General features: G+C 44.5%; 1 protein-coding gene across 3 annotated transcripts; it reads right to left on the minus strand.

The window, feature by feature from the left end:
• Window positions 1-5,132: 5,132 nt before the first annotated feature.
• LOC120933120 (chromaffin granule amine transporter-like) lies at window positions 5,133-79,041 on the minus strand. 3 transcript variants are annotated; one of them, XM_040346126.1, is made up of 16 exons: window positions 78,752-79,041; window positions 77,005-77,133; window positions 64,513-64,645; window positions 64,006-64,342; window positions 63,847-63,905; window positions 57,879-57,962; window positions 48,855-48,947; window positions 48,666-48,755; window positions 34,186-34,229; window positions 34,049-34,109; window positions 31,454-31,549; window positions 13,897-13,975; window positions 13,761-13,812; window positions 12,308-12,491; window positions 5,789-5,922; window positions 5,133-5,712 (listed from the first exon to the last, which is right to left on the minus strand). In XM_040346126.1, exons 2-16 carry the CDS (start codon window positions 77,080-77,082, stop codon window positions 5,572-5,574), a joined length of 1,665 nt encoding a protein of 554 aa, XP_040202060.1. In that variant the 5' UTR covers window positions 77,083-77,133; window positions 78,752-79,041; the 3' UTR covers window positions 5,133-5,571. The 3 variants fall into 3 exon arrangements, with proteins under 3 accessions (XP_040202060.1, XP_040202061.1, XP_040202062.1); XM_040346127.1 differs by lacking the exon at window positions 78,752-79,041 and having other exon boundaries at window positions 77,005-77,263; XM_040346128.1 differs by lacking the exons at window positions 77,005-77,133; window positions 78,752-79,041 and adding an exon at window positions 65,821-65,860.
• Between the last annotated feature and the right edge of the window lie 42,607 nt (window positions 79,042-121,648).

Consider the following 121,648-nt stretch of genomic DNA (forward strand, 5'->3'; position numbering starts at 1 on the left):
GTGGCAGAGAGCACTGGGGGGTGGCAGAGAGCATGGGGAGGTTGAGTGCACTGGGGGGTGGCGGAGAGCACTGGGGAAGGTGGAGATCACTGGGGGAGTGGCAGAGAGCATTGGGGGAGGTGTAGATCACTGGGGGATGGCAGAGATCACTGGGGGGTGGCAGAGAGCACTGGGGGGTGGCAGAGAGCACTGGGGGGAGATCACTGGGGGGTGGCGGAGAGCACTGGGGGGTGGCGGAGAGCACTGGGGGGTGGCAGAGAGCACTGGGGGGAGAGCACTGGGGGGTGGCGGAGAGCACTGGGGGGTGGCAGAGAGCACTGGGGGGAGGTGGAGATCACTGGAGGGTAGCAGTGCCCCCACTGCTCCTCCTATTCAGGTTACAGGAGGGGGGGCTGCATTCACGTTTTCTGCTATCCGGGCAGCTTCAAGTTGTCAGCAGCAGGTGTCTGCTCTGGCTTCTCCCCCTCGCAGTCACACCCCCGGCCGTGGAGTAGCCAAAGGCTTCTCTTGTAGCTCAACCCCCCTCTGTGTTTATGTTCCCCCGGGCAGCCACGGAGAGGCTAGATGAGCGGCGCGGGCTTAAACAGCCTTGTGCCCCACTACTAAGACTTGCAGCCTTTGCCCGATGGCCAGTCCGGACCTGGCCCTTACTAAAAATAGAATCTGAAATAACAGTTGTCTTCACAACAATTAACAGTGATCTGAATCCTGAAAGTGTGTTACTGTCACCTGTTGGCTGAGTAGAGGCAGGTTTAGCAGCACAGAGACATGAGAACATGACTCAGTTTTGCTGTGCAGGTAGAGAGGAGGAGGGGGTCCGAGAGAAGGGCACAGGAGAGGAGGGGGGTTACTGTACAGAGCAGGAATAGGCTCTGAGATGGTCTAGAGCAGGGAGAGATAATTGGAGGCTGGGGGGGCGGAGGTGGTGATCTCCCACAGAGCACAGACATGGGACAGCATTATAAGAGATAAAGCAAGACAGAGAGATAGAAATGACTGGAGAGGGGGGAGAGAAGCCGATGTCTATGAAAGGGAAAGTTTTACATGTAGACTGAATCAGGATTATCAGCAGAGCGCTGATACCTTCCCAACCTCACGTGCCCTGCCTGCTCTACTTTACTGTTGCTGAAGGACTAGTACAGTGCAGGCAGGGGGGACGGTGCAGTGCTACGTTCTACATGCAGGGACAAAGCCGCTCTCTGCCTGTCTTACATTCTGCAGAAGTGTTGTACTCAGCAAACTGCGCCCTCTTCTCACACTAAATTATCCCGCCCAGGGCAGATGCCCCTCCCGCCCACCCCTAGTACCGGCTCTGATGAAAGGTAAGTGTAATGCATTAAATGCACCTACACTATATTGTCAAAAGTATTGGGAGGCCTGTCTTTACACAAACTTTAATGGCATCCCAGTCTTAGTCCGTAGCTTCAACTCTTCTGGGAATCACAAATCCTCCCAAAGGTGTTCTATCGGGTTGAGGTTGTTTGGGGTGGAGGAACTTGATTGGCCTGCACAGAGTCCTGACCTCATCACCTTTGGGATGATTTGTGACAGCTTTTTTTTACATAACGTTTTTACATATATGAATAAAAGCTGGTCCAGTGTAAGCACCCCTATCAGTGTTAAATGGTTTGTCACAACCCTCTAACTGGCTCTTTCGCTGGACAGCTTAGTCTGTTAAAAAATAACAAAGTTACTGGCAGATCAAACGGTGAACATTGATGAAAAAGCCCCCCCCCCCCCCCCCAAAAAAAGGCAGCCATCACATCGAAGAATTGCTAAGCTGCAATTTGTTTTTGAGCTTAAAGTAGAGCTATGGGCAAAAATTTTTGGGGCAGATTCACAGAGCAAGTACGCCGTACTTTCAAATTACCCGCATCGTATCTTTAGTTTGAATCCTCAAACCAAGATACGACGACATCTGGGTTCGATCCGACAGGCGTACGGCTTTGTACACCTTCGGATCGCAGATGCAATACTTCGGCGTCCGCTGGGTGGAGTTTGCGTAGTTTTCCGCGTCGGGTATGCAAATGAGCTTTTTCCGACAATCCACGAACGTACGCGCGGCTTTTTCCGGCGTATAGTTAAAGCTGCTATTTTATGGCGTATAGATAGACTTGCCATGTTAAAGTATGGCCGTCGTTCCCGCGTCAAAATTAGATTTTTTTTTTTTTGCGTAAGTCGTCCTTGAATAGGGATGGACGTAAGTCACGTCTAAGTTAACGGAAACGGAGCATGCGCAGTTAATTCGGCGCGGGGACGCGCTTCATTTAAATGAAACCCGCCCCCTACCCGCCGATTTGCATTCCGCCGCCAGAAATACACTACACCGCCGTAACTTACGGCACTAAATCTTTGTGGATTTGAAAGTACGCCAGGTAAGGTACGGCGGCGTAGCGTAGCTCTGATACGCGCCGCAAGTGCGCCTCAAGTGTAATTGTATGTGAATCTGCCCCTTTATTTTTATTTTAGATTAAAAAAAAAAAATTCTCGCCATCTATGTCCCGTTGTGGAGATTTCCCTTCACTTCCTCTCCTGTCATAGCCAAACAGGACGTGAGAGAAAATCTCTGCAAATTAAGGGAATTCCTTGGGGACCCCTAGGTCACCAGAACTAGTATCCCCATTGGAACATTTACCCTCTATAACTCTTCTGGGGTCAACCCAAAATGTGTGATTTTCTTTTACTTTCACTTTAAATGATTATGGTACACAGGGGAAATAGAGAGGGTGAATCTTCTTAACATGGGCACGGCATGTTCTAATCCCTCTCCACTAGGGATGAGCTGAACACCCCCCCTCCGTTCGCACCAGAACCTACAAACAGACCAAAAATTTGTGTGAACTTTAAAACCCCATTAAAGTGGGACTCGAACGTTTCAAATCGAAAGTGCTAATTTTAAAGGCTAATATGCAAGTTATTGTCCTAAAAAGTATTTAGGGACCCGGGTCCTGCCCCAGGGGACATGTATCAATGCAAAAAAAAGTTTTAAAAATGGCAGTTTTTTCGGGGAGCAGCGATTTTAAATGACTTTTTATCCTTCAGAAATGACACTTTGTGCAGGGACATTTCTGAGCACGGGAAACGAGCGCTGCTTTACAGGCATACTTTACACACCCCCTAGGTATGAAATTTAAAGGAATATTTCACTTTTATTGTTTCACTTAAAGCATTATTAAAATCACTGCTCCTGAAAAAACAGCATTTTTTTTTTTACTTTTTGTTGCATTGATACATGTTCCCTGGGCAGGACCCAGGTCCCCAAACACTTTTTATGACAATAACTTGCATATAAGCCTTTAAAATTAGCACTTTAGATTTCTCCCATAGACTTTTCCAGGGTGTTCTGCGGCTTTTCGAACTAGAAGCTCATCCCTACTCTCCACTTTATCCAAAACTGAAAAAAATAAGTTTTGCCTTTCAGTTATACTTTAATACCACTTTAAAGAGGAAGTAAACCCTGATGGGTTTTACTTCCTCTGTTTCCCCCTGCAAAGTAAAAGCATAATGGGTTAGTATGCATCGTATACTAGCCCATTGTGTGCCATTTACCTGCAAATGAAGCCTGCAATGTTCCCGAGGTACCTGCTGGTTGCCACATCCATCTTCATCCATCTTCACCCCTCTTCCTTTAGGGGCCCTGGACTCCGGCTCTGTGACTGGCTAGAGTCGTGTGACGTCACTCCTGTGCATGAGCACAGGAGCCGACGGTCACGGCACGGGGCCTTCAGAAATGGTACGATAGTGCTCTTTCTTCAGTGTGCACGCACCGATGACGTCGGCACAAGCGTATATGGTAAATATCTCCTAAACCGTACAAATTTGAAGGACTACAAGTCTTAGCATGAACTCCTGATATCTAAGGATGTGACTCCCCCAAAAGCGATGGACTATAAGTACCAGCATGAACCACTGAGATCTAAGGATGTGACTCCCCCCCAAAATTGAAGGACCCCATAGATTTCATGGGTTAATGCTGGGAACTGTAGTTCTTCACTAGTTGGGGGGGCAGAGGGTGTCACATCTTCAGCTCTGAGGGGTTCATGCTGAGAACTGTAGTCCTTCACTTTTGGGGGGACTAACATGAACCCCTGAGATCTATGGATGTGTCCTCCTTCCATCCCTCTGAGGGTGTCTTCTGTCCTCTACTGCCAGCTCATCAGCTGTCCTCTCTGCAGTCAGTGCCTCATGACACACATGGTGTTCCATCCATCCCCAGCACCAGACCTTACCTCTGAGTATTAGGAGTCGCTCTCAAATCCTGGCAGTTTCCTTCCCTCTGAGCAGGCCACCGGAGAAGATTGAGGAGGAGGTAGGTGGAGCTAAAGCACTAGGCGCAGAGGAGGAGGAAGTTAATTCCTCCTCCGCTCTGAATGCTGGGGCCTCAGCCTCTCTCTGCGGTGATATGACGTCACTGGTTGCTAGACACCAGGTGACAGGCGGTCCTAACAACCAGTTCGAGCAGTGTAGAGCCAGCGGTGGAACAAGGTAAAATGGGTCTTGGCCGGCCAGGACAAGTACTGTTCGTGTCCGGCGATGAGGTGCCACTCCGGGCCCAGTCCACCCCCCCATGGCTGTGTCAGTTTCATTCTGGGACACTGTATTGTCCCAAAATAAAGGTGCCTGGGACCCGGGACAGACCTGCAAAATGCAGGACTGTCCCGGGCAATCCAGGACATGTGGTCACTCTATGCGCAAGCCCTGTAAATGGATCAGAAGGTTGCTAGGGGATCTGAGTGGAAGTGGGAGCAGGTACTTACCAAAACTAGTTACCCACTCCCCCCCAACAAAAAAAAAAATCCAAATATTGCAGAGGAGGGAGGAGGAAGGAGGAGGTAGAAGAGCAGGACTTCCCCTTACTGTGAAGTTCCACTTTAATTGAACTTAGAAGTGCAATCTGATGTAACATGAATCTGTAGACATCAGATGTGACTGAACTAATGATTCCCATGTGAAAGTAACCTTAGGGAGCATGAATATTATTTCCCAAATCAACAGCTCATACATGATGAAGCAGAACTGGGGAAGCAGAACTGGTAGAGTGGGATTTACATGGGCAATGGACAGTTCATCTCTCTTCCTTCTGGTTGTCAATTGATGGACCATATATAGTCCATGTAGCATGAAGACTTCCATAACATACTGTATACTGCTTTAATTTTTGTGATTATTATTGTTGCTGCTATTACCTTTTATATAGTGCCATAATCTTTTATAGCACTTCACAACATGGTAATAATCACATAACATGAGTGAGGAGAAAAGGCGGAGAGTGTGCAGGAAATGGTGCCATCATTAACAAATGTCTGCGATAGCACTAGTTGGTGTGGCCTGGTGGTACTGGCTGTAATCAAGGCAGGAGTGGATGGAGAACCATAGAGGACTTCTGTCCGGGTGGTGCCAGGGAGGAAAGGATCTCTGTGATGGTTGCAATTATATTCTTCAGGACATGACATAATCTTCTAATATCCAATTTGTTTTTCCACAGTGCTGGCCAATGAGGATTGCTGTTGGAAAAGTAACAGTCCGCAGGTTTCTATATGCACTCCATTACCACTCTTGTTGTAAAACTGGTCAATGGGGTATCTTTCCGGTTCTGTTGTGAATAACACTGTCTTCCTCGTCACCGCTGTGGTCAGAAAGTGGCAGATCTGGAGTATTACTCTGAGTCATGTAAGTCCTTGTCTGCATGGAGCATTCCTGGTTTATAATAGCCTACAGATTTGAGACAATTCATTAGAAGCAGTTTTGTAACAGACAATGTAAAACTAAAAATTGCGACTCTTCTTACCAGTTTCTCTTCTCTAGCTGGTGGATTGCGCAGAAAGAAACATAGAGGTGCATAGATGATATTTAAAATTCCAATGATGACCATTAACCAGGTAAATCCTATGGTCTTTGCAATGGCTCCTCCAACCGAAGGTCCTAAAATTGCAATCGTCTAAAGGTTATGGAAGCCTATTTAACGTTTGTATGAATTTCTAATCTTACATATATCAGTGCATGAGTTTATTCAATAAAATATAACACCTGCAGACAATGCATCAAGGTACATTTACATAAACAAGGTACTAATTTCTCATTGGCTATTTTTTTTAAACTATTTTTTTAAACAAATTTTGTTTTGCAGCTAGCCCCAATTACAGCTTTGAGATACATGGAGGCCATATTATACTCCATTACGACAAATAGGTGTTCATTAAATTACAAGAAAAGCTTAACTCTGGCCATAGATGGTTGCAGGCAGGGGCAGCCCATCCATTTAGGGTGCATAGGCGCCGCCTCTCCCTATTCATGCATCTGACCCCTTTCAGGACACTGGGCGCATGAATTACAGTGGTGGGGTGTTTTTTTGAAGCACCAATTAGAGCCAAAGGCTCTAATAGGTTTCAAAATAGGGTGGGCTCCGGACGCAGCACTGCTCTTGGAGCCCACCCAAGTGTGTTAGAATAGCGAATGAATATTCACTATTCTCACACTGAATCGCCTCTCCGCCAATCATGAAGCGCGGCTCTGAGACACGTTTCCCGATTGGCAGAAAGGAGAAGCGTTCTGATTGGCCATCTTCACAGCATTAACCACTTGACCTCTGGAAGATTTACCCCCTATATGACCAGGCAATTTTTTGCAATACGGCACTGCTTACTTTAACCACTTGGTAACCGCCCTATAGCCGAAATACGGCTACAAGGCGGTTCCCTAACTCTAGGAGGGCGTCAATATACGTCCTCCCAGAGAGTCAGAATTGCGCGCACACGCGATCACCGGCGCTCGCTGGGTCCACGGGACCCGCAGCAACACGGATCGCGGTAAGGAGCCAATGGAAGCGGCTCCTTACCACGTGATCGCGCCGTCCAATGACGGCGCGATCACTTGGTAAACAAACCGGCGTCATGTAATGACGCCGGTTCCTCCCTCTCCTCTCTGTACCGTTCGGTACAGTGTGAGAGGAGAGGGAGGGGGGGGGGGGATCGGGCGGCAGCAGCAGCCGCCGCACTGTGGGCTGGATCTGTGACAATTGCAGTCACAGATCCAGCCATCCCTGCGCAATACTCTGCAATATAAAAATAATGATAAGCGCTAAAGTAAAGTAAAGTGCAATACTCTGCAATACCCCCCATACTCTGCAATACCCCCCCATACTCTGCAATACCCCCCCCATACTCTGCAATACCCCCCCCCCATACTCTGCAATACCCCCCCATACTCTGCAATACCACCCCATACTCTGCAATACCCCCCCCATACTCTGCAATACCCCCCCCCCCCATACTCTGCAATACCCCCCCATACTCTGCAATACCCCCCCATACTCTGCAATACCCCCCCCTACTCTGCAATACCCCCCCATACTCTGCAATACCCCCCCATACTCTGCAATACCACCCCCCCATACTCTGCAATACCACCCCATACTCTGCAATACCACCCCATACTCTGCAATACCCCCCCATACTCTGCAATACCCCCCCATACTCTGCAATACCCCCCCATACTCTGCAATACCCCCCAATACTCCGCAATACCCTCAATACTCCAATACCTTGCAATACGTCGCCTATGGGGATTTTTAAGTAGCAACGTTTGGCGCAATTTCACGAGCGTGTGCAATTTTGAAGGGTGACATGTTGGGTATCTATTTACTCGGCGTAACTTCATCTTTCATATTATGCAAAAACATTGGGCTAACTTTACTGTTTTTTTTTTTTAAGCACAAAACAGTTTTTTTTTTAAAAACACGCGTTCAAAAAATTGCTGCGAAAATACCGTGCAAGATAAAAAGTTGCAACAACCGCCATTGTATTCTCTAGGGTATTTGAAAAAAAAACATATATAATGTTTTGGGGTTCTATGTAATTTTTTAGCAAATAAATGATGATTTTTACATGTAGGAGAGAAATGTCAAAATTGGCCTGGGTGCTCCAGAACGCCTGATGGTGCTCCCTGCACGTTGGGCCTCTGTATGTGGCCACGCTGTGTAAAAGTCTCACACATGTGGTATCGCCATACTCGGGAGGAATAGCAGAATGTGTTTTGGGGTGTAATTTGTAGTATGCATATGATGTGTGTGAGAAATAACCTGCTAATATGACAGAAACTAGAATTTTTTTTTTATTTTTACAGAATTTTCAGTCTTTTTTCTTTTATAGCGCAAAAAATAAAAACCGCAGAGGTGATCAAATACCACCAAAAGAAAGCTCTATTTGTGTGAAAAAAAGGACAAAAATTTCAGATGGGTACAATGTTGTATGACTGAGTAATTGTCATTCAAATTGTGAGAGCACCGAAAGCTGAAAATTGGTCTGGTGATTAAGGGGGTTTTCGTGCCCAGTGGTCAAGTGGTTAACTGACAATTGTGCGGCCGTGCAACGCTGTACCCAAATAAAATTAATGTCCTTTTTTCCCACAAATAGTATTTTATTTTGGTTGCATTTGATTACCTCTGCTATGGTAATTTTTTTGCGCTATAAACAGAAAAAAAAAAAGCCAATTTTGAAAAAAAAAATAACAAGATTTTTTACTTTCTGCTAAAACACATATTCAATAAAAAAATTGAAGAAAAAAAATTGTATTTCTTCACCAATTTAGGCAAGTATGTATTCTGCTACAAATTTTTGTTAAAAAAATCTCAATAAGCATATATTGATTGGTTTGTGCAAAAATTCTTTTTTTTATTTTATTTTTTTATTTTTACTAGTAATAGCAGGCAATCAGTGACTTATAGTGGGGCTGCGATATTGCAGTGGACAGTCGGAACACTGACACTTTTTGGGAACCAGTGACACTAATACAGTGATCACTGCTAAAAAATATGCACTGTCACTTTACTAATGACACTGGCTGGAAAGGGGTTAACGTTAAGGGCGATCAAAAGGTTAAATGTGTACTTGACATGTGCTTTACTACTGTGGGGGAGGTGCTGGTACTAGGAGAAGTCATGGTCCCCTGCTTAGCAGAGACACAGGATCCATGTCTAGTGACAGAACAGCAATCTGCCTTCTTTACATAAGCAGACTGCCATTCTGCCTGTGTACCTAAGCATCAGTGGGTGCTGGCGGACATTGAGCCTGTCGTACCCGCCAATCAGCTTCCTCTGTGTTAAATAACAGCGGGCCTGCCGGTGGCGCGTTCCCCCCCAGACCCAGAAGTGCAAGTTCACATACTAGGTACATGATCCTGCCAAGGAGAGCCACCGTATATACACAGCATACGGTCGGAAAGTGGTTAAAGTGGATGTAAACCCTCACATATACCCATTGAAGTGAACAGCCTCAGATGGTACATAGAGATGAAACACATTTTCCTACATAAGTTTAACCTACCCGCTAGTTAAAAACCACTGAAAAGCGGGACTTTAACACTGGAGACACAGCAGCTGCTGTTTAGGGTTGGTTAGCAGGCGCTATTTTTAGCGCAATAGCGCCTGCAAAACGACCCAGTGTGAAAGGGGTCCGATTTCAGCCCAAATTTGGGGCTGAATTCGGACCTGAAACAGACCAAAAAAGGCACACTTTCTCTTCCGCTCATGGATGGACACAGCCTTAATCTTGACATAGTGGGATTAATCCATCTTTAGGAGTGACTAGGCAGAAGTGTTAACTTCAAAGCAGATCCGCCCCGCCCAGGGTGCGGTCCCACTGACTATATCCCCTCAGCCTGCACTAGGCAATTCATTTTTTTCTGCCTAGTCTAAGGAGATGACATGGCTCTTTTCAAGCCCATGGCTTGGAGGCTTTTAGTTTGGATACATTTTTTGGATTTTTTATTCATTTATTTTTTTCCTGCGATCTTCAATCAACTGCCGACTGGGCGACAGGCTGGATCCCAGATCCTTGTATTCTTCCTAGTTTCGGCCATCGAGCGTGTGCTGACCATAGCTGCGCGCTGGGTCGTCCACGACATACCCGTCGCTCTACGGGTGGCCGGGGAGCTATACGCTCCAGGGCTTGCATCGGACCGATCTACAGGGCCAAGTCGCAGTAGCCTGGCCAACAGCCACCTCCGTTACCATGCGGTAGATGTGCTTCGATCAACTGCCGACTGGGCGACAGGCTGGATCCCAGATCCTTGTATCCTTCTCAGTTTTGGCCATCGAGCACGTGCCGACCATAGCCATAACCTCTAGGTGCCTCAGAACCAATGTTTGAGAACATTAGGGAAGTTCCCTTGTTGACACTTTCTCAGAAAGTGGTCCATTTGGTGGCTGTTATGTCAGTTAAGACGGGTTCTGAGCTGGCAGCCTTGTCATGAAAGGCTCCCTATTGATCTTCCACAAGGATAAGGTGGTGCTGCATCCACAGTCTTTTTTCTTCCTAAGGTCATTTTGACCCTCCATCTCAAGGAAGACATTGAATGAATGAATAAATGACTTTTATAGCGCAACGCATGCGAACTGAATCGCCTCTGGGCGCTTTTTCCAGCCAGTATCTGCTTGGCTGCCATACTTGTGTCCTCATCCGTCGAATCCTAAGGAGACGATGTGGCATCCCTTGGACGCTGTCCGAGCTCCGAGAAGATACTTGTCTGTTACGAATACAAGAAAGATAGTTACCGCTCTAGGTGAGTCTACTATATGGTCACACGTTTAAAACAGGATTCCAAGGGTGCTTGGAACAGCCGACGTTTCGCACAAGATTAGTGCTTATTCATGGCTGAGTGAATAAGCACTAATCTTGTGCGAAACGTCGGCTGTTCCTGTTTTATGATTCGGTGATGTATTTGCTGTTTTTTTGAATAAAAGACAACCTGCAGTTTTTTTTTGGAGTGCGGCTATCCATCTTTCATCTACTTTTCAAGATACTTGTCTGTTACTGCTCCGTTCCGGAGTTCAGACTCACTGTTTGTTTCGGTGGCTGGTCCCAAGAAGGGCCCAGCGGTCTCATCGGCCACCATTTCGAGGTGGACATGACAGATCCTGATCAGGCTTACGCCATAAAGGGTCGGGCGCCTCCCTATCACGAAGCATTCGACTAGGGCAATGGTGCCTCTTGGGGTTTCTGACATCAAGTGTCTGTTTCCCAGGTGTGTAAGGCGGCGACCTGGTCGCCCGGTCACACTTTCACTAAACTTTACAAGTTGATGTGAGTGCAATCTTCGGATGCTTCCTTCGGCCGCAAAGTTTTGCAGGTGGCTGTTTAGAGTCACAACTCCTCAGTTGAGGAGCTCTGTTTTGGGGTGAAGTTTATTTTTATGCTGTTCTTACCCCTCATTTTGACACTGCTTTGGGACGTCCCACTATGTCAAGATTAAGGCTGTGTCCATCTATGAACGAAAGAGAAAATAGGATTTTATGCTCATCGTAAAATCTCTTTCTCTGAGTTCATGGATAGACACAGCACCCACCCCTCTTTGTCTGTACTGCTTGCTACAAACTGAATTGCCTAGTGCAGGCTGAGGGGATATAGTCAGTGGGACCGCACCCTGGGCAGGGCGGTTCTGCTTTGAAGTTAACACTTCTGCCTAGTCACTTCTAAAGATAGATAGTGGGATTAACCTATGTCAAGATTAAGGTTGTGTCCATCCATGAACTCAGAGAAAGAGATTTTACGGTGAACATAAAATCCTATTTTTTTTCAATAAATCGCACTGGACCTGCTGCGGAGATATGTGAACCGGCTCCATAGAGAGCCAGTCACATTCTCCTGCTATGCAAATTGGATGCAGGGAAACCACATCCACATAGGCAGAGGAACAAAGGAACATGCAGAGCTGTATTCTGAATAGACAAGCTCCATGCTTATCTCCCTCTAAGCTCCCTCCCAACACAATATTTTAGCTCATGTTATCTCATGTTCGAAGAACTTGTCAGAAGTTATTAGTCCCCGTCTTCCTCGCTGGCAGCGAGCGTCCATTCTTCACCCCTCTTCCTTCCGGGCCGCAAACTTTGGCTTTGTGACTGGCCGGAGTCGCGTGACGTCACTCCATGACCGCAGTTTGAAATGGCACAGTGTGCCCTTTCAAGATGGCGAATGCGCAGTAGAAGGCATTGTTTGGGGACATTGCAAATATCTCCTAAACCGTGGAGGCTTAGGAGATATTTCAAGCACCTACAGGTAAGCCTTAATCTAGGCTTACCTGTAGGTTAAAGTAGTTGTAAAGCGTTTATAACTACTTTAAGAAGGGGTTGCACATGCAGGGGTTTCTTCCAAAAAAGTGGTGTTCTTTAAATAAGTAGCACTTCTGCTCTTGCACTTCAGCGATTTGCACAAAGTCGATTGTGACATTTTTCATGATGGCAGACCTGTATGTGTCAACAGCAGACACTTTTATATAATATCAGGAGTTTTATATGGATTAAAAATTTTCTTACCCACTGCAAAGCCCAGGCACAGGGCAATATCGGAGATGGCATATATCCCACCATAAACGGAGGTGTGACGCAGATCAACTAAGTTTCCCATGATGGGCATAACAGATGCGTCCACCATTCCAAGGGCAACGCCAATTCCAGCATTGGGACCAATGAGGCCATAAATATTGACAGCGAGTGGAACCTGAAACATGGAAGAGCATCAGGATATTAAGGTCTGGTACATAAAAGGATAAAGTTGAAAATCTTTCATGGCCTTTTAGTTTGCTAGATGTTGAAGTATTTGAGAATTATGTCTTATGGTAAAATGTAAAAAGTTAGACAATTGGTTAAATTAAATTGTGGGATGTCTTTATACAGTATATGGGTACAACCTACATGTTTGCTAAAACAGCCTACCCAAGCTAATCTAGAACCCCTACCTTAGTGCATAATTACAGTAAAGACCCTGATTTTTTTATGTCATGGAAAAAAATGCATTTTTTCTCGACGTGATTCCTCTCAAGCCTGCCTTGCATACACACGATCGTGATAAAAAATGCTCGAGCAAAGCGCGGTGACATACAACACGTACAACGGCACTATAAAGGGGAAGTTCTATTCGAATGGCGCCACCCTTTGGGCTGATTATGCAATTTCCCTTCTCAGAACTTGCTTCTGAGCATCCCCATCGTTAAAGCCTACACACGACCGTTTTTCACAACGACGTGAAAAACAACGAGAAAAAATAGAGCAGGTTCTAAATTTTTAATGGCCATTTGTCTCATTGAGAAAAATGCTCTGGAGCCTACACACGATCGTTTTTAACGACCAATTTTAAAAATGCCATTTTTCTCGTCATGAAAAACGGTCGTGTGTACGCGGCAACCAATCAAGCCCATGGGGAGTTACTGTGCAGAAATGTATGACTTCTTAGGAGATTTCTGCATCCAGGCTGTAAACACAGGAGGCTGTTGCTGCCTTGAAGAGTTGACTATGCACCCAGTTGGGAAGGTTTTTTTTTTCGTTTTTCTTTTTTATTTGCATTTTGGTGTTGTTGATCTTCTCCATCCTCTTTCAGCTACTTCTTATCTGCATGAACTTACTCTAGTGTCTACTTCAAAGTAGTTCATGCACTACTTTTCTCCAACTTTCATGCAACTCGAGGGCCATAGACTTCAATGTTAACCCTCAGAAGTTGCATGAAAGTCATATCTAAATGTTATACGATGCAACAGTTTTCCATTATCACTGGTCAAAGCCAAAGTCGTATCCATGTTGCACACGTCCATAGTTTCACTCCAAAGTTGGTGCAACTTTGGAGTTTTACAAGTGTGAATGGAGCCTTAGTGGTTTATAAGGGCAAAATAGCTTTGCAAGGTCAAAGGCAATATAGTATTGGTGCAGCATTTCAATAATATATATGTTTTAAGTTCACCATCATTATTGTGCAAAATTACCAAATAGTACTCACACAAAGAAGGCTAACTCCAACCACAAGCATACCAACAAGTGTACACAGCCACCTAAAAAAAAAAAAAAAGAAAAAGATTGTCACCTTATTCAGTCAAATAATAAGCTGGAGTTTCAGTAGAGTATGTTTGTCTCACCTTCCCATCTTATGAGACAGCCTCCCAAACAGGTTAGTACATAGCAGGTATGAAATGCTGGCAGGCAAGAAAGCCAGTCCTAGAAAATTATAAATCTTTAGTTAAACATTATTTGATGTCTAGATTGGCAAAGCAATAGCAAGCTGCAATAACTTAAATACAACTTTAGATGTGGACAAGCAAAGCTAAAATAGAAAAGATTTGTTATAATATACAGTGGGGATATTCTGACTCCGATTGTTGTGATAGCGATATATCCCTTGCTGAGACCTCTATGCCTGGCCTGTATAAGCAGATATACTCACTGCGGACAATCCTTGTCAGACAGCTGAACTCGTCAATACCGATTCATTCAAAAGAGGTGTTTATTCTTTAAACTTCAGGGGTTACAGCAGATAACAGGAACAGCAGATGAATGGTGATAGTATTGTGCGGTCAAAAGATGATGCCTTTCCTACCTACTGAGCAGAGTACATGAGTGTCCTTCTACATGTGGCTTGCTGGCTGAAGAGATGACACAGGAAGTACTCCACACAGGAAGCAGGGAGGGGCATACATACAGTGAAAATATGTGGTAACTCAAAGAATCACATAAACATGTGCATTGCAACAAAGGCCACTAGATGGCAGCATAGGATAACACATAGATTTAGCTATGAGAAAATAGTAGGCAAACCACACTATATAAACTCTAATCTATATAACAATGCTAATATTAACTGAGGCTATGCATCTCATATTCTATGCCCCTATTGGGGGCAGCACACTCCCCGTCTGGCATGATAATGCCACTATTTACATAATACAACGGTAGTTATGCAAATAAACAACAGCGCAATTTGCTTGATGTCATGAAAACCTGAAAGACATAATGGAGAACATGCATATAATGCAACAACTATAATATAAGGCTTCAAGTTGTGACAACTAAAGTTCCAGATACTTCCTTCTCGAAGTTGCAGGTAGAATCCAACAGCATACCCAAGTAAGTTCAGCCTCCAAACGGCAAGAGCAAAATGAGTTCCGTGATAGGTCTGATGAAAGTCTTTACAGTCCCTATAATCCAAAGGCCTGCGACTCTTATGGCTCCCTCTGTGAAGTGTCTACCTTGGTGTTTCACCCTTTCATGGTAATGCCGTATGAGCAAAGTGGTGATGTGATGGCGAGCAGGTATAATGAGAGGATTCTGTTCTTGCTCACTGAACTTAGCCTTGTTTAGGCGTCCACCAACCCTTAACGTGCCATCATTGTCAATGAATGGGTTCAGGTTAGCAATTGAACTGTTTTTTGGAATGTCCCCCTTGTCACGGATACGTCTGATTTCTGAGCCAAAGACATCCTGTTGTACACTGCATATTACGATCAGTTCAGCTTCAGCAATGTCTTTTGCAGAAAGAAGCTTTTGGCACATGTGCCAACCTTGACAGTGAGCATCTGTGAGCTTCGTGTGAAAGCAGTGTGCAATATGAACTAACCTTGCGGTGGTGCGTACCAGCCTTGTCCACTTGGAGAAACGTTCAAAGCGTTGACAGCCCAAGGCACGTCTTTGTTCAGTTCTGGTGACAAGGGTTTTAACTTCAGGACGAACCTCTGGATCCTTGTCGGGTTCTAGAAGACTGAAGACGTCAGCCGTGGTTTCTTCTGGATCAGTCAGCAAGAATTCAGGACCTGTTAACCAAGAAGAATTTACAAAGGCACTCGCAGACACTGGCCTGGTGCCATGATCTGCAGGATTAATTTCAGATGGAACATAATGCCATTGTTCAGGTTTAGATGATTTTCTTATTCTTTCTACACGGATGCTGACATAGACATAGAAACGTTTAGTCTGGTTGTATATGTAGCCCAGAACAACCTTGCTGTCTGTGTAGAATTTGATGTCATCTATCTGAATGTCTAGCTCACGCAGTATGAAATCTGCAATCTCTACAGCTAGCACAGTCCCACAAAGTTCAAGCCTAGGAATTGTGTGTTCAGGCTTGGGCGCTAACTTAGCTTTCCCAAACAGAAACCCTACATGGGTCAGATTAGCTGAATCCCTTACCTTGAGGTAGGCAACAGCTGCTATGGCCTCAGTAGATGCATCTGAGAAGATGTGCAGCTCTTTCCTCCGACTGGTAGCAAGGGAAGTCGGAGTGTAGCAGCGTGGTATATGGATTCCATCTAAGGCATGTAACGACTGTTTCCAGGACTCCCACCTTGAAAGTTTGTCTATTGGTAGTGGGGCATCCCAATCTTTGGTAGTCTCTGAGAGCTGTCTAAGTATGGATTTACCTTGTATGGTGATGGGAGCCACAAATCCCATTGGATCGTATAGGCTGTTCACCACTGACAGAACTCCACGCCTGGTAAATGGCTTGTCTGCAGAGCTGACTTGAAAGCCGAAGCTGTCCTTTAATAAGTCCCACCGTAGGCCCAGACTTCTCTGCACAGGTGGCATGTCCATCCCCAGATTTAAGTCTTTAAACCCTGTGGCATGATCGCCAGGTTGAAAGGCTTTCATAACAGCAACACTGTTTGAGGCAATCTTGTGTAGTCTGAGGTTAGCCTCAGAAAGCATAACTTGTGTCCTTTGGAGCAGGTCTATGGCTTCTTCCGATGTAGGTAAAGATTTAAGTCCATCGTCCACATAGAAATCTCTCTCGACGAAATGTCGAGCATCTGCACCATACTCCTGTTCTCCGTCAAGAGCAGTCCTTCGTAAACCGTATGTTGCGACGGCAGGTGAGGGGCTATTTCCGAAAACATGAACCTTCATGCGGTATTCAATCATCTCATTATTCATGTTGTTGTCACGGTGCCACAGAAACCTTAGGAAGTTCCTATGGTCTTCTCGTACAATAAAGCAATGAAACATTTGTTCAATGTCCGCAGTTATGGCAACTGGCTCTCTTCTGAACCTCATGAGTACACCTACAAGGTTGTTGGTAAGGTTAGGACCAGTGAGAAGAATATCGTTCAGGGATACGCCCTGATGCTTGGCACTGGAGTCGAACACTACCCTAATTTGTTTTGGCTTACGTGGATGGTACACTCCGAAGAAGGGTAGGTACCAGCACTCATCGTGTATTTGAAGAGGTGGAGCTGGCTCAGCGTGCTCATTGTCAAAGATCCTTTTCATAAAGGTAATGAAATGGTCCTTCATTTCAGGCCTGTTCTTTAGTGTTCGTTGAAGTGAGTTGAATCTGGATAAAGCCTGTTCACGATTGTTTGGCAGTTTGACCTTTGCAGCACGAAGAGGCAATGGTGCAACCCAGCTGTTAGACTCATCCTTGAAGAATTCTTTGTCCATTATTTTGATGAACTCTCTGTCTTCAACTGACAAGGCTATTTTGTTGTCGTCACTTGTGGTACAAAACACTGTGGTACCTAGGTTGTCATCACAAAGGATAGGAGTGACATCAGGTACTTGGATGATGTCAAGAGGCTTCTCCTTTATTTCATAATGGTGAGGGCACTCTTTGAAGTGGGATGCACGTCCATTTCCTAACATGTAAGTTTTGAAGGAGTGGATCTCAGATGATGTACACATTCTATCCAAGCATACATCGCCCACTATTACCCAGCCTAGATCAAGTCTTTGTGCATAAGGGGCATCCTCAGGTCCATCACACTGCTCACGTACCTTATGTACTCTAAGAATGTCTCTTCCTAGCAAGACTAAGATTTCAGCATTCATGTCCATTGCGGGAATCTCATTAGCAAGGTGCCTTAAGTGAGGATGGTGATATGCAGCCTCTGGAGTAGGACTCTCTTCTCTTTCATCTGGTATCTGGTCACACTCGACTAATGTTGGTAGGAGTATGCCCTCTTTCCCTTCGATATGAGACACCATGAACCCATCGACCCTTCTGCCGAAAGTCTCTACGCGACCAGAACAGGTTCTGAGAGTATACGGTGTGGCATGACCCTCAATGCCAAAGATCTCAAAGAATTTAGGCTTGACCAGGGATCTGTTGCTCTGTTCATCTATTATGGCATACATCCTGGCAGCTTTTTCAGGTTGACCCTCTGGGTATACCTTAACAAGGCATATCTTGGCACAGCACTTGTGATCTAAACCTTCTCCACAGACTTCTGTGCATGAAGAAGAAACATTCTCCTGGGCTAGAGCATGGCTTGGTTGCTCCCCGCCATGATTTGAGAGAGGGGTGGAGGTAGGTAGCTGCTGTGGGCTGTCTGTAAGTGGAGTAGGATGCATAGCTGTCACATGTCTTTCGCTGCTGCATTCTGTGCACTTGATGACAACTTTACAGTCCTTGGCAAAATGACTATAAGAAGCACAGCACCTGTAGCATACTCCAAGTTTCTGGAGAATCTCCCTGCGCGCTTGTAAAGTCTTTGCTCTCAGCTCTCGGCATTTCTTAAGAGGGTGAGGCTTCTTGTGAATAGGGCACTGACGATTAGGATCTTTATCTTTATCACCCGAATCACTCTGGTATGCATGAGAGGATACGGGTGGTGGGATGTCTGTCCTTTTAACAGATATTGCTCTATGAAAGTCTCTGTGTTTAGCTGCTGTGTTGTCATACCTTAGAGATGGTGATGAAGCAGGCAAGTTGGGTTCACTGAAGCTGAAGCTGGGATCATTTCTCATCCAGGCTTGTTCACTGATGAACCTGCAAAAATATGAGAATGGAGGAAAGGATACGTTATAGTCTCTTTTGTACCTTGAGCCCTGCTGCGCCCATCTCTCCTGCAGGCCGTATGGCAGTTTAGACACCACTGGATTGACACCATGAGCAGTGTCCAGGAAGCTTAGACCAGGTAGACGTGGGTCTGTCTTTGCCAACTCTAACTCCATGAGGAGGTCACTTAGATCTTGGAGCTTGCGATAGTCTTTGTTCCCTATTTTTGGGAAGTTTTGCAGTCTCTTGAATAGAGCGCTTTCTATGGCTTCTGAGCTACCATAGGCTTGCTCAAGTCTTGCCCATGTGGCAACAAGACCTGCATCTGGGTGGTCAACATGTACTGTCCTCAGTCTTTTAACACGATTTGCAGATTCTGGCCCCAGCCACCTTATGAGCAAATCAAGTTCGTTCTTGCTAGTAAGGTTGAAATTAGCAATAGCAGCCTTGAAGGTTGATCTCCAGGCCCTGTAGCTCTCTGGACAGTCATCGAACCTTGAGAGGCTGGTGATAATGAGCTCACGGCGCGCCATATAGCTGGCTAAGTCATTCAAGTCTGATCTCTCACTCTTTGGTGCCAAAGTAATCTGTGGAACCCCTTGGGTGTGAAAGTTCTCTGGTGAAGAAGGGTGAGGTTTACCAGGATGAAATGATGTTGCATGAGCGCTTAACCTTGCTGTAGTCTTTAGGGCTTCTGCTGGCTGTGGCTGGAGCTGCGGCTTGTAGCTGGAAGTCACCTTGTTGATGGCAGGAGTTGATGTGGTTTGCTGCGTAGATGCTCTTGCGTTGTGGACTTGCGGAGACTCAGGCATTTGGAGCTGGGAGGTCCCTGAGTTGAGAGTCAGAACAGTGTTGTTAGTAGGAGGTACAGGAGATGACTCTGTATCTTTGTAAACATTATGCTTTAGCACATAATCACTGGTGCGATCAATTGGATCTTCCAGTTCTGCTGGGATAAGACAGTCTGAATTAGTACTTTGACCCATTGCTTGTTCAAGGACTTTCAGCCTTGCTAGCGCACCTGCTTCCTCTTTCTCTATTTGCAGAATCTTTATTTGGGATTCCATCTCTGCTTCAAGAGCTTTGCTTTGGGCCTTCATCTCTGCTTCTTTCTTAGCAAGGGAGCTTTGCGCTTTTTTGGATTCAGCCTCAGCGCGGGCCTCTATTAGCTTGTCGCTTAATGTTGAACTTCTGGAGCGAGAGGATCTAGAAGAACGTGCAGTGTGCTTGGTTGATGTTGATCTGTGAGATCTGGTCTCTTGCAGTTGAGCAATGCGGAGTTCTGCCTTACACTGAGCATTTTGCACTAAGAGATCCCTTTGTTGGTTTAATGCATCAGTCTTGGTCAGTTCTGCTGAAGAGTCCTCTATATATTACAGTCTTGCAAGAAGGCAGTGTATTTTGCAGACAGCCGTTGGTAGTGTTCATACGCAGCAGATAGGCGAACTATAGAATCTCCTAGTTCAGCCGGTTGATCATTAAAGTGTGGCAAAACTGACATGCAGTGTGAAGTTCTGTCCCAGAAGTCCGATAGCTTGCTGGAGAACTTATCTCTAGTGTATTCATAGTTTTCTCTGAGTTTCTGTATTGGTTTTATTGTACGCTTGGGTCTTACACTCTGTTCAGCAATATCTGCAGAGTCTGCTCCCTGTACGTCTGCGGGTTCAGAGGCATGATGAATCTGCGTTGGTTCAGCTGTAAAAGAGTGTTCAGAGCCTTGTCTAGACATTTCTCACGGTTTTGTAAAAAATGGTACTGTCTCTTTAAGAAGACGAACAGCAGCTTAGACAGGTGGGGTAACACAGTTCAATTAGAGAAACAGCTTTCAACATTCACATGAAGCACATTAAGCTTGTGCGACCATGTGCTTTTCACAAGATGGCGGCTGGCACTGAGCTTGATTGCAGATTAGGCACACACATATACCCAGCATGCTGTAAGAATTCTATGCATCTTTTGACTGTTCTGACTCCGATTGTTGTGATAGCGATATATCCCTTGCTGAGACCTCTATGCCTGGCCTGTATAAGCAGATATACTCACTGCGGACAATCCTTGTCAGACAGCTGAACTCGTCAATACCGATTCATTCAAAAGAGGTGTTTATTCTTTAAACTTCAGGGGTTACAGCAGATAACAGGAACAGCAGATGAATGGTGATAGTATTGTGCGGTCAAAAGATGATGCCTTTCCTACCTACTGAGCAGAGTACATGAGTGTCCTTCTACATGTGGCTTGCTGGCTGAAGAGATGACACAGGAAGTACTCCACACAGGAAGCAGGGAGGGGCATACATACAGTGAAAATATGTGGTAACTCAAAGAATCACATAAACATGTGCATTGCAACAAAGGCCACTAGATGGCAGCATAGGATAACACATAGATTTAGCTATGAGAAAATAGTAGGCAAACCACACTATATAAACTCTAATCTATATAACAATGCTAATATTAACTGAGGCTATGCATCTCATATTCTATGCCCCTATTGGGGGCAGCACAGGGGATCAAAAGTTTGGGCACCCCAGGTAAAAATTTGTATTAATGTGCATAACGAAGCCAAGGAAAGATGGAAAAATCTCCAAAAGGCATCAAATTACAGATTAAACATTCTTATAATATGTCAAAAAAAGTTAGATTTTATTTCCATCATTTACACTTTCAAAATTACAGAAAACAAAAAAATGGCGTCTGCAAAAGTTTTGGCACCCTGCAGAATTTATAGCATGCACTGCCCCCTTTGCAAAGCTGAGACCTGCCAGTGTCATGGATTGTTCTCAATCATTGTCTGGGAAGACCAGGTGATGTCAATCTCAAAGGTTTTAAATGCCCAGACTCATCTGACCTTGCCCCAACAATCAGCACCATGGGTTCTTCTAAGCAGTTGTCTAGAGAACTGAAACTGAAAATAGTTGACGCTCACAAAGCTGGAGAAGGCTATAAGAAGATAGCAAAGTGTTTTCAGATGTCAAAATCCTCTGTTCGGAATGTAATTAAGAAATGGCAGTCATCAGGAACAGTGGAAGTTAAAGCAAGATCTGGAAGACCAAGAAAAATATGAGACAGAACAGCTTGCAGGATTGTGAGAAAAGCTATTCAAAACCCACGTTTGACTGCACGATCCCTCCAGAAAGATCTGGCAGACACTGGAGTTGTGGTACACTATTCCACTATAAAGAGATACTTGTACAAATATGGTCTTCATGGAAGAGTCATCAGAAGAAAACCTCTTCTACGTCCTCACCACAAAAATCAGCGTTTGAACTTTGCAAATGAACATATAGACAAGCCTGATGCATTTTGGAAACAAGTTCTGTGGACCGATGAGGTTAAAATATAACTTTTTGGCTGGAATGAGCAAAGGTACGTTTGGAGAAGAAAGAGCACAGAATTTAATGAAAAGAACCTCTGTCCAACTGTTAAGCATGGGGGTGGATCAATCATGCTTTGGGGTTGTATTGCAGCCAGTGGCACAGGGAACATTTCACGAGTAGAAGGAAAAATGGATTCAATAAAATGTCAGGAAAATTTTGGATGGTAACTTGATGCCATCTGTGAAAAAGCTGAAGTTAAAGAGATGATGGCTTCTACAAATGGATAATGATCCTAAACACACCTCAAAATCCACGGGGGATTACATCAAGAGGCGTAAACTGAAGGTTTTGCCATGGCCTTCACAATCTCCTGACCTCAACATAATTGAAAATCTATGGATAGACCTTAAAAGAGCAGTGTGTGACAGACAGCCCAGAAATCTCAAAGAACTGGAAGACTTTTGTAAGGAAGAATGGGCAAAGATACCTCAAACAAGAATTGAAAGACTCTTGGCTGGCTACAAAAAGCGTTTACAAGCTGTGATACTTGCCAAAGGGGGCAGTACAAGATATTAACTCTGCAGGGTGCCCAAACTTTTGCAGACACCATTTTTTTGTTTTCTGTAATTTTGGAAGTGTAAATGATGGAAATAAAATATAACTTTTTTTGACATATTATAAGAACATCCAATCTGTAATTTGATGCCTTTTGGAGATTTTTCCATCTTTCCTTGGCTTCGTTATGCACATTAATACAAATTTTTACCTGGGGTGCCCAAACTTTCGATCCCCACTCTAGGGAACATTTAGAAATGTTAATTGTGCCTAATCAGTTCCCTGGAAATGTACTGTTTGTCTTAAATGCCTCCTGAAAAATAGCAGTGTACTTCCTGGTATGTGAGTGTGCCTAGGCACTTATGTGACTACAGCCTCATAGCTGTATATCTGCAGTGTGAGATCTAAGGCACTGCTACCTATGACTACTATTTTCACTGGTAAGTTAGTAATAGCCTGCAGAAGGATCATAGGTAATACTGGTGACTAGTCCTTTGCCCTCTACTTGCCTTTTTTGGGTGCAGCTTCCAAGGTTTAGCTCCTCTTTAAATATATCCTCCAGCCTTAAAACAAACATTTGCTTTGCCAATACATGACAAAGCAACAGGTTGTCATTAAACCCTTTCCTCCTCAGTAACATTTATTTTTTTCTTCCCTCCTCCGCGGCTGTTTCTTTGGAAGTGTTATGATCTAAGAAATATATCTGATACCACTGTATAATGAACATGGAGTTCACTACTCGTGACAGCACTGGGCTAGTCAGCAAGTACCAGCGTTGCCACATGTGTAGACTCCCCAGCCTTGTGTAAAGTGTTTTATGCACTCCCAAAAGAATTGGCAGAGAAAGATGAGTATGGGCTGTTGGGGCTTTAAAACATAACCCTAAATTGTAAAATAATTATGTTTGTTAAAGCGGAGATCCACCCAAAAGTGGTACTTCTGCTCATTTGTCTCCTCTTCCCCTCCGGTGCCACAATTGGCACCTTTCGGGAGGGGCGACAGGATACCTGGCCCACTTCCGGGAGTCCACACCGCGGCCCATGACGTCACCGTGGGGCTCCCTCCTCCTCCCCCTCCGAGTTCCCTTACCCGCCATGGTGGCGGCAGCACCCAACAGCTGATGGAAACATCAGCTGCGGTGCCGACATCACTGGACTCCAGGACAGGTAAGTGTCCTATTATTAAAAGCCAGCAGCTGCAGTATGTGTAGCTACTGGCTTTCATTTTTTTATTTTGGGCGGACCTTCGCTTTAATAAGCCCTAAAGAAGTAGACAAAGGACCAGATTCACATATAGCGGCGTATCTTTTGGCCGGCGTAGCGCATCCCATTTTTACTACGCCGACGTAACATAGTGAGGCAAGGCCAGTATTCACAAAGCACTTGCTCCCTAAGTTACGTCGGCGTAGCGAAAATGGGCCGGCGTAAGCCCGCCTAATTCAAATTAGGCAGGTAGTGGGCGTGCTACATGTAAAGTAACCGTCACCCCATGTAAATGAAGGGCCGTTGGTACGGCGCATGCGCGCGCATGCTCAGAATCACGTCGCAAATACTCCCTACGATACGACGGCTCAATGCGTACGACGTGAACCTAACTTACGCCCAGCCCCATTAACGTACGACTTACGTAAACGACGTAAAATCTGACGGCAGTTCCGACGTCCATACCTTGCATGGGCTACGCTACCTAGAGAGGTGTTTTATCTTTACGCCGGCGTATGTCTTACGTAAACGACGTAGCTTACTGCGACTGGCGTACGTATGTTCGTGAATCGGCGTATCTTGCTCATTTACATATTCAACGCGTAAATCAACGTAAACGCCCCTAGCGGCCAGCGTAAATATGCACACAAGATACAATGGCGTAGGAGACTTACGTCAGTCGTATCTTGGCAACAGTGAGGCGTATCTCATTTTAAGAATGCGCGTAAAGATGCGACGGCGCTCATTCAGACTTACGACGGCGTATCTACTGATACGCCGTTGTAAGTCTCTCTGAATCTGGCCCAAAGTCTTTAAAATATGTCAGCCTTCGTTCTAAACTTAAAAAAAAAATACTCCCTGTTCTGTATGTCTCTTTTGGACAATGGCATTGCCACTCCCTGACATAGTGTGAAACTGGCCATACACTCTTTTTTACTCATTCAGGCACTTGGCTTAACACAAAAAAATCAAACAGAATCCTCCATCCACACTACACCGTATGGATGGATGAGTCTCCCACTGAATCTACTGTATCTTGAATACTCGAACAACGGTACATGGTGTTAGGTGTGATCCTGGACTCTGACTTTTCCTTCGGCCAAAAATATATTGGGGGCCAGATTCTCAGAAGAGATATTGGGGGCCAGATTCTCAGAAGAGATACGCTCCAGATACGCCGTCGTATCTCTGAGTTGCGCCGTCGTATCTATGCGCCTGATTCTTAGAATCAGTTACGCATAGATTTGTATTAGATCCGACCGGCGTAAGTCTCTTACGCAGTCGGATTGTAACTGCATATTTACGCTGGCCGCTAGGGGCGTGTACGCTGATTTACGCGTCGAAATATGTAAATCAGCTAGATACGCGAATTCACAAGCATACGCCCGGCCGACGCAGTACAGTTACGCTGTTTACGTTAGGCTTTTCTCGGCGTAAAGTTACCCCTGCTATATGGTGGCGTACCAATGTTAAGTATGGCCGTCGTTCCCGCAACGAAATTTGAAAATTTTAAGTCGTTTGCGTAACTCGTCCGTGAATGGGGCTGGACGTAATTTACGTTCACGTCAAAACCAATACGTCCTTGCGGCGTATTAGGAGCAATGCATACTGGGAGATTTCCACGGACGACGCATGCGTTCGTGTAAAACGTCAATCACGTCGGGTCACAGAACATTAACATAAAACACGCCCCCCTGTCCCACATTTAAATTAGGCGGGCTTGCGCCGGCCGATTTACGCTACGCCGCCGCAACTTACGGAGCAAGTGCTTTGAGAATACAGCACTTGCCCGTCTAAGTTGCGGAGGCGTAACGTAAATCGGATACGTTACACCGCCGCAAAGATACGCCGCTGTACGAGAATCTGGCCCTAAGTGTCCAAATGTTGCGACCTTTGTAACATTAACAAAATTCTCCCCTTCCTAACAAACAACACCACCAAGCTACTAATTCAGTTCCTTGTCTAGACTATTGCAATTTCCTTCTTGTTGGCCTACCTTTATATAGGCTATTCCAGAATGCTGCTGCCAGTCTCATCCACTGTACCAACAACTAAGTGTCTGCCACCTCTCCCAGTTCCTCCACTTATATTGACTGCCAAACAAATAAAACTCAAAATACTAACAACATCATACAAAGCCATCCACAACTCTGCTGCAAGCTACATCACCAACCTCGAATCAAAATAACCCTGAACTGTTCTGTTCACTTTTCCCAAAATCTCCTGCTCTCTGGCCCCCTCATTACCTCCTCCTGTGTTCACCTTTGGGACTTCCCCAGAGTCTCTCCTGTCCTCTTGAACTCCCTACCCCAACCTATATACCTATCTTCTTCTTTATCCACCTTTAGGCTCGATTCACATCTATGCATATTGCTTTTGAGCATTTCTGCAGAAGCAGGTGCTTGCCACGGTTTTGGACACGCGTTTTTGCTGCGATTTGCGTTTTTTTTTTTTTACACTGTATATAGCTGGTTGCTAAGGAGGTGACCGGGAAGCCGTCCGCCGCATCCTTAACAACCGATGAGTCATCAGTTGTCAGCTAGCTTCTGGCTGAATGTCAAAAAAAAGAATTGCTGGCTAAAAAAAAAAAATTGAGAAAAAAAACAGCGTGGTGTCCCCCCCCCCCCCCAGGTCCATACCAGGCCTTTGGTTCTAGTATGGATTCGGAGGGGACCCCCCCACACCAAAATAAAAAAAAAATGGCATGGGTGTCCTCCCAAAATCCCTATCAGACCTTTATCCGAGCATGCAGCCCGGCAGGTCAGGAAAGGGAGGGGATGAGCGAGTGCCCCCCCTCTCCTGAACCATACCAGGCTGCATGCCCTCAACATGGGGGGATGGGTGCTTTGGGGCAGGGGGGCTATGCGCCCCCCACCACAAAGCACCTTGCCCCCATGTTGATGGGGACAAGGGCCTCTTCCCAACAACCCTTGCCCGGTGGTTGTCGGGGTCTGCTGGTGGGGGGCTTATCGGAATCTGGAAGCCCCCTTTAACAAGGGGGCCCCCAGATCCCTGCCCCCCACTATGTGAATGAGAATGGGGTACATTGTACCCCTACCCATTCACTATAAAAAAAGTAGTGTAGTGTAAAAAAATTGTTTTTGACAAGTCGTTTATTAAAAATCGTCTTCTCTGCTTCTTCCTCCATCTTTTCCTGCATCTTCATCCTCCGGTCTTCTTCTCCCCCTGCTTCTTCTTCCGCTATTTTTCTGTCTTCTTTGTCCGGTGTTCTCCTTCCTATGCTGCTGCTCCCGCCACTCCTCCTCTAAAGCAGCGTCCCGCTGATCTGTCGGTGCCAATGTCCTGCATTACTTAAATAACGGCAGGGCGGGGCAATCGGATTACGTCATATGGAGACCACACCCTCTTGTGATGTCATCGCCCGGGGCATGATGGGTTTGTGACGTCACAAAGGCGTGGCCATTGGATTATATAATTTGATTTCCACGCCCCCGCCGTTATTTAAGTAATGCAGGACAGCATCAGAGGAGGAGCGGTGGCAGCAGAGGAAGAAGAACACCGGAAAAAGAAGACAGAAGAATAGCGGAAGAAGAGGCAGGGGGAGAAGGAGAAGATCCGAGGATGAAGATGGAGGAAGAAGCGGAGAAGAAGAAGAAGATTTTTAATAAAAACTATTTACTGTATTTTTTAACACTACACTACCACTGTACACTATACTACTTGTGAAAGGGGACTTCCAGATTCTGATAAGCCCCCCGCCCGCAGACCACGACATCCACAGGGCTAGGGTTGCTGTGAAGAGGCCCTTGTCCCCATCAACATGGCGGCAAGGTGCTTTGGGGTGGCCCCAAAAGCACCCATCCCCCCATGTTGAGGGCATGCGGCCTGGTATGGTTCAGGAGGGGGGGCTCGCTCGTCCCCCTCCCTTTCCTGACCTGCCGGGCTGCATGCTCGGACAAGGGCCTGGTATGGACCTGGGGGGGGGGGGTCCCACTCTGTTTTTTTTCTCGATTTTTATTTTTTTAAGCCTGCAATTTTTTTTTTTACATTCAGCGGGAAGCCCGCTGACAACTTATGACTCATCGGATGTTAAGGACACCGCGGCCGGCTTCCCGGCCCCCTCCTTAGCAACCAACTATATGCATAACATTTTTTATTTTTTTTAAACGCAAATCGTGGCAAAATCGCAGTTTTGGATGCAGGTCCATTGAATACTATTACGTGCAAAACGCTGCTTTTTGTGGGAAAAAAAGTCCCTGACCCTTCCAAAAAACGCAGTGGCACAAAAAAGCATTGATGTGAACATGTTCCATAGGAACCCATGTTAAAAAAAATTCCCTGCATTTCTGCAAAATGCATCAAAAAATGCATTAATGTGAATCGAGCCTAAATCCGTGTACACACGATTGGTTTGGGCCCCATCGGTCTTTTTTCCATCGGTGTTAAAAAATAGAACATGTTTTACATTTTTCCTATGGATAAAAAACTGATATAAAAATTCGATCGTCTGTGTGGAACTCCATGCTCAGAAGCATTGATCTTAATTTTTTTCGGCTCGTCGTAGTGTTTTACGTCACTGCGTTTTAGCACTGTTCGCTGTATAAATGTGAATGGTCCCAAAATTGTGTCAAAATTGTCCGATACGTCCGCCGCAATATCGCAGGCCTAACAAAAAAAATCGCAAATCGCTGCCATTACTAGTAAAAAAAAAAAAAAAAATCATAAATCTATCCCCTATTTTGTAGGCGCTATAACTTTTGCGCAAACCAATCAATATACGCTTATTGCGATTTTTTATTTTAACAAAAATATGTAGAACAATACGTACCGGCCTAAACCAAGGGAAATTTTTTATTTTTTAAAAAAAAAATTGGGATATTATTATAACAAAAAGTAAAAAATATTGTGTTTTTTTTTTTCAAAATGTTCCGTTTTTTGTATGTTTATAGTGCAAAAAATAAAAATCGCAGAGGTGATCAAATACCACCAAAAGAAAGCTCTATTTGTGGGAAAAAAATGATAAAAATATAATTTGGGTACAGTGTTGTATGACCGCGCAATTGTCATTCAAAATGCTTCAGCGCTGAAAGCTGAAAATTGGTCTGGGCACGAAGGGGGTTTAATTGCGCAGTAATGAAGTGGTTAAAGGGAATTTCAGAACTTTTGGACTAAGAATGATACTACTTTTTGATACAAAAAAGAACGGCCTAAATTTAGATATTGGTTTCCTTGCACATTATACTACAGTTTTACGACCCCCTCTGTCACTGTCAAACCCCCCCCCCCCCCCAGTCTAAAGCTCATTAACTATGTTAGTTTTATTGCCATGTACACGCGTTTGTGTGTTTGTTTTTCTTTCCCTCAGAGATTTGTGTTTTTTTAACGTTCTGCTAAAACATTTGTGAATCAATACTGGTGGGACCTTGAAGAAATGGACATACCCCGAAAGCTTGTCCTGAAAAATTGCATGTTAGTGCAAATACAAAAAGTACACGGACAGTACTCAATTGTCTATGTATTTGTTAGAAAGGATGAAATACAAACTAATAAAAGAACTGCTGTAAGGAAATAGTTAAATGCGTCAATACTTTTATAACGACTCAAGTGCTGTGTCATATTGTTATACCAGGCTTACCCTGAGGAGAATTCTCTTTTAAGTAGTTAATGTCTCTCTAATAAGATTTACTAGACTGGATTTTGATTAAGTGGCTTGATTTCCAGAAGGACCTTAATGTGATACTGAACAGTCACTGTTCTACATCTGCACAACAGGAGGAAACAGTCATATTTGCACGAGCCTCGTCGGCCTCCTGGTAATTCTGTTTGCTTGTTAAACTGTGACCCAAGACAATGAAAATGGTGTATGTATATATATATATATATATATATACCCCCCACGCACTATATTGTCAAAAGTATTAGGACACCTGCCTTTGCGCACACATGAACTTTAATGGCATTCCAGTTTAAGACCGTAGGGTTCAATATTAGCAGCTATAACACCTTCAACTTTTCTGGGAAGGCTGTCCACAAGGTTTAGGAGTGTGTCTATGGAAATGTTTGACCATTCCTCCAGATGCGCATTTGTGAGGTCAGGCATTGATGTTGAACGAGAAGGCCTGGCTCGCAGTTTCTGCTCTAATTCATCCCAAAGGTGTTATATCAGGTTGAGGTCCGGACTCTGTGCCGGACACTCAAGTTCCTCCATCCTAAACTCGCTCATCCATGTCTTTATGGACCTTTTTTTGTGCACTGGTCCAAATCATTTGATGGAGTCCTGCCCGCAACCCAATCGAACACCTTTTTGATGAATTTGAGTGGAGACTGTGAGCCAGGCCTTTTCATCCACATGAGTGCCTTACCTCACAAATGCTCTTCTGGAAGAATGGTCAAACATACCCATAGACACACTCCTAAACCTTGTGGACAGAATCCCACAAGAGTTGAAGCTGTTATAGCTACAAAGGGTGGGTCAACTCAATATTGAACCCTCCGGACAAAGACTGGAATGTCATTAAAGTTCATCTGCGTGTAAAGGCAATGCTCATCCATATGTTTATGGACCTTGCTTTGTGCACTGGTCAAAATCATTTGGTAGAGGGGGAATTATGGTGTGGCGCTGTTTTTCAGGGGTTGTGCTTGACCCATTAGTTCCAGGGAAGGAAACACTTAAAGCCTCAACATACTAAGACATTTCGGACAATTTCATGCTCCCAACTTTGTGGGAACAGTTTGGAGATGGCCCCTTCCTTTTCCAACATGACTGCACACCAATACACAAAGCAAGGTCCATAAAGACATGGATTAGTGACTTTGGGGTGGAGAAACTCGACTGGCCTGTCCTGATCTCAACCCAAAAGAATACCTTTGGGATGAATTAGCGAGGAGACTACAAGCTAGGCCTACTTATCCAACATCAGTGCCTTACCTCACAAATGCGCTTCTGGAAGAATGGTCAAACATTACCATAGACACACTCCTAAACCTTGTGGACAACCTTCCCAGAAGAGTTGAAGCTGTTATAGCTGCGAAGGGTGGGCCAACTCAATATTAAACCCTACGGACTAAGACTGGGATGCCATTAAAGTTCATGTGTGTGTAAAGGCAAGCGTCCCAATACTTTTGACTATATAGTGTGTGTATGTATGTATGTATGTATATATATATATATATATATATATATATATATATATATATATATATATATATATATATATATATATATATATATATATATTTCGGATAAAATAAAAAAATTGGCAAAAAAAAAGAGTATGTCAAGGAAAAAGTTAAAATAATATGCAATACATCTCTGTAATAACTCATTTGCCCAGCATCTGCAAGCAAATAAATACCTGTTAATATTCTAGAAATCTGGAGACCTAACTTACTGTTAGAAGTGACAACTCAGTGCCTCGCCTGTACTAAAATACCAAGCAGTGCTGCCAGCCCTGTCCAGTTCTTTTCTACTGGACTACAGAATATCTCCCCCTCTCTTTATCTTCATATTATAAGAGGGGAAGGCATGGCAGATGTTTTCAGCTCATACAGGGTGTTAGGAACTCTCCTTCTGGCAGAATAAACAGTTATTTTTCAGTATTACAGTGGTCTTAGACAAAACATGGGTAAATATTCATGTATTGTACACCACCTGCACATTTGCACATGTTCTTTCCTATTTTGTGTAGCGCAATCTGACAACACAACAGTTTACACACAGGTGTGTCCTGGTCAGGTGATGATCATGTTATGTCTATGGATTTGATTACCCTAACAAAATCTCTTGAAGGTGTTATTTCTTGCCTGAACAATCCTTCAGCTGGCATCATTTTAGAAACTGATAAGTACGTAGTTCTCAAAAAAGGAGTGTGCAATATCACTCTGTAAAATTTTACCTAGTTGCCAGCTCGGGGAGCACATGGTTTCCATCATCCAAATAGGCAAGGTGGGCTCCATAACTCCAATAGCCATATTTGCAATCCAGAGAGCCCCTGTGAAGAAAAATATAACACAGTGAGCTGTCTTTAGTTTGTTGGTAACTTTTTATCCGATAACCCAGCTGCTCTTTAGAAAACTTAAAGCGGATGTGCCACTAAAAAAATATTTTAAAAGCCAGCAGCTACAAATACTGCAGCTGCTGACTTTTAATATAAGGACACTTACCTGTCCTGGAGTCCAGCGCCGATCGCAGCAGATGACGAGCCGATCGCTCGTCACCCTGCTGCTCCCCCCTCCATCCACGGTGAGGGAACCAGGAAGTGAAGCGCTCCGGCTTCACTGCCCGGTTCCCTACGGCGCATGCGCGAGTCGCGCTGCGCCCGCCGATTGGCTCCCGCTGTGTGCTGGGAGCCGAGTGTTCCCAGCATACAACGGGGGACGGACGGGAAGCAAGGAAAAAACCCGTCTTTTGCCCGTATCGTAGGGCCGGAAGTGGGTGCAGATACCTGTCTGTAGACAGGTATCTGCACCCCCCTCCCCCCTGAAAGGTGTCAAATGTGACACCGGAGGGGGGGAGGGTGCCGATCAGCGCGACTTCACTTTAGAGTGGAGATGCGCTTTAAAGTAGTTGCAAACCCTTGCAGACCACTTTTGACGTCATTGCGGCTCCGGCCAGTGAGGCCTCGTACACACGACCGAGAATCTCGTCGTAAAAGAAAGGTAATTTTCCTCGACGAGGTTCTTGTCAGGCTTGTCGAGAATCTTGTCAAGCTTTCTTTGCGTACACACTGTCAAGACAAAATCTCGTCGTTCTCAAACGCGGTGACGTACAACACGTACGACGGCACTATAAAGGGGAAGTTTGATTCCACTGGTGCCACCCTTGGGGCTGCTTTTGCTAATCTCATGTTTCTACCTGTACGTACATGTGCCCAGCCATGCCATTCTGCCGACATATATGTGCAGGAGGCGGTCCTTAAGTGGTTAAGGAATACCTCGGAATTATATACCATGAAATGAGTTACACAGCTGCTTAATTGTAAAGTAAACAATATTCACTTGAATATATGAATAGTACCCGGGGTTGCCACATCATATTGAAGTTATCGCTATTTTCCTTTTTCATTGCCACAATCTCTTCCATCTTAGATAAATATTGTACCCTGTCTAGCCAATCCTTGACAGTCGGGACTTTGGTGGTTTTCCAATGTAATGGAATAAGAGATTTTGCTGCTGATAGGAGGTGTCTGGTTAATGATTTCTTATATTTACTAAGCGTTAAGTGGTTAATATGTAACAGACATGCATCAGCGTTCAGGTTTATTTTGGTGTCTGTATTACAGATTTTAAAATCTTTGTATGGTCGTTCCCATTTGAGAAAAGTTGACCTATTCATCAACTCCTCCTGAATGTGAAAATTTGGGCTAGATCAGCACTGCAGCCAATCAAAATACAATACAACCAGGAGGAGAATTCCTTTATCCACCTTGAATATGTGGATGGGGGAATCCGTATCTCCTGATACGCCGTTGTATTTCTGAGTGCCGGCCATCGTATCTTTGCGCCTGATTTAGAGAATAGATATCCCTAAGATCTGACTGGTGTAAGTGTCTTACACCGTCGTATCTTAGGCTGCATATTCTCGCTGGCCACTAGGTGACGCTTCCGTATAGTTATGCGAGGAATATGCAAATTAGTAATTACGCCGATTCAGAAACGAACGTCCGCCCGGCGTTTTTTTTTTATGTCGTTTGCGTTCGGCTTTTTCCGGCTTAAAGTTACCCCTGCTATATGAGGGGTATGTGCGGCGTATCCTATGTTGAGGATTTGGCCATCGTTCCCGCGTCAAATTTAGAAAATTTACGTCGTTTGCGCAAGTCGTTCGTGAATAGGGCTGGACGTCATTTACGTTCACGTCGAATCCAATACGTCCTTGCGGCGTACTTTGGCGCAATGCACACTGGGATATTTTACGGACGGCGCATGCGCCGTTCCAAAAAAACGTCAAAAACGCGGGGTCAAGTAAAATTTAAATACAACACGCCCCCAACATCCCCATTTGAATTAGTTCTTTCTGAATACACAACTTGCGCCCAAAGTTACAGCGGCGTAACGTATCGTATATTACGCCGGAAGAAAGATGCGCTCAGGTATCTGAATCCGGCCCATTCTCTCTGATTTTTGGAACATTATATAAAGTTGTATATAAAATTCACCAATTATCTATCAAATGTGTTTTCCAGCGCTAAACCTTTCATCCAATTTCTAAATTGTTGCATTTGTAAATTTCAAAAGCCAGTATAATGGAATAGTAGTGGTAAAAAAAAGCACTTAAATTCTCCTTTAAGGGGCGTGGCAGGGGGTGTGTCCTATGCCTCGTTCTCATCTCAAAAAGTTGGGAGGTATGTTTACAGTATATATGAAGGGGGTTTGAATGGTGAGTGGGGAAGGTTTGTCTGTACCGGGGTTCCATGCTGGTGGGCCCAGGTGTGGCATTTTTAGGAGCAGAAGCACTGCAAATTTAGTGCCGTTATATACACAATATAACTTACCAGCAGCAACCAAGATATAAGGGTCCTTGAGGAGTGTAAGATATGAGGTTGGTGCAATACTCTAAAGAATAAAACACAATATATTAGAAGCAGACATAGCAGTAAGTACCCATCTCTCTCCCTTTACTGACACTCACCCCTGGAGAAAACTTAGAAGGCTTCAGAAAAAAAAGCTGGAGAGCTGTGGACAGAAAGGGAGACAAAGGAAGAGTCAGAAGGCAGGATAAGGTGGTAATGCATTTAGTGTGGTGTAGTGAATCGTCATACTATTTTTTAATTGCACCCCAATGCCCGCCTACAGTGGAGGGCAAGGCTTCCTTTCCCTTGGTAGTGCATGTTGTGAATTATGACAAATTAAAGCACAACAATTATAATTTAAACCCTTTAGGGCTTTTTCAGCTCTTCATTTCTTCTTTTTTTGCGTATATTCCATAGAGATTAAAGGAGTTATCCAAGCTAAAACTTTTAACCCCCCCACTTACCTGCCTACGATCCCCCGTTGTTCCGATATCGCCGTCCCGTTCTCCGGTCCCGGTCTGTTCCACTTCCTGCGGGTCGGTGACTCACAGTGCGCTCAGCCTATCAGCGGCCGCAGCAATGTCCCGTCGCGGCCGCTGATAGGCTGAGCGCACTGTGAGTCACCGACCCGCAGGAAGTGGAAGAGACCGGGACCGGAGAACGGGACGGCGATATCGGAACAACGGGGGATCGTAGGCAGGTAAGAAAGTTTATTTTGTATAGTTTTACAGCCCGGGCACAGCGGGGGTTAAAAGTTTTAGCTTAGAGAACTCCTTTAATGTACCTTAAAGGGTTAAAGGGTCAAAATTCATGTACTGATTTAAAAAATGGATGAAACATTTAATGCAATATGAATATTATTTGGTAGTTAAATAATATATATATATCGGCGTATATCACGCACAGGCGTATAACTCGCACCTTCATTTTAAGAGTGAAGTTCCAGGAAAAAAATTTGAATTTTAAATAAAGAACTTTGAAGCAAAATATGGGTCAGTGCCCATCAATGCAGCCTCACCAGTGCCCATCAATGCAGCCTGATCAATGCCCATCTGCAGCCTCACAATTGCCCATCTGCAGCCTCACAATTGCCCATCAATGCATCTTGATCAATGCCCACCTGCAGCCTCACAATTTCCCATCTGCAGCCTCACAATTGCCCATCAATGCAGCTTGATCAATTTCCATCGGCAGCCTCACAATTGCCCATCTTGATCAATGCCCATCTGCAGCCTCACCATTGCCATCAATGCAGCCTGATCAACACCCATCTGAAGCCTCACAAGTGCCAAAAATGTAGCCTGATCAATGCCCATCTGTAGCCTCACCTCAAATTACTGCTGCCTCTGAGGAGACAGGGAGGGGGCGGGACGAGCACTGTCATAACATACAGCGAGAATCTCCTCTTTACTCGCGGCCTCTTTAACCACTTCCATACAGGGCACTTATACACCTTCCTGTCCAGACCAATTTTCAGCTTTCAGCGCTGTTGCACTTTGAATGACAATTGCGCGGTCATGCTACACTGTACCCAAACTAAATTTGTATCATTTTGTTCCCACAAATAGAGCTTTCTTTTGGTGGTATTTGATCACCTCTGCGATTTTTATTTTCTGCTTAAAAAATTACCGAAAATTTGGAAAAAAAAAAGTTCTTTTTTTGTTTCAGTTACAAAACATTGTAAATAAGTAGTAGTACTGCACTGATGGGCACCGATGAGGTGGCATTGATGGGCACTGATGATGGGCACTAATATGCGGCACTGATAGGCGGCACGGATGGGCACTGATAGGCAGCATGGATAGGCGACATGGATAGGCACGGATAGGCGGCATGGATGGGCACGGATAGGTGGCATGGATGGGCACTGATAGGCAGGATGGATAGGCACTGATAGGCGGCATGGATAGTCACTGATAGGCAGCATGGATAGTCACTGATAGGTGTCACGGATGGGCATAGATGGGCACTGATAGGTGGCACTAATGTACTGTAGTGTGTATTACTAATGGATGCCAATCAGTGCCAAACAATAATGCCCATTGTGGGCACTGATTGGCATCCATTATTTCTGATTGTCACCCCTGGTGGTCTATTTATTATTTATTTATTTATTACTATTTATTTGGGAAGCGTGCATATACCACCGGTCGGTGGTGCCAAAGCGCTTTGTGACAAAATAGCCTAGATGTTCTGGCGAGGGGAGCATAAATAAAAGAGAAGGGAGAAAAAAACAAGAAAAATTGGCCTAGGATTGAAATGCTTGGGTGGCATACCTGTGGTGGGCATCCCTGGTGGTCTAGTGGCATCCCTGGTGGTCCAGTGTGGGCATCTTCGGGGGGGGCTGCGCTGATAATCAATCAGCACAAACCCCCCCTGTCAGAGGAGCAGCCGATCGGCTCTCCTCTACTCGCGTCTGATAGACGCGAGTGAGGAAAAGCCGATTACCGGCTTTTCCTGTTTACATCGTGATCAGCCGTGATTGGACACGGCTGATCACGTGGTAAAGAGTCTTTGTCAGAGACTCTTTACCTAGATCGGTGTTGCAGGGTGTCAGACTGACACCCTGCAACAACAATCGCCACCCGGGGGGCGCACAGCGGCTCAATATCCTGAGGACGTCATATGACGTCCAGTCAGGGTATTGAAACTACATCACAGGGCATGGGGCACACAGTAGGGTACATTAGGGGGTACACAGCAAAGCACAGGGCACATCAGGGAGTACACAACAGGGCACAGAGCACATCACATCACAGGGCACACAGTAGGGAACATCATAGGTCACAGCGCACATTAGGTGGTACACAGCAGGGCACATCACAGGGCATGGGGCACACAGTAGGGCACATCAGGGAGTACACAGCACATCACAGGGCATGGGGAACACAGTAGGGCACATCAGCGAGTGCACATCACAGGGCATGGGGCACACAGTAGAGCACATCACAGGGCACACGCAGTAGGGCAAATAGCAGGGCACAAACCAAAACACAGGGCACACAGCACTGGGATCCTCCAGACACAGTACAGTGTCTCTCAGGGCAGCCATGAGGGGGAGAAGGCACATGGGGACACCGTGGGTGGGTGGAGGACACAGGGAGACACTGTGGGGGGGGGTGGAAGGCACAGGGGGACACGGTGGGGGTGATGAAAGGCACAGGGGGACACGATGGGTGGGTGGAGGACACAGGGGGACACTGTCACTGTGGGGGGGGGGGGGTGGAAGGCACAGGCGGAAACTGTGGGGTGGTGGAGGACACAGGGGGACACTGTGGGTGGGTGGAGAACACAGGGGGACACTGTGGAGGTGGGGGACACGGTTGTGGAAGTTGTGGAAGGCACGGGGGGACACGGTGGGTGGGTGGAGGACACAGGGGGACACGGTGGGGGGGATGGAAGGCACAGGGGGACACGGTGGGTAGGTGGAGGACACAGGGGGACACTGTGGGGGGTGGAAGGCACAGGGGGACACTGCGGGTGGGTGGAGGACACAGAAGGACACGGTGGGTGGGTGGAGGACACAGGGACACGGTGGGTGGGTGGTGGACACTGTGGGGGATATGTAAGGCACAGGGGGACACAGTGGGTGGGTGGAGGACACAGGGGGACACGGTGGGTGGGGGACACAGTGGGGGGGTGTAAGGCACAGGGGCCACTGTGGGTAGGTGGAGGACACAGGGGAACACTGTGGGGGGTGTAAGACAGAGGGGGACACGGTGGGTGGAGGACACGGTGGGTGGGTGGAGGACACAGGGGGGACATGGTGGGTGGGTGGACCCAGGGGGACACTGTGGGGGGGTGTAAGGCACAGGAAGACACTGTGGGTGGGTGGAGGACACTGTGGGGGGGTGTAAGGCACAGGAAGACACTGTGGGTGGGTGGAGGACACTGTGGGGGGGTATAAGGCACAGGGGGACACTGTGGGGGGTGTAAGGCACAGGGGGACACTGTGTCGTTTTTCTTAAACCATTTTAGAGGAATCCATATAGGCTAGTAGTGTAAGACATATAGTAATTGGGGGGCCCAAATCATTTTTAGAAGATTTGCTCGGCCCACCACTGATAAAAGGTAACTTAGACCAAGCTAGACTCTTTTGTTTAAATTTATCCAAGATGGGAGTCAGATTATATTGTAAATAATCTTTCACCCTTGGAAATATCTATATTCCTAGATATTTAAAGGATGTCACAACTTTAATTTGCTGAGCCTTGCTTGGTATGTTGGATTCATCTAAAGGAAATATAACTGATTTGTCCCCATTAACCACTTAAGCCCCAGACCAATATGCTGCTAAATGCCCAAAGGCGTTTTTACAATACAGCACTGCGTCGCTTTAACAGACAATTGCGCGGTCGAGCGACGTGGCTCCCTAACAAAATTGGTGTCCTTTTTTCCCCACAAATAGAGCTTTCTTTTGGTGGTATTTGATCACCTCTGCGGTTTTTATTTTTTGCGCTATAAACAAAAATAGAGCGACAATTTTGAAAAAAATGCAATATTTTTTACTTGTTGCTATAATAAATATCCCCCAAAAACATATATAACATTTTTTTTTCCTCAGTTTAGGCCGATACGTATTCTTCTACCTATTTTTGGTAAAAAAAAATCGCAATAAGCGTTTATCGATTGGTTTGCGCAAAATTTATAGCGTTTACAAAATAGGGGATAGTTTTATTATTTTTTTTTTTTTTACTACTAATGGCGGCGATCAGCGATTTTTTTCGTGACTGCGACATTATGGCGGACACTTCGGACAATTTTGACACATTTTTGGGACCATTGTCATTTTCACAGCAAAAAATGCATTTAAATTGCATTCTTTATTGTGAAAATGACAGTTGCAGTTTGGGAGTTAACCACAGGGGGCGCTGTAGGAGTTAGGGTTCACCTAGTGTGTGTTTACAACTGTAGGGGGGTGTGGCTGTAGGAATGACGTCATCGATCGAGTCTCCCTATAAAAGGGATCACTCGATCGATGCAGCCGCCACAGTGAAGAACGGGGAAGCCGTGTTTACATACGGCTCTCCCCGTTCTTCAGCTCCAGGGAGCGATCGCGACGGGGCGGCTATTAACAAATAGCCGCGCCGTCGTCCCGTATCGCTCCCCGCGGGAATCCGACCGCCGCATGTAGCGGGGGGGTCCCGATCGGACCCCCGACCCGCGGAAAGGCAGGGACGTACCTGTACGCCCATATGCCTGTACGTGCCATTCTGTGGACGTACATATACATGCGGTGGTCGGCAAGTGGTTAATAACAAAGCCTGAGAATAAGCCAAAGGTTTTTTATAAGGGTCATTAAGGAAATCAAGGAATTTCCTAGGGCCACATCACAGACATACTTAAAGGGGTTGTAAAGGAAAAAATGTTTTTTTCATAATAAGCATCCTTTACCTGCAGACATTCATCTTTTCACTTCCTCATTGTTCATTTTTGCTCAGAAGTTGCTCTATTTCTTCTCTGTTTTGTTCACTTCCTGCTTGTCTGATTTTACAGACCACCGTGATGGGAGGCTTTACTGCGGTGGTCAGTGACGTGCTCACCCCCTCCTGGGAACTACATCTGTATGGCAGGACGCTCTCTACGTGTTAGAGACTTCAAGGAGGTGTGAATTACTGTGCGTGCCGCAATTCATACTGGGAAATTTAGTTTTTACATGAACGAGCGATGCAAACCAGGAAGTGAATGAGAGAACAGAAACTAGAATGCCGGAGGTGATATAGATGAAGGAATTTAATAGGTATTTACTTGTTTTTTTTTGCAGAATCATTACACTATTCTGTCTGTCTACCTTGCAGACATTAATTTTAGGCAAAATTTTTTTTTCCTTTACAACTCCTTTAACCACTTCCATACCGGGCCTATTTTGCCACTTCTCTCCTACATGCATAAATCATATTTTTTTTGTTAGAAAATTACTCAGAACCCCCAAACACTATATATGTTTTTTTAGCAGACACCCTAGGGAATAAAATGCCGGCCATTGCAACTTTTTATCTCGCACAGTATTTGCGTAATAATTTTTCAAACGCCTTTTTTTGGGGAAAAAAACGGTTTTGTGAATTAAAAAATAACAAAACAGTAAAGTTAGCCCAATTTTTTTGTATAATGTGAAAGATGATGTTACGCCGAGTAAATAGATACCTAACATGTCACGCTTTAAAATTGCGCACACTCATGGAATGGCGCCAAACGTCAGTACTTAAAAATCTTCATAGGCGTCGCTTATTTTTTTTTACAAGTTACAAATTTAGAGTTACAGAGGAGCTCTAGTGCTAGAATTGTTGCTGGCGCTCTAACGCACGCGGCGATACCTCACATGTGTGGTTTGAATGGCGTTTACATATGTGGGCGGGACTTACGCGTGTGTTCGCTTCTGAGCGCGATTTAAAATATTTTTTTTTATTTTACTCAATTTCTTTTATTTTTACACTTTTTTTTACATTTTTTTTTTGATCACTTTTATTCCTATTACAAGTAATGTAAACATCCCTTGTAATAGGAATGGTTCGTGACAGGTACTCTTTATGGAGAGATGCAGGGTCAATAAGACCCCACATCTCTCCTCCAGGCTGGAAAGCATTAGATCGTGAAAAAAAATTCACCGATCTAATGCTTTCAGCCGCGATTGCGGCTGTGTTTACATTCCAGGACCCGGGCGTGACGTCATAACATTGCGCCCGGGCCTCCGACGATCATAGAGATGACTGGTGACCATCTGGTCACCAGTCTACTCTATGGTTTCCATCGGACACCGGCTGATCATTTCTCCGGGTCTCCGATGGCAAAGGAGAGCCCGGAGAAGCACCGGATGGCGGTGGGAGGGGGGGCGTCCCCTCCCACCACCTATAAGAAGGATCAAGCGGCGGAACCGCCGCTATGATCATTCTTATGGTGCAGGGATTCGCTGGCTGAAGAAATGGATATCTGAATGATGCCTATGGCTGCAGGCATCTTTCAGATATCCCCACTAAATGTCCAGGATGTCATATGACGTCCTTGGGGTGGAAGTGGTTAAGGCCCTACACCAACTGGTCTGCCAGTTCTACGCAGAACGGGGAAGCCTGTTGCTTTTCCAACTCACGGTGCAACAATTTTCCTAATTAGTAGGTGTCTGGAACACCAGGGCCGTCGCCAAATCTGGCCGCAATGCTGACCCCCACCACCGTAAACATGGACCGGGCATCAGCCTCGGCCCTCCTATCGGCAGGGTCCTTGAAGGAATCGTGGTTACCTTATTTAACCTGGAAACCAGGGGGTCCACAATCGGGGAAAATGTTCATTTTTTTCAGGACATTCTCCTCAAAGTGGTAATGCACCTCCATGCGTTTTGGGACCAAAAAGGCCCACTGCAGGCGTTCCCATTCTTTGTAAATAAACTTATCAAAGTAAGTTAGGTAGGGAAACATCTTAGCCATGTGGGCCGGCTTGTGGGACCCAAAGGGGACCGACACCTTTGCCGTATCCTTCATTTTCAGGGTCTCCCGCACGGCTGTGATAAGTGCTACTACAAGCGCCCTTTCCTGCGCTGACCTGGACACGGAGTCATCCCCACTGTCCGAATGGTCCTGGTCCGCATCCTCTGACCCATCAGAAAAGGGGCCGGTTGCCACAGCAAGGCCCGAGTCTGAATCAGAGTTTTTACCAGAAGACGGTGGGGGGCGTTTCTTACCCCCCTTGCGCCCGCACGCCACTTCCACCCTGGAAACAAAAAACTCCAGGACCACCGACAAAGCGTCCACCGGCACCGCAGGTGCAGGGGCACCGGTTGCCACAATAGGGATGTCTGGGGAAGAAGCGAGTGCGCTGACCCACACCCGCCTGACACGCGTTAGGGACCTAAGGCAAGGTACACAAAAGTCCACCCTCCTAGCTGCATACAGACTGAGGAGCCTCCTAAGGTCAAGAATAAGTTGCTGTGTCCCTCAATAAACTTCAGAGAAAAGGATTTTACGGTGAGTACAAAAATCCTATTTTTATAAGGGTCATTAAGGAAATCAAGGAATTATCTGTGTCTCCGAGAAACATCAAAGTGTCATCCGCATATAGAGAAATTTTCTCATGCCGTATTCCTCTAATAAACCTGCAAATATCCTCAGACTTTCGAATGACTTCCGCTAGCGTCTCTACAGCCAGTGCAAATAGCAATGGGGACAAGGGACACCCCTGCCGAGTGCCCCTTTGTAAACAAAAAAAATTCTGTTACTAAGCCCTTGGACTAGAATATAATAAGTTAACCTAGCGTATAAATCTATCTCCCAGGCCAAACCTGTCCTGTACCTTCCACAAGTATGTCCACTCTACACTGTTGAATGCCTTTGCAGCATCGAGTGACAGAATAGCTCTCTTCCCCGGGTTATCTGATGGTAACTGCATGTTTAAAAAAGTCTCCTTAAATTGATCGCTGTAGACCTGGTATGTATGAAACCAGACTGATCTGGGTGAATCAATCCCTGCATAACCCTACCCAATCTCATTGCCAGAATCTTAACATCCGAATTTAACAACGATATCGGGAGGTAAGCTTCTGGAGCCAGAAGATTCTTATCTAGTTTTGGCAGTGCAATGATACAGGCATAGTTCATAGAGTCTGGAAGTTTGAAAGATTCCCAAGCCTGGTTAAGTACGTTCAATAATTCTGGCAACAAGACATCCCCATATTGTTTATACACTTCTGACAATAATCCATCCAGACCTAGAGCTTTACTATTCAGAGATTTTGCCACTGCCCTTCCTATAGTGTAGAGAGAAGGTAATTTTAAGGGGTTTTAAGGGGTCTAAAAATTCTCTAATGCTTGACATGGGATAATCAACTTTGCTCTGGTACAAGTTACTATTAAAGGAGCAGAAGGAGCTCATAATTTAATTTTGATCATGTGTAACGTCGCCCCCTACTGTACAAATAGCAGAAATAAAATTAGTATTTTCTTGAGAGTTCGCTACTACCGCTAGCATGTGACCCGGTCTCTCACCCTCCTCAAAACCGTGACATCTGGAAAGAAAACAAGCATGATCAGCTCTATCCAAGGCTTCCTTCCAGGTACAGAGGTTAGAGGGGGTAGGATCCTGTATATAATGAGCTTCCCTTTGCTGCACCTCAGCTGCTAACAAAGGTTTCTCATCTAATTTATATTTTTTACAAACGCTAATTGCATTTAATAGGACACCCCTTAGAAAGGCTTTTTTTGTATCCCAAACTACCTGAAGTGAAGTAGCAAAAAAACTCCCGGAGACAACTATTTTATCCAAAAAGCAGGAACACGCCAGTTTGGTGTAATCCTAAATTTTATTTTTGACTAAAATAGGGGAGTGGTCTGATAAGCCCCTAGTCATATATTGTATATTAGACACCAATGGAATAGCCGAGTCCGTGCCCAGGGTTACAAACACTATTAAAATCCCCCATAATCAACAGAGGCATCCCTGGATTATATACCAAGAATAAGCCTATATGGTGTATTACCTGACTATTATAAGGTGGAGGGATATATACAGTTGGGATCGAAAGTCTGGGCACCCCAGGTAAAAATTTGTATTAATGTGCATAACGAAGCCAAGGAAAGATGGAAAAATCTCCAAAAGGCATCAAATTACAGATTAGACATTCTTGTAATATGTCAAAAAAAGTTAGATTTTTTTAACATACACACCTGGCCCTGAGGACATGCTTGCTGTTTTACCCAACATAAGCTGCCTATTTATAAACCAACTCCTCCGTTGCTGGCTCACTTGAACCCTATTACACAATTTTTGTGCGGCTCTTGAGTATCTGCCGTGAACTTTCACATAGGTCCTAGGGCCCTTTTACCTGAATATTTCTACACAGCCAATACAGGTCTCCCTCTGCAGTCGGGCCCTCCCTCCACCCTGGTCGCCTTGCGAGAATTCTTCTCCGCAGCTGACCCTGGGCTCCCTAGCGAGTGGTTGTTCTCTGTACAGAAATTCTCCTGACAAAGCATCTATCGATGCAAAACTAGTAGGGGTTTTGACTTGTATGACCCCCTTCGTTTCACCGCCACCATTCGTCTAGGGTCCATTCCATCTCGGTGATTGGGACGGTTGGTCGTACAATATGTCTACCATTTTATACTGCTGTTTTTTTATGTATTTTATATCTATGTGTGTCTCCTGTTTTTTGATATTATGTTAAATAAACTGATTTATATCTTTTACCCTTACTACAACTCTTTTCTAAATTTTTCTTATCTAGTACCGATATACTCCCTCTGCCCCTTATTTGTTCTTGGTCTTTTGGGCCTCTGGGGTCCCATTAACCCTTGCTCTATTCAAAATTGATCTCCAGGATGATGGTACTATAACTTTGTGTTTACTATTCACACTAAGAGGCTTATATATAAATCATTGAAACTGAAAATAGTTGACGCTTACAAAGCTGGAGAAGGCTATAAGTTAATCGCAAAGCGTTTTCAGATGTCAATATCCTCTGTTCGGAATGTAATTAAGAAATGACAGTCATCAGGAACAGTGGAAGTTAAAGCAAGATCTGGAAGACCAAGAAAAATATCAGACAGAACAGCTCGCAGGATTGTGAGAAAAGCAATTCAAAACCCACGTTTGACTGCACGATTCCTCCAGAAAGATCTGGCAGACACTGGAGTTGTAGTACACTATTGCACTATAAAGAGATACTTGTACAAATATGGTCTTCATGGAAGAGTCATCAGAAGAAAACCTCTTCTACGTCCTCACCACAAAAATCTGCGTTTGAACTTTGCAAATGAACATATAGACAAGCCTGATGCATTTTGGAAACAAGTTCTGTGAACCAATGAGGTTAAAATATAACTTTTTGGCCGGAATGAGCAAAGGTACGTTTGGAGAAGAAAGGGCACAGAATTTAATGAAAAGAACCTCTGTCCAATTGTTAAGCATGGGGGTGGATCAATCATGGTTTGGGGTTGTATTGCAGCCAGTGGCACATGGAACATTTCAGGTAGAAGGAAAAATTAATTCAATAAAATTTCAGCAGATTTTGGATGGTAACTTGATGCCATCTGTGAAAAAGCTGAAGTTAAAGAGAGGATGGCTTCTACAAATGGATAATGATCCTAAACACACCTCAAAATCCACGGGGGATTACATCAAGAGGCGTAAACTGAAGGTTTTGCCATGGCCTTCACAATCCCCTGACCTCAACATAATTGAAAATCTATGGATAGACCTTAAAAGAGCAGTGCGTGACAGACAGCCCAGAGATCTCAAAGAACTGGAAGACTTTTGTAAGGAAGAATGGGCAAAGATACCTCACAAGAATTGAAAGACTCTTGGCTGGCTACAAAAAGCATTTACAAGCTGTGATACTTGCCAAAGGGGGCAGTACAAGATATTAACTCGGCAGGGTGCCCAAACTTTTGCAGACGCCATTTTTTTGTTTTCTGTAATTTTGAAAGTGTAATTGATGGAAATAAAATCTAACTTTTTTGACATATTATAAGAATGTCTAATCTGTAATTTGATGCCTTTTGGAGATTTTTCCATCTTTCATTGGCTTCGTTATGCACATTAATACACATTTTTACATGGGGTGCCCAAACTTTCGAACCCCACTGTACAGACCCCAATATGAATTGTGTAGAGAATATTTTACAAACTAATAAAATTAATCTACCCTACCCTAATATACTTGTACCTCTAGCATATGTAGAATATACAGCATGATACTGGGCAGGGTACATTTTATTCTGCAATAAAATAACCGTATCCTGAGTTAAATGCATTTCCTGCAGGCAGACTATTGATGGTGCATATTGACTCTGAGTATCAAACATAGCCTGTTTCTTGATGCGATCCCTAATTCCTCTTATATTCCATGATAATATTGAGATTTCAGTAGCCATCTTCCACTTTATATATAGTCTAATATTGGTAATAAGCCTATAAATCGATATACAGATATCCACCATCCCCTTGCAAGGCAAAAAAAAATACATAATTCCTGAAAACAAAGAGGAATCTTGGACATACAAATATTAGAGAGAGAGAGTAAGACCATAGGTATATAAACAGTTGGAGAGGTGAGTGAAAAAAAACAACCCCCCAAAAAAAGGGGTGAAAAAAATACCACGAAACACACGCACATCCACAGACAATGAATGCCAAACAATTTCCCTCAGGAAGATGTAGGAGGGGAAAAATAAAATAAAAAAGTTCATCCAGGCTTACAAATGGGCCTATAGCCCAATAATAGAGAGACAAGTTTATCAAGTTTTTAATCCATGCTGGCTAGCTGAGAAGAAAAAGGGAGGCATCTCGAGAGAAACTCTTAACAAACTATATAACAGCTACATAGCAAGTTTTATAATCAAGCAGAACCGGTTTAGTTACACCAAAAAGAAAAAAAGGAGAATAGAAAAACGACTCCAACCATCAAGCAGTATTCTTACTAGAAGCAGCAAAAGTCAAATGTTGCTCATTTCTATCAAGCCAGCTACTAGCCTCTTTGGGGGTCATCAAAAAAACATAGTTTCTCCCTTAACCACAATCCGGAGTTTAGCAGGGTAGAGCATAGCATATTGAATTTGAAGGGTGCGAAGATGCCTTTTAATATCTATAAACTTGGCTCTATGTTTTTGAACTGCCACAGAGAAGTCTGGAAAGAAAGAGACTTTGGAACCTTTAGCTTCAATACTGCCCTTAGTATGGGCTAAAAAAATTATTTTATAGTGGAGAATTTTTAAGATGATCAGTTGGGGAAGGTGGTCTAGCAGGAATACGATGCGCCTGTTCTACCACAAAGAAGGAGGTAAAATGTGTTTTTTCAAAAACATCCAGCATTCAATAAACTCGACAGGGTTCCTCCCTTCCAGGCGCTCTGGGAGTCCCAGAATGCGTATATTATTCCTTCTATGTCTATTTTCAATGTCATCTATGCAGTTAGCATGTTGCATACATCCCAACTCCTTCTCTATGATGGTGACCCGCTTCTCTAGCTCTGATGTACGTTCTTTCACTTTCTGCATGTCTAGATGCATAGTAGTAACATCCTTCCTTAGACAATTGAACTGAGTATATAATGCATTTAAGGTATGATTACAGTTCTGTATAGCCAGGAACATGTCTTTAAGGGTTGGTTCCCCCTTTGAGGCAGATAGACTAGGCTGGGAAATATCACCTAGGGCAGAGGCACCCAGTGCAGTGCATCCACCCCTCTCTCAGCCATAGCCAAACAATCCTCTGCTTGCCTTTCCCCATCCACTACCTCCATTATTTCACATACAGCTGTAGTCTCTGGTGAATTCGCTGGCTCCTCCGGGGTCTTTGGCTCTGGTCCTACAGACATTATAACGGGCATAGCAGGGGTGTTCTTACCAGAATCCGAGTCCTTAATGGAGCTCCATGCAAAGCGCTCAAGCTTAGCAGCCACCGCTTCTCCATGCTTATCCTTCTCCAAAGTCAGCATAAAGGGTGGGAGTACATCAACGCTGTCATGTAGCCTGTGTCTAACCCTTCTCCAGCCTTACCAGTCTCTGACATTGCAGTTCCAGCCTCTGAGTATTTAGCACACTCTCTGACAGACCCAACCTGCAACCACATATTCCATGCCCCCTCAACTCGTTTTTGTGGAGTGTGGATTGTGGAGCTGGAGCTGTGTAGCCAGATTTTCTGACCCAGCACCGCTGGCTTATATTAGCTGTATGCCCTTGGTGGGAACTGGCTAAACAAACCGCTGCTAGGTACTGCATGCTTTTAAAGCTGTAAAATATTATAAGGGAAATTAATTCACAAGAAGCAAATCTAATAGTCTAGATGTGTTATCTGCTATCATTCTCCTTTAAATTATATGCATTAACATGAACAAAAGTAAGGGAATTGTGGGCTTTCTATGTCAGTGGTGACATATTTTCTAATGGCAAGTATTTTAACACAATTTATAATACCCACACTGCTTTCTGTCTTGTGTGTGCAGAAAGCAAAGCTAGCCATAGTCATAAGAGCGTGGCTAGACAAGTAGGCACTATCTGACCTCCAGATCTTTTTTAATTAATTGTGACATAAACATGCATGCTTGGATCACCCCAGGGAGAACATGAATGGGCATACTATGATTTATTTTAAATTCGAAAGATAAGGTTTAAGCAAAATTATCCAATATTTTCTGAAATCAGTGGCCCGAGGCCAGGTCAAGGGGTAGGTATAAGGAACGGACACATTGGGTGCTTTGCAGGAGGGGGGTTTAAAAAGAGCAGGTCCTGCAACCATTGTTGCCGTTCTAGTTAACATCTCATGGGGGGCACACTTTGGCCTTTTCATCTTCTGTGTTAAAGGACTTTGTCCCTGTACTGTGGATGTCTGATCATACATGACGATCCAGACAATCAACAGGTAACAGGTATCCATTGGCACCTGTAGAAAATCCCAATAGCTCCCTAAAATGAATTATGGCATCAGCTAGGAGAGATGAATATATGACAACAGTGACAGAGACTGTAGTGGCTGTTTACATGTAGCCTGCAGTACTTCTGTCGTCTCTGTATCACTCTAGTGTTCAGTAATTATTTAGTGATAGGGTAACTTAGTCAATATCAACATTCCAAAATATCATAAACCGTACAGTAGAAATAAGGACAACGATTCTTACCACCATCTAGTAGAGCGAGAACTGCCAGCACCAAAAATGGGGAAGACTTTCCAACAAACTCATACATGAGAGAACCAAATGGAGCCCCGGCTGTAGAGATATTCAGAATGTGAGAAAGGAAATCTCAAGAGAAGATACAGAAATATTCACAGGACAACACAAGGAGAGATAGAAAATACAGATACCTACCGAGAACACCCAACGCTAGACCTCCCAGTGCTAAACCCATTGCTTTTCCTCTCTCATAGTCATCAGTGTACACATTTGCAAGCATCCCCAGACCTGAAGGAACATGTATAAAAGTACATGCAAGGAAACAAAATCACATTTGATAAGAGTAGACGTTTCAAAGAGCAATGTAATGCTAAACAGCAGAGTAATGAGACATTAGAATTAGGCAGCTTCATTCATATACAGTAGTCCTCCATCAGCCGTTGTAGTAAAACCTTCCCCTGACCACTTCTTTATTGTGCATCTCTTTGGAGTGAAAATCTGTCATGACTCTATTGTAAATTGTGTCGCAGACCTGTGCAAAGCTGTCTCCAATTTAACTGCCTAGAGGTCAAAAATATTGAAAAAAGCTTGTTGCATAGACTTTGCGAACTTAGAGGCGGCCTGATTTGCCTCTAAGTTTGTCACTACTGTTGCTGAATACATGTCCCATATGGTCCTCAAAAAGATTATCTACATGTCAATTTTTAAAGGGCAACTCAGATTTTTTTCTGAAGACTAGGGCAGTTATACAGTATGGTAATACAGTATGATATATTAGGAATTCAGAAAGTTTCTGGTGTGTGCTATGTTTTTATTGGTACAAAATGGCTGACTTTATGACACAAGATGTTGGCTGTCCATTACCAGTGTTGGTAGGAAAGAGTTTCTCTGAAACTCTCTAGGTTTGAACCTAACTAGTTTAGCATCATAGGGGGCATTACCTACAACAGTATACATGCAAATTCAGCCTAGCCAGGGTCACAAAACTATGAGGGCATGTGTAACAACATAAACGCTGTTTTGTTGGGGCAGCGCACTACTACTATATCATTTTAAAGAAATAATGGTGCTCAGGGGCGGACTGACAACTCATGGGGCCCCCGGGCAATAGGAGATTATGGGGCCCCCAGGCAATGGGAGATTATGGGGCCCCCAGGCAATAGGAGATTATGGGGCCCCCAGGCAATAGATTATGGGGCCACACAGTATACACACACACATACACACAGTATACATACACACACTGAAAAGGTACTGGAGAGGCGGGGTAGCTATAATATTGGGATTTTTAGACCAAAAGGATTTCAGTAAGGGACATTTCAGGGACAGATGTAAAAAAAAACAAAAAAAACACAGATTTTTACATACTGTCCCTGTTTTTACTGAGGCTGGCAACCCTGATGGGGCCCCCTAGTGGCATGGGGCCCTCGGGCAGTGCCCGAGTGCCCAAATGGTTAGTCCGCCCCTGATGGTGCTGATATAGTTATAATTAGCTAAACAATGTTGGCTTTTTTTTTAGTGACACCTCTATAACACCATCAATGCAAGTTTGTTTAATTAAACAGTAAATTACTAGTAACTTGTAAAAAAAAAAAAAAAGCAATATGAAAGCCAATAGCTATAGCTGTCTAAAAAAAAAAGTTAAATTAATAAAGAATATAAATATGCATAGAAACTGAAAGAAAACAAATGTAAAAAGCACTGCACATTGGCAGAGCATAGTAAAAAAAATAATAAACTTGGTCCCTGATATTCAAGCTTCCAGTGCTGGCAAGATAAGAAGTTGCCATGAGCTTGCCATGTACAGCAAACCCCATTAGGTGTGGATTCCAACAATCAGATAAGCTATTTACATTTTTATTTTTTATTTTTTATTGTGAGTGCATTTTTACCAGAGTTTATGCTACATGTTTGCATGGAAAGTTTTTTTTGCTACATGATCTCAGCATTTGATAAATCTAAAGGAAAGCCTTAAGGTTGTCTTTGACATATGATAGTATTCAGTACTTCCGACATATAGTAATTGAACAGCCCAGGGGTAATGCCTTTCAGCTGCCCCTCCCAGAAAACATTCACTTGACTTAAACAGACTGCTTGAGGCACCAGCATATATAAGGGAAGAAAACAAAGATTGGAAGTATTTCTTCCTAGTCAATGATTCAACAAGGAATGGGTAGGCTGAATGTACCAAGTTTTTTTTTATAATCACTTTTTCTTTATTAACCACTTAAGGACCGCCTCCTGCACATATACGTCGGCTGAATAGCACGGCTGGGCACATTCATGTACAGGTACGTCCTCTTTAAGTGCCCAGCCGTGGGTCGCGGGCGCGCGCCCGCGACCCGGTCCAAAGCTCCGGGACCGTGACCGGGGGACCCGATCGCCCCTGGTGTCCCGCGATCGGTCCCCAGAGCTGAAGAATGGGGAGAGCTGTGTGTAAACACAGCTTCCCCGTTCTTCACTGTGGCGCCGTCATTGATTGTGTGTTCCCTTTTATAGGGAAACACAATCAATGACGTCACACCTACAGCCATACCCCCTACAGTTAGAAACACAAATGAGGTCACACTTAACCACAAGGGGGCGCTGAAGGGGTTAACTCCCAAACTGCAACTGTCATTTTCACAGTAAACAATGCATTTTTAATGCATTTTTTGCTGTGAAAATGACAATGGTCCCAATAAATGTGTCAAAATTGTCCGAAGTGTCCGCCATAATGTCGCAGTCACGAAAAAAATCGCTGATCACCGCCATTAGTAGTAAAAAAAAAAAAATTAATAAAAATGCAATAAAACTATCCCCTATTTTGTAAACGCTGTAAGTTTTGCGCAAACCAATCGATAAAGGCGATTTTTTTTACCAAAAATAAGTAGAAGAATACGTATCGGCCTAAACTGAGGAAAAACATTTGTTTTTATATATTTTTGGGGGATATTTCTTATAGCAAAAAGTAAAAAATATTGAATTTTTTTCAAAATTGACGCTATATTTTTGTTTATAGCGCAAAAAATAAAAACCGCAGAGGTGATCAAATACCACCAAAAGAAAGCTCTATTTGTGGGAAAAAAAAGGACGTCAATTTTGTTTGGGAGCCACGTCGCACGACCGCGCAATTGTCAGTTAAAGCGATGCAGTGCCGAATCGCAAAAACTGGCCAGGTCCTTTAGCTGCCTAAAGGTCCGGGTCTTAAGTGGTTAAGACAAATTCCAACATAAGACAGAAATACATATTGCACAAAATATCTATATAAATTCTTTCCTTTCATTAACTTACACCACACTAACCCCCCCACCCCGAGAAAACACACCGGGTCATGTCCTCTTTAGAAGAGAGAAAAAGTCCACCCACTTACCTACCCATAACCAAAACTCAAGAAGGGTTTTTTGCAGTGCCCTAATACGTGTGTCAAACAACCAACAGTACAAAAAAAGTAAATAAATAAAAAGTGTATAATTCCGAATTACTATTTTCGGGTTCTATTATGTTTAGTGTTTTAATTCAATATAATCTCACTCTACTATTTCATTTTTGTACCTTGCCACCTTTCATTTCAATCTACCCTTCTTTATGTGATTCCATTACGAGTTGCCCATCCCGTGCCTAATTTACTATTATAACTTATCCTCTTCCTTTAATGACATCGATCATCTCTCCACTGTGCCATCGGTCCACAAAAAGTTACGCTTCTCTTATAAAACCTAGCAGATGGCATCCCATGAAAAAGAAAATGTAATGGAGAGAATTCTATAGGTCTTATGCCGCGTACACACGATCTGGCTTTTGCCCGGCCAAATCACATCGGAATTCCGACGGAGAAAAATAGAACATGTTCTATATCTAAACTCTTCGGATGAAATAACTCCGATGGGACTACACACGATCGGAAATTCCGATCGTGTGTACAAGGCATAAGTGTCATTTTCTTAATCCAAGGGACTATCTCCTCCCAGAAAACTTTAATCTTTGGGCAATGCCACCATAATGCAGGAATTAAGGCCTTTGGTTACATCCCCTCCAGCAATTAACATCCGCCAATGGATATATCTGAGCCAATCGAGCTGGTGTACGATACCATCTTTTCAGAAACTTGTAAGATATCTCCTGTACTGTATATGGGAACTTATATAAGTATGGTATGTCGCTCCCATCAGCCTATTAACCGGTTGCCGACCGCCGCATGTACATGTACGTCCACAGAATGGCACGTACAGGCATATGGGCGTAAATGTACGTCCCCGCCTTTCCGCGGGTCTGATCGGGACCCCCCCCCCCCCCGGTACATGCGGCGGTCGGAAACCCGCGGGGAGCGATCCGGGATGAGGGCGCGGCTATTCGTTTATAGCTGCCCCCTCGCGATCGCTCCCCGGAGCTGAAGAACGGGGAAAGCCGTATGTAAACACGGCTTCCCCAGGACATAGCGGACGCCTTTTGGGGGGATACCCCGCTCTCTCAGCCATAACTGGCTGTGGGTGGGGGGGGTATCAGGCTGGGTCATCTGGTGACAAATCGTCCCTCCGTTGAGGGACCGGTGCAGTTACGTTCCGGGAGGGGACAAGGCGTGGGGGTTTGAAATGTTAGTTTTATGCCACTTCATGCAGATTTTGTAACAACTAGTGTGCCTTTTTCCTTTCCGGATGTTCATGTCAAAAAAACAATAAAAATTGTTAAAAAAAAAAAAAAAAACACGGCTTCCCCGTGCTTCACTGTGGCGGCGCATCGATCGCGTCATCCCCTTTATAGGGGAGACACAATCGATGACGTCAGACCTACAGCCACACCCCCGACAGTTGTAAACACACACTAGGTGAAGCCTAACTCCTTCAGCGCCCCCTGTGGTTAACTCCCAAACTCCAACTGTCATTTTCACAATAAAGAATGCATTTTAAATGCATTTTTTGCTGTGAAAATTACAATGGTCCCAAAAATCTGTCAAAATTGTCCGAAGTGTCCGCCATAATGTTGCAGTCACGAAAAAAAATCGCTGATCGCCGCCATTAGTAGTAAAAAAAAAATAATTAATAAAAATGCAATAAAAATATCCCCTATTTTATAAACGCTATAAATTTTGCGCAAACCAATTGATAAACGCTTATTGCGATTTTTTTTACCAAAAAATATGTAGAAGAATACGTATCGGCCTAAACTGAGGGAAAAACATTTTTTTATATATGTTTTTGGGGGATATTTATTACAGCAAAAAGTAAAAAAATAGCATTTTTTTCAAAATTGTCGCTCTATTTTTGTTATAGCGCAAAAAATAAAAAACGCAGAGGTGATCAAATACCACCAAAATAAATCTCTATTTGTGGGGAAAAAAGGACGCCAATTTTGTTTGGAAGCCACGTCGCACGACCGCGCAATCGTCTGTTAAAGCGACGCAGTGCCGAATCGCAAAACCTGGCTTGGGCATTTAGCTGCCTAAAGGTCCAGGGCTTAACCGGTTAATTTGCTCTGATGTAAAATTTTAGCCCAGTTCTCTTTTCCATTCTTAACCACTTCCATACCGGGCACATATACCCCCCTCCTGCCCAGGTGAAATTTTAGCTTCCGGCACTGCGTCGCTTTAACTGACAATTGCGCGGTCGTGTGACGTGGCTCACAAACAAAATTGACGCCCTTTTTTTCCCCACAAATAGAGCTTTCTTTTGGTGGTATTTGATCACCTCTGTGGTTTTTATTTTTTGCACTATAAAACAAAAAAAGCAACAATTTTGAAAAAAAAAACAATATTTTTTACTTGTTGCTACAATAAATAGCCCAATTTTTTTTTTCCAAAACATTTTTTCTCAGTTTAGGTCGATACGTATTCTTCTACATATTTTTGGTAAAAAAAAAAAATCGCAATAAGCGCTTACAAAATATGGGACAGAATTATTATTATTATTATTATTATTATTTTTTTTTACTAGTAATGGTGGCGATCTGCGATTTTTTTATTGGGACTGCGACATTATGGCGGACACATCGGACACTTTTGACACATTTTTGGTGCCATTCACATTTATACAGCGATCAGTGCTATTAATATGCACTAATTACTGTATAAATGTGGCTGGCATTGAAGGGGTTAGCACTAGGGGGTGAGGAAGGGGTTAAATGTGTACCTGTATTGTGTTCTAACTTCTAACACAGATCGGTCTCCTCTCTCCCCCGACAGGACGTGGAGCTCTGTGTTTACACACAGAGCTCCACGTCCCTGCTCTGTCATTACCGATCGCGGGTACCTGGCGGACATCGCGACCGCCAGGCACGCGCATCGGCATCTCGGGGACGCGCCGGGCGTGCGCTCCGCCGCCGGGCGGGCTCGCGCGCCCCCCAGTGGCCGGGGGAATCCAGGACGTCAATTGACGTCCTGTTGGATTTCCAGAGCCACCGTGAAGCCGTCATTTTACATGACGCGGTGCTCAAGTGGTTAAATGAAATAGGGAGTTGTCATATTTTGGGCGCTCAGAACCAGCCTATAAATTTGATAAGTTAACTCTGATAAGTTAACACACCATTCCTCAAAAGTAGTAAGCCGGTTCGCTGGCCTGATCTGGAGCTTCCACTTATTGAACAAATCTGTCAGTTGACGGTATTTCCATACAGCCATTGGTACTTCCCCTAGTATTCGAACCAAACCCACCAATGGGAGCAATTTACCCTGTGGCGCCATGCCAGCGCTATTACCCTTCCCGTCTATTTCCCAGCGATCTAAACTCCCTTTCTGTCCCCCCTGGGGAAAACCAGGGAAATCCTTCCAATGGTGTTATAGGGGATATTGGGGGGGGGGGGGACGACTTTATTATATGAACCAGAGCCATGGCTCTGTAATAAAAACGCTATATCCGGGAGTCCCACAACACCCTCCCGTTTGGTCTCCTCAAAATCTTGTGTGCCAACCTGGAATGTTTATCTCCCCACACAAAGGCCATATTTGTGGGAGTGTTATGGGTACGGTACGGTATGTAAAACGTAAATAAGCCTGGGAATTACAAATAATTTTAAGCGCGTTTACCCTACCAAACCATATCAGGGTATGACTTCTCTGCTTTTGCAGATCTTTTATTATGGATACCATCAAGGGTCCATAGTTTAGATCATATAGGCTTGCTTTATATCTGAAGAGATATAGATCTCTAAATAGAATATAGAATCAAGGCACCAAACAAAAGGAAAAGATTGTTGCAAGGTGGTCCTCATCCTCAGAGGCACATGGCTCGGCATCAACACTGATTTCTCAATATTTATTTTTAAATTAGATATAAGGCCAAACCTGTCTATTTCCAACATCAGTTCCGTCAAGGACTCATGAGGAGAAGAGAGGTACATAAGTAGATCATCTGTGTAAGCTGAGATCTTATGTTCCGTTGATCCAATACAAATCCCCTTACTCTTCCTATTTCCTCTAATCGTGTGCAGAAAGGGCTCCAGCACCATAGCAAATAACAATACGGGCAGGGGGCTTCCCTTCCTAGTCCCATTCTGTACCTCAAAATAATCTGATAGTCTACCATTAACTTTAACCCTTGCTCTAGGATCTCCATCCCATCACCTGCTCTCTCAGACCCATCTCCCTCAAAACTCTGACCATAAACTCCCACCCCACCCTATCGAATGCTTTTTCAGCATCCATTGAAATTACTACACTCAGGGTCTGGTTCGGTCCATTATCCATCCAATGCAATACATGCAGGGCCCGAATAGTATTATCTCTAGCCTCTCGGCCCTTCATAAACCCTGTTTAGTCTGGGTGAATCAATTTAACTATTTGTTCTTGTAACCTTCGGGACAGAATTTTAGCCAGGAGCTTAGTGTCAGAGTTAAGGAGGGAGGTGGTTCTGTAGCTGGAACAGCACTGGGGGTCTTTCCCTACCTTCGGGAGAACTGTCACATAAGCCAACAGTGCCTCCGGGGGCAATGGGTTAGAGACCTAGATGGAATTAAGGTATCTGCAAAGAGGAGCCAACAGGATTGAGGAAAACTTTTCATAATACATATTTGTGAAACCATCATGTCTAATGGCAAAGCCGCAATCGCTCCACCCAGCTTGCTTTTTCCATTAGCCCGTAGCCCTGCTGCCTCAAGATATTCCAGAATTCTATCCAAACGTCCATCCTCCACTGCCCCCACAGAAACTGAGTCTATATTATATAGAGACGCATAAAAAGTGATGAAACTCAGCTGCTATTGATTGGGAGTTATCTATCTGCTTATCGCCTGTCTTTATAGTGTGAACATGGCGTGAATCCTGTTTCTTTAGTTGTCTAGCCAATAGTCTCCCACTCTTATTCCCCTGTTCATAGAATCAGTGGGCAAAATATCTGTATTTACCTTGAACTTTTCGATCGAGAAGCTGTTTTAAGTCTGCCCACAGTTTCTCCAGTCTCTGCGCGTCCCCAGGTTTTAAATGGGCCATATGTTTAATTTCAAGTTTATATATTTCCTCTAAGGCCCCGTACACACGACCGAACATGTCCCTGAAACTGGTCTAGCGGACAGGTTTCCTGGCCTAGCGGACAGGTTTCCAGCGGACAAAAGTTTCTTAGCATGCTTAGAAACTTGTCCGCTGGAAACCTGTCCGTCGGACATGTCCACTGGTTAGTACGACTCATCGGACATGTCCGCTGGTTATGACGTATAACCAGCGGCCCAAAATCCTGCGCATGCGTCGAATTGATTCGACGCATTCGTGGAAGCATTGAACTTCCGTGTTAGAGAACGTCGGTGTCTTCTACGTCACCGCATTCTCTGTCCGCTGGGATTTTGGTCTGATGGTGTGTACACACATCAGACCAAAAGCTCCCAGCAGACATGTCCGATGAAAATGGTCCGTGGACCGTTTTCATCGGACATGTCTCCTCGTGTGTACAAGGCCTAAGAGCACAACCATTTCCTTTTGTCTCTAGTTTGGTTCCCCTGGCCTGCCTCCCTATAACCTGTTGGGAAATATTTTCTTGTTGGTCCCCTATTGAAACAGCTGTGTACAGTTGGCAATAAATTGCTCCACAGTATTAGGCTATATCTGTGCTACACACCCGTGGTTCTGAATGTATAGTTAGCTATTAAGGCAAACAGAAATGATTTGCATTGCTCTACCTACAATCTGGAAATAAGTAGTAATGTCCTTGTTTTTGGTGATGGATTATGTCCATGGAGGGCTGAATATCTTCTGTTAAAGGAAGGCTTTACTGTGCTATGCCATGTTTACATGAGAAACCATAATTGCTATGTTCTTACCTGCCACAGTTGAAAATGAAGATCCAACTCCCTGCAGTGATCTTGCCACAAAAAGTAATGTGTAAGAGCCAGAAAAGGCAAACACTAATAGAAAGAGACAGACATTATTGCTACTATATGTAATGCCTACATGCACAATACAATGACATATACAATTGTATTTAAAAAAAATGGACATTGACTCTTCTTTTAATTATTGCCATCATATCATTGTCCTATATCCATCAGTGGTAACATAATAGTGTTGATAGGCTCGTCATTATAGCTACACAGAGAAGTCAAAATTCAAGAAGTTATCTATGCCTACAAAGTGTTTTCTGGTGCACTTGGAGATTTAGCTGGAAAGTCCCTTTCAAAAAATGTTTATGTTCATGTCAAGTTAAGTGTAAGGCCAGTTACACATGAGGCAGACTCCGTCGCTACGGAGTCCGCCTGCTCCTGCCAGCTCAGCGGGAGATCAGTCTGCAGATCTCCGCTGAGCTGGCGGATGACAAGCTCCTCTCGGTTCACTGAGCGGGGAGGGGCTTGTGCAGCGCCGCTGATTCCTATGGAGCGATCTTACCTGGTTCCCCAATGGAAGGATATGTGGGCCGCATCAGCATTATGATTGCCCTCAAAAGGGCCGGTTGTATCTGTAAGATTAGATGTCCAGCGCATCCCCTCCCTTTACATTAGATGTCAAGAGCCACCCCACCATCATAAGTTGAGTCCCCCACTCTCCCTTACATCACAGTGCACCACCCCCCCTTTCCTTATGCTGCTGCTGGGAGGAAGCTGGATGCATTGCTTGAAAGCAGAAAGTAAGGGTCTGGAGTAGGACCAGAGGAGGGCAGCTGCAGGAGAGGTGTGAGGGCCACATGAAATGGCCTGGAGGGCTGGATTCGCCCCTCGGGCCTTGTGTTTGACACCTATGCTCTAGTGATTATACTTAATAACTGCCCCTTCGTCTGGTTTCAAAATATGAAGATCAACAATACCAACACGATTGACAGTCCAAACTGTTTTTTGACTAGCGTTTTGTTAATAGGCTCTGGGACACTGTCATGTTTTTCATTTAATCCAACAGTGATGGATCAGACAGTCATGAGCCCTGAGCATTGCTGCAGCCACAGTCATCCTGATCTTTTTTTCAGATGTCTGATCAAATATTGAAGTTATATTTTGAACATTACTTTTAGAATTGTATTAAGTTCAATTTTATAGAAGAAAAATATATATATATATTTATTAATCTAAATCTAATTTAAAAGTTTTTGTTTTTAACCGCTTGAGGACCGCCGCACGACGATATACGTCGACAAAATGGCACGGCTGGGCACAAGGGCGTACATGTACGTCCCCTTTAAGATCCCAGCCGTGGGTCGTGAGCGCGCCGCCGGCGACGCGCTCTTGACCCGGTCCTCTTCTCCGTGACCGAACCCGATCGCCGCCGGTGTCCCGCAATCGGGTAAAACAGAGAGGAAGAACGGGGAGAGGTAAGTATAAACAAACCTCTCCCCGTGCTTCCTAGTGTGGCTGTCACTGATCGTCTGTTCCATGTGTTAGGGAACGACGATCAGTGACGTCACACGCACAGCCACGCCCCCCCCCACAGTAAGAACACTCCCTTAGGGCACACTTAACCCCTACAGCGCCCCCTCCTGGTTAACCCCTTCACTGCCAGTGTTATTTTTACAATAACAAGTGCATTTTTATAGCACTGTTCGCTATAAAAATGACAATGGTCCCAAAATAGTGTCAAAAGTGTCCAAAGTGTGCGCCATAATGTCGCAATCACGATAAAAATCGCTGATCGCCGCCATTACTAGAATTTTTTTTTATAAAAATGCAATAAAACTATCCCCAATTTGGTAGACGCTATACATTTTGCACAAACCATTCAATAAACGCTTATTGCGATTTTTTTTACCAAAAATATGTAGAAAAATAGGTATCGGCCGAAACTGAGGGAAAAAATGCCTTTTTATATCTTTTTGGGGAATATTTATTATAGCAAAAAATAAAAAAATATTGAATTTTTTTTAAAACTGTTGCTCTACTTCTGTTTATAGCGCAAAAAATAAAAACCGCAGAGGTGATCAAATACCACCAAAAGAAAGCTCTATTTTTGAAAAAAAGGATGCCAATTTTGTTTGGGAGCCACGTCGCACGTCCACGCAATTGTCAGTTAAAGCAACGCAGTGCCGAATCGCAAGAAGGGGCCAGGTCCTTTAGCTGCATAATGGTCTGGGGCTTAAGTGGTTAATGGATCACCCTAATCAGTAGGGCCTAATGTGTCTAGTAGACAAAATCATAATTTTAACATAAATTCAAACCAAAACTGAATGACATTTATTTTGTGAAAAAATTGTGCAGCATGAAAGTTTTTTTTATTTTTTCTTAAAAAATATTGTTTTAATTTTTTTCATCCTTTCTGCTGACCTCCTCAAGCCTCTTTCAGCCACTGTCAGTCTACACAGAAGATCAGCATTTCCTCCCCACACAGCTCCCGGTCCCCGCTCTGTAACGAGCAATCGCGCGTGCCCGGCGGCGATCGCGCCCGCCGGGCACGCGCACGGGAGTCGGGGGCGGGAGCCAACGTTATACTATGGGCTCTCGCGCAGGGGAGCCGACTTGCCGCCGTAAAAGGATGGTGGGCGGTTGGCAAGCAGTTAAAGAGTATCAAACAAATGGGGTTTAAGGTTGGGGGGGAGGGGGGTTTCAAAGTGATTTTGCAACAAAATAAAGCATGGAGATAAGGATGGATGGGTGGGGTGAGTTTGCTTTGAATATTATAAATGAATGATACAGTGTTTCCAGTTTGTGGTGCTCAGATAGTTTAGTTCTGCTTTAAGTTGGCATGTAGAGGCTGGTTCAGTTTAAGACCATCTACCCAATAACTGAAATGTCAGTTTTAAGTATATGAACCATTTAGACTCATATGCTTTAGACTTCCTACAGCTGGCCAAAAATTCTTAATAATGAATATTGAACATTTATCTTAACCCCAACATGTATGATCAGTGGATTGGCATGATCTGGGATGGAACAGTATTTATAAGCATCTGTCATCACTAGTTATAGGTAAATATGCCAAATCTTGATTATGCCATAAAGGGAAATGCTGTGTAAGATAAGGAAATTATTCCGGATGGCTGCACTTCCAAAAATCCTTTTATTGAAGCCTCATATGATAAGTAGTTGACAGATGGAGCAGGGTAGACAAAAAGGTAGATGCGTTTTGCACAAATGTTAGCGCTTAGTAATGAGGAAGGAAGGCCCAAAGACTTGGTGTATCTGAATTTTGCAAAAGCATTTGACACAGTTCCCCATAAACATTTACTTTACAAAATAAGGTCTGTTGGCATGTTAGTGGTGTTGCGCAATTCCACAAATGTTCAACCAATCCAAAGGCAAACAATATGAGATTCCTATCATAAAAATATGTATGTATAACGTCCAATGAACTGATATATATCAAGTGCTAAGTTTTATTAGGTGCTCTGTTCTTCTTTAGAATAGTCCAAAACAGTGGGGGTAGCTAAACAGTATGGCACCCCCTGGGCGGTTGGCCGGTAGCGCTTACCCCATCACCGGCGGCTTCCCCCTGCTCGGTGGCGCCGGCCTCCCATTCTCCTGCTCTCCATCCCTGGCGGCTTCCCCTGCTTGGCAGCCTCGTGTTCTCCTGCTCTTCACAGCGGCGGTTTCCATTTTTCCGTTTCCTCCCTCCTTCTCGGTGGCCAATCGGGAGTCTTCTCTTTTTAGTCAATCGGACTCACACCCGCTTCTGATTGGCCGGATTAAGGACAAGTGTTTCAACAGAAAATATTCATTCGCTGTTGGAACACACCTGGGTTCACCCTGTTTTTAAGCCTATTAGAGCCTCTGGCTCTAATCAGGTGCTTCAAAAAAATCCCCTGCCGCTGTAATTCATGCACTCGGTGCCCCGAAATCTAATAAGATAGATTCTAGAATCTATCTATTATACATATAGGGGTGGCGTGGAGAGAGGGGGCAGCACCCGGGCACCCCTAATGGAAAATATCCTCTGTGCTTCCACCCGCGCCTCAGTGCTCACAGAATTCTCACCTCATAGCCGCCTATAAAGAGCCTTAAAGTGGTTGTATAGTTTTTTTTTTTTTAAATAATAAACATGTCATACTTACCATTGTGCAGTTCGTTTTGCACAGTGTGTCCCCAATTCTGCTGTTCTGGGGACCCTCGGCGGCTGTTTTGGCTCCTCCCTGCCTCAGATAACCCCCTGTGGGAATCGCTCTCCCAAGGGTTACCTTGCGGGTGCGCTCCTGTGTCCTGCATTTGGCGTCCATAGCTGCCTATTGCAGGACTCGGCCCCGCCCCCTGGCACCCACTTCATAGGATTTGATTGACAGCAGCGCGAGTCAATGGCTGCACTGCTATCAATCTATCCAATGAAGAGCCGAGAAGATCGAGCAAAGGAAGAAGTGGCGCAGGACTCTCCATGACTCAGGTAAGTAAAATGGGGGGCTGGGGGAGCGATAATCGTCAGATGTTTTTTCACCTTAATGCACAGTATGCATTAAGGTGAAAAAATGTGAACCTTTACAACCCCTTTAAGATCCGGATCCAATAAGGGGCAGGTGATCCTCCCTCACAGTATCCTTCTTAGCGCCTCCGTATGGGATCTCAGATCCAAGCTCCTAGGATCTCACTAATGGCTCCAATTCCAATTCCATAGACAATGGCCTCCCATAGTGTAAAAATGTGAACACACAGATTGTTGGTATATTTTCACTGTATTATTCACTGAGAAATTGCGCAACACCACTTACATACCCTTTATTGCACATGTATCTGTGAACACATTAGGTATTGCAGTATTTCCTCTTATGCCGCGCACACACAATCGGACATTTCGACAACAAAACCTTGGATTTGTTTTTCTGACTGAATTTTGTCTCAAACTTGTGTTGCATACACACGGTCACACAAGGTGACGTACAACGCATACGACGAGCCGAGAAAAATGAAGTTGAGAAAAATGAAGTTCAATAGGCAATGCGGCTCTTTTGCTTTATTCCGAGCATGCATAGATGAACTTTTGTTGTCGGAAAAATTAAGAACCAGCTCTCAAACATTTGTTTTCGGAAATTCCGACAGCAAATGACCGATGGAGCATACACACAGTCGGATTATCCGACCAAAAGCTCACATCGAACATTTGTTGTCGGAAATTTCGATTGTGTGTACGCGGCATAAGCCACCTTTTCATTAAAGCGGGAGTTCACCCTAAAAAAATGTTTTAACCTTAGATTGATGCTCATTTTGTCTAGGGGAATCGGCTAGTTTTTTAAAAAACGAAGCAGTACTTACCGTTTTAGAGAGCGATCTTCTCCGCCGCTTCCGGGTATGGTCTTCGGGACTGGGCGTTCCTATTTGATTGATAGTCTTCCGACAGGCTTCCGACGGTCGCATCTATCGCGTCACGAGTAGCCGAAAGAAGCCGAACATCGGTGCGGCGCTATACGGCGCCTGCGCACTGACGTTCGGCTACTTTCGTAAAATCGTGACGCGATAGATGCGACCGTCGGAAGCCTGTCGGAAGACTGTCAATCAAGAAGGAACGCCCAGTCCCGCAGCCCATACCCGGAAGCTGCGGAGAAGATCTATCTCTAAAACGGTAAGTACGGCTTTGATTTAAAAAAAACTACCCGATTCCCCTAGACAAAATGAGCATCAATCTAATCTTAAAAATTTTCATTTTCGGGTGAACCTCCACTTTAATTTACTATTTATAGTTGTTTGTTCTATTTTTGCTTATTCAATACATAGTAAGCGCAGGGGACAACTATCAATAACACCTTCACAGTACTTGCCTTTGCACAGGCAGCTGTTTCTATTATTTTACTGTCACATTTTTGTGTTTGCAGCACCCCTTTCACTAGTTATTAGATAATGAGCCACTCAAGACTTTTTTTATATGCACTTGTAAGTCATGTAATTTACTCACTGATAGTAGACAGGAACATTATGACAAATCCACAGAATAAAGGCGTATCATATCCTACCCTATGGACAACAAAAGAAAAATGAAATATTAAAGTGAAGCAAACATTTGTCTAGTCACAAACAGGCCTTCTTGCGTTAGACTGACCACATATAGCCATACCTGTTGGTTATCAGCCCTACTAAAGGGTTCACCAAGAGCTGTAATATTGCTTTGGAGGCAAACAGTAACCCAACTTGTACATTCTCATCATCTAATACACTCTTTTCCCTGGTACAAGTCTCGTTCTTTGGTGGGCCTTGGATCTTGCCATTGGTCCCTTGAGAATGAGGATTACGATGATGCTCTGGACCTCCACTGGATATGGAAGAATTGTCAAATAAAGAGTAAATGTATTCAAATGAAGAATTGGTGGCAGATTGAGAAGAAGACAGCTGGACTATAGATGTATTTCCATTCACGTGTTCTTTTTCATACAAAAAGCTTGGGATGATGGGCACTAAAGAAAGAAATGTTACAGATGAGTAGATAAAAAAAACTACTCATACTTTATTTATTGTTTTGAACCAGCAGTACTCACTGTACTTTATTTATAACAAAGGAAATTGCAAATGCAAAGTCTACTTCCATATTATTGACCAAGAGGGTCAACCGGAGCTCCAAACATACCTACAACTGTGAACAGCATATTGTCCAGTAGTAGACCCACAGACACCACCACAAGGACCACCTCCCGGGACCCTCTCTTCTCTTTTAACCACTTGCAGAGATTACACTGCATCTTGGCAAGACGGAAAACACCCTACAAAGGTAAAAATGAACAAATAAATGTTTAAAAATTAGGTCTTATAAAGGATGATGTCAAACGGCAATGTGGCACAGATCCCTTTATTAACAGAAAAGTTGATTGTCACCATTACTGCATAGAAATTAATGGAGATTACTATAGGAAAAAGCTATTATATTCCGAAAATACTGCATTAAGCATTTTTTTTAAAGGGAAAAGTCATTTTGTGCATGTTTTCTTTGTTTATTATAGTCTGGACTAATAACGTTTAAAATAAGATATTTTTAATAAGGTAGATAAAACAAAATTGTAAATTAATATTTAATAGTTTCATATACAACCAGCAGGTGGAGCGCTTAACTTATTTTCATTTATTTTCCAGCTTCTATTTACTGCCTGTTGTAAAAAACATGTTTAAAGCGGGGGTTCATCCCAAATTTTTTTTTTTACATTACATCCAGCATACTAAGCATACTAAGGACATCTACTGTATGCAGGTCATTTTTTTTTTTAATCCGTACATACCGTTATATTGTCATTTTGTCCAGGGCTTCCGGGTTCTGATGACTGCGGGACTGGGCGTTCCTATCCTTGGATTACATGATTGACGGCTTGTGAAACAGTTCCCCTGTCGCACAACGCGCGCCACCAGATTTCCAGAAATAGCCGAGCTGCGAGTCGGCACTATATGGCGCCTGCGCCCGCTGTGTAGAGCTGACTGTGCAGGCGCCGTATAGTGCCGACTCGCAGCTCGGCTATTTCCGGAAATCTGGTGACGCGCGTTGTGCGACAGGGGAACTGTTTCACAAGCCGTCAATCATCTAACCCAAGGATAGGAACGCCCAGTCCCGCAGTCATCAGAAGCCTGAGGCAGGCACAGGAACGCCCAGTCCCGCAGTCATTAGAACCCGGAAGCCCTGGACAAAATCAGAATATAACGGTATGTACGGAGAAAAAAAAAAAGACCTGCATACAGTAAATGTCCTTAGTATGCTGGCTCTAATGTTAGAAATTTGTTTTTTATTAGAACCCCCGCTTTAAAGTGCTCAATAGTGAAAGCTGACGTTTACACACAAATGAATCCGCCAAAGCAGTGACTCCTGGAAATTCTGGAATAACAGATATAAAAAATATATAAAAGTATAAACTGGTATAAATCTTTGTAGCAGCTTAAATATGTCTTAACATACCTCCCAACTTTTCGAGACGGGAATGATGGACACCTATCAGCAAAAGTATAAAGGCATAGGACACACCCCTGGCCACGCCCCTTTAACAGAGAATTGTACAAAAAAACAAAATTGGTTAAACCCACAAGTGCTTTTTTTACCACAACTATTCCTTTATATTGGCTTTTGGAATTTACAAATGCAGCAATTTAGAAATCAGATGAAAAGTTTTAGTGCAGGAAAACATTTTTTGATAGATAAAAAGTGCATTTTATATACAACTATATAGATCAGACCAAAATTAGGGACATATGAGGAGGAATGGGGGACAGAGGGACATTGCTCCAAATCAGGGACAGTCTCTAGATATCAGGGACAGTTGGGAGCTATGTCTTAATTCCTACTCACATTTAAAACATACACAAGAGGGTTACAAAGGCCTATTGCATTACCACCAAAACCATTTATTTAAAAGGTTTATCAATATATTATAGGGCGTATATGGGGAACAGGTATTTGTCAGAGACGTGGAATAGATCCCAGTACAGCCACCCAACCCTATGTTCCTTTAAATAACTTAATTTTGCTTTGCCAATACAGGCCTGAGCAACAAGGTCACTCTTATGCCACGTACACACGATCGTTTCATCCGATGAAAACGAACCGATGGATTTTTTCATCAGATATCCGATGAAGCTGACTTTCATCAGTCTTGCCTACACACCATCAATTAAAAATACGATCATGTCCAACGCGGTGACGTAAAACACTACGACGTGCTGAGAAAAATGAAGTTCAATGCTTCCGAGCATGCGTCGACTTGATTCTGATCATGCGTGGGTTTTTTGAAAGATGGATTTCCCCACAGACGATTGTTTTTTTCTATAGTTTATTTAACCATCAGAAAATTTTAAAACAGGTTCTATTTTTTTTCACCGATGGGAAAAAAAACGATGGGGCCCACACATGATCGGTTCGTCCGATGAAAATGGTCCATCAGACCATTTTCATCAGACGAACCGATCGTGTGTACAGGGCATAATGATACTTACACTCTCCTTGCTCTCCCATGCAGGAAGCAATGTGACTTACCTGGTACTTCTGGATATGGTAGAACACATGACTCACTCCACTGCCTCCAAGGTGAAAGTAAGTACTGATGCCATAAAAGTGACACAGATTCTCAAAGCTGCCATTTGACTTCAATAGCAGGATATAAATGGAAAGCCCCAGTGGGCTCGTAGGGCAAAAATGGCAAAAATGGAAAAGAAAAAAGATGATCCAAATGGTGCAGGTCAAAACAAACCGTGACAGTTTTTTATTTTTGAACCCCATACTGCTTTTATTTGTATTATCACGTGATCTTTTTGCTTTTCCATTTTTGCCCTACGAGCCCACTGGGGCTTTCCATTTATATCCTGCTATTGAAGTTACGTCCGCCCAGTTCCTGTGATCGGTGATACTCATCTCATCAGACGTGTCCAGCCATCGCTGTCTGGGGAGTTCTTCTACGCAGAGATTCAGGTCCGCTGAGACCACCACGCTCACAAGACTTACTGTCCTAAAAAAAACAGCTAAGTCCACACCCTCTTGTTAGAGTACCCTACCATACTAACCTATTTTAAGTGATGCCTTGATGATCCCTTCAGACAACTATATACTCAACAATCATGTCAATGTTTTCATTCATCACCTTTCCTATGGAATTTTAATTGTACACTGAACTGTGTGATCCATTTACTAACCCAGTGTCACATCCATTGTGATATAGGGTCCCTACACGGACTTTATATATATTTTGTATATATTCACTTTTGTGCCTTTCTAACCATTGTGCACATCATTTAGCGCTGCACTATTGTTCTACTATTGTGTGCATGGGCACTTGTTTGCTTTTCCTCCAAATTAAAATAAGTATGAATGCAAAAGGAAATCAGAAGCAGCTCTGTTGAGTCTCAAAAAGATCTCAGGGCAAACTAAGTTCTGCACATGTGCACATGTCCTGAATGAGTGGTTGTAAACTTAAAAGATATAGGTGACCCCAACTGCAGCCTGTATCATTACCAAAGGGCTTCATGTAATGTTCAGCATATGTAATGCTATATGTGTCGTGACAGTATGAAACCCTTTCACTATGTAAATGGGCATAAAAGTGACACGGATTCTCAAAGCTGCCTGCACTGAAGGCATCAAAACTAAATATAAAAAAAAATAAAATATATTTCATATTCTAGGTTCTTCAAAGTAGCCACCTTTTGCTTTGATTACTGCTTGGCACACTCTTGGCATTCTCTTGATGAGCGTCAAGAGGTAGTCACCTGGCGCAGCACCCCATCACTCTCCTTCTTGGTCAAATAGCCCTTACACAGCCTGGAGGTGTGTTTGGGGTCATTGTCCTGTTGAAAAATAAATGATGGTCCAACTAAACGCAAACCGGATGGAATAGCATGCCGCTGCAAGATGCTGTGGTAGCCATGCTGGTTCAGTATGCCTTCAATTTTGAATAAATCCCCAACAGTGTCACCAGCAAAGCACCCCCACATCATCACACCTCCTCCTCCATGATTCACGGTGGGAACCAGGCATGTAGAGTCCATCCGTTCACCTTTTCTGCGTCTCACAAAGACACAGGGGTTGGAACCAAAGATCTCAAGTTTGGACTCATCAGACCAAAGCACAGATTTCCACTGGTCTAATGTCCATTCCTTGTGTTCTTTAGCCCAAACAAGTCTCTTCTGCTGGTTGCCTTTCTTTAGAAGTGGTTTCCTAGCAGATATTCTACCATGAAGGCCTGATTCACACAGTCTCCTCTTAACAGTTCTAGAGATGTGTCTGCTGCAAAAGGTGGCTACTTTGAAGAACCTAGAATATGAAATATATTTTCAGTTGTTTCACACTTTTTTGTTATGTATAATTCCACATGTGTTAATTCATAGTTTTGATGCCTTCAGTGTGAATCTACAATTTTCATAGTCATGAAAATAAAGAAAACTCTTTGATTGAGAAGGTGTGTCCAAACTTTTGGTCTGTACTGTATATGGCGCCAACAGTTTGCGCAGCACTTTACAACATGGGGGAAGACAGTACAATTACAATACAATTAAATACAGGAGGGATCAGAGGGCCCTGCACGTTAGAGCTTACAATATAGAAGGGGGGGGGGGTGAAGTGGAACAAAGGGTAGTAGCTGTGGGGGTTGATCAGATGGACAAAATGAAAATACAGTTGTTAGGTGTGGGTAGGATAGGCTGTTCTATGCTTTCTCCAGATTTGGTTGTTTTGGATCAGGGCTGGGAGCTTGAAGGTTCCAAAGAGTATTGAGTTGGACAGAACCTTCAATCTGGGGGTCACAGGTGCACAGGTGTGCAGGGTCTCTGATGACGCATGTTTATGACGAAACGTTGGGTGGAGCTATAAACGTGTGACGCTGGATGCAGACGGAGGACTGCCATTTTGTTGGAAGGAAGCGCTGGTCGTTTCCTTATGCCTGATAGAACTTTACCAAATGTGAGTGTATACATTCTTTATATTCCAAATAAATAAATTTTTGCTGGGATTTCTGCACAAGGAGTGTTCCTTTTTTCCTTTTCATGTTTATGTGGATATCGGAGTGCTCTGACTGCATTGTAGCATAGTCACTGTAGGCTCCAATAGAGGAAGTGACCTTGATATACCTCTCTGGTCCTATGAGAGGAGGATCATTATTATCTTGTGTGGAGTGGATCGTTGTTTGAGGAGGAGGGATCGAAGGTGTCACAATCTATTGCATTCGGTGTGTATACCCCTTACACAGATGGTAAGAGTCAGTTTTATTGGGTGATGGTCTCTCTATCCTTATCTATACGAAGTCAATTCAGATATGGATCTCTGATTCGATTTTGCCAGCAATCAACACTGATAAACTCTATGCTTTTTATTCATATTTTTTATGTTATCGATAGTTGAGGTTAGGTTGAAGGCTGCAGAAGACAGTAAAAGACTGGTTTTTCCATGAGGCTAGTAGAGGTCAATGTTATTATACCTTTACAAACCTATGCTCCCACTCCACTGGAAACTGCTAGGGTCCAAGGGCCACACAACAAGTACCAGAGGGCATCAGGGACCTAAATGCTGAACATACAGTTTATATGCTCTAGACAGGTTTCCTCTGTTCAGTTGCCAAATGCCAAGCACAGAAAAATACCAGGGGTCATATTCTCCTAGATTTCCCGCGGGCGGCGCGTAAGCCATTTACACTCCGCCGCCCCAACCTACAGGAGCAAGTGCTGTATTCCCCAAACACTTGCTCCGTAGTTTGGGGCGGCGGAGTGTAAATGGCCCGGCGTAGCCACGCGTATCTCCAAGGGGGCGGCTTCTATTTAAATTAAGCGCGCCCCCGATTCTAACTAACTGCGCATTGCGCCAGGCTTAAAATAACACAGTGCGCATGCTCCAGTTCTCGGCGTAAAACGTCAATGACGCCGACGTGTGCGTCATTGACGTAAAGTCGTATTCAAGAACGACTTAGGGAAACGATGTAGCCGACGGAAAAACACGACGCGGACCCGACGCCATACTTAACATGGCCTAGGTGGGACTTGCGTAAACTTACCCCTCATATAGCAGGGGTAAGTTTACACTTACGCAAACGACGTTAGCGACGGTTACGCGACGCAAAATCGTTCGGGAATTGGCGTATCAGGCTCATTTGCATAAACAAATGAGACCTGAACGTAAACGCCATCTAGCGGCGGCCGGCGCAATTACATTTAAGATCCGACAGTGTAAGTGACTTACACATGGCGGATCTTAAGTGTATCTATGCGAAAATGATTCTAAGAATCAGTCGCATAGATACACGGGCCAAAAAAGAGAGATACGATGGAGTATCCTGAGATACTCCATCGTATCCTTACTCAGAATATGGCCCCAGATCTATAGATCTTTATAACACAAGGACCTGTAATTACAAAGTAAAGCCGGCTGCCTTCATACAACCAACCAACATGAAAAGAGATGTACAAAGACAACATGCATCAATGGGACATTGCTTTTTCTAATAGACCATTATTGTTTTTCGGAAGGCAGTGTAACCTTTCCCCCAATTTCCTGAAGTACAAATATGCAACCTAACCACAATTTAATCCTGCAGATATGTACAGTCATTGCTTAGAATGCTCTTTCAGACCTGATTGTGCATGTCTGGCCTTCCACTGTTTGTTGTTTAATGCATCAAGACCAGTAGATTTCTCCTAATTTAAAATTGTCTGCTAATTAAATAAGGATTGTTTTAGCCCCCGTTCACACCGGCGCGATTTGACATTCGATCGGAGCCTATTGTCGGCAATCGGTGCAACACACAACTTTACGGCGCCACACCAATTTCCAAAATTAGTTCCTGCACTACTTTTGGCGACTTCTGGGGCTATTTTAATAAACATCTGTGCATTAAGTTTCAAGTCACCCCCAAAGTCGATGAGCTTGCACGATTTCTAATGCCGCGTACACACGGTCGTTTTTCGGCATGAAAATTTTTTTTGTTTTTCAGCATGTCCAAAAAACAAAGTTTTTCAAACTTCATCATTAAAAACGATGTTGCCCACACACCATCGTTTTTGAAAAATTATGAACAAAGCGTGGTGACGTACACCACGTATGACGGCACTCTGAAGGGGAAGTTCTATTCGCCTTTGGGCTGCTTTTAGCTGATTCCTTGTTAGGAAAAGACGATTTGCGCTTTTTTGTCTGTTACAGCGTGATGAATGTGCTTACTCCATTATGAATGGTAGTTTTACCAGAACGAGCGCTCCCGTCTCATAACTCGCTTCTGGGCATGCGCAGGTTTAAAACGTCGTTTTAGCCCACACACGATCATTTTTTACAACACGAAAAACGACATTTTAAAAAACAACGTTTTCAGAAGCCGAAAAACTATGTGAAGCCCATACACGATGATTTTAAATGATGTTTTTAAAAACAACATTTTTTTTAATGCCGAAAAACGACCGTGTGTACGCGGCATAAGCCTTGCATGGTGTGAACGAGGGCTAAGTTTGCATTTACACTCATTATACAGTATGTTGTAGGAATTCAACAGTCATTACATTGAGCTGTCAGTTTTGACGGCGGACCTGAACGGACGCTCCATACAGTCCTATGGAGCGTCAGATGTCAGCGGAGACATTTTCACTGACATCGGGTAAGATCTGATGAAAACGGACATGCTGTCCGTTTTCATCAGATCGCTCCATAGGAGACAGCGGCGCTGCACAAGCCCCTCCCCGCTCAGTGAGCAGAGAGGGGCTTGTCATCCACCGGCTCAGCGTAAATCAGCGGAGATATCTCCCGCTGAGCTGGTGGGAGATGGCGGACTCCGTAGCGAGAAAGGAGCCTAATGCCTTGTACACACGATAAGAATTTCTGATGAAAAAAGTCTGATGGAGTTTTTTCATCAGAAATTCCTATCGTGTGTGGGCCCCATAGGGTTTTTCTCCATCGGAGTTTGGAAATAGAACATGTTTTATTTTTTTCTGATGGAGAAAAAAACACGCAAGCTCAGAATCAAGTTGACGCATGCTCGGAAGCATTGAACTTCATTTTTCTCAGCTCATTGTAGTGTTTTACGTCACCGCGTTTTGGACGGTCGGAATTTAGTCTGACAGGGCCAGATTCACGTAGAATTGCGGCGGCGTAACGTATCGTAGATACGTTACACCGCCGCAAGTTTTCATCGCAAGTGCCTGATTCACAGAGCACTTGCAATGAAAACCTACGCTGGCAGCCTCCGGCGCAAGGCGGGCCAATTGAAATGGGCGTGTGCCATTTAAATTAGGCGCGCTCCCGCGCCGGACCTGCTGCGCATGCTCCGTTTCTTAACTCCCGCCGTGCTTTGCGCGCCGTGACGTCATTTTTTCGAACGGCGACGCGCGTAGCGTAATTCCGTATTCCCGGACGGCTTACGCAAACAACGTTATTTTTTAAATTTCGACACGGGAACGACGGCCATACTTTACACAGCAATACGCTTGCTGTGTAAAGTTAGGGCACCAAAAAAAAAGTGTAACTATGCGACGGGAAACTAGACTACCAACGACGTAGGGAACGCGAAAATCCGTCGTGGATCGCCGTAACTCCTAATTTGCATACCCGACGCTGGTTTACGACGCAAAATCCCCCCAGCGGCGGCCGCGGTACTGCATCTTAAGATCCAACAGTGTAAAACAATTACACTTGTCGGATCTTATGGATATCTATGCGTAACTGATTCTATGAATCAGTCGCATAGATAGAACAACGCCGTCGTATCTGCTTTGTGAATCTGGCCCACAGTGTGCATGCAAGACTGATGGAAGACAACTTGAATGGAATTCTGACAGAAAATTCCAAATTTAGCCCATAGGAAATTCCTATCGTGTGTACAGGGCATTAGAGCATATTTTCTATACTCTGTAGCTCCTGCTGGACTTTGCTTCTAATCCCCTTGTGGAGGCTTCCATTTGTGGAGGGACATTTTATGGTTACACAACCTCACATAGCTATAATCTTTTTATATGGACTATAAACTGAAGGACTTATGAATAAATGATTGTGGAACAAATCATTTGAGTTTCCATTATTTCTTATGTTGAAATTTGCATTAACTAGATGCCGACTAGCCGCCGCAGTTCTACGGCGGCAGGTCTGCTCTCCTGCGCGAGAGCCCGTACCTCTACTTCGGCTCTCTAAGCAGCCACTAGGGGCGCATGCGCGCCCCCCGCTCGCTCCTGACTCCCGCGCGCGTGCCCGGCGGTCGCGATCACCGCCGGGCACCCGCGATCGCTCGTTACAGAGCGAGAACCGGGAGCTGTGTGTGTAAACCGGTCCTGTCAGGGGAGAAATGCCTGACCGTCTGTTCATACAATGTATGAACAGCGATCATACATTTCCCCTAGTGAGTCCACCCCCCCCTACAGTTAGAACACACCCAGGGAACATACTTAACCCCTTCCCCGCCCCCTAGTGTTAACCCCTTCCCTGCCAGTGGCATTTTTATAGTAATCAATGCATTTTTATAGCACTGATCGCTATAAAAACAATTATATTGATGGCTGTTTTTTCCCTAAACTGCGCACTCCATATAAAGTCCCAACTTGTTTATAGTATTCCATTCCCCTGTTCCTTTATATTTTTATTTATTTTTTCACACCTACAGCCACACCCTTAAGGTGGTCACACTTAACCCCTTCAGCGCCCCCTTGTGGTTAACTCCCAAACTGCAATTGTCATTTTCACAGTAAACAATGCATTTTTAATGCATTTTTTGCTGTGAAAATGACAATGGTCCCAAAAATCGCTGATCACCGCCATTACTAGTAAAAAAAAAATATTAATAAAAATGCCATAAAACGACCCCCTATTTTATAAACGCTATAACTTTTGCGCAAACCAATCAATAAACGCTTATTGTGATTTTTTTAAAAAAAAATATGATGAAGAATACGTATCGGCCTAAACTGAGGAAAAAGATTTTTTTAATATATATTTGGGGGATATTTATTATGGTAAAAAGTAAAAAATATTTTTTTTTTTTCAAAATTGTCGCTCTATTTTTGTTTATAGCGCAAAAACTAAAAACCTCAGAGGTGATCAAGTATCATCAAAAGAAAGCTCTATTTGTGGCAAAAAAAGGACGCCAATTTTGTTTGGGAGCCACGTCGCACGACCGCGCAATTGTCAGTTAAAGCGATGCAGTGGCGAAGCGCAAAAAGTGCTCTGGTCTTTCACCAGCAATATGGTCCGGGGCTTAAAGTGGTTAATATACAAGTGCTTTGGATTACAAGCATGTTTCTGGAACAAATTATGCTCGCAATCCAAGGTTTTACTGTGTACACATTCATATATCCAAATCAATACTTTGTGTGATCAATGCAATGAATTACAGCCTACTTCTCAAACTTTAGAATTAAACACAAACATTCACTGCACTTAGCCCCCGTTCACATCTAGGCGTATATACGCCTGTAGTGCGACGCCGCAGCCGCCCCTGAGACGCTGGAGGGATGATTTCACATTGCCCTCTATGGAGATGGTTCACATCTCCACGCTGAATGCCGAACGCCGTACGCCTGCCGCCTGAAAACAAGTCCCGGACCTTTTTTTCAGGCGGCGTTCGGCATAGGAGATGTGAACCATCTCCATAGAGGGGGTTAAGGCTGCATTCACAATCGCAGCGTTTTGTCGCCGCAAATCGCGGTACAAAACGCCGCAATTTGTCGCCGCAATTCACGGGACAAAACGCCGCGATTTTGTACGTCGAGGTGTGAATGCAGCCTTATATGCTAGTCTGCAGATGCAGGAACTCAAATAACAGTTGATTCTATGTATACTCATGCAAAGCAGTGTTTTCTTTGGCAGACAGCAGCTCTACTAGAAATTCACACTGCACCAGGTAATACAAGCATGCAAATATCTGGTGTAGTGAGACTTTATAATAGAGCTGTTGGATTACAGGGGGATATGAAACAGTTTTCGGGGATGCAATAGAGCTAGGGTTAATTAAATACAGTAAAACCTTGGTTTGCGAGCATAATTCTTTCCAGAAACATACTTGTAATCCAAAGCACTTGTATATCAAAGCATTTTTTTTTACAGGGTATAAAAGAGAAGAGAGGCACCTCTAAGTGTAGCAATAAGTTGCTAAATGTTGTACCTTCATTAAATGTAACCATATTGCTACACTTAAGCTGGCCATACACCATACAATTTTCTTATTCATTTTTCTTTAGATTTACCGTCAACTATATAGTGCAAGCGCCTGCCTGATTGCATACAAATTGGAAGTGTTTAGGTTTGACCTCATATTATATGGTTTAGGTAAATCTAAAGGAAAGTTGTACAAGAAAATTGATTAATGTATGGCCAGCCTTAGAGGCTCCTCTCTTCTTTTTTATACTCAGTGGTGACATGACGCTACTCTTATATCAAGACATCGCTTGTATATCAATGCAAAATGTATTAAAACATTTTGCTTGTCTTGCAAAAAGCTCTCAAACCAAGTTACTCTCAAACCAAGGTTTCACTGTAGTTGCATTTGAAGGCTAAAGTATAAGTGCAAATTATTTCTGTATTAGATTCAGGTAGACGTGCCTAACTTTAGGCAGGCGTAGCGTATCTCACATACGCTACGCCGCCGTAAGTTAGAGAGGCAAGTACAGTCTTCACAAACAACTTGCGTCCTAAGTTACGGCGGCGTAGTGTAAATGTGCCGGCGTAAGCGCGCCTAATTCAAATGTGGAATAGGTGGGCGTGTTTTATGTAAATTAAGCATTTAAATTAAGCATGCGCCGTCCGTGGACGTAACCCAGTGCGCATGCTCCAAATTACGCCGCAAAGACTCATTGGTTTCGACGTTAAAGGGGGCCAGCCCCATTCATGGACGACTTACGCAAACGACGTAAAACATGAAAAATTTGACGCGGTTCCGACGTCCGTACTTAACATTGGCTGCGCCATCTTTTTGGTGGTTTATCTTTACGCCTGAAAACGCCTTACGTAAGCAGCGTATCTTTACTGCGACGGGCAAGCGTACGTTCGTGAATAGGCGTAGCTCGCTGATTTACGTATTCTAGGCGTAAATCAGCGTACACGCCTCTAGCGGCCAGCGTAAATAGACAACTAAGATACGACGGCGCCGGCGGTCGTATCTTAGCAACATTTAAGCGTATCTCAATTTGAGAATACGCTTAAATATACGACGGCGCAGATTCGGAGTTACGACGGCGTATCTACTGGTATCTCTACCTGAATCTGGCTAATAGCATATAGTGCTCCAGGTGTTCACATTTTGTACAAAACCTAAAAATGTCTATAATCTATATTTAAAGCTCTTCGTAAATTGACGGCGCTATATAAGTACCTGAAATAAATAAATAAAATATAATGATGTCTTCTATAAAGCTGTCAATGGTATGTCATTCCTAAAATGGAATAAGTGTACTATAACATTATTTTCCTGCATTGTACATTCATTCTTATCTTATTTTATCATCAATTGACATTCACACAATCCTAACCAAAAGTCTGTATTTTATCAACAAACCTATGCGTCCCAAATTCCTCATCATTTCTTATTGGGTGGTCCATGGCCAAATGAGACCGCGTTGTATAATACCATCTTTCATACAGCATAGTGTCCCTGATTGGAAATGAGTGGCAGTTAGGATTAGAAGAAGAGGAACGCGGTCTTACCTTGTGAGCTCTTCCTGTAGTAATGTCCTTTACCAAGCGAGGTCTGTGTCTTGTGTCAGTCCAGATGAGAAGAACCATCCAATATCCATCTCAATGAAAAGCTTCCAGGTTTTGCCCTGCAGTCAGAGCCTGCGTCATGGGAAGATAGGGTTAATAAGGCACAGTGCAGGCTGTTTTCTGTCAACTTTTATCACATCCATCTCTGCACAGTTCAGAATGAAGAGAGAGGTAGACAGAGGGCTGTGACTCACTGTATTTGCTTTCCTCTATGTGCTTTCCTAAAGCAGCTGACAAACTCATCTCTTCCCCCTTTTTTTTTAAAGCCCGAGGGTGACAGAAGAGGACAGAAAATGTCCATGTAGAAAAGGACAGATGGTAGACAAGAGTCTGCTATATTATCTTGATGACTATATCAAATATACGCCTCTGTCAAAAGATCTTTGGTGTATTTGGTTGGGAGACCCTAGTTGAAGATCTAAGTTGGTTAAAGGGGATGCAACCTGAACGAAATACAATAGAACCTCGGATTACGAGCATAATCCATTCCAGGAGAATGCTCGTAATTCAAAGTACTCGTATATCAAAGCGAGTTTCCCCATTGAAGTCAATGGAAACAAAAATAATTTGTTCGGCCTTGACTTCAATGGCATGCAATACCGCATACTGCCAGAGGTGAGGGGGGCGCCGGAGAGCCTCAGGAACACACGAAAAGGCCCGAGGACAGCTCGGATGACCTCAGCAACATATTTTAGTTATTTTCGATATAATAAAGGCAAATTATTTAGTCACATCCCCCCTGCCTCCATCCCCCTCTGCCACCAACACCCCCTGCCTTCACCCCCCTCTGTGGTGCCAAAATCTCCTCCTGCCTCCAATCTCCTTCTGTCTCCAATCTCCTTCTGCCTCCAATCTCCCACTGCCTCCAATCTCCCTCTGCCTCCAATCTCGCCCAGGCCCACTGCCTCCAATAACCCCCTGTGTCCATCGTCCCCTGCCTCCATCCCCCTCTGCGGTGCCACCAACACCCCCTGCCACTAACACCCCCTGCCTCCAATCACCCCCTGCCACTAACATCCCCTGCCTCAAATCTCCCCCTGCCTCCAATCTCCTTCTGCCTCCAATCTCCCACTGTCTCCAATCTCCCCCTGCCTCCAATCTCCCTCTGCCCCCAATCTCGCCCAGGCCCGCTGCCTCCAATCACCCCCTGTGTCCATCGTCCCCTGCCTCCATCCCCCTCTGCGGTGCCACCAACACCCCCTGCCTCCAATCACCCCCTGCCACTAACATCCCCTGCCTCAAATCTCCCCCTGCCTCCAATCTCCCCCTGCCTCCATCCCCTTCTGCTGTGCCACCGCAACCACCATCACCCCCTGCCTCCAATCTCCATGCGCAGTTCCAAGCCAAACCGATCTCGGCTATTTTTACTGGCACATTCCCGCAACCATGGACATTTACGAACGGGGGGGGAAGTGCCCGTTTTTACGAACTGTCCGTAAAAATATGGACAGTTGGCAACACTGGGCGTATTTCCGATCATTTTCGAACTGCTGCGTTTGGCTCTGCTCGGCTCCTGCGCTCCCCCACCTCAGGCCAAACGCAGTACTGCACACCGCTTTGGCTTGAATCCTGCTCGTTTGGGAGACAACACTCGCAAACCGAGTTAGGATTTAAAAAAATACAGTGCTTGTATTGGGAAATGCTCGTTAACCGCATTACTGGCAATCCGAGGTTCCACTGTATCACGTACCTGGTGACGACTGGAATGTTGTGGAGACCTCCTTCGCACCTCCTTCCCAACACTCCTGAAGGTGGAGGGCACAGAGTGGCATAAGTGCTGGAAAAGCTGGCTGGTAAAGTCCGCTTTTTAGGTGAATGAAGCTGAAGGACGCTTCAGTATCCTCAGGATAGGATAGGATACTGGTGCAGCATGGCACCCGAGCAGGAGATGGTAGCAAAGCAGACAGGGGAAGTCCAGGAGGGAAAGCCTGGTCATACACAGATAAGCAGGTTCAATGGATTGAGCCTCAGGAATACAGGTACAAGCTGAAGACTAGTCAGCAACTGCTTATCTTGACAGACCAGTTTAACCACTTAAGCCCGGGACCATTTCACTGGTCAAAGACCAGGCCACTTTTTGCAATTCGGCACTGCGTCACGTTAACTGACAATTGCGCGATCGTGTGACGCTGCTCCCAAACAAAATTGTCGTCCTTTTTTTCCCACAAATAGAGCTTTCTTTTGATGGTATTTTTTTTTTTCTTAAACAAAAATAGAGCGACAATTTTGAAAAAAAAAACAATATTTTTTTACTTTTTACTATAATAAATATCCCCAAAAAATATATAAAAAAACGTTTTTTCCCTCAGTTTAGGCCGATACGTATTCTTCTACATATTTTTGGTAAAAAAAATTGCAATAAGTGTTTATTGATTGGTTTGCGCAAAAGTTATAGCGTCTACAAAATAGGGGATAGTTTTATGACATTTTTATTAATATTTTTTTTTTACTAGTAATGGCGGTGATCAGCGATTTTTATTGTGACTGTGACATTATGGCGGACACATCGGACACTTTTGACACCATTTTGGGACCATTGTAATTTTTACAGCAATCAGTGCTATAAAAATGCACTGATTACTGTAACAATGACAATGTCAGTGAAGGGGTTAACCTGTAGGGGGTGCTGAAGGGGTTAGGTGTGACCTAGGGAGTGCTTCTAACTGTTAGGGGGCTTGCCATGACACGTCACTGATCGCTGTTCCCGATGACAGGGAATAGATGATCAATGACATGTCAGGGGAAGGATGGGGAGATGCTGTGTTTACACTGACATCTTCCCATTCTTCAGCTCTGTGACCCGATCGCGGGACACCGGCGGACATCAAGTCTGCAGGTTCCGCCGGTGGCACGTGCGTGACCACACGGCTCGGAAATTAAAGGGGACATATATACACCCATTTGCGCAGCCGTGCCATTCTGTCAACATAAACGGTGGTCGGGAAGCGATTAAATAGGCCACTGGGTGCCAAGTGCGCATGCTAATTGGTATGTGCATGATGAACTGGAATAGTACATCTAAAGGCTCCGTACACACGATCAGATATTCCGACAACAATTGTCTGATGGACGTGTTTTGTCGTATAATACGACAGTCTGTATACTCGGAATTTCCGCCAACAAATGTTGGATAGCCATGCTCTTAAATTGTTCGACAACAAATGTGTTCCGTATAAAATCCAAAGTACAAACACGCATGCTCCAAACCAATGCTAACTATAAGACAACATTAGCAGAAGTTGCCCAAAGGGTGGTGCTATAGAGCTCAAAAACAACGTAGTTTTGTGTATGTTGGCTGAAAAATTTCTTCCGTCTGTATGCAGAACAAGTTCCCGGGAAAAGGCCTTTCAGACAAAATTCCACGGATTTGTCTGATGAAAGTCCAATCGTGTGTATGAGGCTTTACATTGCTTCTTTGCCTAGAAGTATGAGCATGTGAGCAATGCACACGTGCATGAATATGAACATAATCCCACACTGGTTTTCTGGTATGAGAATCTGGTTTACCTTACACTAAACCTGGGACATTTCTTTTTTTCCTAGGAAATTGTAAGTCTTGAATAGGAAGTGTAGCTAAGATAGAAACATTTTATATTTTTGGGGGTTGATGGGTTCCTTTGAAAGAAAACCCCCCATCGGGAATATTTTTTAGTGGGCTACCCCCCTAACTCCTTTCCTTTGCCAGGATCATCAGAAAATACCTGGTGCTTCTATGTTTGGGGAAGCATGTGACCTCCTCTCAGGATGCAGTACTTGGGCCTGTGCAGTCAATCACCAGACCCAACACTGTCACATGAAGAAGGCTAATGGCGCGTACACACGATCGGAATTTCCGATGAAAAAAGTCCATCGAAATTCTGATTGCGTGTGGGCCCCATGCAACTTTTTTTTCCGGTGGTGTTTAAAAATAGAACATGTTTTATTGTTTTCGGATTGGAAAAAAAACGATAGGACATTCCTATCATCTGTGTGCAACTCCGACAGAGAAGAAACCCACGCATTCTCAGAAGCAAGTCGACGCATGCTCGGAAGCATTGAAATTCATTTTTCTCGGCTCGTCGTAGTGTTTTACGTCACCGCATTTTGGACGAAATTTGGTCTGACAGTGTGTATGCAAGACAGCTTGAATGGAATTCCGACAAAAAATTCCATCGGATTTTAGGCCATCGGAAATTCCGATTGTGTGTACGGGGCATAAGAAGTAATAACCCTGTGTAAGCTTTAACACAATCCTACTCAGAACTTGCACAGAATTAGAGATGAATACTGGGAGGGCTGGGTGGATTTGACCATAAAAGGCTGGAGCACCACCTCTGAATTAAGTCAGAAAATACAAAAAAGCTCACATGGACTTTTGAGGTGAGTAACAGACACACAAGAATACATAGTTAAAATATTCAAGAGGCATAACTCCCCATATTATACTTTATAAAATAACTGATTAAAACTAGACCAACTAAAATACATGCAAAAAAGGTTTGTTTCGTGGCAAAACCCACTATGTGGCATATTGCTGTATCAATCATTGATATACGGGAGAAATATTCCTCAACATGTTTTGCAGGAATCTATGCCTGCTTCTTCAGGAGGACAGAAGACACTTCTAAACAAACAAACAAAAAAAATATATGCACATAAGACAATATAATATACATTGATACAAAGACATATTCATTATGCTGTATGAGACCAAATACATACAACTGTATGGAGATGTAAAAAAACTCAGGCGTAATCCTGTAAGGCAAGAAATTGATTCAAGCAGAAGGCACTGGACAGGCAGGTGTGTGGGGGGAGCATAAGAAACCCCAGGACTCTACACCAAACCAATGGAAACGAACCATATGATATCACAAAACAGTAAAAGACTGAACCTTAATGAAAACCACTGAAATGTACATTTGGCCCAGGTACCATGTGATAGCTGTGGGCCAATCATCTCCATGATCACCATGGTCTCAGGATCAGCGCCCCTAATCCGGAAAAGGCTGTCTACATGTATGTCGTACAGCCTGCCCGTGCCAGCCACCTGCAGGAAAAGTACTGTGGGGGGTCAGCAAGTGTTTAAAATATGACCTTACTAATCTCTGTACCTGTAAGGCCTGTGGAGCTATTCAACCTCGAAATACAAGCGCTATTAAACTCAAAAGCAAACATTTATTTCAGCTTCCCAATTCCTAGATGTGGTAACTGCATTCGTTTTAATTTTTTAGACTTTTTATTTTCACCTGGGGATCCTGCTATTTTTCAACTTTCATTTACAGACCAAGTTGTCCAGCAAAAGTGGCAGTTAGAGGGTAAAGACAAACCATTGGACACTGACAGGAATACTTACAATAATCAGTTTATAATTCCGTAGAGGCTGCTGGTAATATCTTGTTCTTCCCAAGTAGTACAGAGGCTGCCCATCCCCATAAGCACCAGCCGACTCACGCCAGCTCCAATAACTCAGTCCAGTGGATGTATTTTTGATATTTATTGCTTAAATAACTTTTAAACAGGAGAGGGGTTAGAACAAGGGATACACCTTAAAAATTGCGCAGTAACAGGAGCACACTTTTCTCTCAGGTCACACTCCGCCCAGGTTCACGCTGGGTACAATTTGCTTTGATTTGAAATGCGATTTCACATGTGAAATCGCATCTCAAATCGGCGGCATTTGCCGGCAATTGTCGGCAATGACACCGTCCTAATTGGTGCGACGCCGCATCTGCGGCACTGCACCACTGCACCGATTTCAAAGAGTAGTTCCTGTACTACTTTTTGCGATTTCGGGCCGCGATTTACATTGACATCTGTGCAGAAACCTACACAGATGTCTCTTAAATCGCGGCCGAAATCGGGACTGCAGCGGGAGTGAAATCGTGCGAGTTCAGCTGAACTTGCACGGCTTCACTCCCGCAGCCCAGTGTGAACCAGGGCTCCAGGAATCTTCTGAGAACAGGAGAATGGCCAGTACTTTGAGACCCTCTTAAAGCCACCCCAGTCCAAGCTACCTTTGACGCTTATTTCCCAAGAGCACACAGTCACCAGGAATTTATCACCCCCACCAGCCACCTTCTGGACACTCCTCTCCAGGGATTGGCAAGGACATGATAAATATGCACAGAAAAGATGAAAAGAAAAGGGCACACCAGCCTTGTGCATTATCCCAAGCAAATGTATTAATACAAAAATTCAGTAAAATACTACTCACAAACATGTGATGAATAAAAAGCTTGTGAAGACCACTTAGATGTGGCAATCAATCGTAGAGCCGACAGTCTCCAGAAAGCAGAGAGGAGGACCTAAGAACCACTGCTGTCCGATGCATTTCGAAGGAGTACCTTCTTCCTCAGAGCCTCTAAATATTCAGGCTGGACATTTGAATCTCCCTTCCTATGTTCTGGGAGCTTCTTCCAGAGCCAGGGGGAAGCAATCAAACTCCCAGCCTGTGAAACTCCAAACAGACCAGAACAATCACTACTCCCTTGACTACAAAAGGAGCCAAAGACATAATTTGCCTAGCATCCTACGCTAGGAGGGTGCTACATTCACCCATTACACCGAAAAGGAAAGAATGGGTAAGTTTATGGTACGGGAAAGTAACGTATATACAAGGATGGAATAAACAACTATTGCGTTTGTGACTTTAGATATGAATAAACACAGAATCCTGATATTTTTATGAGTCTGACCTACTAAATCCACACATAATAGGAAGCAGGAATCATAGTACTGTAATATCTGCAGCAAACAGTAATAAACGTTAGCAGGAAATTAGAATTCACTTTAGGCTCCAGTATCATGTGAATCACTAAGAAAGCAGACAGCTCACAGATAAGGTGCTAGTGTCACAATATGAATGCTGGTAATTGTGCTCACACTGTGCAGAGTACTCTGATTAACCCCGTCATTACTATAATCGAATTAGGAAAGCAGTGTGTTCTGATCACGTAAATGCTGTAGGTGTATTATGTAGAAACCAACAGCACATTTGTTGTTCTTGACCTAAGACCAGAGTCATGCACACATAACATGATGTCACCATCATTGCTAGGAAGTTGATTTCATGTTGGATTAGGTTTTGTGACAAAGAGAATATTAATATATCTGCAAGTTATATAGGGGGTTATTTACTAAAGGCAAATGCACTTTGCACTACTTGAAATTGCACTGAAAGTGCACTTTGCACTTGTAGGGGCAGATTCACGTACTTCGGCGCATATTTGCGTTGGGCGTAGCGTATCTAAGATACACTACGCCGCCGTAACTTACTTTTTTTTTCCCGAATCCTCAAACAATTCGCACCGTACGTTACGGCGGCATAGTGTATCTTTGGCGGCGTAAGGGCGCGCAAATCAAATCGATGTGATGGGGGCGTGTTTTATGTAAATACGTTGCGACCCGACGTAAACAACGTGTTTTTTAACGGCGCATGCGTGGTCCGTGGGGGTATCCCAGTGCGCATGCTCGAAATTAAACCGGAACAAGCCAATGCTTACGACGGTGACGTCATTCTACGCAAATCCCTATTCGCGAACGACTTATGCAAACAACGTAAAAAATTCAAAATTAGACGCGGGAACAACGGCCATACTTAACATTGAGTACGCCTCATAATAGCAGGGGTAACTATACGCCGGAAAAAGCCGAACACAAACGGCGTAAAAAAATGCGCCGGCCGGACGTACGTTCGTGGATCGCCGTATCTAGCTAATTTGCATACTCAACGCGGAATTCGACGGAAACGCCACCTAGCGGCCGCCGAAAAAATGCACCTAAGATCCGACGGCGTACTAAGACGTACGCCTGTCGGATTGATCCCAGATGCAGTCGTATCTTGTTTTTTAGATACAAAACAAAGATACGACGCGGGAACTTTAAAATTACGCAGCGTATCAATAGATACGCCGGCGTAATTCTTTTGTGGATCTGCCCCGTAGTTTGCACTGGTAGAGCAAAGTGGATTTGCCTTTTGTAAATAACCCCCTATGTTTTCCTTAAAAAAAATCAGCACAAGGGAATATACCTAATGTCAATGTGATGTGTCCCTTGTGCTGCTCTGTCCTGGTTTAGCAGAAATCTTCCTCTTCCAATGTCGCCCCTCAACCTTGCATTCTTCTGGTGAGCTAAGAAAGCTGAGAGCTCTAACAGGCACTCATCAAGCATGCTCGACTATGCTTGCACTTTCTGCCCAGCTCCTTCATTCTAAGGCCTCATACACACGACAGAGATTCTCGGCAGAATTCGCCGAGAAACTCGGTCAAAACCCGGATTCTGCCGAGAATCTCTGTCGTCTGTACAGTTTTGGCTCGATGGAGCCGCCGAGGAGCTCTAAGAGAAAATAGAGAACATGTTCTCTATTTTCTCGTTGGCCGCGTTGTTCTATAGGAGAAGGCGGCCCGCCGAGCTCTTCGGCGGCTTCATCCCAAAACGAGACGAGGAACTCGACGTGCCAAGCACGTCGAGTTTCTCTGTCGTGTGTACGAGGCCTTAGAAGCCAGTACTACAGCCATAGGCGTGTGCACAGTCATGTTGTAATGTACAGATTTCCCCTGCTGCTTGGATGAAGAGAAAGAGGCAGGGGAAGCTCTGTCCTCGATCCCTTTCCCTGTCTCAAAAGTGGGACAAACGTTATAATAAAAAAAGCAGACATGGGGGTCTGTGAATGGCCCTGCGGAGCTGGTCATGTGTGGAGGCGTGGGCGGGGCTGCACTGTGCATTCCAATCCAATCGAGTCCTGCCTCCTCACGATGTGTGTCTCCTGAGGTGAGGGCTCATCTGCTCTGTGTCACCCCCCCTCCTCTGCTGTGTCATTCCCCCCCCTCTGCTCTGTGTCACCCCCCTCCTCTGCTCTGTGTCACCCCCTCCTCTGCTCTGTGCCACCCCCCTCCTCAGCTCTGTGTCACCCCCCTCCTCTGCTCTGTGTCACCCCCCTCCTCCTCTGCTCTGTGCCACCCCCCTCCTCTGCTCTGTGTCACCCCCCCTCCTCTGCTCTGTGTCACCCCCTCTCCTCTGCTATGTGTCACCCCCCCTCCTCTGCTCTGTGTCACCCCCCCTCCTCTGCTCTGCGTCACCCCCCTCCTCTGCTCTGTGTCACCCCCCCTGCTTTGTGTCACCCCCCCTCCTCTGCTCTGTCACCCCCCTCCTCTGCTCTGTGTCACCCCCCTCCTCTGTTCTGTGTCACCCCCCCTCCTCTGTTCTGTGTCACCCCCCTCCTCTGCTCTGTGTCACCCCCCTCCTCTGCTCTGTGTCACCCCCCCTCCTCTGCTCTGTGTCACCCCCCCTCCTCTGTGTCAGCTTACCCCCCTCCTCTGTCTCACCCCACCTTCTCTGTGTCAGCTTACCCCCCTCCTTTGCGTCACTCCTCTGCTCTGTGTCATCCCCCTCCTCTGTGTCACCCCCCTCCTCACCCCACCCACTCTCTCCCCCCTCTCACTTAGCCCCTCGCTCACCTCCTCTCTCCCACCCACCACTCTTTCTCTAATCCCCCCTCTCCCTCTCTCTCCCCCCACCATCTCTCTCTCTCTCCCCCCCACCATCTCTCTCCCCCCCACCATCTCTCTCTCCCCCCACCATCTCTCACTCTCTCTCCCTCTCCACCATCTCTCTCCCTCTCTCTCTCCCCACCATCTCTCTCACCCCCTGCCATATCTCTCTCACCCCCACCATCTCTCTCTCCCCCCACCATCTCTCACTCTCTCTCCCTCTCCACCATCTCTCTCCCTCTCTCTCTCCCCACCATCTCTCTCTCTCACCCCCTGCCATATCTCTCTCACCCCCCACCATATCTCTCTCACCCCCACCATATCTCTCTCTCTCTCTCCCCACCATATCTCTCTCCCACCATATCTCTCTCTCTCCCCCCACCAAATCTCTCTCTCCCCCCACCAAATCTCTCTCTCTCTCTCTCCCCACCATATCTCTCTCTCTCTCCCCACCATATCTTTCTCTCTCCCCACCATCTCTCTCTCTCTCTCCACCATATCTCTCTCTCTCTCCCCACCATATCTCTCACCCCCGACCATATCTCTCTCTCTCCCCCCACCATATCTCTCTCTCACCCCTGACCATATCTCTCTCTCTCTCTCCCCACCATATCTCTCTCTCCCCACCAAATCTCTCTCTCTCTCCCCCCACCATATCTCTCTCTCTCTCCTCCCACCATATCTCTCTCTCTCTCCTCCCACCATATCTCTCTCTCTCTCCCCCCACCATATCTCTCTCTCTCTGTCTCCCCCCACCATATCTCTCTCTCTCTCCTCAGGGGGTGGGGGTCCCATGAGGATGGCTGTATGGGGCCCCAATAATTGCTAACAGCAGCCCTGTGAGTGTACCAGTTTGGATGTGTCCTGAATCCTGTGTCTTGCCGAAACACTTCTCCCCAAGGCTCTCCACACAATGAAAGGAAGGAAAACGACACTACAGTAGGAAAGCTCCACCCCCACACTTCCTCGCTCAAAGCAGCTCTTGGTAAGGTAGTCTTTCTTGGGGAAGGGGACACTGATGGGTGGGTTCCCTGATCTAATCAAGGGGGATCGACATAAGAGAAAGGGAGTCCTGGTGGACTACAAGGCCCAGCATTCTACTATAGGAGGCATTGGTGGGACTAAAATGCTGGGCCTTGTAGTCCACCAATGCCTCCTATAGTAAAATGCTGGGCCTTGTAGTCCACCAATGCCCCTATAGTAAAATTAACCAATGCTGTATTGTCAGTGTGTAGTGGTCTGTGGGTAGTTTATTGTGTAGTGGTCTGTGGGTAGTGTATTGTATATTGGTCAGTGTGTAGCGATCCTGGGGGGTGGGGGCGCAACAGGATTAGCTCGTACATGGCACCTGAACACCCAAGGCCGGCCCTGACTATAGCTTCTATAAAAAAAATAGGATCTATGGATGGAGCCTGGAGGACAGGGACATGATTGTTAGGTCCACCTCATCCATTCATAGATAGCTTTTCATTTAAAGTGGTTGTAAACCCAAAAAATAAAAACAAAAAACCCTGCAAGACAAAGGCATAATGAGCTAGTATGCATAGCATACTAGCTCATTATGTATTACTTACCTTAGATCAAAGTCCCCGCAGCAGTCCTCGTCCCCCCCTCCGGTGGCGACATCTCTCCCGGGTGTTACTTCCAGGTATTCCGACTCCGGTGCTGTGATTGACCGGTGCCGCGATGACGTCACATGCATGCGGGAGCCACCGGTAATGGCACACGGACTGAAGCAACGGCACATAGGTTTGCCCCAGTGCGCATGTGCCGATGACATCGGCACATGCAGGGGACAGGGGATATCTCCTAAACCGTGCAGGTTTAGGAGATATCCAGGGTAGCTACAGGTAAGCCTTAATATAGGCTTACCTGTAGCATAAAGTGGTTGTAAAGGGTTTACAACCACTTTAAAGAAGCTGTAGCAATGGCTTCACTGAATGGAGGAGATGGGCAGAAAGGGCAGGCATGTAGGCAGGTGCAGTTAATCTTACCACCTGTAGGTGGCCTAATGTAATTTTTGATTGAGAAATAGAGTCCATAAAGACATTAGTGAGCGAGTTTGGTGTGGAGGAACATGACTGGCCTGCACAGAGTCCTGACCTCAACCAGATAGAACACCGTTGGGATGAATTAGAGCGGAGACTGTGAGCCAGGCCTTCTCGTTCTGGAAGAATGGTTAAACATTCCCATAGATGCAAGAAGTCTTACCCCTGCAATCCCCTATTGTTACTCGCACACCTCCTAACTGTCCCGGATTCCGCTGCATTTTCCCGCGATTTTAAGTAAGTCCCGCAGTCCCGCAGACTGGGCTGAAATCCCGCGGGTTTAACAGAGCTCCTGTCATGTGAGGGGGAGGACCAATGACATTCCTGGCATCCATCCAGGCGCGCTGCTGTCATTTTGACTCCAGAACAGCATCTTCCCTGCAGCTATCCTATCCACATCCTGATTCCAGCAACAAAAAGGTCAGTCTTGAATTGATGCCATTGTCTGCATGAACAGATCCCATCCTCCCCAGATCCTCCATACCATTGTCTACTATCACCAGCTAGCTATTCCCCCCTCGCCCCCCCCCCCCCCCCCACCATGGTGAGTCCTCCACATCCCGAACAGCAATATGAAAAATGTATGTTTTGGGTGAATCAAGTACATGCTGTATATGAGTAAGAACTTGCATACAAGATTAAGCTCAAATATTTGAATTTTTGTTAAACTTTTTGTGTTCTTGATCAGCCTGGTGTTTGCTTGGTGGGGTTTGAAATTTGTGTTACTCTTTTTTTTTTTTTTAACACTAGAACTAGATCCTTGTTTTTCCCTTTATGCATGCTGGTCGGTTTGGACTAACCCTGGCATGTTATGGCTGTTTGGATACCTGCCTTGCTGTGTGCTTGGACATCTGCTATATAGCAAGGATGGAAGTATTTTGTACTAGACGTCAAAGGATCTCTCAAATCTAAGTTGGCTCCAAGCTCCGCTCAACATTTTTAATTTCAAAGTGGCAAGCTTTACCTAGAAAAACTTGCTTACAGTAAACTACATAGTCCCTGTTTCCAGACTAATTTCCTATTTTCAGCTTCAGTAGCTCAGCTCACCCTGCTCCCCATCCCAGCAGAGATTGGGCCTCTTAGCTCAACCTGCTCCCCCTCTAAGCAGTGGCTCAGCTTGCCCTGCCCCCCCCCCCCCCCGCACAGCAGTGACCTGGGCCTCTTAGCTCAACCTGCTCCCCCCCCATCCTAACAATGACTCTGCAGCTCAGTTCACCCTGCTCTCCCTCCCAGCATTGAATTGGTCACCTAATGCAACCTCTCCCTCTCCCAGCAGTAACTCAGCTTCTTGGCTCAACCTGTTCCTCTTCCCAGCAGTCACGGGACTTCCTAGCTGAACCTGAATTTCCGGGAGGCCGTCTATATGGGGGGCGCGCGCGTGCCCGCCGCATCACTGAGATGCCGATGCGCGTGCCTGGCGGGCCGCGATGTCCGCCGAGCACCTGCGATTGGCAGTTACACAGACAAGGACGTGTATCTGTGTGTGTTAACACACAGATCCACGTCCTGTCAGGGAGAGAGGAGACCGATCTGTGTCCCTTGTACATAGGGACACAGATCAGTCACCTCCCCCAGTCAGTCCCCTTCCCCCACAGTTAGAAACACTATGCAGGGTACACATTTAACCACTTCCTCACCCCCTAGTGTTAACCCCTTCCCTGCCAGTCACATTTATACAGTAATTGGTGCATATTTATAGCACTGATCGCTGTATAAATGTGAATGGTGCCAAAAATGTGTCAAAAGTGTCCGATGTGTCTGCCATAATGTCGCAGTCCCAATAAAAATCGCAGATCGCCGCCATTACTAGTAAAAAAAAAAAAAAAAATAATAATAATAATTCTGTCCCTTATTTTGTAGGCACTATGGGCCAGATTCACGTAGACTAGCGGCGGCGTAACGTATGGTAGATACGTTACACCGCCGCAAGTTTTCATCGCAAGTGCCTGGTTCACAAAGCACTTGCAATGAAAACCTACGCTGGCGGCCTCCGGTGTAAGCCCGCGTAATTCAAATGGGCGTGTGCCATTTAAATTAGGCTCGCTCCCGCGCCGGACCTACTGCGCATGCTCCGTTTTAAAATTCCCGCCGTGCTTTGCGCAAAGTGACGTCATTTTTTCGAACGGCGGCGACGTGTGTAGCGTACTTTTGTATTCCCGGACGTTTTACGCAAGACAATTTTTTTTAAAATTTCGACGCGGGAACGACGGCCATACTTTAAACAGCACATACGTGTGCTGTCTAAAGTTAGGGCAGGTCAAACGACACCTAAAATTGCGACAGGAAACTATACTAGCGACGACGTACCGAATCGCGTGGATCGCCATAACTGCTAATTTGCATACCCGACACTGGAATGCGACGCAAACTCCCCCCAGCGGCGGCCGCGGTACTGCAATTACACCTGTCGGATCTTAGGGATATCTATGCGTAACTGATTCTATGAATCAGTCGCATAGATACTCTGAGAGATACGACGGAGTATCTGAGATACTCCGTCGTATCTCCGCTGTGAATCTGGCCCTAAATCCCTGTACACACGGGCAAGAATCTCGTCAGGAAAAAAACATTGGGCCTGATTCCCAAAAGAGATACGCAGGCGGAACTGCTGTTCAGTCTGTGCCTAACTTTGGAAACGATCCTCAAAAGGCTTTTTCCAAAGTTAGGCAGAAAATCTGACATGTGTAAGACACTTACACGGTCAGATCTTAGGATGCAGTACCGCATCCGCCGCTGGGGGCATTTCTCATTGAAATGCAGCTTTGAGTATGCAAATGAGGACTTAAGCAGATCCACAACGCTTTTCATCAGCTTTTCAGCACTGTGATTTCTGCGTAAGTTCCGATTTGCTTGCGCAAAACTAGGGCCGGTTTTACAATGTAGAAAGTTAGTCACACCTTGTAAAGGCCCATTCAAGCGACGGCATTTGGTATGCATTCCTGAGGGAGAACTCCACGGCAATTTTTAAATTCAAAACCGGCATGGGTTCCCCCCCAGGAGCATACCAGGCCCTTAGGTCTGGTATGGTTTGTAAGGAGACCCCCCCTACACCGAAAAATCGACATAGGGGACCCCCTACAATCCATACCAGACCCGTATCCAAAGCACGCTACCCGGCCGGTCAGGAATGGGAGTGGGGACGAGCGAGCGCCCCGCCCCCTCCTGAGCCGTGCCAGGCCGCATGCCCTCAACATGGGGGGGTTGGGTGATCTGGGGCAGGGGGGCGCACTGCGGGCCCCCCCACCCCAGAGCACCATGTCCCCATGTTGATGAGGACAGGACCTCTTCCCGACAACCCTTGCCGTTGGTTGTCGGGGTCTGCGGGCGGGGGCTTATCGGAATCTGGGAGTCCCCTCAAATAAGGGGGCCCCCAGATACCGGCCCCCCACCCTAAGTGAATGGATATGGGGTACATCGTACCCCTACCCATTCACCTGTAGGCAAAAAGTAAAAGTTATTAAACACACAACACAAGGGTTTTTAAAATAATTTATTATTCTGTCTTCTTTATTAGCTCTAATACCAGGGGGGGCTTCTTCTTCCACTCTCCGGGGGTCTTCTTCCGCTCTCCGGGGGGGGTTTCTTCTTCCGCTCTCCGGGGGGGGCTTCTCCGCTCTCCGGGGGTCTTCTTCTATCTTCGCCGCTCTCCGCTGTTGACTCGGCGAACCCCGGTTCTTCTGCAGCTGTCCGGTGCCTTCTCCTTCAGCTGTCCGGTGCCTTCCCCATCATGCTCCGGTAGGTACCCACGTGGTGGGTGCACGTGGGTAGGCACCCACCACGTGGGTACCTGCCGGAGCATGATGGGACGGTGATGCCTATATAAATGGGATGCAAGGCGCGCTTCCATCATTGCAGTGACAAGAGACGACGAGTCAACATCGGAAGAGGGGAGAAGAACAGAAGAGAAGAAGGTGACGTCACAGAAGACCGCGATGGCTGCCTGCTAGTAATTGAGCTAACACACGAAGATAGCAGGCAGCCAGCGCTGAAGGAGAAGGCACCGGACAGCTGCAGAAGAACCGGGGTTCGCCGAGTCAACAGCGGAGAGAGCGGCGAAGATAGAAGAAGACCCCCGGAGAGCGGAGAAGCCCCCCCCGGAGAGCGGAAGAAGAAACCCCCCCCGGAGAGCGGAAGAAGACCCCCGGAGAGTGGAAGAAGAAGCCCCCCCTGGTATTAGAGCTAATAAAGAAGACAGGGGGGCCTCCGGAGCAGAATAATAAATTATTTTAAAAACCCTTGTGTTGTGTGTTTAATAACTTTTACTTTTTGCCTACAGGTGAATGGGTAGGGGTACGATGTACCCCATATCCATTCACTTAGGGTGGGGGGCTGGTATCTGGGGGCCCCCTTATTTGAGGGGACTCCCAGATTCCGATAAGCCCCCGCCCGCAGACCCCGACAACCAACGGCAAGGGTTGTCGGGAAGAGGTCCTGTCCTCATCAACATGGGGACAGGGTGCTCTGGGGTGGGGGGGCCCGCAGTGCGCCCCCCTGCCCCAGAGCACCCAACCCCCCCATGTTGAGGGCATGCGGCCTGGCACGGCTCAGGAGGGGGGGGGCGCTCGCTCGTCCCCACTCCCATTCCTGACCGGCCGGGTAGCGTGCTTTGGATACGGGTCTGGTATGGATTGTAGGGGGACCCCCTACGTCGATTTTTCGGCGTGGGGGGGTCTCCTTACAACCCATACCAGACCTAAGGGCCTGGTATGCTCCTGGGGGGGGGGGAACCCATGCCGGTTTTTTCTTTGAAAATTGGCATGGAGTTCTCCCTCTCAGGAATGCATGCTGAGCGACGCTGTCATTTTTTTTTATAATTATTTGTTTTCCCGGCGCGTATATTTTTTTTCACCCGTCGCAACTTTAGTGTCCCGTCGCAATCCACGAAGCCCGGCGTCAATTACGTTCGCGCGCTGCACGTCGGGAAAATTACGTCACACGCATGCGCAGTACGGCCGGCGTGGGAGCGCGCCTCATTTAAATTTTAAACGCCCCCCGGAGAGGAGGACCGCCTTGCGAAGGAGGCACTTAAGTTACACGGCCTGAAATTTCTAGGTAAGTGCTTTGTGGATCAGGCACTTAGGTAGAGATTTTAAGTCAGTGTAACTTAACTGCTGAAAGTTAAGTTAGGCAGCTTTTTTGGGAATCAGGCCCATTGTTTTTCCCCGACGAGATTCTTGGCAAGAATCTCTTGCCGCCCAAGTGTACAGACTCTTCTTTCAAAAGGACCGCGGTTCTCTTGAAAGGAAAGAACGAGGTGATGTCATCGCGTACGACGAGCATGCGCTCGTCCCATTCGATGCAGTCGCCGCCATCTTGATGCACCCTACCTATGCCTAGGAAGTTACCGCGCATGCGTCAAAGTCATTTCCAGCATGCGCGGGTTTCCACGGCGATCAGGTAAGTATACACACTCTCGGGTTTCTCTGCAAGAAAACTGTCGAGAATATCACGATGAGAAAATAGAGAACATGTTCTCTATTTTTCTCGTCTAGATTCTGGGCAGTTTTCTTGTCGAGAAACCTGAAAGCCTCGTACACACGTACAGTTTACTCGGCAAGAAAGCTCTGCCAGCAGTTTTCTTGCTGGTTCTTGCCGAGTAAACCGAGCGTGTGTACGAGGCTTTAGACTGGGTGCCATTAAAGTTCATGTGTGTGTAAAGGCAGGCGTCACAATACTTTTGGTAATATAGGGCCAAATCCACAAAGATCGTGCGTAACTTAATTTTTTCCATTTAAGTTACACTGCCTTAAAATTTCTACCTAAGTGCCTGATCCACAAAGCACTTACCTAGAAATTTTGGGCTGTGTAACTTAAATTCCGCCGGCGCAAGGCGTTCCTCTTCAAATGGGGGCGATTCCCATTTAAATGAGGCGCGCTCCCGCTCGTGACGTCATTTTCCCGTTTTACGGCGCGAAAAAAAAAAATTCAAAAAAAAAAAAAACGCGTCGCTGGACAGAAGGGTCTGCTTTTACATGGTGTACTAACTTTACACCTTGTAAAAGCAGCCCTAATTTTGCGTATGCAAACTAAAACTTACGGAGAAAAAACGAAGCTGAAAAGCTTCTTGGATCTCCGTAAGTGCTAATTTGCATACCCGAGGCGGCATTTCGACACAAAATGCCCCCAGCGGCGGATGCGGTACTGCATCCTAAGATCCGGCAGTGTAAGTCCCTTACACATGCCGGATCTTCTCCCTAACTATGGAAAACTGATTCTGTGGATCAGTTCCATAGTTAGGAACAGGGATACGACGGCGTAACAGCAGTTACGCCGTCGTATCCCTTTTGTGGATTTGGCCCATAGTGTATATGTCAGAACTGTCAAAATAGGCCTGGGGCTGAAGTGCATAATGACAAAGTCTTTGGAATACTTAAGATTCTGCAAAGTCTGCCATTCCTGCCTAGTAATGTTAGCACCCAATGAACCATCATGTTTTGACATTGATGTTTAATTATATCCTGCTCTAAAATTGTCTGAGCCCTGGTTCACACTGGGTACGATTTGGAACGATTTGAGATGCGATTTGACATGTCAAATCGCATCTCAAATCGGCGGCAATTGTCGGCAATGGCACTGATTAGGATCCTAATCAGTGCGACGCCGCATCTGCGATTTCAAAAAGTAGTTCCTGTACCACTTTTTGCGATTTCGGGCCGCGATTTACATTAAATTGCGGCCAAAATCGCGGCAAAATCGCGGCCGCGAAATCGCGGTAAAATCACACATTTTACCGCGATTTTTAATTCGCAGCAGTGTGAACCTAGGCTGAAAGGCAGACATATTTCTGACATGCCAAGTTAAAAAAATGTATCCTCTTTATAAAAAGAACTTTGTTATCCAGGTTGTTTTTCAGACTCTGATGCCTCGTACACGCGATCAGTTTTCCCGACAAGTGCTTTTTGTCAGGAATTCTGACCGTGTGTATGCTCCATCACACTTTTTCTGTGAGAATTCCTGCCAAGAAAAGATTGAGAGCAGGATCTAAATTTTCGTGACAGGAAAAATTCCTATCGGGAATCGCGGTCGTCTGTATGCAATTACGATACGAAAAAAACGTGCATGCTCAGAATGAAGCAGAAGAGCCAAACTGCCTATTGAACTTCATTTATCTCAGCTCGTCATACGTGTTGTACGTTACGTGTGTATGCAAGACAAATTTCAGCAGTTTTTTTTCTGAAAAAAAAACCACAATCCAACAGGAGTTACATAGTCCCACACACAAGAGAGTGTTGACGTGTTTCAGTCTGGGTGGGTTTTAGTCATAACAGTCATAAATTACTGTACAAACACAGCAAAATAAACCTAGATCCATAAAAAATTACCATTCAAAGAAATGGGCTTTAAAAACCACCTGCCCGCCATATAGTAAAATTACGTTAAGCGGGATCTCCTCTCGTTCTGGGGTAATGCCATGTGACGTCGCCCCAGTGTCACCGTTCTCGCAGGGGCACGGCGTGACCTCGATCTGTGTAAAGAGTCGATGATGCGGCTCTTTAACCATGTGATCTGCTGTGTCCAATCACAGCCGATCACATGTAAACATGCAAGTGCCATTTTCAGCTCTCTTCGCAGCAGAGACTGTACAGGTAGTCAGGGCACTGATCATCAGTGCCCTGATTATCAATGTAGCCCGAGCAGTGCCCATCAGTGACACCAATCAGTGCCCATCAGTGATACCAAACAATGCCTGTCAGTAAAGCCAGTGAGTGCTGCCTTTCAGTGCCCATCAGTGCATGCTCATCAGTGCTTCCCATCACTGCGGCCTATCCATGCCGCCTATCTGTGTCACCTATCAGTGCCACCTATCAGTGCCACCTGTCACATGTGCCTTATTTCAGTGCCACCTATCAGGGCCCATTGGTGCGGCATTTTAGTGCCTCCTCATCAGTGCACTTCAGTGTCGCCCCTTCAGTGCCCATAAGTGCCGCCTCATTAGTGCAGCCTATCAATGCCATCAGTGCTGCTTCATCAATGCACATCAGTAAAGGAGCTAAATAACTTATTTACAAAATTTACTGGACATAGACTAAGAAAAACTATGTTTTAGTTTTTTTTTTTAGCAAAAAACAAAACAAAACTGTGATTATATTTATACCACCAAAAGAAAGCTCTATTTGTGGAAAGAACAGATTTTTTTCATTTGGGTACAGTGTTGCTTGACCACACACAATTGTCATTCAAAGAGTGACAGCTCTGAAAGCTGAAAATTGGCCTGGGCAGGAAGGGGGTGAAAGTGCTCTGTATTGAAGCGGTTAAACAATATATGACATAAGAAAAACAATACATTATCTAAGACTAATGCCGCGTACACACCATCACTTTATGTGATGAAAAAAAACGTCATTTTCTGTGAAGTAAAAAACTACGTTTTTGAAACTTAAATTTTCAAAAACGATGGTGCCTACACACCATCGTTTTTTCACAATGCTCTAGCAAAGCGAGGTTACGTTCAGCACGTTTTTCCATTGAAGCTAGCTTCATAACTAGCTTCTGGGCATGCGCGGGTTTAAAAGCATCGTTTTAAATGACGTTTTTTGCTACACACGGTGATTTTTTGTGAAACAAAAAACGACATTTTGAAAAACGACACAAAAAATTGAAGCATGCTTTAAATTTTTTTTGTCGTTTTTCACAAGACATAAAACAACGTTTTCCCCCACACACGGTCATTGAAATTGACGTTTTTAAAAACGTTGTTTTTTTTTCATCACATAAAGTGATGGTGTGGACGCGGCATTAGATTAGATTCTAAGTGATCAGAATTCTTAAGATCCTGTAAAGCCTGCCATTCCTGTCTAGTAATATTAGAACACTGTGACTCACCTACTGCTCAAAAATTGTCTGAAAGTATAGCCTATAGCATTAGGGTGTGCACCCAAAGCTCAAACACACATGCATGTGTATCCATGTGTATATATACTTATAGCTGGATAGGTAGGCGGGCGCAACGTTAGGCAGGCGTAGCGTATGGCATATAAATTAAATTAGAGAGGCAAGTGCTGTATTCACAAAGCACTTGCCTCCTAAGTTACGGCGGCGTAGCGTAAATGGGGCAGGCGTAAGCGTGCCTAATCCAAATGAGAATAGGGGGGGCGTGTTTTATGTAAATGGGGGGTGACCCGACGTGATTGACGTTTTTTACGAACGGCGCATGCGCCGTCCGTGTACATATCCCAGTTTGCATTGCTCCAAAGTACGCCGCAAGGACGTATTGGTTTTGACGTGAACGTAAATTACGTCCAGCCCCATTCACGGACGACTTACGCAAACGATGTAAAATTTTCAAATTTTGACGCTGGGAACGACGGCCATACTTAACATTGACTAGGCCAGCTATTTGTTCGACTAACTTTATGCCGGAAAAAGCCATACGTAAACGACATAAAAAAAAACGTACGTTCGTGAATCGGCGTATCTAGTCATTTACATATTGTACGCCGACCTCGATGGAAGCGCTACCTAGCGGCCAGCAGAAAAATTGCACCCTAAGATACGACGGCGTAGGAGACTTAGGCCACTCGTATCTTAGCCTAATTTCAGCGTATCTGGTTTCCAGAATACGCTTAAATTTAGGACGGCGTAGATTCGAAGTTACGTCGGCGTAACTCTGAATCAGTAACTACTGATACGCCGGCGTAAAGCTACCTGAATCTGGCTATAACAGTGTAAGTAGAGCAATGGACGGTGTCAGTAGGACAGAGATTGGACTCAGTAGGGCAGTGGACCGTGTCAGTAGTTTTCATTTTTATTATTTTTTTATTATTATTTTTTACAATTTTGTTTTGTTATTATTTTTTTTACAACTTTTTTAGGAGACCCATTAGGGGCTTTGTTAAAATATCAGGCATCTAAACAGGGAAAATCTTCCCCACATGGGGTGATTAGGGTGTACCCAGACACACCTGGTACACCCTGTGTGTACGTCTATGTCTGAAAAGCATCCTCAGCTGTATTTCTGACGTGCACTGGGTAAGGCTGGGTTCACACTACGGTTTTCCCGTCCGTCAGCCGCATACAATTTCAGTATTGAAAACGTACGGGCCCGGACGGGAAAACGTATAGATAGACAATGCATTGCAAATCGTATGCACTCAGATGCATCCGGGTGCGTACGATTTGCTGGCAAAACGCTTTTTAAACGTACGCAAAACCGTGTTCAACCACGGTTTTGCGGCCGTTTTTAAAACAGTATGGCAAACGCATAAGTTTTCCTTTAACATTAACGTCAATGGAAAACGCACATATGTGCGGTTCCATACGTTCCCGTCCATTTCAGCCGCATACGGTTTTTCATATAAATCGTATGCGGCTGACGGACGGGAAAACCGTAGTGTGAACCCAGCCTAAAGCAAATGATCACCTTTGTAAAAAGAGCTGCGTTCACTGCCATGTAAACCGGGTTGTTTTTCATATTCTAGCTGTTCTAAACTGAACTTGGCACACGTAAAAAAATTACAAAATTGTTTAATGACGGCAGGAGGAAGACCCTCTTGTTCTGGGCGGACATCATATGACGCCGCGCCTTCTTAAGCCACTAGGGGGCGCCTGAGCCCAGCGCGTCACTGGGGACCCGATGCACGTGCCCTCGATTGCCCAGTAACTGAGCAGGACTGTGGATCTGTGTGTGTAAACACAGAGATCCACGTCATGTCAGGGAGAGTAGACCGATGGTGTGTCCCTTGTACATAGGCACAACCATCGGTCACCCCCCCCAGTCAGTCACCTCCCCCCACAGTAAGAATCACTCCCTAGGGAAAACATTAACCCCTTGATCGCCCCCTAGTGTTAACCCCTTCCCTGCCAGTCATATTTATACAGTAATCAATGCATTTTTTATAGTACGGATCGCTGTATAAATGTGAATAGTTCCAAAAATGTGTCAAAAGTGTCCGATGTGTCCGCTGCAATATCACAGTCACGATAAAAATCGCTGATCGCCGCCATTAACCACTTTGTTACCGGGCCTATTTTGGCACTTCTCTTCATGTAAAAATCACTATTTTTTTGCTAGAAAATTAATCAGAACCCCCAAACATTATATATTTTTTTTTAGCAGACACCCTAGGGAATAAAATGGCGGTCATTTTTTTCTCACACAGTATTTGCGCAATAATTTTTCAAACGCCTTTTTTTAGGGAAAAAAACTGTTTCATGAATTAAAAAATAACAAAACAGTAAAGTTAGCCCAATTTTTACAATGTTACGCCGAGTAAATAGATACCTAACATGTCACGCTTTAAAATTGCGCACACAAATGGAATGGCGCCAAACTTCGGTACTTAAAAATCTCCATAGGCGACGCTTTAATTTTTTTTACAGGTTACAATTTTTGAGTTACAGAGGAGGTCTAGTGCTAGAATTGTTGCACACGCTCTAACGCACGCGATGATACCTCACATGTGGGGTTTGAACGGTGTTTACATATGTGGGTGGGACTTGCATGCGCGTTCGCTTCTGCACGCGAGCGACCGGGACAGGGGCGTTTTAATTTTTTTTTATTATTATTTTATTATTTTTTTTTACTTCATTTTTTTATTTTTACACTTTTTTTTTTTTTTTGATCACTTTTATTCCTATTACAAGGAATGTACACATCCCTTGTAATAGGAATCACTGTGACAGGTCCTCTTTATGGAGACAATAAGACCCCACATCTCTCCTACAGGCTTACAAGCATGAAATCGGTGAAAAAAAAATCACCGATTACATGCCGACAGCCGCGATTGCGGCTTTGTTTACTTCCGGGTACCGGGCGTGACGTCATAACGTCGCGCCCGGTCCTCCGACGGTCATAGAGATGACTGTGACCGTCTGGTCACCAGTCATCTCTATGGTACACCAACGAGCGCCGGCCGATTCGCTCTCCGGGCCCCCGATGGCACGGGAGAGCCCGGAGAAGCACCGGATGGCGGCGGGAGGGGGGACGTCCCCTCCCGCTGCCTAGAAGAATGATCGAGCGGTGGAACCGCCGCTTTGATCGTTCTTCTGGTGCACAGAATCGCCGGCTGAAGACGGCGATATCTGAATGATGCCTGTAGCTGCAGGCATCATTCAGATATCACTGCACAAATTTCAGGACGTCATTTGACGTCCTACGGGTCTCAAGTGGTTAATCTATCCCCTATTTTTTAGCTGCTATAACTTTTGCGCAAACCAATCAATGTGCGCTTATTGCGATTTTTTTACCAAAAATATGTGGAGGAATACATATCGGCCTAAACTGAGAAAAAAATGTAATTTATTAAGTTAAGTGTTTTTTTTTCAAACTTGTCCCTATTTTTTCAAAAATGTTTCTCTATTTTTGTTTATAGCGCAAGAAATAAAAACAGTGTTGCATGACTGCGCAGTTGTTATTCAAAGTGTGACAGCGCTGAAAGCAGAAAAATGACTTGGGCAGGAAGGGGGTGAAAGTGCCCAGTAGGCAAGTGGTTAACGGCTAGATTACGCTTGCTTCAAAACAAAGCATGATTGGCATGCATTAAAAGGGGGATTAACTCCAGAGATAAAACAATCATTTTCCCGCTCTACAAAACTCTGGTCTGGCCGCACCCGTATGCGTCCAGTTCTGGGCTACAGTCCTCAGGAAGCATACGCTGGAACTGGAGAAAGTCCAGAGAAGGACAACAAAGCTAATAAAGGGACTGGAGGATATTAGTTATGAGGTAAGGTTACGAGCACCGAACTTCTCTTTACCTTCAATATTACCTCTTTAGGTTCTAGTTTGCCACCCTCTTGTATAGGGATTGATCATCTGTTTTGGCATGTTCTTCTTTTTCTTTTGATGTATTGTTTTACTTATGTCATATATTGTCTATAGACCTTTTCATTGGATGTCTCCATGTTATTTTTTTGGGGGATTTCGGTCTGCATCTAACGGAGGATTGGTTTGAAAGGCGTTAATCGATCAACTCTTTTCCTTCCCTGATCAAGGTGCTGCTTGTCTATTTATTTTGTTGTGTTTGTAGAGTAATTTGTTCTGACTAAAGCCCACCAAGGTTGAAACACATCAACACTGTGGGCCAGATTCAGCGGATCTTTAGAATCGCGTAACCTATCTGATTTACGTTACGCCGCTGCTAGTTTTTGAGGCAAGTGCTTTATTTAGAAAGCACTTGCCTCTAAAGTTGCAGCGGCGTATCTTAAATCCCCCGGCAGAATTAAAATTCCACGGCTAGGGGGCGTGTATAATTTAAATCAGGCGCGTCCCCGCGCCGATCGAACAGCGCATGCGCCATCCGCAAATTTTCCCAGCAAGGACGTCATTGGTTTCGACGTTAACGTGAATTACGTCCGGCCGTATTCGCGAACGACTTACGCAAACAACGTAAAAAATTCAAAACTCGGCGCAGGAACGACGGCCGTACTTGACATAGGATACGCCGCACTTACCCCTCCTATAGCAGGGGTAACCTTCCGCCGGAAAAAGCCGAACGCAAACGACGTAAAAAAAAAGCGCCGGGCGGTCGTTCAAATCTGAATCAGCGTAAATGCTCATTAGCATATTAGACGGCTAAAAGATACGGAAGCGCCACCTAGCGGCCGGCCTGGAATTGCAGCCTAAGATCCGACGGTGTAAGTCACTTACACCTGTTGGATCTTAGGCATATCTATGCGTAACCTGATTCTATGAATCAGGCGCATAGATACGATGGCCGGACTCAGAGATACGACTGCGTATCAGGAGATACGCCGTCGTATCTTCTTTCAGAATCCGGCCCTGTGTGTGTGTGTGTGGAGCTATATAACTCCTGTTGGATCGTAATCAGACTCTATTCATACCTAGGAGTTCCAGATCGTGAGTGACACACTAACGATCCCCATTACTTTTAATGGTACCCCAATCGTGATTTTCTCGCGATTGTCAATCCGGATGTCCCGGAACTTCTTTTGGGCAACAGGCGTCCCCGCGATTCTGTTTACGTAATTTTTACTGTGATTCGGCTGGCCACAACTGTGGCAAAATCGCATTGAGATTGGGGTGCCATTCAAAGTAACAGAGATCGCAAATGTGTCCTGCGTTTAGCACCGATTTGAGATTGCAGACAGAATTGGCGCAATTCCACCCACGATCCGGAACGCCTAGATGTGAATGGAGCTCAGGAAGATTTTAAGAGCGACAAACTGTGATGTTATTTGACATTGTTGTGCGGCTGCAGAACATAAATATATACCCCAGAAAAATAGTATATGACACACCTGCAGAGGAAGTACATCATAAGCAACCAAACCCCTGCAGCAATCAGCCAGAATATTTAGGCTCTGTTTCCACTACTGTGTGTTGTTGTGCGACTTGACACAAGAGATGTTGCATGACAAGTCAAAACCCATGTATTTCAATGGTCCTCGTTCTAATTGGTGTGACTCAAGTCGCAGCGACTCCAAAAAAGGTTCTTTGCACTACTTTCTTATGACTTCGGTGCAACTAGTTCTCACATGGTTTTCAATAGTCGCATGACATCGCATCAAAAATCACATTGCAAAGGTGCATCAAAAATCGTGGGACTTTGGGGTTTCAATAGTGGAAACAGAGCCTTAAAGGCATATTCCACCAGAACATAAATAACAAAAAAAAAAAAAAAATAGCAACATACAGTAGCACCTGCCTACAACTACATCTAAGGGCTGCTAAACTGCAATATAGAAAATGTCTGTTTTGGGTTTAGATACACTTTAGGGTCTATGCACAAAAATTATGTTGCATGAATATGAGACACTTGTACTGCTGCAATAAAATTTGTAGAGAATTACAGAACTATCTTTTGTATGATTGTTATGCCGCGTACACACGGTCGTTTTTCGGCATGAAAAAAAACGACATTTTTAAAAATGTCATTTAAAATCATCGTGTGTGGGCTTCACATCGTTTTTCGGCTTCTGAAAAACGACAAAAAAATGTTGTTTTTTAAAATGTCGTTTTTCGTGTTGTAAAAAATGATCGTGTGTGGGCTAAAACGATGTTTTAAACCCGCGCATGCCCAGAAGCGAGTTATGAGATGGAGCGCTCGTTCAGGTAAAACTACCATTCATCAGTAAGCACATTCATCACGCTGTAACATACAAAAAAGCGCGAATCGTCTTTTACTAACAAGGAATCAGCTAAAAGCAGCCCAAAGGCGAATAGAACTTCCCCCTTCAGAGTTACGTCGTACGTGTTGTACGTCACCGCGCTTTGTTCATCATTTTTCTAAAACGATGATGTGTGGGCAACGTCATTTTTAATGATGAAGTTGGAAAAACTTCGTTTTTTTCATGATGAAAAATGTCATTTTTTTTCATGCCGAAAAACGACCGTATGTACGCGGCATCAGTGTCATCTAGTGGCCATAATGCAGTATTTATTTTTAAATACTGTACCTAAATCAAAAAATAACAGACTTATAATTACTGCATGCATTTGGAAATATTAGCAATGGACAACATACGCTGAGACATTTATGATGAGGATAAGGTGTGCTGGTTCTTCATGGAAGCTTGGGCTGTGCTGCTTCCAGCAGTTATATGGGCACTGCAATTGCATCTGACTTTGTTTCTTATGTCATTTCACTAAGCTAATTGTTTATGGTTATGTTGCCACTGTGTTGTCATTGTTTAACCATTTCAGCTCCTGAAGCTTTTACCCCCTTCATGACCCTAGCCATTTTGCTATTCAGCACTGCGCTACTTTAACTGGCAATGCAACGCTGTATCCAAAATACATTTATATTATTTTTTTGTTCACACAAATAGAGCTTTCTTTTGGTGGTATTTTATCACCACCAACTGTTTTATTTTTTATGATATAAATTAAAAAAACAAAACAAAACAAAAAATGTTTACTTTCTGCTATAAAACATATTTTTTCATAAATTTTGGCCAAAATGTATATTTCAACATGTTTTTGATAAAAAAAAAAAAAAAAAAATCCCAATAAGTGTATATTGGTTGGCTTGCATGAAAGTTATGGTGCCTACAGACTATGGCATATATACTGGAGTTTTTCTTTTTTTAATACTACTACTGGCAGTGATCAATGACTTATAATGGGACTGAGATATTGCTGACACTAACTGACTCTGGGGGAACTGACTAACTGCCACTGACATCACCAGTACCATTTGAGCGCAGTTCCGCCTTGGGGAAAAAAAATGTAAGTTCTGCAAACAGGCATAGGAAATTGAGAGACCATTAGTAAAAAGCAGCACACTTTTCACACATTACAGATAGTTAGGCACATATTTAACCCCTTGATCGCCCTAGATGTTAATCCTTTCCCAGCCAGTGTCATTAGTACAGTGACAGTGGGGTAGATTCAGGTAGGGGCGCACAATGATACGGCGGCGCAGCGTATCGTATTTACGCTACGCCGCCATAACTTACAGGAGCAAGTGTTGTATTCACAAAGCACTTGCTCCGTAAGTTGCGGCGGTGTAGCGTAAATGGGGCCGGCGTTAGCCTGCGTAATTCAAATGTGGAAGAGGGGGCGTGTTTTATGCTAATGTGTGATGACCTGACGTGATTGGCGTGTTTTACGAACGGCGCATGCGCCGTCCGTGTACATATCCCAGAGTGCATTGCTCTCAAGTACGGCGCAACGTCGTATTGGTTTCGACGTGAACGTAAATTATGTCCAGCCCTATTCGCGAACGACTTACGCAAACGACGGAAGCGAGAACGACGTCTATACTTAACATTGGCTGCGCCTCCTAATAGCAGGAACAACCATACGCCGGAAAAGCCTAACGTAAACGACGTAAATAAATTGCGCCGGGCGTACGTACGTTTGTGAATCGGCGTATCTAGGTAATCAGCATATTCTACGCCGACAACAACGGAAGCGCCCCTAGCGGCCAGCGTCAGAATGCACCCTAAGATACGACGGCATAAGAGACTTATGCCAGTCGTATCTTAGGCTAATGTCGGCGTATCTTGCTTTCTGAATACAGAAAGTAGATACGCCGGTGCAGATTTGAATTTACGCGGCGTATCTATGGATACGCCGGCGTAAATTCTCTCTGACTCCACCCCAGTGTATATTTTTAGCACTGATCACTGTATTAAAGCGGAGTTCCACCCAAAAGTGGAACTTCCGCTTAATTGCTTCCTCCCCCCGTTTTTGACAGGTCCCCTTCCCCACTTCTGGAAGACCGGGCCACGGCCCGATCTCCCAAAACTTCAGTCCCCTCCTCCTTTCTCCGGCACCGGCCAATTATAAAGCGCAGTGTGCTTCGTGCATATGTAGTGGGGAACTGGTCATGAAGCCGAAAGGCTTTACTTGGTTCCCTTACCTGGAATGGCGGCGGCTACAGTCGATCCGAAGATTGGCTGGAGTGCCGACATCGTGAGCTCCCTGGACAGGTAAGCGTCCATATAGTAAAAGTAGCTGCTGACTGATCCCAGAAAGGAAAGGAAATTGTTTTAAATAGTCACCCTTGTCAGCACAGCTCCATACCCTATGATTAAGTGGCGTGCACAGCCACGATACGCGTGAGGGAAGTGAGCTGTTGGTGACGTTGTCTCCGCTCTCGGCCGGGAGTGGAGAAACTACTGTGGTTGCTATCTGATGTTTGAGATCTTTAACTGAAATGTCAGTGTTTACTATGTTTATATTAAAATTATGCTGACGTTTTTACACTATTGTGAGCGTTATTCCTTCCATATGTGCCTTATGGGGAGTCATTGATTTAAATGAAGAGGGGCTTGTACACTGGCTAAGCGCTGCCTTTGTAAAGTGAAGGTGATCTGCAACGCTGCTGCAGTTGGAGGAAAAAAGGAGCTGCCATTGAGATTTCACATAAGGCTTACTTTAAGCCTCTTAGGCCTTGTACACACGATCGGACGGTCCGATAAAAACGGTCCGCCGGACCGTTTTCATCGGACATGTCCGCTGCCTGATTTTGGTCTGATGGCTGTACACACCATCAGACCAAAATCCCCGCGGACAGCGAACGCGGTGACGTGGTCGCGACGTGGCCGCGACGATGACGCGGCAACGTGTGCGAGCCTGGAAGGTCAATGCTTCCACGCATGCGTCGAATCACTTCGACGCATGTGGGGGATTTCGGCCCAGCGGACATGTCCGATGAGTCGTACAGACCATCGGATATGTCCGACGGACAGGCTTCCAGAGGACATGTTTCTTAGCATGCTAAGAAACATTTGTCCGCTGGAAACCTGTCCGCTAGGCCGGGAATCCGGTCCGGTCGGCCGTACAGACGACCGAACATGTCCGCAGAAAATAGTCCGCGGACCAGTTTCAGCAGACATGTTCGGTCGTGTGTACGAGGCCTTAGAGGTAAGAGGCTGGTGAGACTGGGCACGTGGGGAGTGAAGCACTTTCTGAGCTAGTTCTGAGCACTGCACATTTGGAAAACGTTGTGGACTTTACTTTCTACATTTTTTCTGCATGTTTGGATTTTTGATCCGGAATTTTGGAATTTTGCACTTTTAATGCGTTTTTGCACAATTGCATGAAGATATTTATTGTTTACAATGGACTCATTTTGCACATTCAGTGCCGTTTGCTAAATTTATTTTCAATGTATGGATGCACCTGATTAGCACTTATTTAATTTTTTTGCATGTATGGATTTTTGATCCGGAATTTTGGAATTTTGGACCTTTAATGCGTTTTTGCACAATTGCATGAAGATATACATATTATTAATTTTAAAATTTTATTGTTTACATTGGACCTATTTTGCACATCCAGTGCTGTTTGCTTGAATTTATTTTCAATGTATGGATGCACCTGATTAGCACTTATTATCTATCATGCACTTTATTGCTGCACATTTTTGATGTTGTATTTTGTCATGCACTTAGTGCACGGAAATTGCATAGGATTTTTCATTTTGAGATTATAGATTATTTATTTACTAATAATTATTCTTAATTAGCGAGTGCCACAACACATTACCTTTAAATACATATAATAAGGAGCCATGAAGCTCCTTTCTTAAGAGGGTTTTTCTCTTTTTTTTTGTGTTTTTTCTTGTTTTCGGTTGTTTGTACACTGGATATTATAAACAGGGGGAATAAAACACAAGAGTAACACATAGCAAGGGACTAGCAAGCTCCCTTTTTTTTAAGGAAAAAAAAAAGGGGAAAAAGCAGGAGGGAAGTAATCAATGTGTGTCCAGGGGAAGGGGGATAATAGGTTTTATGAAAAGAGGGTCATTTTGTCTGTGTCGTGTTTATGTCATGTTTATGTTGTATGTTGAAATTTGTGATAATAAAGAAAAAAAGCAATTATAAAAAAAAAATAGATGGGGGAATTAAATCTTTTCTTTTTTTTCCATTCAACCTAATAGTTGAATGAAAAAGTGATCAATGTATGGGCTGCCTAAGAGCTAAGACCAGCCATAGACAGTTTAAATCTCAGCCGGTTCAGCAGGAGGGATATTCCCCTGTCAGCACTGTCTGTGTTGTTTGATGGGGGAATCATGCAAGTTTCTTTCTTGCAATCTGTGGATGCAGGAAAGAAATTTGCACCGTATATTACCTGCCTAACTGAAAGTGAAAGTAAATTGTGAATGTCTTGAAAGAACAGGAGAGGGGGAGGGAGACAGATTGGGGAGAGAACGGATGGAGACAATGCAGTTCAGTGATTACAGTGTACTTCAGTCTGCAGTGCCCACACTTACCCATGGCCCATGCTAGAATCTCAGGCATCATTCACACACAGCCTGGAATGCTGCTGATTTTCATATTTCCCACCCACACATCCCCTCTCTTCAGATACAGCACACCAGATAGTGTGGGCGGGACTGGAAGGAGGAGGAGGAGCTGTATTCCTCCCTGCTCGTATGTGAGGAGAGTGGGGGTGGGGGGTGGCTGGACTCGCTGGGCTGTGAAAGAGTGTCATTGACTGACACTCGGCTCAGCTTGCAGTCACCACTCTCGGAATTTACAGGCTGGTTTTCCTGTCCTAAGGACAGGAGAAATCAGTCTGTTTTTTCAGCAACTGAGATTAAGGCTTGGGCTCGTGGAGTCCTTCCTGCGACTCGCTCTTCTCCGTGCCAATGAGGATGCAGGGGAAGGAGCAGATCGGGCAGCTGTGGTTGTGTGAGCGCTCGCATTATGTAGAGGGAGGGGGAGGAATCCCAGAGACTGTGTTACTCCAGTGGCTGCCCAAGCAAAATACCATGTGCCCCCATGTGGGGGGGGGGGGCACATGGTGGGGCACAGCATAATGTTGGGGGGGTCGCCATTGTTTGTAAGCCTTGGCTTTTTTGGTCTATATGTTCATCTCCTTCCCTCAAAGTGTCTCTCATACTGGAGTATGAAGTCATTGAAGCTCCAGATTGTAAACATGAGTTCAAGCCTTCGGTTTCAGAAAAGTGTACGCTCTTTGATACCCTAATTTTTGTTGAATTTGACCTTCAAATTCACCATCTATGACTATGCTTTTTACAAGATGCATATAAATTCCCTATAGGTCTACCCAGTTCTGCCCCTTCTCCAATTGAGAAAAATTCTCTAGAATCTATGGGGGAGATTTACTAAAACTGGTGTACACAGAATTTTGTGTAGCTGTGCATAATAACCAATCAGCTTCTAGGTTTTATTGTCAAAGTGTAAAATTGCAGGGTCTGCATTCCCTTTTCCCTTTCAGCTATGAGTAAGCATCTCACAATGTGAAACATGTTAGCCATTTTTTTCCCTAGTGTTCACTTTCTATTTTTGACTGTACTGTTTTGGGATCATGTTTTGATTTGATTTTATCCAATAAATACGTTGTTTAACGGAGTGCGGCAGTCCAGGATTTCTTTCCAATCCTCTGCATCCCTTTAGACATCTCTTTTGGGAGTATCTTAGTTCACACTTCTGGAAAATCAGCGAGCCAATCACACAAGCAGGAAATTATGTTTCTGGGGGGGCGTATTGCACATATTCTGTACAGAACGCCTCCAGGTAGCTATGTTGCATTACATTTTACAGAAAATTACAGCGCTGCAGATTGACAAGGAAAGGTAATTTTTAATAACATTCATTTACAATATGACTTGAGACGCAGTTGTATACGCTATATTATTTTTTTTTTATTATTTGCTATTTTTTTCCCATGAAAGTGGAGTCTACATAAATGTAGACTGTGGGGCAGATTCAGAAAGAATGGCCTAAGTTTCTGCTGGCGTAGCGAATCTCAAATACGCTACGCCGCCGTAACTTAGAGAGGCGAGTACCGTATTCAGAAAGAACTTGCACTGTTCCGACGTTTCCGACGTCCATACCTTAACATGACTTACCCCTGCTTTATGAGGGGTAAAGTTACGCCGGACCGACACCTTACGTAAACGGCGTAGCTAAATCCGACGGGCGCAAGTACATTTCTTGAATCAGCGTATCTAGCTCATTTGCATATTCTACGCGTAAAACTACGGAAGCGCCCCTAGCGGCAAGCGTAAATATGCACCCAAGATACGACGGCGTAAGAGACTTACGTCAGTCATATCTTGGACAAATTCTGGCGTATCTGATTCTTTGAATCAGGCGCACAGATACGACGCCTCACATTCGGACTTAAGGCGGCGTATCTGGAGATACGATGTCGTAAATCCTTTGTGAATCCGGGCCTGTATCTTTACTTGCTTGAAAATAAAAAAGGTTTGTACTTTGAGGTCCATGGTGCATAAGTTTAAGGATGAGTTAATGATGATTCTCCTTTAAAATAATGCAACTCATAATTAACTGTGAAAAGAGGATGCCTGGATAAAACACAGGAGGAGATACAGGCCATCCAAAATTAATGAATCAATCATAAAACAATTTCCTGCTCAGTGTTCCTGTGCACTTCTGACTGCTCCTAGTCATTACTGTTTGTCTCTGTGCATTGCTAGTCTCTCTTAGTGATCCTGTGTGTCTCTGTGCACTACTTCCATCCCTAGTAAGATAAGAACTCACCCCTCTAGGCAAACCATCACAGGATTACACCTCCTGCTAGCAAAAGACAGGTGCAGGCTCTGCAAGTGCATAGAAAGAGTAAAAAATGGCTGGATGGCCACACTCCATTAAGGCACCTTTATTGAAGTCAGATAAAATCCAAATAGTCACAAACGATCACATCGATCCCAGAGGAACAGGACAACGCAAGCTCTGTTTGTGTGCATGCACTTCTGCCAACCTGGGTTGTACTCCCTACTGTCCTGTGATCCCTATGCCTCAATGATACAAGGGACTCTTGACTGTTTATCAGCCCTTAGTTTCCAATAGCTGCCCGTGCAGTTGGGTCAGAGAATCACAAGAGAATTGTCTAAAACCCAACCCGTCTCCACCTTCAGGAGCTCTGAAGAAGACAAAGTGGTTCCTTAGACTCTGCACCTCAGCCCTTCCAAGGGCCCTCACCTTCATTGTACATGAATGCAGGCTGCGTTATGCCCTGTTGGTACCTTACCTGTTCTAGACTCCTCATGCACCCGAGCTGTATCTTGTGTATCTGCATTCCCTGTGACCCCTGTGCCCCGCCATGTTCAACTTGGGGGAATGGGAGGTGATTGGATGCTATGTGTCACCTTGAATGCATTCATATATAGGAAACTAAGGTGGAATCTGGTCCAGGTTTTCCGGGCCACCTTGGCTGGGTTGGTTCCGAACTGAATTTTGCCTTCCACTAGTGACCACCAGCAGGCGATATAAATAAAGCAGGACTGGAACAGGTTGCTCTAGCCTGGGATTCAACACTCAAGGAAGCTAATACCTGATAGAGCTGCATATGGACATTGCTCTGTAACCGCGGTTTCCCATTGATTTCAATGGGAAGGCGCAGTATAGGAGCGGTGAACACACCGCTCCTATACCGCAGTAAAGATGCGGCTAGCAGGACTTTTGTAGCGCTCCTGCTAGCGCACCGCTTCAGTGTGAAAGCCTTCGGGCTTTCACATTGAACACTACAGGGCAGGTTTTTTTCATGCGGTATAGCAGCGCTATTTTTAGCGCTGTACCACATGAAAAACGCCTCAATGTGAAAGGGGCCTAAGAGAAAGGAAAAGGTTTGCAAAGCAATTGTTTTTTGGTTTGTGACTGGGGGAAGCCCTTCACCTGTAAGATAATAAACCTGTGCTGTTTAGTTAGGATATGCTTTCTGTTTTGTTGTGTTTGTTTTCTATGCCAGGATTTTTAAACCGGGCTGCCACAAAGAGTCCTCAGGGGTCAGGCGGCCACATCCTGGTCTGAGCGCTACTTGTATTAATTCATGTGCAGTACAACTCTGTGAGAGAGCTCTGTGAGAGAGCATAGTCCGTACAGCTTTCTCCTCCTCCATGCAGCTATGTGTACTACTGCCGGCAAAGCAGAAAGCTGCGCATGCTACCAGCCTGCATCCTATCAACCCATGACGTGGTTGTTAAAGCGGAGTTCCGGCCACAATTTCACTTTTTAAATATAAATACCCCTGTAATACACAAGCTTAATGTATTCTAGTAAAGTTAGTCTGTAAACTAAGGTCCGTTTTGTTAGGTTGTTACAGCATTTAGACACTTTATAAAATAGAAATTGACTGGGGCCATCTTAAGTGTGGGTATCATGAAGCCAGACTGTATGACTTCCTGGATTTCAGCCTTGCAAATATCGCACATGCTCAGTGCTGCACAAGCAGTGTCAGATCAGGTTTCAGCACCTGTGCTGTCCAAGTCACATGATTCTTTGAGACTGGGGAGTGCACAGACTCCTGGAAAGTTACACCCATTATATTCCCAGGAGTCTGTGCGGTGTAGGTTAGGAAGCATTAAGCACATAGGTGTAGGAAGTGGGAAGATTAACTATTCTGCCTAGCAATAACACTTTGAAGGCATCTAAAAAAAAAAAAAAATTTAAAACTACTGATGTAATGTTATATTTATGGGTGGAACTCCACTTTAAGGACATGTCAGGCAGCACTACAGCTTTCTGTTTTGCTGGCAGTAGTACACATAGCTACAGGGAGGAGGAGAGAGCTGTATGGACTGTATGGGAGTTTTTTTTATGTGACTATTTGATACCTACGTTTATTCATGTGGTACACCACACATATGTTGATAATTCTATACTGTTATATTGTTAACCCTTCCATGCTTCCCTACCCATCCCAGTTTTTGCCAGGACATTTGGCTCTCAGCTTGAGAGCTTTAAAATAAAAAAAAATTCTGCAAACTCAGAGACGTAGTTTTGTGGGCAGGGGGAGCATGTAGCACCCTGGAGTTTAGGCAGGGTTGCTCCTTTACAAATTTACTTGCCAGGAGTACTTATCCTGGTTGATTGCTAGAGATCCATTGATTTCTCCCTAAGTTTGGCCTTGTTGCACTTTTCTCTTCTACCACTAGGTGGTTGGGTACTTGGTGGTACGAGATATGAGAAAGGAAACTCAAGGTCAGGTTATGAGTATATGGGGTATCTCAGCCAATGGGCAGGGGTTTTCTTGAATCCCTTGGCCTGCTGGGAGAACTATATATTCGGGTGGAGTCAGGTGATCTATGTTCTGTTCCATGTGTTGTGTTGCCCCAGTGTGCTAGGCCGGAGATTGGGCATATCTTGGGGGCATCTGGCTGCTAGGCAGTCTGAGGCCTATCCAGGAGCAAGAGAGAGCAGCGCAGGGTTGAGATTGCGGCTTGAAGTCCAACCAGAAGTGACAGTTCTGCCGGCTGGAGAATCTGTCAGTGGTCAGAGGTAGAGGGGAAGCTGTTCCAAAAAAGGGAACATCCGCCTTATTACCAGGGACCACAGTAAGTAACAGAAGCAAGTACCAGAATCACATTTTCACCAAATGAGCACTGTGGAGAATCAGGAAAAACTTCAGACAGTGATCAAGTCAGGGAGTCAGCCAGCGGAGGTGACGCTTGCAGAGAAGCATTGTGTGCCAAGTCAGGGACTGAGCAGGCCAGTGGGTGAAGCTTGAGAAGTATCGGGAGTGCCAAGCTAGAGACCCAGCAGAGAGAAGCGGGTGTGATGCTTGAGGAAGACACCACCGTAAAGATTGGGGGAGCTCAAGGTATTCAGTGGCAGTAAATCATGGGGTCTAGTGAGAGACTGGGAGCTGGAAAAATGTTTGGTGTTAGGAACTGTTAACGACTGTTGCCATAAGAGACACCATCATTCCTGCACGTGTAGATGTGGCTTCTTAATAGAAAAAGGTGCACAAGCAGCAGGGATGATCGCAGCCTGGAGAGGATTGTCAGGAAAAGGCCATTAAAAAGTGTTGGGGACTTTCACAAGGAGTGGACTGAGGCTGGAGTCAGTGCATCAAGAGCACCACACACAGACGGATCCTGGACATGGGCTTCAAATGTCGTATTCCTCTTGTCAAACCACTCCTGAACAACAAACAACGTTAGAACCTTCTTACCTGGGCTAAAGAAAAACACACCGGGTCTGTTGCTCAGTTGTCCAAAGTCCTCTTTTCTGATGAGAGCAAATTTTGCATCTCATTTGGAAACCAAGGAGCCGGAGTATTGAGGTAGAATGGAGAGACACACACTGCAAGATGCTTGATGTCCAGTGTGAAGTTTCCACAGACTGTCTTGATTTGGGGAGCCATGTCATCTGCCATGTCATCTGCTGGTGTTGGTCCACTGTGCTTCATTAAGTCCAGAGTCAATGCAACCGTCTACCAGGAGATTTTGGAGCACTTCATGCTCCCTTCCGCAGACGAGCTCTATGGGGATGCTGACTTCATTTTTCAGCATGACTTGGCACCTGCCCACACTGCCAAAGGCAGTAAACCGTGGAATTACTGTGCTTGATTGTCCAGACCTGAACCCCATAGAGAATCTATGGGCCATTGCCAAGAGAAAGATGAGAGACCTGAGACGGAACAATGCAGAAGAGCTGAAGGCCGCTTTTGAAGCATCCTGGTCTTCCATAACACCTCAGCAGTGCCACAGCCTGATCTCCTCCATGCCACGCCGCATTGAGGCAGTAATTTCTGCAAAAGGGGCCCAAACCAAGTACTGAGTACATATGCATGCTTATACTTTTCAGAGGTCCGATATTGTTCTATGTACAATTCTTGTTTTATTGATTGCATGTAATATTCTAATTTACTGACATTGTAGATTTGGGGTTTTCATGAGCTGTAAGCCATAATCATCACAATTATGACAAATCACGGCTTGAACTATCTTGCTTTGCATGTAATGAGTCTATCTCGTATATTAGTTTCGCCTTTTAAGTTGCATTAGTGAAATAAATGAAATTTTGCACCATATTCTAATTTTTCGAGTTTCACCTGTATAGTAAGAAACCATGCTAAAATGTTGTAATTCAGTCTGGACTGCTTGTAAAATATATTTTGGTTTTGACAGGGTCAAGATGACATCATCTGCAAAGAGTTACATTTTATGGACTTCTTTTGCTACTGAGATACCAGAAATTAAGGGGATTAGTTTCATAGCAGTAGCAGGAAGCTCCATTATTAGCGTGAAAATAATAGGTGATAGGGGACATCCCTGAGAATATACATGTAGTGCCATAATGGCTGAATGTACAAACCCAGAGAAGCCAAATTTAGCCAGGACCTCAAAAAAAAAACAGTGAACTTAGTTGATTGCCTTTTCGGCATCTAGAGTTAAAAAAAGGGGCTCTTTATGATCCTCCGTTAGCCTTAAAGGAGAAGTCCAGTCAAAGCTCATTTGGCTGTACTTCTCCTATGGGTCACAGGAGTGCAAGTAATTTTGCACTCCTGTGACCCATTTTCAGCAGAGAGCGGGCTGAATTCTGCTCTCTGCTGATGTCATAAATTTCAGTCCAGGCACCTCGTCATCCCGACCACGGAGTATGGATGTGTCAGGTGCCTGGACTGACACCCGTCTTAGCCTCTCAGTGAGCCGATGAGAGGCTGAGACGGACGCCCCCCTCCACAGCTCAGCACTCCAGTGAGCGAGGAAGGAGAAGAACAGAGAGCTGTGACTGACAGTCTGCAGCTTTCTGCTTGGGGAACTGTAAGAACCGAGCTATCAGTGGTGTTCGATCGCTCGGTTCTCAGTGCAGAGGCGCCGGGGGGGGGGGGGCAGGTGCAGCATCAGACCTATCCTGTATCCACTTAGATAAGTATTGTTACGTCTGGTACACACTACAAGTTTTTTTTCTTTCAACCCACAAAAAAAACTGACACCTCCGGTCATTGGCTGAGAGCGGTGATAGGGAGTTGCTGAGCTGCTGGTTTTCCAGCTTGCTCGTCCAACAGAAGCCGGACAAACGATACTTATAAGGGCATTTAATGCCGCTAATACGACAGGATCAATGGACAGAAGAGGAATAGATGCTAAGTATGAAGAGATAGATTCTGTGGAAGGTTGCGTGACATCAGTGTCCTCTTTTAGATTATAAAGCATGTGGTTATATTTTTGAAAAGCCTTTACTATATCTTTGGGATGATGGCCCACACTGCCATCTAGTGGGTCTTGAAGAGATGACAGGTTAGATATTTTTTGTCTCTTTTTAAGGAATCTCGCTAGGAGTTTACTTGCTTTGTTGCCTTGGGAATATGTTTTTTTTTCTGGGTGTTCTGTCTGTCTAGGTCTGTCATTAACAACAATCTAAGGTCCTGCCTACACTTAAGGAGAGCAACAGTGTTACTAGGTTAGTGGAAGGTTTGATCTGGGATTTTAAGCATTTCATTTTACACAATAATGCATTAACAGCTTGCACCCTCTGCCTCTTCTCATTTGCTGCCAACTGAATCAATAATCCCCAGATAAACAGCTTTGTGTGCACACCATACCGTAAACACATCAGTGTTGCGATTAGCATTAAGGTGAAAATACTCTGAGTAAATGAGGTTTAAGTTTATCTTGAACTCGTTTTTGAGACAGGAGAAATGTGTTACACCAAAGGATAGTTAGGTGGATGCATTGACAGTGGCGGTGCGTCTATAGGGGACGCTGGAGCGCCGCCCCCTCTGGCTCTCGCACCGCCACTGATAATAACATAGATTCATGCATTGCATGAATCTATGTTATTGTTGCCGGCTGCCGCCGACTATTCAGATGGCTGGACCTTGAGCGCCGGCCACCTGAATAACGGCAGCTGGTTGGCTGTACGGAAATGCCTATCGGAGCCAGCGGCCCCCTTTTTTACATTATTTACTGCTGTTGAAAGCTGACCAGTGGCACTTGAAGATTTTACACTCTGCATTGCTATAACACTCATAAAAAATTATTTTAAATGGCACCCCGATACACCAAAGCAATGCGCCTGCATTGTAGTACATAGCTTACCTATTTTTTACTTTATTAATCCATGTAGTTCTTGGCAGACCACCTGAGCTCCTCCCACAGACACCATTAACTCAAAAAGTCCATATTTGTAGAGTATACTCTACAAAAATCATAAAAACAAACAGTGGCACTTCTTTAATAAGAATTAAGCGTTAAACATTAAAAATACCACGGTGGAGACCATTAGGACATTTGTCTCTTTATTGTATATTGATACTTTTTTTTTTTACACACCACCGTACCAATGCCAATCATGAATTGAACAACAGCTTACTGGAATCCAAGACCTCATATATGAATAAAAAGGGCAAAGATTTTTGACAATGATCGATCTAACCAATTAGATCCTTCCCATTTAACAGATCCTCCCGAGGTTATTCTCTGGTTACCGACATCCTCCTTGTGAAAAATTGCCTTAACCTCCCAGCAGTCAGCTTTACGGTATACCTGAAGAGGAAAACAAGAACTTCACTGCTCACTTGACCGTGTCACACAATACTGGATGGCTTAACCACATTGTTCTCTCATATCACAAATCACCTGAAAGTGCAACTTCGGGCCAGATCCACGAAGCAATTACGCTGGCGTATCTATTGATACACCGCGTAACTTCTAGGTTGCTCTGGCGTATCTTTATTTTGTATCCACAAAACAAGATACGCCTGAAGCTGGGCTAGATTCGACTGGCGTACGTCTTAGTACGCCGTCGGATCTAAGGTGCATATTTACGCTGGCCGCTAGGTGGCGCTTCCATTGATTTCCGCGTCAAGTATGCAAATTAGCTAGATACACCAATCCACAAACGTACGTCCAGCTGGCGCATTTTTTTACGTTGTTTCCGTAAGGCTTTTTCCGGCGTAAAGTTACCCCTGTTATATGAGGCGTAGCCAATGTTAAGTATGGACGTCGGGCCAGCGTTGAATTTTCCATTGTGTACGTCGTTTGCGTAAAACGTTCACGAATAGGGCTTTGCATAGTATGACGTTCACGTCGAAAGCATTGGCTTGTTGCGGGTTAATTTTGAGCATGCGCACTGGGATACCCCCATGGACGGCGCATGCGTCATTAAAAAAAAACGTTGATTGCATGGGGTCAATAGGAATTACCATAAAACACGCCCCCATCTCATCCATTTGAATTGCGTGCCCTTACGCCGAAACAGTTACACTACGCCGCCGTAACTTACGGCGCAAATTCTTTGAGGATACGGAAAATACGCTGTAAGTTACGGCGGCGTATTGTATCTGAGATACGCTACGCCGGACGTATAGATGCACCAAGGTACGTGGATCTGGCCCTTCATATTCACCTTTCATGTGCTAGTTATATATTGGTCCTTGTGGCTGCCATTTTTTGCTATAAAAGTGTTACCCTACTACATTTTAAAACCATATATTACTTTTTAATAGACCTGTGTTCTTCAGATAAATCAGGTGAAACTTTTTTGACGAGACTCTAAGCAATCTCGGCTACTTCTGTGCTTATTGTACCAATGCAAATTACATCAATCAATGTTAACTTACATCTAATAATGCAAAATAAAGGAAAAAAATTCTGGACAGCCGCACTCCAAAAATAAATTGCTTTTATTTTAAAATCAAAAAACACACAAAAAGCATGCCACGGCAGACAGGCTAAAAAGCTGACGCGTTTCACACCAAACTTTAGTGCTTATTCATAGCTTACAACATAGAAAGTGGATGTCCAGTATATATACAACTATAGGTCACATGACAAAAGGGATAGCAGCTGGGAACCCGATCAACAATCCAATTAGCAAGTTACCAATTAGTATCTGGTGTGAACCTAGACAAATCCAGATTGCATGGTTGAGAGAGCAAACACACCTATGTGAAATTTAATTTGAAGTTTAAAAAGACCACAAAACACATATAGTTATTCTCATTCCAGAAATAGTCCTGAGAATGAGAAAAACAGATTGAACTTTCGATCGCACTTTATCCAATTCACTTCCCTTATCGGGCGATATAAATATGCAGATCGTAGTCCAAGCCCAAAGCATGTTTTGTTATAGAGTTATAGAGATATGTATATATATATGACACATTTCTCTGTTTAACAAGCGGTGTTCCTATGGGCCAGATTCACGTACAGCTTACACCGGCGTATCCATTGATACGCCGCGTAAGTTACAAGATGCGCCGTCGTATCTATGCGCGGTATTCTTGAACATAGATCCGCCTGAAATCTGGCTTCAGCCGACCGACGTAAGTCTTAGTACGCCATTGTATCTTGGGTGCATATTTACGCTGGACGCTATGGGCGCTTCCGTAGATTTACGCGTTGAATATGTAAATTAGCTAGATACGCCGATTCACGAACATACTTGCGCCCGCTACGCCGTTTACGTTAGGCTTACGTCTGGCGTAAAGTTACCCCTGCTATATGAGGCGCAGCCAATGCAAAGTATGGACGTCGGAACAAGCGTATCTTTTTACGTCGTTTACGTAAGTCGTACGTGAATGGGGATGTGCGTAGGTTACGTTCACGTCACAGGCATTGGGCCTGGCGTATCTTAGGGAGTAAATTCAACGTGATACTGAGCATGCATGCGCATGCGATCGGCGCTTCATTTGCATGGGGTCACGGCTCATTTTAATAAAACACGCCCACCTCTTCCACATTTGAATTAGGCGGGATTACGCCGGCCGATTTACGTTACGCCGGCGCAACTTACGGAGCAAGTGCTTTGTGAATACTGCACTTGCCTGTCTAAGTTGCGGAGGCGTAGCGTAAATAGGATACGCTACGCCTCCGCACACAGATACGCTCTCCTACGTAAATCTGGCCCTGTGTATTTATATATATATATATATATATATATTTATATGCATATTCATTTATTTATCTACTTGTATATTTGTATTTTTATATATATATATATATATATATATATATATATATATATATATATATACATGTTTTTTCATATATCTATATCTATTTTTACATACATACTCATACATCAATATTAACATTTGTATTCCAAACGCTCTATGCATTGTGGCCATCATGCGCATTCTGATGAACTTCTTTGTTTGGGCCATTTCTTTCACACGGGGGTTAATTCACATTTTATTATTTAACCACTTAAAGACCTCAGGTGTTTTTCAGATTTGGTGTTTGCAAGACTAAAACAGTTTTTTCTGCTAGAAAATTACTTAAAACCCCCAAACATTATATATATTTTTTTTCTAACACCCTAGAGAATAAAATGGCGGTCATCGCAATACTTTTTGTCACACCGTATTTGCGCAGCAGTCTTACAAGCGCACTTTTTTTGGAAAAAATTCACTTTTTTGAATTAAAAAATAAGACAACAATAAATTTGGCCCAATTTTTTTATATATTGTGAAAGATAATGTTACGCCGAGTAAAATGATACCCAACATGTCACGCTTTAAAATTGCGCCCGCTCGTGGCATGGCGTCAAACTTTTACCCTTAAAAATCTAGATAGGCGACGTTTAAAAAATTCTATAAGTTGCATTTTTTGAGCTACAGAGTAGCTCTAGGGCTATAATTATTGCTCTCGCTCTAACGATCGCGGCGATACCTCACTTGTGTGATTTGAACACCGTTTTCATATGCGGGCACTACTCGCGTATGCGTTCGCTTCTGCGCGCGAGCTCGTCAGGACGGGGCGCTTTAAAAAATTTTTTTTTTTGTTTTCTTATTTAATTTTATTGATTTTATTATTTTTTACACTAAAATATAAAAAAATAAATAAATGATCACTTTTATTCCTATTACAAGGAATGTAAACATCCCTTGTAATAGAAAAAAGTATGACAGGTCCTCTTAAATATAGATCTGGGGTCAAAAAGACCTCAGATCTCATATTTAGGCTTAAATGCAAAATAAAAAAAAAGGAGGGCGCGGAAAAGCGGCGGGAGGGGGGGGGGCCCCTCTCCCGCCACCGATAACGGCGATCTCGCGGCGAATCCGCCGCGGAGACCGCCGTTATCGTTTACACGGCCGCCCGCTGAAAACATGGATATCTCAGTTGTGGCAGCAGCTGCTGCCGTTACTGAGATATCCATGTTTAAAAAGAGGACGTACATTTACAATAGGCGGGTCCTTAAGTGGTTAAATAGTCAACTTCACACAAAGTTATCCCGTTTCTACAAAGCAATCTAGTCCAAATATAACACATGTCATAGTTGATTTATATTTTATATCTATTCTGGGTTCAACACTCTCGTTATTTTATCAACTTCACATTTTACTTATTTTTACATAACTTTCATTCACTTTATTTACGTAGAGAATTGTAATTCATATAATATATGTTTTCGGACATAATTTATTATTATATTTTTTACATCATCTCATATACATATAAGCACGGTTTATACGTTCACCCACACAGATTTTCGATAGAGATCCTCTTTGGATTCCCAATCTTTTTCACTCACTATTTACACTCATGCACATATACATATACTCATTGGGACATATGTCCCCTGAATATATTTATTTACTTTTTCATTAATATTTATTTATGCTTGTTCTGTATTCACATATGTTTAAACATCTTCACAATTTTTATCACTATACAATCAAAGGGATTTTGTATCTGCAATCCTTTATACGTGTATTGTTCATAGATGTATCAGCATTATTTTTATTTTTGATTCACTCAGTCAGTTTTTCTCATTCTCAGCACTATTTCTGGAATGAGAATAACTATATGTGTTTTGTGGTCTTTTAAAACTTCAAATTAAAGGGGTTGTAAAGACAAAAATATTTTCCTCTTAAATTAAAGTCTGACAGTAGCTGATAAAGTAAAAAGTAATGTTTTGCATTATAACTAGTTTGATACCTGTTGAAATCGAGCTGTTTTATTCACCTCCGTCACTCCTGAATCATTATTCTCACTG

The sequence above is a fragment of the Rana temporaria genome, chromosome 3, assembly GCF_905171775.1.
Source record: "Rana temporaria chromosome 3, aRanTem1.1, whole genome shotgun sequence".
NCBI classification, from domain to species: domain Eukaryota; kingdom Metazoa; phylum Chordata; class Amphibia; order Anura; family Ranidae; genus Rana; species Rana temporaria.

Excerpts from the sequence above, each read along its gene's own strand:
- LOC120933120 (XM_040346126.1), bottom strand. The coding sequence starts at position 77,082 with ATGGTTCTTCTCATCTGGACTGACACAAGACACAGACCTCGCTTGGTA. Across the intron at positions 64,343-64,512 it reads TATGCTGTTCACAGTTGTAG|TGCCCATCATCCCAAGCTTT; the intron begins GTATGTTTGGAG and ends TTCTTTCTTTAG. Across the intron at positions 12,492-13,760 it reads TTGGAGTTAGCCTTCTTTGT|GTTCCACTCGCTGTCAATAT; the intron begins GTGAGTACTATT and ends TCCATGTTTCAG.